Genomic DNA, 118,535 nt, shown 5'->3' with positions numbered 1-118,535 from the left:
GGTGTGTCAGGGTTCCAATGGCAACCGGTCTTGGAGGAGAAGGTGGTCGGTGGTGGAGGCGAGGCGGCGCGAGGGCACCGTAGGCTGGGCGAGGATGGTCATCCGGTGGGCAGTGGCCAGCGGTGGGGGTGAGGAGGAGCACCGCTGGATTAGGAAGGGCGGGGCGAAGGGGGCAGTGGTGGTTGGTGGGTGGTTAGTGGAGGTGGCGGCGGGGAGGGGAAGCCCTGGGAAGAAGGTGGCCATCCAGTGGGAGGGCCTGGCGGTGAGGATAAGGAGGAGCACCTGTTGATGGCAGTTAGCGTGCTAATTTTATGAACCGCAAGTGTACGGATCATCGTAGCTTTTCCCTCGGAGTATTCATCCGAGTTTTATTAATCCATGGATCGGCAGCGAATTGAATAGGGTTTCCATCTAATCTAATAATCTAACGGATTAATCCTAACATGAAGTATTGATTGCATATAAAGGTAGACTTGTTGTAAAGATTAATATTATAAATAAAGGTAGATCGCATCCCCCCACACACATACACACACACATATGATATGATATAACACCACCAAGGGTAATAAGAGACTATCATCTTCTAGTTGTAGTTTTAGCCAACGAGTAAACACATCATGCATCTCATCCAAAGCAATCTTTAAACTACTACCTCCAGTCAACCTCCCGAAAAGCCCCCACCCTAAATGGAAGTAGATCTCATCACGACCCCCCTATCGGTGAAGACAACTTAAGGGCACGAACACATGTAAACATATCTAAGCATCATGAAATGTCGACATACCAGATCTAATCTCCATGATTACATCACGCATGCTAAGTAGTCTAATCTAGAATTGGAATAAGCAAATTCATGATAGAAAGAAAGTATAAAAGGAGGCATTGTGTCGCTAACATATTGATCCAAAAAAAAGTCGCTAATCGATCGGATAACATGAAGAATATTGCTCACATAATAGATGTATTTAGAGAATCACCTCCAAGCACATACCATCAATGATCCATTACTAGCTCCTGAACTCCACCATGGCACAACCGCGCAGGGAGGCAATGACGGCTAGGGTTTGGCCTAAGCCATCTCCTAGACAACTCCGAAGACTTGCAGCGGACGTTAGCTCTCTCTGGTGAATGCCCTAAGTTTCGTCAAGTTTTGGTGGATGGGTGTGCGTGCCAGTGTAGAATGAAGATATTTATAGTTCAAAGGTGCCATGGGGCAAAGGGCACATCGATCGGGGTCAGAAACAGGTCAGGCCGATCGGTCTGGACCCTCATAGGCCGATCGGCCTGCCGTATGTAGGCCTTCAATGCTCGAGCACTTCATATGAAAGTTGTAGATCTTTTCGAGCCATGCAATTTTTCCTGTAAATTCACCCCAATCGAAATTCAGATGAGGAAGATATGGCCCGTGCAAGTTCAGCTCCTCCTGCAGGTCTGCAGTTCACTGTTCGTGTTTGAGTCTTCCAATATCTAAAGTCCAGCCCCAAATCCAACTTGTAGAAAACCCTTCATTTATGTTATATTACTACCATTTTGCAAGGTAGTCCAAAATACAACAAATATACGAATATGAGGTTATTTCAAGTGTCAAGTGGTGGGTTCTTAAATAATAAAAAAGTGACAATAACGAGCGTCAACAGCGTCACTGGATGGGTTGGAGAGGGCAACTATAGGTTGGGGTCGGGCGGCGCGGTAGACGTTCGCCAGGGCGGTGGAGGCAGGGTGTGGAGTCTTGCTAGGAAGAGGAAGCTGTGGCCTGTGGGGAAGAAGGAGGAGGAGGTGATTGTGGGTCTCATAAGCCTCAAAGTCAAGCTGCTTATCTTGCGATAGCTAGATAGGTGCCCGCGGCTAATGCGGGCGCTAATCCAGCAGCTAGTGTTTCCTTGGTACGGAAGCGAGATCATGGCGCATGGCACAGGAGTGGCATATTTTCTCGTCCGCAATTGCCAGGCTCCCTTTGTTTAGGAACACCATGTGATCAGCGCTCGATCGCTGCTCTAATCACGAGACACGTCGGTAGGCGAGCGTCTTCTAAACTGTAGAATAGTATTTCACAAGTTAACATCTACCCGGCTACTATCCTAGCTGATATAGCCGAGAGACCATGCTCAGTCAAAGTGAGAATGGAAAGTAGGAGGGGGGCAAAGGAAAAACGTGGTGATTATAAAGATAAATAAAAAGAAGCGTTTGTTAAGATTTTGTTGGATTCACCAGCTAAACTTCAGCACCTAAATTTTATAGCTGACTAAAGAGGTTTCTTTAGTTGGTTCAACCAAGCTAAAGGAGTAAAGACCAGAATGCCCTTCCTCGCGGAATCCCCACTCCTTCCCCTCCCGCGCGTCCTGATCCCCGCACGGCGCTGCCGCTCTACGCTCTCTCCGTTGTGCGCCTGTGCTCGCCGCTGCCGGTCCGTTCGTCATGCGCCGCCGCTGTGCCCGCCGCCGCCGGTCCACGCCGCTCCAGCGCCGGGATGCCGCGCCGCCGAGGACACCACGTCGGGGGCCACCGATCCTACGCCGGGATGCCGCGCCGTCAGGGACGCCGCGCCAGGGGCACCGCTCGCTTGAGACGCCACGCCGGGGGCCGCCACTCCCACACCGTCTTCTGCCACACCAGGGGCTGCCGCAATTCGCGGGGACAGGATCTCGGGAGGAGGACGGCGGCGGAAGCAAGAAGCGCCGGGCCGCCGCTGTCGCAGCTCGCGGGCGCGCGGGCGGTGCCGCTTCCGTTTCCGGAGCCACCGACAGTGGTGGCGGGTCCTTTTGCTCCTGGTGTTGGTCGGAGGCCAGTCGGTCTTCCACCTGAGGAGCAAGGGACGAGAGCTCTCGGGATGAGAAGAGTAGAGAGAAGCTGCTGGAGGGAGGCGAAGAAGCCGCGTGCCGGGAGAGGGCGGCCGCCGCATCGTGCTGTCGCCGAGGACTGGAGCGGAGCGCTCGTGTGCGATTGGAGATGAGTAGAGCAGAGAAAATTGATGAGAGGTGGGAAAATAACTTCTCAACCATCACTTAGCTGAGGGAAACCCACCTAGCTAAAGTTTAGCTGCGAGGTACTAAATTTTAGCTAGTTAAATTTTAGATAGGTGAATCCAAATAGGATGGGAGGTACTAAATTTTAGCTAGTTAAATTTTAGATAGGTGGATCCAAACAGGATGGGTCTAGGAGGGCTCGTTAGGCAAACTTGCTTACTTGCTCTAATGATGAAACGCTTAGCTCGTCTCACATTTTCCTAGTTGACTGAAGGTCCTCGTCGATGCAAGTTTTGTAAGGCTTCACTCCGTAAATACTTTTCTTCTTAACGCGATGACTCATAATCCTATTACTTAATCTAGAATGAGGTACCATTTGGAATGATTACCGTCTAACCTAGAATAAGGTAAATTATTTTGACCTAATTTTTGAAGGTATAAGTTGACCGTTATTTTCTCACAAAACGTAAGTGTGGAAGTCTTAAAAGTTACTCTTTTCTTTGCGATGCATTGCGATGCATCCACGTGCCACACTATCATCGCAAGGGGCGTGGTCCGCTTGATTTTTAAATTCAGTCCACATTAAAAAATCTACGGACCGTAAACAACTCTACTCGTGGAAGACAAATGGGACCTTATACTAATCCCTTAGATAATCAAATTGAGACCTTTACCTATCTTGCCCTTTGCTGCCCAAATTCTGTGCCTGAAAACAGTTCCCAACACCCTACACTCCAAGAGTCCACTCAAAACAACCTGAAAACCAGTTTTAGGGAGAAAAAGAAAAATACCATGCTTCAACAGCTCCCCCATTGTTGTTGAAAAAATACACCAACCCGCATCTGGCCTCCCGTCCCCCGCATATTTGCACGAGCTAGCGCTTCCCCAATCCTCCAACAGCGGGTAGGAAGATTCGCTAGTAGAGAGCCACTGCATAGCTTGGCCAGCACGCTCATTCCATGTGGCGAGGCAACGATGACGCGCCAGAAGCAGAGCATGCCATGACCACACGGGAGGGGTTGGACGGCGCCGGTGGGGCTGTGCGTGTGGGTGGGGGTTGTGCGGTGCACAACGTCGGCGCGGCAGAGCCAACGGAGCTGGATGGCGCGGCTAGAGGCAGGCGAGGAGTGAGCGCTCTGGCCGGCGAGGAGTGAGCGGTCGGGGTGGTGGCGATAGCCGGTCGAGGAGTGAGCGGTCGGGGTGGTGGCGGTAGCCGGTCGGAGCATAGGCAAGCGGGAAGGAGGCTTAGGTGAGCTCGTGCTCTTTGTTGCGCTATCAATTTTCGGTGGGGAAAACTTTGGTTCTAGCCATCCTTCGCATCGATTCGTGAAGATAGGTGCTCAAATGAGTTCAGATTGAAGCAAGGAAGCTTTGCCTTTGAGGAATTGAGTTAGGACTCATAATAGCTGGTGGAGCTTCGAGCGGTGGAGGAGTTTGTGGCAGCCGGGAAATCGGGATTTCCCGGTGATTCGGTCGTCGGAGTGCGTAGAGGAGAGGCTGGGGAGGTCGTGTGGGAGGTAAAGGAGCTGCGGCCGGCAGCTATTGAACGGCTATGGCCAGAGTTCGACGGATTTGGCCGGTGGTCGGAGCTCGTTTCGATGGAGATGGAGGGGAGCGGTGTGGGGAAGAAGAGGAGGGTGGCGGGAGGAAAACGTGCGTGAGGAGGCAGGGAACGTGATTAACCGGAGGAGATTTCATGCTGATGTGGTCCCATTTAAAATAATAAGGAGACTAGTATTAGGAAACTACTGTGGGATAATATAATTTTAGGGAAAGAAAATTTTAAGAGAACTCTCGGTACATAGTTTTGAGGAGAATTTTTGGAGTTGTAGCCTTGGGGGGTGTTTGTTTCCTAGGGGCTGAACTTTAGCCCCTGTCACATTGAATGTTTGATACTAATTAAGAGTATTAAATATAGGCTAATTATAAAACTAATTGCACAGATGGAGGCTAATTCGCGAGACAAATATATTAAGCCTAATTAATCCATAATTGACAATGTGGTGCTACAGTAACCATTTGCTAATGATGGATTAATTAGGCTTAATAGATTTATCTCGCGAATTAGCAGGACTTCTGCAATTAGTTTTATAATTAGTTTTTACGTGACATGAGCTAAACTTTGGTCAAGGATCAAACCACCTGAATTTGTTTTCAGTGCTGGTTTGCCAAATGCCATTGACCCTTCAACACCAAACAAGAATCAGCTGGTCTGGGCCGGCCGACCAAAGCACTACAGTCCTCTTCCCCGCATCTCCAGATTTCCTACCGACGGCCGCGGGGGCCACACGGCGACAGCTTCCTTGGCTTTTCTTCCGGTTTTGCCCCCACCGAGCTCAGCCGTGGAAACTGGGGAGGCGTTGCACTCCCACTCCGCTCCCACGCCAGATCCAGCCTCGCCAGCTCGACCCCCATGGCGGCCGCGCGCTTCCTCCTCGCCGTCGCGCTCGCGCTCCTCCTCCGCCCCGGGGAGGCGTCCGTGCACGAGTACCGCGGCCTCGGCTTCGCCAACAAGGGCAACGCCTTCATCCTCCACGCCGGCAGCGAGGGCCTCTACGCGGCCTCCCCCGCCAACGCCACCGCCGAGGACGACGAGGACGCTGCCGCGGCGGCCGACGCCTTCATCCGGTAATGTGCTAGCTTGTGGCCGCTTTGGCTTGCTCTCTGGTGACTAATTTGGTTTAGTGCGTGCGTCTGTGATACAATGGGGTCGGCTGCGGTAGAGCGGGGCGGGTGCGGGGCGGCCAAGCGGATCTTGGATCCTGCCGACCTGGGCGCTCTATCATCGGACACTTGGGGATGGGCAGGGGTTTAGCGGGAATGTAGTAATCTTGCGCCTTGGTATCATGGTGTGCACGAAGTGGTGTGTGTCGGTGGCAGCTGGAAGGGGAGTAACCGAATGTGTATTGCCCTATGATTGGTGACTAAGGTGTCACGGAAATTAACTTTGCTTAGTGGTAAGCAGTTGAGCTAAACAAAGTAAAGCATAAATTTGAGTTAGATATCTAACTTGATGATGGAAGAGCACAGGCTAAAGCTAAAGCTCTTTGCAATGTAAGATTATTAGTTCTCCTGGTTAGGCACAATGTAGGGTGAAATTGGAGAGGGGCAACCTTGAGCAAGTCCGAGTTATGTACCTGTAAAAAATGTATCAAATAATCTAAAGAGAAAGGAACTTTTACATTTTCTCGATGCTATTGCGGTTCTGCAGCCTGTGTCCTGCTGATTATTTTCAAGGTGCTAGGTACTTTTCATTAACTTGAGTTTTACTTAAAATTCTATTACTCAAAACCCTTCATTGCAAGGACCAGTAGAAGCATGTTGACCAGTGTTCAGAAACTTGCGCATGCATTTTTGCATTCATTATGTATTTTTCCTCTGTTACTTTGACTGAATGATTCAAGTTGCATTTACTCAATTTGATCTGAGCAAATACCTGGCTTCAGAGATTTGACTTTCAAGTTTCTACCACATGTCAGGTTTGACAAGATTACTTTTAGAAGACCAGAAGATGCTATTGATTCTGTAAAGGAGGCTACTTCAGCTAAGGTTCAGGTACTTGTTTTTGAGATAGAAGACCGTGAAATGATTGGTGGATCAGCTTATGGTGGTCAGAAAGCTATTTGTTGTACATCGGATCTTGCAAAGTTGGGAGCTTGCACAGAAGGTTCTGTAATCTACCGCCCATCCCAGGTAAATCCTGGTTGGCCAAAGCTGTTTGTTGCATCTTTTGATGGAAGTGATCTGATTGCAACACTGCCATCAAGGACCATTCCAATAACCAAAACTGGGATGTACAATATGTACTTTATACACTGTGACCCATCACTTGCTGACTTGGAGATCGAGGGGAAAACCATATGGAAAAATCCTACTGGGTACCTTCCAGGTCGGATGGCACCTCTGAAGAACTTCTTTGGACTCATGTCTTTTGCTTTTGTTGTACTTGGGATCTATTGGTTCTATCAGTATATGAAGTCCTGGAGAGAGGTTCTTCCACTCCAAAACTGCATTACTCTCGTGATTACACTGGGTATGTTGGAGATGGCATTATGGTATTTTGAGTATGCCGAATTCAATGAGACTGGAGTTCGGCCAAAGGGCATCACATTTTGGGCTGTCACATTTGGGACTGTTAAGAGAACAGCTGCTGAAATTATTGTTCTCATTGTCTCAATGGGGTATGGAGTTGTCACGCCTACTTTGGGTGGCCTGACATCAAAAGTGGTCATGCTTGGAGGAACATTCTTTCTAGCAACAGAAACTCTTGAATTGGTAGAAAATCTTGGTGCTGTGAATGATCTATCTGGAAAAGCTCGGCTTTTCTTGGTTTATCCGGTGGCCATTTTAGATGCCGCTTTTGTTATTTGGATATTCATTTCTCTAGCTAAGACCATTGGTAAACTTCAGGTGAATAAACCTCTTCTTCGTAACCTTTATTAGTTCTCCTGCAGTATCAGTTCTAGTGCACTATCCTTTGTGCTTGCGTTATTTTCCTCCACTTAAGAGGCACTGGCTTATGTATACAACGCACTAATCATTTCTAATATTTTGGCTGTGGATGATAGGCAAGAAGGCTGATGGCCAAACTTGAGATTTATAGGAAATTCGCAATTGCATTGATTGTATCTGTTCTGGTGTCTGTTGGCTGGATTGGCTATGAGGTATGCTTATTCATGTCAAAACCACATTTCAAGTCTAGGATTGTCAAGCGAGCATTGTTGCATCTCAGATAATTAGATTAGTTCCTCTTCAGTCTTTGCAGCAGGAGTGTAACTTTGTACTGCACCTTTCTACTCTTAAGAATCTGTCCATTTTGCAACTTACTTGTTTATCTGTTTCATAATTAATTGAGGTCATAGCAATTTCCTTTCTGCAGATTTACTTCAAATCAACAGATGTATTCAATGAACGATGGCAATACGCATGGATTATTCCTGCCTTCTGGCATGTCTTGTCTTTCTCACTTCTTTGTGTCATTTGCTACCTGTGGGCACCTTCGCAGAACTCAATGAGGTATGGTCCTAATCTTTTTGTAATTTTCAGCTGGATGATATTTTGGTTGTACCATCTCATTGGTATTTCCTGTTACAAATGGAAAATCTTACAGCTCTTTGTTTTTCCATCTCAGATTTGCTTATGATGGAAGCGAATTCTTTGACCGGAAGGACAATCTATCATTAATTAGGCCAGCGCCCAGTGCTTCCAAAAATGGATGGAGTTTATCTTCTACACCAGAAGACAAAGCAACAAAGAACGTGAATACCGTAGCATCTTTCGATGAGGATGATGAGGAAAACAAAAGGGAGTAGGACTTACTGCCAATTTGACCAGGGAAGGAATATGAGACGACATGTGATCCTTTCAAGTGGACATTAGGGCAATTTTGGTATTTAGCAGAGGATTGGCCTTGTTAATTCTAGTTAATGAAATACATCACTTGAGGCTATTTCTGTTCATTTCCGCTATAGTTTATTGCACGGCCAGTCATACTGTTTATCATCATAGTCTGAATGATGGTACATGATAGGAACAATTAGTCTGTGGCATTATGAAGGGTTTATGCTGTATGATATTTATATTATAGACACCATATCGCTTCTGAACTCGGCTTATGCCATGTATGTTAGAGAATAAACTGTTCTACTGGATCTTTGCTAGAAGTTCACTTTAACTGTCTACTGTTTCAGCATGCATTTTTGTTCGAACTTATCAAGTAAGATCACGGGTCAAAAGCAACAATTCAACTACTGCTTGCTGGAGTATTTGATTCAGACTTGGAACTTACAAATACTAAAGATCTCTTTTGGGATGTTGTTCTTTAGAGTCGTCTTTATGGTCCTCGGAGAGATTCTAAAATTACAACATGAGTTTTTTATACTATAGTTACCCAAAATTGGTACCTCCCTACTCCCATGTTATAAATGGTGCGGCATCGTGGTTTCTCTTCAAGTAGGCAAGGATAGTGAAATGAGCCTTCTTTTCAACTGAGAAAATGCAGCATAATTTACTTCAAGTCGCTTGATTAATCACCGATCTGTGCATCGATTCGACTATATTGGCTACTGGATCGATTAGTCAGTCACAAGCAGTTTGCCATGTCTAATCGAGCGACTAGCTACTGAACCTAGTAGTAGTGTATTCTGGCTTCTCTAGGTGTGAATGTGATGTTACAGGGCAAGCCAGTTGGTATGCAGCATGCTTGCGGCAGGTCAATCCAGACGTAACGACGGTTCAAGCCTTAGTATATCCTTTACCTTGTTTGGTCAGCCACGATCGATTAGCAAAACCAATCGGCGTTGTTTCCTCGGGTTCTCCTGTCGCCGACATACACAACCCATTGGACCAACCGAGGGAACACGCGCGACTCTTCCATGCGCATAGTCATCGGAGTAATGATCCCTGGTCCATCGAGAAGAATGCCAGTGCTCCAACATGATGCCAACATCCACATGGCTCGGCCTACCTCGGCACCCAACACACCAACAGAAGCCGGAACGCATCGCCCGGACGGCGGTCGTCTCTGGCTCTCTGCATGTGCGCGGCTGATTGGACGAACGGCCGCGCCCGTGGCCCGACCTGATGCTAGCCGAGCCGCCGCCCGACCACTAACCGCGTGCCGCCGCTGAGGGATCCGTCAAAGCAGTGGCCGAGGGGGAACGCGACCCCTCGCTACGCCTAGTCGTCGGTTCACGAGCCGCACGGGCACGGCGCGACAACGCGGTCACGGGCGCGGCTTGGCGCCGGCGGGAACGGCACGCCTCGTCGCTGTCTTCCCGCTGCCTCTTTGTCCAGGCAAGTGAAAAGCACAACAGTGCCGAGGTACAGAGGAAAACGACTCCGTTCCTGCTCTGCTCCGTCGCTTGCCATGCCACGCGATGCCCGGTCTGCTTGTGTCCCCGGTTAACCATGCTTGACTTGGTGGAATCGGCAGCACCGACCTGATGCTAGCTGACATGTGCGGTTTCTTTCTCTAGGCAGTCACCCTCGCTAGGAGGATTGGGAGCTGCAGTCTCAGGTGTGATCAGTTGGATAAATTGTTTCTAGACGCATCTGTAGTGAGCTGGCATTCTTCCTCGGTCGAGTGAAGCATCTAACATCAAGGCAACAACACCAATACCAGAACATGGTCGAGCAGACAGTCGCAGACAGCACAGAGCTACCAGTAAGGAGAAACTTCGAAGAGCATTCTGATAGCATGAACGCGCGAAGATTAATTTCTAGAGAAGGGCACAGTGAAATACAGTCAAATGGCAAACCATCACTACCAGCTTAGTGTCTCAAAATTAATGCTTAGAAGCATTACTAATTGCAACACAGTAGTACCAAAGACACAAGCAAATAGCTACCGGGATCGCAGGAATCAATCACTTCTGTTAGAAGTTAGTCTCAATTAAAGTACAATTTGACTTATAGCATGGCGCATTACTGTTGCTAGTTCATCCATAGGGAATTAGAGAAATAGTTTAGGTTAACAAGCAGAAATAAAGTAAAGTAGTATGAACTATGAAGAGTATACAACTCAGAAACACGATGAGTATCATGAGAGTGCGTATCTTGCCCCAAAGGAAAAACAGAACGGAAACGGAAAAACTCAACCGCGGGGGTAAGACAGCCCCCAGGCATTTTGCTTTGCTAAGAAGAAGAAGAAGACCTCTCACGCAGGTCGAGAAAACCCCCGAACCCCTGCCCCACCCTTACATAGCGGCTGCCCCACCCTTACATAGCGGCACTGTAGCCCATGTGAGACGACCAACGACCTGGGTCGGAAACGGAAAAAATTGACATGATCAAGGTGTTTCATCAGCAAAGACAAATATGTGCCACATTCAGTAGTAGATCAAGAAATAAAGCAATTTATCGTGCACAAATAAGTTATAAAGCAAAAGGTTTCAAACTGGCGCTAATCAAAAGAAGTCCATTGACATACTATTCTGCTGTGCTGCAAGGAATGAGTATTTAGCTGCATAGCATCAGAGTCCTGAACAGATTGATATCTATATGTACAAAAAAGCATGTGCCATCCAAGGCATCACAGTAGTCCCTGAATAAGTAAAAAGTTGATAAAAAGAAATGCTAATTTTTTCTCTCATTAGTTCAGAGAAGAAACGTCTCTTCTTATTTTCAGTCAAGTACAATGCTTGCATGGAGAATACAACTATAACTTTGATTACAGACATTCTAGTTGTATAGTGACTAAAGTTGTAGTGCACCCTAATCCGTTGTTATGACCATAAGAGACACAAGGAAGAAGGTCCTCCAAACATATATTTCAAGCCCATTAAAGATGGCATTACATAATCGTGTATGCGTAACCCCAACACAACAATTTCTTTTTGCATCTCATTTATCAAGCATCATTTTTAGATACAAGTGAACCACCAAAAATATAATAAGCACTCAACTACATGTCAAGCAATTAAGTTACAGGTTACAACTATGTTACATGACTAAGCATTCCTATATGAACACACTACATGCAAAAAATATAAACATAGTGTAACAAATGAACAAGCTCGCTTACAGGAGAATAAGAAAAGGAGCTTTTGACAGCTTTGTCAAGATCCTGATCCTGTTTCAGATTACCTCTAGTCGAAGAAATCATCACCAACTATAGCCCTGAGTCTCAGGAGAACAAAACAAAAGATCCAACTGCACTTGGCTGGCCTTCCCCCCAAAAGAATTAAAGAATACATGGTATGAACGCTCAGCTTTTTGAAGCCATCTTTCATCCGTGAGATCTCCTCCTGTTATGTGGCGATGGTGGAGCTCCCTCAAAGAAATCTGCCATTGCTATCTCAAGATCCTCAACTGAGTACTTGATGTACAACTCTGGGTGCCTGCCGTTCTCTATGTGATGGCGAAACCTTCCAAGGAAGGATCGATATGCTGGGAGCAGCTTCTCTGAAATTGAGATCCTAAGCTCTTCTCTCAGCTGTGTGTCTGGCACATACCAGGTGGACTGGATCCTGTGTGCTTCCTCAAATGCAGCATTGAATGCTTTGAATCGCTCCCTTAGTGCCGATTTGGATATCCCAGACGAAAAGCCGCCACTAACATGGAGGCCCTCATCCCTGAGACAATTCAGGATCTTCAACCATGCAGTTCGCTGGTAGCTTGTGGCTGCCTGCCGGAACTTCCCTGTGAGTCGCCTCAAATACTCATCCCCAATTAGCCCCCGAAGCTCAGCTGAATCCTTTACCTTGTGCACGATATAGTGCACATTGTTCATGAGGAACAAATGAGACAGTGCGGCATCCTTGTAGAGTGATGCCTTGCTCTCAAGGTTGTGTTCAAGAACAACAATAATCCAGATAAGATGAGCAGCAAGGGGCAACTGGCTGTCAGGATCAGGCAGGTCAAGATCAGGGAAGGCCGGTGCTGCCTCATTGCCCTCAGTAGCAATCCTGGAGCTAGCTGATGGCCGCGAGATGATCAGCTCAGAGAGCGTGGTCTTGTAGTCCGAAATGAGGCTGCTGTAATTCATAACATAGCGAGTGAGCGGGTGGATGGTACCGCCTGGCACCGGAGTCTTGGACGGGTCGCGGAGCACCGCGTTCTCAAACTCCGAGAGTATACCGCGCACGGCGTCTGCCAGCCGCGACCTGATCTCAGCAGCCTGCACGTATATCGATTCCGCGGCCTTGGAGGCTGCAAAGATGTCGGAGATGTCAGGCAACAGGTCGGAGAGAGCGTCGTGCAGGTCGATGATCTTGAACAGCTTCTCGGGGGAGCGGCGCCCGATGCTGATGGCCTCGGCGAAGCCGAAGAGCTGCAGCGCCGCGCCTTTGACGGCCTCGGCGAAAGGCGCGTCGTGGGTGGCTGTACCCGCGGAGGTGGCGGTGGAACTGCAGAGCGGGAGGTCGTGGAAGATGTGGAAGCAGAGGCGGCGCTCGCTGGCGAAGACGCCGCGGACGGCGGCGCAGGCGGCGCGGATCCAGCGGCGGATCTTGGCCTCGAGCGCGTCCCACTCGAGCCGCTGGACGTCTCCGATGCTGAGCTTCTCAACGCCGAGGCGGCGGAGGGCGGAGTCGACGGCCGGCTTGCGGACGGAGGCGTACACCTGGACGCACTCGCGGCCGAACCCCGCCTCGGCCATGCGGGAGGCGATGGCGTGGAGGTCGGAGATGGCGTCCGCGGGGAACAGGTCGATCTCGCGGATGCTCGGCAGGGAGCGGTAGCTGCTGCGGCGGCCGACGGAGGACGACACGGAACCGCCGCCACCGTCGTCGTCGTCCCCCGCCGCCGCCGCCACCTCCGTGGCGTCGGAGTTCCTCCGGTCGCCGGACATGGAGAGCGAGGTAAGGCCGGCGAGCGCCTCGATTTCGAGGTCGAGCGCGCGCGCCGCGAGTACGTGGCGGAGCTCGTCCTCGAGGCGCGCCATCGCGACCTGCACGGCGGCGCAGGCGCAGCCCGCCGACTGCGGCGGCGCCAGGCGGCGGATATCGTCCACCGCCCGCAGGAACCGCTCCGCCTCCGCGCGGTCGCCGGCGCCGTCGAACAGCATCGCCTGCTCGTCCCCGGCGGCCGAGGACGCCGCCGACGCCGTGGAGTCCCACCGCATCACCACCCTCTCCGCGGCCTCCAGCTTCGCCGCGGCGGACGCTTCCATGGCGCCTCCCGCCTCACCACCCCCCGCTTCCCCCTTCTCCCAGTTCACGCTACGGCGTGCGCGCGCGCGGCAGCGGCACGGGACCTCCCTCCGGCGCGCGGTCCCCCGATCGCGCGCGGGCTTCGGCGGAGGCGGAGCCCGCGATGAGCAGTGGCACGGCAAAGCTAACTGCTACTAGGCCGCAATCAGCGGCGGCGACGCCGAGGGAGAGGAGAGAGAGGAGGGCGCTGTCTCTGCTGGTCCCGCTAAGAGCGGCCGCTTTTTATCTATAATCGCCTCGTTCATCTCGGCGATTTCGCTTCCTTTCGTTTCGTTTGGGCTCCCTCCCTTGCGTGTTAGCAAGCTAACCAACCGGCAGCCAGATTATTGGCTGACGGCGGCCGGCACTGATTGGTGGGGGCACGCCACGCCTCCGCGGGCCCCGCCCGGCAGCCTCGGCGCGTGGGGCCCAGATGTCAGTTGCCTGGTGCCGAGCCTGTGGCTCGCTCGGCATCGGCAGCCTGTGGAGAGGGATACCTACGGGCTACAGCCTGTCCGCCGGTCGCACAAGAGAGTCCACGTCGCGGTCGAAGGCCACGTACGCTCGTGCGTCTGGGCTCTGGCAGCCTTGCCCTTGACGTGGTCAAGTTCATCGTCACGTGTTGACAGCCCAGCTAAATGAGATCGATCACAAGAGCGCACTGTGATAGCCCGGTGGTAACCGGCGGTCCTAGTACCGTGGACTCCTGAACACAAAGCTGTTGGCTGCTAATCCGAGGGTCAAGGGACGGTTATGGAGGTGATGAAGAAGAAGAAGAAGCAGCAGTAGCAGGCAGTGGGTAAGCTGACAGCTCGTTCAGCCGGTCCGCGCGAGGGGACGGCGCACCAGCAGAGCAACGGCAATAGTACCGGTTTCTGGTGTTCCTGCAAGGCTGCAACTGCCGACGATGATCATCGATGGGCCTAACATAACATAACAGCTAGCCTCATGCCTAACTGTTGATAAATCGACGTCAGATCTTTTATAGGGGAACTCATCTCGCAATTTGGACGCATGCATTTCCCGATGAAACAGTAACAAGAATCCTATATGTTATGGTCTTACGCGTAAGATGTTAATCGCTTGTTGTCCATTTTCCCGAACGTGTTTGCGATCGTCATCCTTTCAGGAGTGCTACTAGTTCTTCTTCCTCCCCCTTCCTTTTTCGGGTTTTCCCGCCTTGACCTCTGCTGCATCCACTCGGTTCGCTGCTTTCCCTTTGCAGCTTCTTTCCTAGGAAAGGCGTCAGTTGTCCGGCCTCCTCTCGAGAAAACGGCATGCCGAATTGCGGACGATGATGCCCTCGACTGCTGACGCTAGAAGAGCCTTGCCACCTTCAGCTACAAATTTAAGGTGACGACTGACGACAACGGATTAAATGGGTATAAAAGTCTCTAGCAGCATCAGCAACAGGAAAACTACTGGATTAGTTCAGTTTTCCGGTCAGAACTAGCTTATAGTATTACTGGTAGCCAATCCGTACGTCGAACGTCATTGGAGTACAGAAGGCCATGCCTTGTGTCATAGAGATTGTACGTGATACGGGCACAAGACAGTCGTGAAGAAAACGCCCTCATGCCAGCGGGCATTTCGCGCATGTCTGGGATACATGTACTGTATCTATCGCGTACGCCGAAAATCTGGCTGATGTGACCATTTAACCTGGCTTCAGGAACAGACATGATCCGGCAAGATTTGAAACAGAATGGCACCAGAATGGCGTGGGTGTTTGGCAGCATTCCACCTCACAAAAATTAGCTTCACTCCATTAGCTCCACTCTACCAACTTCAGAAAAACATGAAGCTGTTGCACGTGTTTGGCTGGTGGCAGTGCTCCAGCTCCAAAAACATGAGCACTTATTGTGAATAGTCTATTTTATCCTTTTATGAATGGGTCCAGATGTCTGTTGCTGACGGAGGGATGGGTCAGTTTTTGACACTCATACAAGCAGCTACAGGTCGCAGAAAAGGTATTGATGAGACATACAACGATGAAGAAGGTTACATAGATACACACGGGTCAATTCTCTTGGAAATTAACCGTGGAACAAGCAGGTTACGATGAGCTACTGAAATCAAGCGTGTGAAGTAGAAGGCGTTCTCGAGCGAGCTCAGCTCTGAAGTAGCCTAACTAGGGAAGCTGCCATCAGCCCATCACTTGCCGCCACCACTGCCGAAGAGGTAGTCGAGCAACGCGGCGTGCACCTTGGTCGACGGGCGGTCCTGTCATGCACACCATGGCGATCGTCGACGATGCATCGATGTCAGCAAAAAGATATTGGGTGCATAGCAAGTTCAGAAACTTGAGAAGAAGCGAGAGCTGGCGGCGGCTGACCGTGAGGAAGTTGCTGCAGTTCTGCCTATGCGCCCGGAAGTAGTTGTTGGTCTGGCTGCCACGGACGCCGGCCGGGATCCCCTTCATCTTCTCATCGTTGTGGCCTGCCGCTGCCGCCGTCACCCTCTACTCATCCGCCACGGCCGCCAAACAGGTAGTTCCGCGAGCTCTGCTCGCCGCCGTGGCCTCATCTTCCTATGCCTGCCCAAGGCCGAGGCCGCCTCTACCCCCGCCCAAAGACCCACGGTCGGTGGCGCCATGGCCACCAAAGTGCATGGGCGGAGGCTAAAATTGGCCGACGGCGGAAATGCAGTCAGCCCGGCCGCCCCCTCCCCCCCCCCCTTCCCCCCCCCCCCCCCGGAAAGAGAAGGGGGCGACGAGATTGGGGGGAGCCGAAGGGAGTCTTTTCTTTTCCGTCAATCGAATCGGTGTGTGTGTGTAATGGGTGGTAATGGTGGGTAAATACCGATCAGCCACATGAGGAGGTATGAAAAGGGAGTTTTTGGAGCACCCTTGAGGTACTCCAAAAAAAATATGGATCTGACCCCCTGCTCCACCTTTTTTCTGGAACCGAAGTTGATGGAGCTAGACGCGTTTGGCTGCGATTTTTTTGGAGTTGGTGGGGTGGAGCTAATTTTTATGGAGTGGAGTGCGGCTAAACACCCCCTTAGGGCTTGTTTGTTAAGGCTTCGGCTCGGCTCTTCTGGTGGAGCGACTTCTCTAGTGGAGCTGAAACTGTTTTGAAAAATGTTTGGCAAAACGGTTTCTCCTGTATTTTCATGAGTGCATGGAAATCTCAAATGTCCAATATACCCTGATTGTCTGATTTGGTGCTACAAATGAATTTATGTTTTTACTCAAATTGTAATATGATTTCATAAATAAAAATAATTAATAAGTATAGTCGTAGATTAACCAATAATTATTTTTTATTTTCCTTTTATATTTTTTCTCCCTTCTTTTTTTTCCTTCCTTTTCTCTCTTTTTTCCTCCTCCTTTTCCCTTCCTTATCTGTTTCTTATTTCCCTCCTCCTTTTCCTTTCTTATTATCCGTTCTTCTTCCCTTATCCTTTCTCCACGTAGCCAGTCCAAGCACCCCGCTGCCCGCAAAGTTCCCCACCACCACTCCCTCGCCATGCGCTGCTGTTGCTACCCTGCGCTCCACCGCTGCCGCACACGGGAGCTGCTACTGCTGCTTCGTTGCTACTGCCACCCACCCAGACGCGAAGGGACGAGTTGCTGCCGGCTGTGGCCGGGTCACCGACCCATGCTTGCGCCAGCCATGGATGGAACGGGAGTGGGGGCGCTGCCAACGTTGCTTCGGTTCTGCTTCATCGACGCCGCACCGCCTCCACTGCTCTCCAGACATCGCTCCTCTTTCCGACCCACCGCCGCCGCCACTCTCCCACCTACACTGTTGCGCTCGGGGCATTCTGGTCCGCATCAGCACGTGGACGGGGAGGAGTCACTATTTTTAGCTCCTCCCTGGTGGTAAAAAAATGGCTCCAGCTCTGGGGTGGCTTCAGCACCGAAGCCCTCAGCGGCAAGGCCGTTTGGCAGAGCTCTGGCAGAAGCTGCGACAAAAGCTGGAGTCGGAGTCGAAGTCCTGCCAAACTTGCTCTTAAAACGTCCGCCAGGGCAGCAGGGACACAGCTGATTTCTTTGGGTGTCTTGTGTGAACAAACGCAAGGAGTCAAGGGGAGGAACACACACAGAATATAATTAAAGCACAGCCATTTATTTATTTATTTTTATAAAACTATGCTCCCATACATGATCCGGCAACGGGACAAAGGGTCAACAAAGTCACAACCTGTCAAGTTCCACTTGTGGCATAACAGGAGGACACTACACTTGAGCGGACGCTCTGCGGAGCCGTTTCGGTTCGTCGTCTCGTCTGCGCATATTTTAGCCGTGCAACCGGAACCGGCCACGACGAATGATTTGCGTAGGTTCTTGGGGAAAGAACAAATGGAATGAGAATGTGCGGCTGGCAAGGAGCCCCCTATCATCAAATAATATAATGATTGTTGTAGGCAGTGCTGGAGAAACGGTATCCGTTCCAAACCTACTTTAACATAATATCAATTGTGCAACTACTATATCGATATTAAAGGGGATTCTTTAGCACCAGATCAAATAACATGTACTAAAGGATTATCATTAGTATCGGTTGGTGTTACCAACCGGTACTAAACTGTTTTTCGCCCATAAAATAAAGAAAAAAAATCCAAAAATCTGGTGAACAAACGGGAGGCGCAGGCCTAAAGGTACCTTGTAGCACCGGGTGCTATTATAATCCGGTACAAAAAATGCCTCCGAGTACCTCAAAATTTGGACCCGGTACTAATACTAATATTAATTTCGGGCAAAAAATAATCGGTACTAAGATTAAGATTAAAAACGAATCTGGCAGTGAGCCTAGTTTAGCGCGGGTGAAGACATGCGCGGAACGGCCGATAGGGAGAGGCCGAAAGACAGAGAGAGAGAGAGAGAGGAGGCCGATGACCGAGTGATATAGGTGTAGTTTTGAGGTAATGCGAGAATCGAAATAAACCGATGCTGCTATAGTGCTATCAGTAATTGTGCGTACGTTCACCTGACCATTTCTTCCCACAACGCTCGGTTTCCGCATGGCGTGCTATTCGCGAAAACAACTTCGAAGTTTGAACAGGTCGTGATGCCCGTGCACGCGGAGACCGGCGAACGCAGACGCCGCCGTCCAGCTCCCACCCGTGGAGCGGACTCGAACTCGAAGTTGCCGTTCCTGACAGGGAAGGGAAGGGCATGCATGCCATATTGCCATCCAGCTGCGGCGTGCGTGGATCCCCACATGCCGAGATTCTGAAGAACAGCGGCAGCAAGACAGCAAGTTGTGGCTGCTAGAAACGTTCGTCCTGCTCCGAATCGTACAGGTCCTACTCCGTAGGTTGAGAGAAAAACAGGAGCAGTGTTGAACTGCACAACCTGTTCGATCGTGTCAACCAAAACCGGTCGCGGATCTCAAGACTGCACGAACAGCTAGTGACAGCTGCACCTGCCGCTGTCAGGCAGGGCATGGCACTCACAGGCCTGAGTGCCTGACTCATCAGGCACGGCCACAGGCTCCATTTGCGCTGTTAATCTGGACTGGAAGGTTCTTGGCGACACAGATGTTCGCGGCTACTATGGTACGAGTAGTAGTAGTACTTGTACCGGTGGTTTGACTTTGATGACCACAAATCTCTTGTCCTGTGTCCACTCCTTTGTTTAACGCGGTTGACACTAAGCTGCACCCATCAGAACCAGTCTCCTCCCGTTGTTTAACACTGCACACTTGCACAGCACCAGCCCGCAGGATGAGGCTGCACGCCTGCGCAAGCATAAGCATCTTTGGTGTTATCAGTTTGCCTTACCCGCAATACCTCACGGTGCTCTGTCCATGGCCACAGGCTCGTCCGTATTGAAAAGGGGGAGAAAAATGAGAAAAACATGCAAAAAGTACTGTAAAAGCCTGCGGCGTTCTGTTTGTTATTGTGGTAGTAGGATTTCCCCTAGCATCTCATTTGATCCCATCATACAAATTGAGGCCAGGTACAAATAAAATGCTCACTGCCTGCTCCATTTCTGTGTGATGAAGTAACTAACATTTCAGTGGGACGTGAACGCCTGCGAAGATCAGAACCAAACCCAGCAACAACTAGTGAGCCATCAGCCATGCACACAGGAGAATAAGAAGCAACGGAGCATTGCACGGGCACGTGTGACAAACAAGCTAAGGTGAAGGCACGTACCGAGAAGACGTTGCAGTGGCCGGGGTCGGCGAGGTGCGCGAGGAGGTTGTCGATGGGCCCCTGCCCGGTGTACACGGCCTGGAACCAGAAGCCGACGAATGCGAGCATGGCGAGGCGGCCGTTCTTGATCTCCTTGGTGCGCAGCACCATGACGGGCTCGGGTGACCCGCGGCCCCAGTTGGCCCAGTCGAACCACAGCCCACCGGGGTACCCGACGTCGGGCACCGGCTTCTTGCGGTTGGGGAAGTCCGGCTCGATGTCGACGCAGCCGGGGTTGAGGAGGTCCGCCCACCGCCGGCCCTCCGCCCACCCCATGAGCGCCATCTGCGAGACGAAGAGCGTCCAGGGGTCGGCGAAGTAGTCGCGGGACCCGGCGTCGAACCACGAGAAGCCGGCGTCGATGAAGCCCCACCGCGCCAGGAGGTCCGGGATCAGGATCCCCACCGCCGCCAGCATCGCCCACCGCCCGTGCATCAGCTCCGCCTGCGCAAACCACCGCAGCAGCTCCGGCTCCGACCCTGCATTTCCACTCGCGCGACGACACCAAATTTAACCGTGCGGAACGCGTTTCTTTCCGTGCATGGTTTCGCATAAATCACGGAGAAAATTGCGTGCTATGCTACGAATAGTACACCGTGCTAAATAATTCTGTCCAGGAACGTGGGTGTTACCTAGTCCGAGAGGGTCAAATCCAAAGTCCCCGGGGAGGCTGCAAGGCAATTTTTGCGAAGTAATGTCAGAACGAAATGGTATCTCTTAAGACTCTAAGCGTCAGCGTGGAGTGATTGTTCTGTCTGCCGTGCCACTGAATTACCTGCCGTCGAGCCACGGGGGAGGGGTGCTGCCGGGGAACCAAAGCGGGCGGTCGGGCCCCAGCGGCTCGCACACGGCGGACACGCCCTTGGTCGCGTTCACCCGGCGCCCCGTCTTCCTCGTGAACGACACCGCGGTAGGACCCTGCAGCGGCGGCGGCTGCGCCGGCCTCGGGGCATGGCACGCCCGAACGCTAGCTCTGCTGCAGAAACAGAGCACGGCCGAGACGCGTGAGACAGGCGGATCATGGTGTAGGTGGAGCGGCCCGGGGCGCGCCATGGCTTACCTTGGCTGGAGGCTGCATGCCGCGAACGAGCCGGCGGATAGAGCCATGGCAACGAACGGAGGAGAAGGCGATCGGGATTCGGGAGGGAAAGCCGTCGCCAGTGCGTGCGCGGAGCTGCCGCGCGCTTTATTATCTGCTGGGAGTTTTGAGGATAGGGAGGGAGAGGGCGTGGCAAGCAAGGATAGCCGGCCAACGGGGCGCCGCCAGCCCGTCAGGTGACGACAGCAAGACAAGTCGTGGCATAGGCTTCTATTGGGCTGCTTTTGCCTCCTGCTGGAGGTTCAGTTGTTGGGCCTGAAATATTTCTGATTTCGAAAGTTAAAACTGCATGAAATTTACCTTCTAAGGATAATTTCGAACATAGGTTCCTCGGTAAATATAAATTAAAACAAAAGCATACGGGGATAAGCTGCACTGCTTTTACCTCCGCATGAAAGTGGGGAAACTTTACGCATGTATAAAAGGATAACCGTCTTACTCTCTGTTTCTACTACTACTTTGCTAAAGCAGTTTTCAGCATGAATCAATGTCCGTTTCATTTGAAGCCATCTTCACAAACTGAGCTTTATGACGAACAACTTTGAAAGAAACCACAATTCCAAGTTCAAACTACATTATAATTTATACATCGACATCTGTAAACAAGGGCAAGGCAAGTGTATACTGCCATCAACAGTAAAAACTATCAAAAGTGTGCAGTTAACGTGTAACCGAGTTAGTTTGTGGTAATACAGAGATGGGAGATGAAAAGGGAACAATCCTGGTGTCTTTCTATGAGACAGTATAGACAATTCGAACCTCCTTAAATACATGCCTGAGAGGTGTGAGTTGTAACAAACTACCAAAAATTTTGCTTCTAAACGTGTTGAAAGGACTACGAGAGCTGTGAATACTCCTACAGCAATAGTACATTGGGATCAAATGCCCTTGTCAAAAACTGTAGTCGATATCAGAAATGTTCTGAAACGTCGATTGTTTGACCAACTCACGCCGCTCGTTGTACACGTCCAGGTTCTTGCAAGGCACGGGGAAAACATAGCCAATGACCTGCCCCTGGACGAAGGAGCACTGGAACACATGGTGCTTCCTGTCTACTATACCCACTGACATGTCTTGGAACGTAACATTCTTCACGGGGATCTCTGCGCTTCCCTGTATCCTGACAGGTACGCGCACACCCTGCCCGTGGATTGAAGTGTAAGAAATGTTCTCGATGATGGGCATGGCCTTAGGGTTGAAGCCTTCATCTGGATGCTCATTGTAGTCTGTCTTTATGACAATACCGACACGGACATGCTCTAAGCTTATGTTCCGATACGAAATGTTGCTTACATAGGCCCCTCTTCCAGGGGCAGTCTTTATCCTCACACCCCGCCGTGAATCCCAAACATGAACATTCTCTACCAAAACATTTGAGACACCACCAGACATCTCGCTTCCTATCGATACACCGGCACTGCCCACAGAATGCAGAAGTGATCAAACATACAATCACATTGGATTAACAAAGTATACTAGTGGCATATGAAAGATAAACCAACAATGAGAACAATATCCTGTGTAACTAGTTCTGGTCTAGATAACCGTCAAAAAAAAGTTCTAGTCTAGATAAATAAATGATCCCAGTAAACAAAATGATTTGGTAACATGGGATGGATAGCCAGCAAGTAATATGTATCACAAATATACAAAAAAAAACTAACGAACTCACAGCAACTCTTTCATATTATCAACAGCGCAAGAAGTGTCACTAGCTAAGGATACTTGAAAACAAATCATTATACTTATATTATAAATTGAATCAGAACAGCATAAGCAAACAATCTAATATCTTACCTGACCATGGAGCGGATTACAACATTCTGAATAATAATATTAGCAGATGGACGCCCATACGCAATTCCATATTGATCCCAACCACTCTTTATAGCTATCCCATCATCACCAACAGAAATATAGCAATTTTTTATGACCACATTTTCACAAGAATCTGCATATACAGCATGAATAACAAAGAGTTTGATCAATGAAGCATTAACTATGACAAAAAAAAAAGCTTCAAAGCAACATGGACAAGCAGTGCAGATTTCTTGGGTTCCTATTGCTGCCAAAAAGTTTGTTGGAATCTGGATTACATTGCAAGTTACAGGATGCAGCTATAATGAAATGTACAAACTTCATTAATCAGAAACAATTGCAAGCATTGGGAGTAACCTGGATCTATCCCATCAGTATTTGGAGCTCCAGCAATTGGAGCCAATATTGTAGCTTCTGAGATAGTAACATTCTTGCAGTCGTATGTGTGAAGAGTCCAGAAGGGAGAATCACGAAGAGTGATATTCGAAATGATAATGTTACTTGATCGCATGAGCTGGACTAGAGGACCCCTTGTGTGATTAAGCTGTTTTCTCCGAAATTTTACCCACCAGCTTTGACCTTGTCCATTTATGGTACCGTTATTGCCTATTTAGAAAGGAGTCAACAAGACTGAATGTCAACTGAAAAATCATAACAATTTCAGGAAACTGGGACTGCAGAAGAGAAACAAGCAACAATGCCAGCATTCATTTCTCTAATGGATAAGTCATGTGATATTTAGCAGTATTTAGCAAGAATAATATCTTCTCATCCACACTTTTATTCTTACAATGAAAGAACTTCTCACAAGTTAGAATTAATTCGCTAAACTAGAGATTAGGTGTTTCCATGAAATAAGTATCAGTTGAAGTTTCAGCAACTACTAACGCTTCCTATGGTTTCGTATGTCGAAAATGTATACAAGATGAAATCAGTTTGGCAATAATGATTTCATATGAATGAATAAGAAAAATGAATCAAAAAGCGCAACCTACCTGTAATAGTCACATCCTTAAGGTCTTGACCGTGTATAAGGCTTCCGTATCGAGGTCCCTTGTGCTCTCTTCCATACCCATATGATGGTAATGGCGACATTAATGGCCAATATCTTTCATCCTTGGATAAAAAGTAATACAAAGAACTCGCCAATGTTAACTCAATTGGTAAATAAGGGCACCAAACTGAAAAAAGGTACCAGTATAAAATAATAGGTAAGAAAATTCTTGTCGTGCTCTATCTAAGGTTGAGAGAATTTTATGAAAGCACAAAGATGTATCAGTGTAATTTCTTTTGCATACAAAGCAAGTCTCAACTGACCTAACAAAACCACAACATAAGTTGGGACTAACCAGCATGCTTTACCTATCAGTCCAAATTTGACAATTCAGTCACTTCAGTGTTTATATAAATGCTTGCCCAAGTGTCAAACTATAAGCTTCAGCAAATCTTGACGTGCAGTTGAACATGACACCAGTAGATAGCTATTTTTGTGGTGAACTTAGCAGCAAATTTGATAAAATTTTGAAAGCAACTATTTGTTGTCCTGCATGTCACCAATACCAGATATTACTATTATATCTCATTCAACTGTTGCATGACACCAGATGACAACCAGCCTGTTCGCTTCAGCTTATTCAGCCGGCTTATCAGCCACAAAACAGTGTTTTTCTCTCACAACAAATCAGCCATTTCAGCTTTTCAGCCGGCTTATAAGCTGAAGCGAACAGGCCCAACACCATTTCATGCAAAGATCACTGGTAGCAGTTACTTGTATAACGACGATACATAGCAGCATTCCTTTTCACTTGCCCGAGTACAGAAATCCGAGATCGACCAAAGATCCAAGAGCATCGTCTTTTTAACTAAACAAAGTTGATGCAAATAGCAGCTGAATGTCTCACCTGGACCCCCAGGATCTCAGCGCCGGCGGCGAGGAATAGCGTCATGCGGCTGGTGAGGTTGAACGGCGCGGTGAGCCACCGGCCGACGGGCACGGTGAGCCTCCCGCCGCCCCTCTCGGCGATCGCCGCGACCGCCGCCTCGAACGCGGCCGTGTTCACCGTCCGCCCGTCCCCGAACGCCCCGAACTCCCTCAGATCGTACACGGGCGGGGAGGCCACCCACTGCCCCATCGACGACGACGCCGCGCGCTTGGGCATGGGCGGGCGCGTGTAGAGCCGCACGCGGCCCACGGAGGTGCTCTGCCACAGGAAGACGAGCGCGAAGCCCACCAGCCAGAGCGCGACCAGGCACGCCCTGTACGGGGCCGGCGCCCAACGCCGGTGGTGGTGCGCGGCGCCGCCCCCACCCCGACGCGGGGAGGAGACGGCCGTCGACGCCGCCGCCGCCGCCGCCGCCGCCGCCCCGGCGGCAGTGACTGCCGCGGCCGCGGCGCGGGGGGAGGAGACGGCCGCCGTCTCCAGCATCGGATCTGGTCTGCGGACGGGCGTGGGATCTATCCGCGGCGCGCGCACCGGCCGGTGGGTGGAGCGGTCCCGGCTCGGGCGCGGGGGCCCATGGGGGAAGACAGGGAGAGGGAGGGAGGCGCGCCCCGGCGGTGGCGGTGGGTTCGGCGGCTCTCGGAGCACGGGCTCGGGGCGCAGTTTTAAAAAGCGCGGGGTCGGGTGGTGCGCGCGGCGGCGAGTGATGGTGGTCTGGTCAGTGCCCGGCTGCTCGCTCGCTCGGCGCCCAGCGCCGCGGGGGGCGTTGAGTTGGGGCGGAACGGAACCACGACGACGGCGGCGGCGGAATGACCTAGCTGCCCCTGCCCGGTGGCCGGTCAGTTCGGCCGCAGGGAGCCGTCGGATCGGCTCGCGACGGCGGGCGGCGCTCCGGACCGCAGCGCCCGCCTCGACACCTGGCGGCCGTGGGCCCCGCTGCCAGTGGTTGTGGTGGATTCGGTTTGAGCGGGCCCACGCGCAGCGGTTTGACCCCGTCCTAGTGCGTGGCGCCGAGGGTTTGGTCCAGGTGCACGATCGGATTGCTGGGATGACGACGATCGAGAGGTTCGTCCTGTCGGAGGGGCATCCACGAGCTCGAGCAGACGAGCACGACAGGGTTCCCATTAATCAGAGACCCTCGGCGCTGATCCTCCGGATCTGGAGCACGCTCCGGCGATTGATTATGCCTTCCAACACCATCGCCCGTGTCGTTTCTTCACCACTTCGCGTTCGCACGCATCTTCAGAGGCTCTGAAAATGGATCTTCGTGCGAGATGGCGTTGTGGCGGATTGCGTGTGTCGTCCGTCGCTCTATTGCCTTCTGTTTGACGCGATGCCATGGGCCAAAGACTGAGAATTTTACTGAAAGCAACATGCACAGCAACACAGGTGGCAGGTATCTCCTGAAACTGAAAGCAGCCGGGTAGAGCACCAGTAGTGAACGGGGGGCACACCCTGCATTGGATCTAGCGCTTAAATCAATGGGGATACTGGTACGGGTAGCCACAAATTTCGCGTCTCTTTGTGGTTGACCTGCGAGACGGCCAAGGCACACACTGACACACACTGCGCGATGCGGCCCTCCTCTCAGCACCGGCGTTTCCTACGTGAAGATCCGCCACCGTGGTTAATCCGCCGTGGAGTGTCAGCACGAATGGATTTCTTGTGGTTTTGGGCATTCACAAGTTACTCGGAACAACTAGGAGTACAATCTTGATGGTTACTTTACTTCCACCAAGCTAGAGGAACGTATCTCATCCGGAAAGCATGAAACGTTACTAGAAGAGGCTAGTGTGCCGCACATGATGAGCTGCCAAATTGCCTCCCGATTTACATGATCAAAAGAAATAGAAATAAAATTTCTACGAAGCTCTTGAACATCATACCAAAGTGCTCGACCGACGACCGTAGGTACAAAACATCTCTTCTCTTCCCTATCTCTATCTCTATCTCTACTCTACATACATACAGTAAAGAAAATCCAAAACCGAGATTAAAGGTGCCTTTGGTTAAGCTTTTCAACCTGCTTTTATTTTTGCAAAAGCCAAAAGCTAACCAAAAGGTCTAAAACCTACATGTGCTTTTGCCCAAAAGCTACTTTTGCTCTAGTACAAAATTAAAAGCACATTGCCCCCTACTTTCAAGTGCTTTTGGGGTAAAAAATTATTCACCTGCCACTGGTTATGAATACCGGTTCGTTCCTCTCCGTTCTATTCTTCTCCGTCTCCTCCCGCAAAGCCAATCGTGCGCCTCCTCTTGCTGCCCCAGGCGGCCCGCCGCCCCCAGCCGCCACCCCTGAGCCCCGCCACTCGCCGTCCGACAGCCGCACCCCGCGCATCAGCTCCAGCATGTAGTTGTAGTACTCCGTGATGTGGACCGCTGTGGGCTGCCGCGCCGCCGCCGTGAAGACCTCCAGGGCCTCGGTGGGTCCGGGCACCGAGCGGAGCATGTGGATGAAGCTCTTCGTACTGGCAGCCCGCTGCTTGTCCCTGAGCGGCGCGAGCGGGGCTGACTAGCGGCTCCGGGCAGTGCGGCTTGGGGGAAGCTACCTTTCAGCTCCAGCCGCTGCAGCTTGTGCTAGTTCTGTTGCTTGAGATTTTGGGGGAAAAGAAGTCAACATACAATAACATTAATTTTGATCAATTTGTGCTAGTTCTGTTGCTTGAGATTTGGGGAGAAATTAGCGAGGGGAGAATAGCTGGAGAGGCTCTTTTCTTTGTTGATTTGAAAATTGTGGGAGGAGCTTTGAGGATTTTGGTCGGCGGAGGTGTTTGGTGGCTGACGACAATGGCAGCCGGGAATCCGCCCGATACTGGCGACTTAGCGCATGGCCTACACTTTGGGTGGCTTAGGGTGGTAGCTGGGAAGGTGGAGGAGGTGTGCGTGGTGGCGATTTGGAATTGCTCGGGTGGATGCAGAGTATTTGGCCGGCGACTGCCCTCGCCGTGAAGAGCTCCACTACAGGTTTGAGATACTCTCCCTCGCTGGATCCCGGCGCCGCCGGGCACCACCAGCCTCGCCGCGTTCCTAGCCGGGGACCATGGCTAGATCATCGGTGGCAGTGTGGCCGGCGCGCTCATTGCCGTGGGGGCCATCGTCGCCGTGGCCGCGTCGCTCAGCAACGTCGCCTACGAGAGGCTACCGCAGGGACCTGTATGGGACCGTACTTGTTTACTGTGTTAATTCTTGATCAGTCGAGTGTCTTTAACTATCGGCCTGTTCGCTTGAGATTTTCTGGCGGGCTGCAGCTGTTGCTGTACAGCCCAGCCGTTCGGCTGCGGCCCAAACAGCAATAGCCCAGCAGCCCGCCGAACAGCTGTGCTTATTTTCTTAGGTCGTCACCTTTTCCCCATCTCCCATCGCCTCCCACCGACACCTCGCACTCCGCCTAGCACCGCCGCCCACCCCACCTCCGCCCGACCCCTCCCCCGCCGCCAACCAGCCCGCCGCCCCGCTGTCGTCGCCCCCACCTAGCTCCGCCGTCGTCGCCCACCCACGGATCCGCTGCCACCCACCCCGCCTTCACCTGACCCTCCCCCGCCGCCAGCTAGCCCGCCGCCGCCGCCCTCCGCCCCGCCGTCGCCGTCCCACCCAGCTCCGCTATCGTCGCCCGCCCACGGATCCGCCGCTGCCCACCGCGCCTTCGCCCGGCCCCTCCCCCGCCGCCAGCTAGCCTGCCGCCACCGCCCTCCGCCTTACTGTCGCCGCCCCACCCAGCTCCGCCGTCGTCGCTCGCCCACGGATCCGCCACCGTCCACCCTGCCTCCACCCGACCCCTCCCCCGCCGCCAGCTAGCCCGCCGTCATCGCTCGCCCACGGATCTGCTGGGGCAAGGGCATGACATCGCCCCTAGATGCACTGCCGCCATGTGTTGCCCGACATCGTGGCGCTAGGGGACAAGGGCCCGCCGTCGTTGTGCCGCTAGGGGACAGGGGCTCGCTGTGATCACCCGTCCGCCCACGGAGCTGTCGACACAAGGGCTGGAAATCACGCCTAGATCCACTGGCGCGAGGGGCTCCCCGGTGTTGCTGAATTGGTACCTTCATTTGGCCATTTTGCATCTTACGATCTCATAGTTTCTCTCTTGATAGATGGTCCCATCCTTATTCCTCGTGTTAGACATGTTTAATTTTAGTACAAATGATTCGGTTAACTGAAAGTGTTGATTTAGTTTAAAAAATAAATTGAAAATGTTGATTTAGTTTAAAGAACAAACTGAAAATGTTGATTTATTCTGCAGTCTTTCTCTGAACAACAGACAGGTTGTTCTTGAATGGCTTGCAAAGTTTCAATACCAACTCTCCACCCAAGTTCGTGTCCACACTTCTCCTAGCATGGCATGTGTTATTGTCCAGGTTCAGAATATATTAATGATATGGAAGCCCAAGGAAGTAGATTTGACAGTATTCTCTAAAATTGTGCCAGCATGATTGTCTATGCAAACGTGCTTCACTGATAGACAATTCTCGTGAAGAAAGGATTTATTGTGAGCACAACAAATTAAGCCTTCTTACCATTTATTTTTATATTTCTATGCTTGTTTCTAGTATCGTTTGCAAAGACATATAGTCGCTGCATGTTGTATGATAAAGCACATTTATTACTTTTTCAGCTTTTAAGCTAGTCCGTTTACTGATCTGCTCACCAAGAATAGCAGCAATTTGAATTGAAGCTTCGACAGAAGGTACACTCCCACCCTTCCCATTCCCATTGTGTCTAGTACAGAAGTGTGCACACATGAATTATTGACTCTAATCGGTTGAGTTGATTTCTGAAAAAAAATGGAAACTTACATTGGGGTACCTAACAAAGGCAGTAGCACTGGCACACTCCTCTACATCAACATGGTCTCCACCCGAAGCCCGTCGCTATGAGCTGCGTACAACTCCTACAAGACACAAGCACAACGAGGCAAGCATCAGTTCCACCTCATTTGTGCACATTCTCATAAATGGTGATTCCTATATTGCATGTTGTCTTTGCTACTGCGTGTGTGGCATACAAACCTTGTAGTTAGGAAGGCATATAATTCAAACTTGCACACAGATGGATGCAGGCCGTTCTAACTGGGATGATAACACAACAAAAATATTCCTAGACCTCTACATTGATGAGAAGAATAAGCTCAACTACAACAAAAAGGGCCTAACTAAGCTAGGTTGGCATAACCTGTATACAAATTTTAAACAACAGACGGGCAGGAAATATTCCTGCAAACAGCTTCAAAACAAATTTAATGCCTTTAAGAGGCAATACAAGGATTGGAGAAAACTGAAGGACAGGACTGGTACCGGTGGAACAACAGTACCCGCACCATCGATTGCGATGATGAATGCTGGACAGCCCGATTTGAGGTAACTACTTTTCATTCTAATAATTATTGTTTCATATCATTTACCTTCTGCTTTCAATGAGGTGACCTAGGATTGCCGTCATTCTTACATATTTCCTATTTATGACTTATAGGAGAATGAGGCAAACAAACATTTCCGTGGTAAGGCATTTCCATTCTATGATGAGTTAACCACTCTTTTCGGGACAACGGACACTGAAGGCGGTCCAATGTTGTGCGTTGGTGGAATTGGAGATAGAACACCAAGTTGTGGAAGTGAAGGCAACCTTGACCCAATGGCGGATGAAAATGTTGCCTGGTTGGAGGACAATGTTGGACGATCTAGTGTGGGTCATGTGTCACAAAGGTCAGCAAAGGAGCATGTTGTTGATAGCCCACCACCCAAGAGAAGTAAGAGTATGGAGTACTATGTTGAGCGCATATATGAGAGCATGATTTAAAGGACTATGAATGAAAGAAATCTAATCAGTCGTGAGGAAGAGGAGGTTATGGAAATGTTGCACCTTGTAGAACAAGATGGTGTACCAAATGGGTCGGAGTTGTACTTCATAGCAACTAAGCTGTTTAGATCGCCAGCATGACGTGCATCTTATAGGAGCATTACTGCTGCAGAGAACCGAATTGCATGGCTCCGATGGACTTGGGATAATGTCAAGAGGATGTAATACCTATCCATGATTAGAATGTCTTTTGCCTATACCTGGGAATATATGTCTGTGTACTGTGACCATGGCATGGTGTTGCATCATGTCTGTAATGTGAATTATGATGTGTTAGACCCTAATTATTCATGCTACTTATCCATATAAATTGGTGTCGTTGCACTTGAGTCTTCTGCTCTTATTGTTTCTAATTAGGTATGTGTACTTGAATAGCTTAATAATTAGGTATGTATTCGACAGCGTGATTTTTTTTCAGCCTTGAAGGTCTCCATAATGAATGAGGTGGATGTCAACAAGTCAAGCTCAAATGGATCCTAGAGGTACGCAATTATAGTTTAACTGAAATGGGGTCTCTTGAGTTTCTGTACACTTAAGTCAAAGCTGAAACAAGGAGCACATTTGTGATAATAGAATTTGATTCGAATAAAAAACTAGCTCTGCCACTAGAATTTCAAATCCAAAACTATACCAAATTTGAGAATGTTTAACTTTTCTATCTGCTCTTCTTCTTCAGCAGTTGAGCAGAATTTTCACCATGATATTTCTGTCAGAATTTTCAAATCGCTTAATGAAGAAGTTGGGACCATTGATCACTATTATGGTTTGAAAATGAAAGGAATGTCAAGCTCGGAAAATTCAAGCAACACTAGCACTTCACCAGCAAGGTTGAGAGATGAGTGGTCTACCTGGTGGGACATGGGTGCAACCATTGGTGTGTTAGTTGCGTATGCATCGTCTACCTCAAGTGGATGTAGAGTGCAAGATGGTCCGTTGCACTTGCAGGAGTTGACTGGCCGTCAATGGGTTGCTATTAACCTTGCTGACAGTAAAAAGTGCTACAAAAATTTTCATCTTCATCCATCTGCATTTCAGTTGTTGCATTCAATCTTAGTGTCCAACCATGGGCTAAAATCCACACGACAATGTGATTCAGTTGAGGCCTTAGGGATGTTCCTATGGGTATGTGGCACAAGACAATGCCAGAGACAAATGTCAGATAGATTCTGTAGGTCACTAGACATCGTGAGTCGGAAGTTCGGTGAAGTGTTAGATGTCGTGGTCTCTTTTGCACGTACTATTATTAGGCTAACGGATCCATTGTTCAGGTGTGTGCATCCTAGGCTGCATCAATTCTCACCATATTTTGATCGGTGCATAGGAGCTATAGATGGAACCCACATTCCGATGTCAGTCCCTGAGCACGCACATGATGATTTTATCAATAGAAAGGGGTTCACCAGCCAGAATATCTTAGCCATTTGTGACATGGGCACGAGGTTCACATTTGTCGCTACGGGGAAGAAGGGTGTTGTGCATGACACTGCTGTTTTGAGGAAGGCTTTAAACCAAGTTGAGCATTTCCCTCACCCAGACCTTATTTTGTTTGTAAGGTTTATAGCAACTAACATATGGGACTGCCATTCTAAATTGCTCTTTGTATAACAATGTTGATATGTAGGAAAGTACTATTTGGTAGATTCTGGTTACCCATTGTGTGAGGATTATATGGTGCCATATCGCAAGGGCAGGTACCATTTATCGGAGTTTAATGCTAAAGGTTCTGAGAATTTGAATGAAATTTTTAACTACCATCATTCGTGCCTTCGGAATGTTGTGAAACGGAGTTTTGGAGTGCTAAAGAGTAAGTGGCAAATTCTAAGAGGTATACCGTTATATACTATGGAGAAGCAATCAAAGATTATTGTTGCATGCTTTGCGCTACACAATTTTGCATTGGACAACAACGAACCTGGAATGGTTGCTACTGACATGTTTGGTCATGGCACCTACCTTATTAGGACTGGTGATGAAAATGATCTTGCATCAGATCAGTTAGCCGCTACTGCCAACAATGGTATTAGTGAAGTTCGTGATTGGATTGCAGCGGGGCTTTATGGGTTGACATGATGGAGACATTTTCTCAATTTGCTAATTTGTGGTTATGAATGTAACCTATCAATTTGTTTCTAATTTCTTGTTGTTGTGACTTGAGAAAGTATGGATCAACTATTGTAGCACTGAAATGTTCTAATTGTATGCCTTGTGTACTCTTGATTTCAATGTGCATATCATTTATTTTGTGCATCTTTCCATACCATTTTAGTTTATGGTTCCCACTTTTTCTGTAAATAGTTGAATGTGAAATGAAAATGGCACACTATTAATCGCTGAGAAAAAACATGACTGCCTGTAGCCGCTGTTGCATGAACAGAACCTCAGATCTTTAGGGACATTACAGGTATTTTTTTACACAACCTACAGGTTCACGGTAGCTTTAACTAAACGGCCTTCTACTTTTCCCACAGCTACTTTTGTACAGCTCACATCAGCTTTTAAACAAATCACATCCCAACTAAACACACCCTGCGTTTTCACCTTCCGCCCAAACACACCCTACGTTTTCACCTTCCGCCCGCATCATACCGCGCTCCATGGATTCAGAACCCTCCGTGTACGGCAGATGCGGCATCGGAGGTCTGTGCACCATGCTAAGGTCTCCCATCCGCGCGCACCCTCAAACGTCCCTCCGCGCCCAGGAACTCCCTCCACTCTACGATCCATCTGTGCCTCTCGCCTCGCATCCTTCCCCTCCGCCACCGCCCCTCACGTCCCACCGACCGCGTTCGTGATCCATCGCCACACCGTCGCGTCCTCCATCGCACCGTCGGCGCATCCTCCGCTCCATCCCCTCCCGCATCGACGTGCCCGACGCGTTCGCCTCCGCCTCCGTCGCCGCGCTCGGGGGCCCTGGCGGGATCCCCAGGGCACCGCCGCGGCGATCCTCTCTGCCGGCACCTTCATCTCCGCGTTTGTCATTAGCACCGTCACGCTCATCGCTGCGCCGTGTGCCGTGCCACCGGCGTCGTTCATGCGGGAAATGTTCTTCTACCTCCTCACATCGTTCGAGCTCTTCTACATCTACCTCAATGCCAAGCCAGAGAAGGGGTGCCGAGGATGAGGTCCACCCGCACATCGCCGGCACTAGGGCAGTGTCCCCCCACTGTCATCGACCCGAGGAGGCTGGATTCGCGGCATCCGCGGCGGAGGATAGATCCACAGAGGTGCTGGCCGGATGCGCCGCCATGAGCTCCATCCGCTGCACCCTCGTTCGCATCGTTCCTGCTGCAGCTGTCGGCATCATCTCCAGAGCCTTATGTGATCCACGGACATGCCGGCAAGGTCTGCACGCCCTTTCTTGATCTCTCGTCAATCAAGCGCTCCACCTCCTACCTCCCATCCCTTTCCATTGCGAGTGCCCCTGCACTGTTTAATTTTATTTGATAGTGTTTAATTTGGTGGCGCTTGCAGCTCTACCCCTGGCCGTGATTGCTCAAGTGCGCCAAGGGGATTTACACAGGTGAATGCTTGACATTGCTCTTGCTCTTGGTTCAGTTGGGAGGCTTGCGGATATGTTTTTTGGGCTGCATAGATCACTACATAATGTCTTTTTGTCTCTTGTGTAACCTGAGCATGGATTTACTTTGATTCAGTGTCTTTGTTCTGCATCCATAGCATGTCCTGAACTCCTGATCATCACACTGCATAGCTCTTCTGCGATGCTTAAATATTTCAGTGTGAAAGATATCCTTTTGGCGCTTTGTGTTTCGAAATAACAGCAAGCACTTGAAATGATATATCTACTCTTATATTGGCGTCATACTACTCTTGTTTTCCTTTACTTTCTGCACGTGCTTATTAATTTTGAAAAGTCAGTTTAGTTTAACATGTATATTTGTGATCTCAATATGCCAGGAATGCTTGGCATAAGCTTGGTGCTATGCCTACCCAAGAAGCTACTCCCTAACTGGGCTGAGAAATAAGTTAGCAGGAGAGTGAGAGATTGTTGCAACCACTGAGCACAAGGAGTGACCATGACCTGCACCTTTTCTTTCCCCTTATCATGCTAATGTAGTATCAAGATAAATATAGATATTTAGAGTACAAATGGCAGAGGTCCTAGCTACTTTGACTAAAGCTGGGAGGCTGTGAGTTTGATTGATAGCTCCAAATGCTTTTGGCTTTTCAGAAGCACGAGAGCACAAAGGCCTAAATTCTGAGTTGTGGCATGTGCCCACCCTCATGTGTTGGTTTCCTGTGGTGGTGGTGTATTTTCCTCATCACATGGCATTTCCATTTGCTCTGGATTGGAACGGACCAGCAGAATGGTGAGGCTCCGCATTATCATTTTATCTTTGAAATCTTCAGATGGAACCATTTCCCCTACTGCTCCATGTCTCCATCATTTTAAAATGCTTCTTTTTGTAAATAATTGCATCGATATCAAAACCAAAGCAGATTTTTTGTAGTATATGCCTAATCAATAGTTGTGTACAAAAGTGATATACTGTTATTTTGGCAAGGCACCTGATGAAATAGTGATTCTATTGTGCAACATACTATTCTAAATTTTACTATAGATAAAGGCACAGACATTTATTTAGGGCATGTGTTAAAAATATAAAATCAGAGAGCCCTGAAATTGTTCGTGTATTATACATATTATAAGGCATTAGTAATCAAGAACGATGCCTGAACCATATATAGAGTCGACCATAGTTTAGAAAAAAAATCTACTGCCTCATGTTTGGTTCAAGTTCCACTAATCCAGTTAATATGTACCTCAATCCTTCAATCCTCATTTTGTGTATTCTTTTACAGTTTTAAGGTGCATGCTTTGTGAAGAGGAGGACTGGGAAGGCTTGAAGGTTGTAATTTTGCTATGATGATAGGTGCCCAGGACTTTTTTGGGTAAGAGGAATGGCATGGTCTGAAATGAAACACTTCATATTCCAGAGTCCAGACTGCTTCACCAACTGTAATACTACTTCAGTATATGCACATACACTTCACTAACTGAAATACTACTTCAGTATATGCACATACTCTTCACCAACTGAAATACTTCTTCCAAACTGCTTCACTAACAGAACTGCACATATAGAGCTATATAACTTTAAGAAAACAGTGCCCTGTGTTATATATTATTGTGCAAATATGAGACATAGCTTTGTTTTGTATAAACCTGCATTTTGTTTTATATAGACCTGCATTTTGATTGTTTGATTTACATTACGGAATGTCAAGATATCATCTCAGGGCAACTTGGGGAGGATAGAAACCCTGCTTTTGTTCATAATTCGTAAGCATGATGTTTTGGAACGAATCATATATCACGTAACAGTTTATATTGTCTGATTTAGCTTCTTGCTGGCTATCAACTCAGTAAATTGTTTCCTTTCAGAAATAGCAGATTTTGGGAAAAAAACATTGAGTGTTGTTCCTTCTGGAAATCAAGTGCATACAGACCAAGGAACTGTTCTTCATTGCTGCCATTCAGCGTGTGCTGAAGACTTTCTTGTGTAAGCAGTGTTCTGGACTTTGTGTCTTTGTTGGCACTCTACGAAATATTTTCTTGGTTATACATAAATAGTTAATTTGCTGCATATTAATATTTTTTTATTTTTGTTGAGTAATATTCTCACATTTCAGATTGTGTGTTATTTTGCAGCTAATTGTAGGTTGCAGGTTGTTTTACTAATTTCAATAATTTACAACCTGTTGCCTTGGAGCAACTCTGAATCTGAAGTAAACAAACTAAACCTATGTTGCTAGGTTTCTTTTTTTCTATAAGAATGTGTATTGTAAATTTTTAAGAAACCAATATTTACCAAAGTATTTTGTCTTCTGCCGAAAGCTTTGTGAAGCTGCACAATTTTCATTCGAAAACAAACAAGGTTTATATATAATTTTTTTGGTTTTCTCATGGGATGATGACTTTAACACTACAAAAGGCATGATTTCTGTACTTGCCAATTCTCTGCTACTGATCATTCTCCTCTGTCTTATTTCATTCTTCTCTACTGGCCAGGTTGAGGACTCTGAGATTACCAGCCGAGCTGTATAGCTCGTTGCTTGCTTGTGGTCTGCAAAATTGCATGTCATGCCATTCTCTGCTTCTTCTCTGTTGTTCTGATTCTCTGAAATGATTGAGCTGTATAGCTCGTTGCTTGCTTGTGGTCTGCAAAATGGCATGTCATGCCATTCTCTGCTTCTTCTCTGCTGTTCTGATTCTCTGAAATGACTGAACGTGCACTATTATGGTCAGTGTATGTAGAGGTTCGTGCTAAGAGGGCTCAATGTGCTAGGAGGAGGAGGACCCCAACGTCGATGTTCCCAACTGGTTGCTACCTCCAGGTATGTGTTATGCGCCGTCCGCCGCTGTCGCTTTTCTTGCCTGCTAAATACTAATGTCGTTTCATCTCATTGGCTTGGGTTCATTATCAATTAGCAGGGAGCTGCTCTCTGTTCTCGTTCATCATTATATCTTGTGTTGTGAATTTGTCTAAAAAATTGCTTTCTCCCTGGTCTCCGCAATTTCGTGTGTGCATTGTGCAGTAGGAGGAGATCGCGGGCTCAGGGGCCTTCAAGACAGTGTATCTCTCGATCTCCTCCTCCCATCAGCTGTTCAGTAGGAGTACTTCAGTAGCAAATGACTTCAATTTCTTTTGGAAGTTTGGATTGGTACGAACTGTTGTACTGTATTCTAAATTTTCACTGTGCTCTTGATTTAATCTTGCACTGCTAGCTCGTCATTTTATTTCACTTTGAACTAGCTCTCCATTTTGTTTCACTTTGAACTAACTCTCCATTTGTTAACAAATTATCTTTGATGCAGAGTTAGCTATGTGCTTCTTATTGTCATGCTAAATAATCTTTTTGCAATTTACGTGTAGAAGGAAACAGTGGGCGATGAAAGCAAGGGATTTGTGAAGTTTGTGAAGTACATACGGCAGAGAAACGACAGAGAAAGGATCAAGAGAAGCAGGAAGTGGAAGTTCACTTGGGCTGGGCTTCAGTAACCAATCATGATAAGCATGGAAAACTGACATAGTGCATACTTCTTACTTCTTAGAGAAAACTGACATTAGAGAACTGAATCGTATTGGCTAAAAAAGGGGGGATTATGCTACTCATGGTGCTAACCGTAAGAATCAAAAGAAACAATGCAGTGCTTCTGTTGCCAATAGCATTGCAAGTTTTGTAAATTGCAGGTATTAAATAAACCTGATGAAAAAAATTCACGGTGTAGTAGCTTTATTTAGTATATGTTTGCTTAATTAGTTCCACCTTTTCTATTTGAGTTTGTTAATTTCTTTCAGAGATTGCGCAACAGGACTATTGCTATGTAACGTTACAAATATTTCAAAGCATGAAAATTTATGCTCGATAAGGGAATTTTTTTTGCCCCGTAGTAACGCAGGTACGGACCTAGTTAAGCCAACAACAGGTTTGGTGGCTTCGAGCCAATAGTATTAAGGGGCCGTTTGGAAAGTCACGGCCCATATATCTAGCTTAGGCCCATCTTAACGGATCCTGGGCGGCTGCTTTGCACTCGCCCCTGATGTGGGCCGTCAGTGCTCGACTTTCATTTTTTTATGGGCTACTGAGGAGAAAACAGGCTGACCAAAATGCATACAGAGCTCCTAAATTTTTTGGTGACCTTGCCTTCGCAGGCCTGCACTGCTAATAACTTTGAAAACGTATATAAAAAAACGAAACTTCGAATAAATTTGTCTGAATATTCAACTGACGGCATGCACAGATGGGCCTAATCAATGCACAAAGCAGTTTGTGTTGAGATCTCTTGCCGTGTTCAATTGAATTGAGCTTTGCTTGGGCTCCCGCTATGAATCAGCTCGACAACAACTACGCACAAACAGAAGTAACACAGGTCAAGCCTCCCACATTTTACTTCCTTTTTTCCCCCACTGGATCAGCAGCATAAAAATTTGCTCACAATTCATAGCAAACTGAGATGATATTAAGAAAGAATGAATTAATGAAACGAGGACATCACACTTGCTGCAATCAAGTAGAATAGTGATATGGAGTGAATATGTGTACTTAGGTTTTGTTTGGTTGAGCTTCACTTTTGGACCTTTAGCTTTTGGTACCTCCAAAAAATCCAATAGCCCCAAAAGCCAGAAGCTAGGAACACATTGCCATGAGTTGGGCTTTTGAACATCCCAAAAGGTAGCAGTCTAAACAGACCCTAAGTGCACATGTCACATGTTCAAAAGCTTTTGGGACGATCGCAAACTTGAGCGTAGTATTCAGTCTCCAAAATACGTGGGAACAAGAGTGATTATGATATCCTCCTTCGCTAAATTTAGAATCGCAATAAATAAGGGTGAATGACTTGCTTCACAATGTCTTACTATCTTGTAATCAAATTACTCCGAGTACGGATAGTGTATCAACTTTCAGCTAGTCATGTATTCCCTCGATTTCTACGTATAAGGCTTATTTCGCCTTTGATTTCGTCGGACAATTATAAATAATTGTTTTGACACGAAATTAATTTTATGATTGTAAACGTAATACGGCTTACAGGAAAAGGAATACGGGCTAGGAATGGAATGTGAATCTTATCGGTAACGTGTAAAAACGGTGGAATCTTATTTTCTAGGTATGTATCCAGAATGTTCTTTTTTCGCCCTCATGGAACACGCGAGTCCTCTGTAGCAACGCACGCCTTGCTTATATGCCCTGTTCGATTCTGAAAGGAGCACCCACCACTGCTTTCTTGGGAACACGCAATTTTTCTTTAGCCGCTGCGCATGTGCTGCTCGTTCTTACGTCTGAGATATTCTTTTATCTGGCTGGATCAACGTGCTGTTGCACTGATGCTCACGCTCGTGAATTGGCTTGGCATCTCTGTGTCCACTGCCGTCTGCCCTTGTTTGCTAGCACAACAAAGCCAAAAGGCCTAGGACAAAGTCACAATGGTGTTGACGAAATGATACTACCGCCGATTGGACAGTGTTAATTAGGCTTACCCCAGGCGGCCGCGCACTCACACGGAATTTGTGGCACAAATCTTGGGTGTCTATCCCCGAGAGCCGAGTCCGGGTCGGGTCATGTGCGTGGATCGCGTGACGCCTGCTTTACTGAGCCGCCGTACTGCTACTCTACCGGCTCCCAAGGGAAAAGGAGGCGGCACCCACCGTCGACGGGAGAGCGGTCGCGGAGTCACGTGGTGTGACGGCCGGCAGATGAGCTGGCACGTCGCGGGCGCAGGCACGCGACATGACGTGGTCCGTGATGAAGCGTACGCCGTTGCCGACAGCGTGCGTGGCCCTCCCCGAACCCACCGGGTCGCCCACGACGACAGGCGTTACGCGGATCTCTACCGGTCCCACCCCAGGTTGTCAGCCCAGGTGATAAGCGTGACAAACAGTGGTCGTGCTGCGCCGGAGGTTTGAGGTGATGGGACCGATCGTAACAGGCGCACGAACTAGTCAACGTAGGTGGCCACGGCCACTGAACCTAGCTAGCGTGACTCAAACGACGGAAGCCCCGCCCCTCTGCGGCCCCGCGCCCTGTACCACAGCTCCGTGTTACCCCGTATGACGTGCACCACGGCACCACCCCGCCTCAGCCGGACATCCACACGAATACAAGATTACGTACAAACAGCACGCGGTACAGCGCAGTCTTCAGGTCCGCTCCGAAGACTGCCCCGTACCCGGATCCCTCTCGCCCCGGTGAAATACTCAAATCACCCGTCCTTTTTGTTTTTAGTCTTTTTTTTTAAAATTCTCACAAATACATCGCTAGCGGAACTATTTCAAAATATGGACCTTTAGATTGTCGCCATCCACGCTGGCACCAAGCTTACACGTCTCGGCGCCAGCCATCCTGGCGTCAAGGTCCATGCGCATCTGCTGACGCGGATGCCAACATGGCGGAGGCTTGGCGCCGTAGGTCTTGGCGCCGAGCAATTTACCCCATACCTCTTGGCGTTTCGAACGAAACAAGTATAATTATTCCAAGGATTGTGCAACAAACTACGTTGGTTCAACTGGTTAGGAATAGGGGTTTGAACTCAGGTCTCTGGGATAAGAAGCCCACGTCCTAACCAATTAAACCACAGCGTAGTTTGTTGCACACTCCTCGAAATAATTATACTTGTTTCGTTTAAAACGCCAAAAGGCATGGGGTAAATTGCTCAGCGCCAAGGCCTACGGCGCTAAGATCCACAGCGCCAAGGCGATGGCGCCAAGCTCCTGCCACGTTGGCATCCGCGTCAGCAGCTGCGCATGGATCTTAGCGTCAGGATGGCTAGCGTTGAGACGTGTAAGCTTGGCGCCACCATGGATGGCGCCAAGCTAAGGTCCAGATTTTGAAATGGTTCAGCCAGGAGCGTATTTGTGAGAATCTTTAAAAAAAAGAAAAAAGACGGCTCAAATCACCCACGCTCGCGCGAGCGCGCCCCCGCCCAAATCACGTGTTGCTACCACGCCGACGCTCGCGGCCCCGCCCCTCCCGTCCGGTCACGTCGCCACCGCCATCGCGCGCCTCCCGACCCGTCGCTCTCCCGCATTCCCATTCCCCGAGGACCACCACCACCCGTTTCTCCGCCCCGGCCCCCGACCGCGACCGGCCGCCTGACTGGCCCGTGTACCCCACGCCCCGCGCCAGTCGCCCCCACTTGCCGTTTCCTTGGCACGCGCTATTAAAGGACAAAGGCCATTAGCTCCGCGAGGGGATGGAGGAAAGGGTACGCGAGACCTTGTCGGAGGCCGCCCGCAGTGAGGTGAATAGGCGGAGGAAGGGAGGACGAAGCTTGGACGACGTCGGCGGGTTGTTGTTTCTGGTGAGCTGAGAGGATGGGAGCGGAGAAGCAGGAGGAGCAGGGCGCCGACGCCAGCATGGCCGTTCGTGCGACGCCGGCGAGGGAGAAGTCCAGCTTCGCTGTCACGTGCAACCTGCTGAGCCAGTACCTCAAGGACAAGAAGGGCGGGCTGCAGGGCCTTGGCGGCCTCGGCATGGCGCCGCCGCCGCCGGACGCAGCTGGTAAGGCAGCATCACTGTTCTCATATCAGCTCTCATGAGTTCTTTCATGCAAACCTCTCCGTTTCGTGCCATGCATAAGCATAAGCTTCCCGTGAGACAGAGCTAGCAACACCGGTTTGCTCATCAGACTCGACCATCGTTGGTCGTTGCAGGAGCGTTCCGGCCGCCGACCACCATGAACTTGCTGTCGGCGCTCGACGCGCCGGCGGCCGAGGAGCCAAACGACGCGGCGAAGGCCACGACGGAGGAGGCGAAAGAGCATGATCAACAGACCGGCGAAAACCCAAGGTAAATAAATAAAATCTGTAACCGTCAGTAAATTGGTGAAGAAAGCAGAACCGTTCCTTCAGTTGAAAGAAAATGCAGGAGCAATCGTGTTCAGTCCTCCCTCCCAACAAGAAAGAGCAAATTCAGCTAAAAAATAACAATTTTGGCCTGTCTTTGCCAAAGACATTGTTCTTGCCGAAGGTGATTTAGTAATGATTATGGTATCAACCTTTTGATCCTTGTAGGGAGGAGGAGGCGCAACAGCTGACAATCTTCTACGGGGGAAAAGTGGTCGTCTTTGACAAGTTCCCCTCTACCAAGGTCAAGGACTTGCTGCAGATCGTGAACGCCGGCGGCGACAGGGCCGGCGACACCGCTGCACCACAGCCTTCACAGAACAGTCTCTCTGGTAATTCTACCTCCCCCTCTTGCAGTTCTGCCACGGCAGGGTAGTGCTACGACTTTGGTAACTTGTTGACGGATTCATGAACTTTGTTACGCAAGCTTGACGGTGACAGAAGTGTTTGGGTTTTGCTAACAGACATGCCGATTGCGAGGAGGAATTCACTCCATAGGTTCCTTGAGAAGAGAAAGGGCAGGTAACCAAGTTGCTTTTATAATTCTTTTTTTTTGAGGCATGCTTTTATAATTCTCAGCGTTGGAAATACGTAGCTGCGCTCAGAATTGCCAATTAAGTTTGCTTAGGATCCTGACATTTTCTTTTTGTGCTCCTGAATTCCAGGATAACTGCAAAGGCGCCATACCAAGTCAACAGCCCTGTTGGTGTCGATGCGTCCAAGCAAGCGACTGGAGAGAAGAAATCTTGGCTGGGGCTGGGCCAAGAAGTGGCAGTGAAGCAGGAGATCTGAGCTTGGCTGGACGTCAATCAGTAGAGATTCTCAGATTCACGGATGGTGCTCGTCGTAGCTTCGATCAGGTTAAGGGAAAAGAATAATTTACCGTCGGTTACTGCTAGTGAAGTGAAGTTAGGAATATTGTTCAGCTGGTGGTGATCCTACTTGCCCGCCGGCTTACATGCATAGAGCCATAGGCCCCCCCGTTCGTTTGCAAGATTATTGTTTGCTGCTGGAGCTGATATGCTCACAGCAGTTTCGCTGTTTCGGTCTGTGACTGTGACCGTGACCGTGTTATGTTGCAACGGATGGTTGCCTAGCTCGTTATATGTTACGGAACGTTCGGCAGTGCACGTTCCTTCCCAATTCTCGACATTCCGTTTGTGCTCTCATGGAGGAGTAGTATGTTTGCGCTGGATCCTCCGTCGTGGAGGAGACTTGTATGCTCAGTGAAAGATATTTGGACCATTTAATTTTATGAATGAACATGTATGGTGTAATGTACTGTGGTATTCCTGTATAAGTGCGCTTTTCTAAATCTTCTAAATTCAGCTTGAGTCGTTTCATAAAAGAAAAGGAGGAAAAGGGAACTAGTAATACCTTCAAATGGTTCCGCACTGTAAAATCAGTCCCCTTAATCCTCGCATAAGTACACAGAGAAAAGTGCCATTCGAAAACGAGGCACGTTTCAGCAGCCAAACTGTACCTGATTTTGGGGGTGTTTGGATCTTTAGGACCTCCTAAAATTTATGTCACATCAAATATTCGGAGACTAATTAGGAGGACTAAATATGAGCTAATTATAAAACTAATTACACCGATGGAGGCTAATTCACGAGACGAATCTATTAAGCCTAATTAATCCATTATTAGCACATGGTTACTGCAGCATCACATTGTCAAATCATGAACTAATTAGGCTTAATAGATTCGTCTCGCAAATTAGTCTCCATCTGTGAAATTAGTTTTATAATTAATCTATATTTAATACTTCTAATTAGTATCTAAATATTCGATGTGATAGAAATTTTAGGAGCGACTAAAGAAACAAACACCCCGATAAGCTTTACTCAGAGGCAGGAAAGACAGTGCGATTTCGGATCTGGTGCCGCGTCCTTAGCTGAAAGAACAGCCCCGTCGAGACTCGAGAGTGTAAAACGTGCTGGAACAAAATCCTGCCGACTGCAGCCGATGGACCACTCCTTTATCATTTCCCCCTCAGGCCGCAGTCCTGCTGCTCCTGTAGTAGTACCCTGCAAGATCTGGGACGGACGGAACCGGCAGCCGGCAAATAGCGCACGAGTTTGGCCGGGCCTCAGACCCCCCGGAGCACGATGCACGAGCCACTGAAGAGAAAGCACGCCAGCAACCACCGGTCCTACTCGGCGACAAGCCGCGCGCGCCCACTCGCCCCCGTTGCCGTCCCCGCACGCCTCGCCATGCCGATCGCGTCGCCGTACACCTGTGGCGTCCCCGCCGTCCCGTGCCCGGTGCCCATCCCGTCCCCGGCGACAACGCCCGATTCCGCATGCATCCCTGTCTGTCCGGCGGCCCGGTACGGCCGCACCGCTGCGTACGTCCTTCCGCCTCTATCCAATCTCCGGTGCCGCGTCGATTCCGGTGAAGAAGGACCAGTGGACAGCGGGTCTGCCCGGAGCGCGAGGTAAAGCTTCGCGCTCCGCGGTGAGCCGGTGACGCCGAACGCGGTTTTCCTTTGGCCTCTGGATTCCACGCTATACAGGCTACTGGCTACTACCAACTGACGATAGGCCTGCAGGTCTTCGGTTACCGCCGTAATACGTTTCCTTGACTACCCATCCCGACTCCCGAGAGACGGAGAGAGACGCGCTTGCTGACTTGCACGGACGGCACAGTGGATGACCCGCCGTTGGCGGCTAACTTTGTGGGCGCACAAAACACGTGCTTGCATTTTGTTTTTGAAAACCCGAGTACTGATGTAAGCTTTGCTTGGGAACCGGGAGGTCCGTGTAAATTATCAAGTCCAACTTCTTCGGCTGAGATACGGGGAAATAGAAGATCTTCGTTGTGACCAAGGGGTGGCCTTGGCCTCCAAATTTCCTATGCGCATCGTTCCTACGATACTTCCTACATCCCAAATTTAAATTATAGGTCGTTTTGATTTATTTAATATATAATTTTCGTTATACATTTAGATATAGAGAAAATTAGTTTCATAATATTGAAATATCGCTACATAGGAAATACCATGGAAAGCTTGTCGTTCCGTAAAATACCATTGAAAGATTTTAACCGCCAATTGCGAACTGAGCGTAGCTCAGCTGGTAAGGTTCCTTGTGGTGGAACCTGCACACTAGGTTTGAGTTAGTGCTTGTATTTTTTTAGATTTATTCAGGATTTAACTGGCGTTATTCTTTCAATAGGAGGTGACGTGCCCATCGACAGCGAGGCGCTAGTGTCAGTCTTGAGGATTTGCCGGCTCAGTCTTTCCGAGGTGCTCATAGGGGTAGGGTTGCGTGCGTGTGTTCGCAGGGGCGAGTGTGCGTACGTGTTTGTGAGCGTCTGCGTCTGTACTGTGTGATTCGCAAAAAAACCCCATCAATTGGAAATAGCATTTCATGACGTGTAGAGACCCCGTCAATTGGAAATAGCATTCTGTGACGTGTAGAGAAAACTATATATATTTGGAAAAGCTCAAACGACCTACAATTTAAAATGGAGGGAATACTTGGCATGTTTGCTTTTCACTTGAAAACATACTCTGTTTTTGACACGCTTTGGGATTGAAACATAACTTCATTGTCCCCTAGTCCCTACACTTGTGCAAATAGAAGTAAATGTTGTGGTTTTTAATTAGGTTGTTTTGTTGACTAATCTTTATATTAGTCACCTAGCCTAGTTAATTCATATATGATTTGATCTCAGATTTTGCTGATTTTGTATTCAGTGCCACTACACATTTGGGCTTTTGGCTAGTGATATCGTTGCTTGAACTGCTGCATTTCAATTTTCAAGCAAAGCTGACCAGAGAAGAAGCTTCCTGGTCACAAAGCCAACAGCAAGAAACGATTCATGGCGTTCGCTTGCATTCCTCCTAGCGCAGGACCAGGACGTGCCTATGGTGCACATGCAAGTTTTCAGGATCACATTCCAATTCCATTAAGGGTGTTGGGTTCCACGGATTATAATTTAGCCCCTGCCATATTTATTTAGATACTAATTAGAAGGACTAAATATGAGCTAATTATAAAACCAATTGCACAGATGGAGGCTAATTCGCGAGACGAATCTATTAAGCCTAATTAGTTCATGATTTGATAATGTGATGATACCGTAAATATGTGCTAATTATAAATTAATTAGGCTTAATAGATTCATCTCGTGAATTAGCCTCTATCTGTGCAATTGGTTTTGTAATTAGTTTATATTTAATACTTCTAATTAATATCTAAATATTCGATGTGACATGAACTAAATTTTAGTCCGTGGAATCAAACACCCGGCATCAGAAATAACCATCTTGTTGCTGGTCCACGACAGGCCAGACCCGCTCGAGCACAGTTGACAGAAGTGCATGCAGCAGCTAGAAATATCCACGGCCGTGTCCCCCCATCATCTGGTTAAAAGGACAACTGGCAAAACACAGAAAATATCTCAGCTGCTGGTGCTCCTGGACGCTCGTAGTACAGATCGTACTGAGGCGGGTGAAGAATTTGCCTTCTGTCCCTAAACTGAAACGTGATGCACGGCGCCGCCGATCGAAGCAGACAAGGACGCGCAGCCTTGTGTTAATGGACGAAAGGCACAAGGATGGAGATTGGAGAAATGATACGGCCATTCTTAATTGTCATTTAGGTTTACCATGTGGTGCATTGGATCCAAAATGGATATTTTTCCTCACGAACACCTCATCGATCTTTCAAAATTTTCATTCGCAAAAAAAAAACTTTTGACCAATAGCACCAATAAAAGTACCCAGCTTTGCCACACAGAAAAACTTGTGATCCTATTAATATATATTAAGAGTAATAAAATTTATAAAAAATTAGAGACCTATTTTAACATCTCTATCATAGAACAACTACTTTTCAAACATATATCACAAGAAACCTTGGTTGGTTCTTAAGAGAGGCTTTTTTTTATTTGGTCGGAGAAATATGGATGGAGGTAAATTTAATTATTTGCCCTTGGAAAAGTTGCAGTATGTTTGAGATGCTATCTGATGGGACACACTAAGACCGTGAGTGTCACGTAAAAAAAGATAAATAAAGAGTTATGACCTATACAAGAAAGCGAAAACGAACATTTTAAACCCTAATGAAGTAAATATGAAACATTGCTTGAATGAAAGATTAGCACGGCTACAATCAAAGGAATACATAATGAGAAAAAAATGAAATGTGTGCTTAAAGGGGGCGATAATACTATATACTTTCATTGGTAGCAAATGGGAAATGTAGGAAGGAAAAAAGATCCAATTAGAACATGAAGAAGGAACCATTTAGGGGATGCCGAACCTAAGAAGTATATAACTAGATAGTAAATACTAAATACTATAAGTTTTTGTTTGGCTTTCCGGAGGCGGGGAGGGTAACCAATTTTAGAATGGATGAACCCTACTGTGATGATATTCCTCAAGTACTAGTAGAAAACTAGACGATGAAGGAAAAGTTCTCCAAAAGAAAAAATTGAGACGCAATCTTCTTTAGTCTCGATAATGAAAAGGACAAATATAAGGATTCATGTCTGATTGAATATTTGCAAAAAAATGCACGTGTTTAAAAATCTATTGCTATTAAGTGATATTTATATCAAAGTAGTTATAGTTTTTCAAAGTTTCTCAGTAATTATAGTTTGTTCTTGAAAGTTTCTCATATGCTAAATGATAAATATATCAAACTCAAAGTACTACGTCCTCTGTTTCAAATCATTGTTTACTTTAGCTTTGTCGTAAGCCAAAATTCACTAATTTTGACCAAGTGCTTAGGGAAAAGCACCAACACTTACAACATCTAATTAGTTTTGTTAAATTTACTAGGAAATATATTTTGGTGGTGCATTCGTTTTATTCTATAGATGTTCTATATTTTTTAAAAAAATTGGCCAAAAGTTTGAGTAGCTGGACTTAGAAGAAGAGAGCAAAGTGAGCTATAATTTAAAATGGGGAAAGTACAGTACGTGCCTTTCAAGCTAGCACATTTTTTATAGAGGTTTTCCCCGCTTTTGTTTGGTTTTAGGAATGAAGATTTCAGAGTGTCGAAGTCAATCAAGATGCATTCGGTCACATGGGCCCAAAAAACTAGCCCATATGACCATGTACCCATTACGTCTTTAACATAGAGATTCATGAAAATCCTAGGCCCAAAGAAATTTTCGTGTTTACGCGCGCCCTTTCCCGTTCCTATTTGAAAACGCCTCGGCCAAAAATTACACTTCACATTCCCAGTTCCCCCACCCACCTCGCCTCTCCCAGACTCCCCCACCCATCCGCTTGAGACGCAGATGACGGCGAATCGCAATCGCAAGCTCTCGGCGAAACACTCGCCGTCGCCGGCCGCCGTACCCACTCCGCGCCCCAAATCCACAGCCCCTCCCTTCCTAGGCGGCGACGACGACGACGACTTCCAACCTCCCCGCTCCCGCCCATTGAATCCCTGCAATGCCGCCGCCGCGCGCCGGCCCCGTAAGAAGCTCAAGCCATCCTCCTCCTCGGGGAAGGAGAACGGTTCCGTCCACGGTGGCGCTATTCCTGCGGTGACGGCCGCCGCGACGGCCGCGAAGGGTGCGGGAACCCTAGCCGCCGGTTCGAGGGTTAGCGGTGGCGTTCCTGAGGCGAAGGAACTAATGGCCGGAGAAATTTTCGGCCCCTCGAGGTATGGATCTGATGTATCCGAATTAGGCCGTAAAGGGAAGTTACGATTGGATGTGTATGGATATTGCAAAGGGAGTTCCAGTTCCTTGCCCAATTCGTTGAAATCGAGGGTTTTGGCGCTCGGTGTGGTATGTGATCTGGGAAGTGGGCGCTGTGAGCAGGTTCAAGCAGTTGACTCCAGTATGTCACTTCCTGTTCCTCAAGAGTGGCACGTTACGGACGAGGTGGCAGGCTCTGAGTGTGATCAGCCAACAGTGGAAAAGAAGCTGAGGAGCTCTGAAGCTCTTGAGGAGCATCACTACTCCAGGTTGATTGAACCGGAGATTCTTGAATCAGATGCAAACTGTGAATTTGTAACTGCAGGTCCCTATTATTCTGAAGGGCTGGGTTCAGGGATTCTTGGCCCACTCACTGATGAAAAGAACATGGAGAAAGAAGCTGGGGTGGCATTTGAACGTGGCGCTGGGCTTCATAAAGGGAATAACTGTTTCGATTCTCTTCAGTCAAAGCTTCCAATATCGAATGCAAATCATGATTCTAGAGGTGGTGACTGCAGCAAAGCACAAGAGCCTGGTTTGCGAGCATGTAACTTGGATTCTCAAGAGGGGAAAGTAGCTGCAGGACATTGTGCAACCCCTGAAAATGAGGCTATGGAGAATAGATCCAATGGTCCTGAGGCTTGTGAGGGGCATTGCTTCTCCAGTCCATCTGAATCAAATCTTCCAGAATCACATATGATCCATGACTTTGAAGCTGATGGTTATGATAATTTTGAGATTGGGACACAGCTCAATGAGCTAATTAACTTGTGCATGGAGGATTCCATAGAGGGTCACTCAAACTGGACATCTCCCATTGAACAAAATACATTTGATTCCAAGAGGTTCAAGTCAGACTATCAAGTGAAATGCCCTCTATGTGGATTGGATATATCCGATTTGAGCGAAGAGCTTCGGCAGCTGCATACTAACAATTGTCTTGATGAACCTGCTAAGGTTATGTTCGATATATCCTCAAATCATGTTTTCTCTTGTGCTAATGTGCCTTAAATATTCATGCTAAATTGTTGTTCACTTTTCTTTCTAGAAGCTCAAAGGTGATTCTGTTCTTGTGTTCATCCTCCGCTTGATAGTCTTGTTAGTATGTTTGTTTGCTGAATTTGTACATCATTGCCTGCTTAGTTGGGTGCAATAAATCTACATCTACTGAAAATGTGTTCATTGTGGATTCCAATTTGCAACAGCAATAGTGGCATGATGTAGAAGCTTTCCTACCATATTAGCCCAATAACAAATTATAAATAACTCAACTGAAGCAATGAACTCTTTTTATTTGGACTAATTAACTGAATCTCATCAATAAAGACATTAGTATTATTATCCAATTACTTGTTGGCCTGTTGCTGAGCAACAAAACTTAACATAAGTTAGTGGAGTGTGGATCATGAGATAGTTCTTATGCCATCCCTTCTCATCAATAAAGAAATTAGTATTATTATCCAATTACTTGTTGGCCTGTTGCTGAGCAACAAAACTTAACATGAAGTTAGTGGAGTGTGGATCATGAGATAGTTCTTATGCCATCCCTAATTGTTCTTTCTCTGCAACATGTAAGATTGCATATTTTTAGATATTCATATGCTTGAATTACCTGATTTTCAGGAATCTAGCCCCAACCATGAAAAAGAACCCTCTGCTGGAGAAAATGTTGAAATCAGACGTGTTATTGAATGGTTAAGAAACCTTGGGTTATCCAAGTATGAGGAAATTTTTATCAAAGAAGAAGTTGACTGGGAAACCTTGCAATGGTTCACTGAAGAGGTACATTCTGTTGTATTGTTCAGATGGAGGTTATTGTTCAAGTTTAGAGCATAAGTCCATTACTCCTCTTGTAAACCAGAGTTGTCAGAGTCTATTTCTCATGTTGCATTCACTTTCATGCTTTGCTGATTTGATCTTGTTGAAGCATGAGTATAGGGTTCAGTTCTCCACAAAAATTTAAGATTTTTTGAGAGAACTGGTTCACTGTTGTCATACGAGACATAATGTCACTTCTTGTTTTCAGTAAAAAAAAAACTAATGTACTGCAGGATCTACTGGGTATGGGGATCACTGCTCTTGGACCAAGAAAGAAAATTACCCATGCTCTAGCAGAGTTACGGAAGAAACATGATGATGATGCCAATGATATGGAAGCTGGTGTGCTAAGTTCAGAAGATACTAAGAAGACTAAACTTCCAATGAACGGGAATAAATTAATTACCGAATACTTTAAATGTTCGTCCGTTGATCAAAGACAAAGCAGGGTCTGCAAAGTCAACAAGTCATCTAATCTGAACGAGCAGAAAAAATCTAGTGCTAAAGTACCCACTAGAAGAATTAGCGCTGGTAAAGGAAAGGTTAAAGACACACCTCTTTGGTGTTGCATCCCAGGAACTCCTTTTCGAGTGGTATGCTTTCCCCTCCACAGGCCTATAGGAACATTTGTCTAACATATCAATCAGCATGTTCCATAACTAGCTATCTTGCTGCAGGATGCATTTCGCTACTTGAGAGGCGACTGTTGCCACTGGTTTCTCACACACTTCCATGTAGATCGTAAGTTCAAGTTTTATTGATTGTTGCCTGAGTTTCTGCCGAATTATTAAGTAACCTTTTGTGCCAGCACATATTTCTTTTCTCATTGTTGCTAGGCACCTCATGTTGACGTTCAGTGCTTGACAAAGATTTGTATGTCCTCAACAGACTACCAAGGCCTGACTAGAAGCTTTTGCCATGGGAAGATATACTGTTCCTCAATTACCGCAAGTCTCGTGCATCATAAGATTGGTATTCCATGGGATAAATTGCATGTATTGCCACTAAACAAAAGGATTACTATTTCTGGAGTTAATTTGACATGTTTTGACGCCAACCATTGCCCTGGGTCAATTATTATTCTCTTTGAGCCTCCAAATGGTAAAGTAAGTGTTGTTCCGATTTTCTTTCTCATCTATTTGGCATAACTATTTGATGCATTACTTACTTGTTCTTTAGGCTGTTTTGCACACTGGAGACTTCCGGTTTTCTTCCAAGATGGTCAACAATCCTGTTTTGCAGTCTTCACATATCCACACTCTAATACTGGACACAACCTATTGCAATCCACGAGTATGTATTTTTAGTCTTTCAGAAACTCACGTGTTTGCAAAGTTCAGAGTTGAATTTTGACACGGTTAATCTGCCATGGATAAAATTATTTTGCAGTATGACTTCCCTAGTCAAGAGATTGTGATACAGTTCGTCATTGAGGCCATCCAAGCAGAAGCTTTCAACCCAAAAACATTGTTTTTGATTGGTAGCTACACAATTGGTATCATCTTATCTTATCTTTTTTATTTTGAGACAGTTCAGTGTTTCCCCGAGTTAGGGATCATGATCTATAAAGTTTCCTGCATGCAGGGAAAGAAAGACTGTTTATGGAGGTTGCTCGTTTGCTTCAGAAGAAAATATATGTTGGAGCTGCAAAGCTGCAAATATTGAAACACTTAGAGCTTCCTCAGGAAATCATGCATTGGTTTACAGCCAATGAAGCAGAAAGTCACATACATGTTGTCCCCATGTGGACTCTAGCGAGCTTCAAGCGGATGAAACATTTATCCAATCAATATGCTGTAAGGCCAAGTATTCTATCCTAAACTCTGTAAGATTGGTAGGGGGGATGATCAAAATCCCTAGGATTTGGTTCAAAATCGGACTAAACCATAAATCCCTGAAGGAATCACCTGACAACATCACAACCAACAGGAAAGTTTTGACTGATGAGTATCTGTTCATGATGCTCATAGATAGATGTTGCTAGGTACTTAGAAAAAAATAAACTAAAAGCTGATCTTAACCATATATTGTGGATGCTCATAGTTGCTCTATGATACCCAGGCTGATAATAATTTCTATATTCCCTTCATTGTACTTAGCCTTCCATTCAGATGAACTGTCTAAAGGTTCCAACTTAGTCGTTCCAGACTCCAACCAGTAGCCATCCAGAAAGAAACAATCTCACTGCATTTTTTTTAAAATCTTTTTGTTTGTTTGTAAGTCTGTTCTATGTTCTATATTCCTAATTTTGATAGCTACTTTACTTTCAGGGCCGGTTTGACCTCATAGTGGCATTCTGCCCGACTGGTTGGGCATTTGGCAAAGGGAAGAAAAGGACACCTGGCAAAAGGTGGCAACAAGGATCAATCATCAGGTAGCATTGTGGATGTGTTCCTATTTTCTTTGTTCTTTTTTAAAAAATTGTGAATCTAGCCCTGGACGTGCTCTAAGAAATGATGTTCACTTCCCTGTCAGCAAATGTGCTAAACAACTACGACCATTGGCACCTTGTAGTTAAAACAAAAAAAATATGGTTTTCTACTAAAACACTTGAATTTATGTTTACCACAAATGTGTGTATCATTTTAGACAAATTTATCCAGGCAACAGTTTAGAAAGTTTCATTGTCCGTTTTGTTGTCTCTACAGATATGAAGTGCCGTACAGTGAACACAGCAGCTTCACGGAACTGCAAGAATTTGTCAAGTTCATATCACCGGAGCACATAATCCCTAGCGTGAACAACGACGGCCCTGAGAGTGCAGATGCTATGCTTGCCCAGCTGTTAAACGAGTAGTGGAATTCGTTACTCCAATGCCTTCGGCTGGATACAAATGTCTGTTTGGAGATCATAGGAAAGGGAAGTTAAACGTTCAACAATTACAGAACTGATGGAGGAAAAATGCGAGGGTTTACCCAACTGGTTCCTCGGATTTCTGACGCGGAAACCAAGGATGCACGGTGGACAGTGCAGGGATTGTTCGAAGACGCGTTGGAGGTGCTGGATGATAAATAGCTCAGCGAAGCTGCTGCGCCTGTCAGCGGAGATAGCTTGTGAATTGTGATTGTCACGCGAGTAAGCTCGCATCAGTGTGTAACTGTGAGCGCATCTCATTGGCACGAGGGCGGCAAATTGTCTGTCCAGGATTTTGAGTGTTTGTCAGTTTGGATTTTTGCAAGGAGAAGTTGTTTTACCAACCTGGTCGTAACATAACAATATTTAATCATATGTCTCTTGATTGATTGGGAAAGAAAAACGTTGGTCGAAATGGCAAAACCACCTACTTGTCAGCCAGCCAGACCACCTCACCTAGCCACGACCGTTGGATCCATCCCATACCTTCCCCCACCACCCCAAATCTTCTAGAACAATCCGGCGGCTTCCTCCCCCTAAACGCAGTCCAAAGCAACACTACCACAGTGAGCGCTTGCAGATAACAAGTTAACAGCTCCTTATCCTAAGCCCAACCCCCGTCTCCGTGCCTTTCTCAACCCCCGCCCTCGGAGCAGCAGCCATGGCGTCGTTGCACCTGACTGGGCCGCGGGTGGCGGTGGCCGCGAAGCCGGCCGCGCTGGGCGGGCTCCGCCTGCCGACGCCGTCGATTGCCGTGCCGACGGGGCGGAGGGCCCGGGGGCTCGTGGTGAGGGCCGCCACCGTCGTGTCACCCAAGGTATAACAAACAAAGCGCTAGATTGCTATCTGTCCGTGTGCCGTGCTGCTGCCCCTCGTGTTGGTGTTCTGTAGGGTTGCAGGACGCATTTTTTCGTGGGCTGTGTTTGGTTATGTGGGGCTGGCTCGCCTGAGAAATCTCCAAATTAATCAAAGAGGATGAATGCTAGGAAGACTGAATTTCCTTTGGGGAGCAAGATGGTACTACTAGTTAGTCGTCATTCACCAAGGCAATAAAACCACAAAGCCGCAACTAAACTTGTCTTAGAGCACGAATTATAGTACTGAACCGAGGAACAATCCTCTGAAAAGAAAGGAGGAAAAATGTTTTTCTCCAATTGTCAAGAGAATGAAGCCTGATTGGTGTTTCAATAGGATCAGTGTTAGTGCTTGATATCAACCATTTCCACAGTTCCATCGAGCTCCTACTTCAGCAAGAACTTAGGGTTTGGTAGAGCTCCATCTGATTCTGATTCTCTACGGGAGCTGATTCTCTAAGAGAAGTGATTCTATGGCTGAAAGTGATTCTCTTTGATTCTCTAGCACAAACTCTTAAAATTAGGATGGATAATCACTTCACAGAATCAGGAGAAGCCACTTTTTTCAGTTTCAGCTCCCAGCCTTTTAGTTCATTTCAGAGAATCACTTCACAGAATCAGCAAAGAATCACTTCTCTTTGAAAAACCGTTTGGCAGAGCTGCTGCTGGAATCAGCAGAGAATCAGCTCTTGGAGCTCTGCCAAACGCACCCTTTGTGTTGTAGCTCTTCTTCATCTTTGTGTCTCTTTGCTATTCTAATCCAGTACGAGTGAGTGAACACTTTTGGCAAGCGCTTCTGCATACATAAAAAGACATTATTATTGGCTACCTCAGTGCTTCTGCATAAAAAAATATACACAGCTCAACTGCATACATAAAAAGACATTATTATTGTCTACCTAATGCAAAGATAGGTAGCTCTTCTGCATATCCTCAAAAAAAAAAAGGTACAGCCATTTCTGGGTAGAAGATTCAAGCGTCCGAGGTTCAACCGCTATTGCTCAGTAGCAACATTTTCCCACTTCAACCCTGAACCGACACACACCTAAACTTGTGACAGATTTAAGTTCTTAGATTATATTGTGCAATTCTTGTTTTACGTATGCATTTGTGTTCATATACGTGCGTGCAATTTGCAGTATACTTCCGTAAAACCATTAGGAGACAGAGTACTTGTGAAGGTCAAGACCACCGAGGCTAAAACTGATGGAGGGATTTTACTTCCAGTATCAGTTCAGTCAAGACCAACAGGAGGGGAAGTTGTTGCTGTTGGAGAGGGGAGAAGTTTTGGAAGTAACAGCATCGAGATCAGCGTTCCGGTATGTACTACTGCACAACTAAGATTTCTTTGTGTTGGCAGACATGTCTGTACTTCTATACATGTTGCAAATAGAAAAATCCAAAATGCGTTGGGAAAGCTACAGCAGATTTGGCAAATGAAAGATAAGCAATGACCTAAAAGTGCTATTACTGCTGCACTGCCATCCATGGTAAAATGATAAGAAAGTAACTGTAGGCAGTGGCGGAGGAACGCCTAGGGCCACTAGGGCCATGGCCCTAGGCGTTGGGCTGAATTCTCCATTGCATAGTACTGTAGCTATAAGAGGCCCTAGAACATCATCTCCACTGAATGGCGCTAGGCGTGGGCCTAGCCCAGCTCCGCCCCTGACTGTAGGTCTTGTATGCTGAGAGATTTTTTGGCTGTATCCAATCTTCTTCAAGGGTCGAGCTTTTAGTTCTTGAAGAAAATTTTCCTTGTGGCCTCATCACTAGTACCATGTTTGATGTACTGTCCTATGTTAATTAATTGAGTAATTTGACAGTGATAATTATAATCTGGTACAGGTTGGTGCACAAGTTGTCTACTCGAAATACGCCGGCACGGAATTGGAATTCAATGACGCCGACCATCTCATTTTGAAAGAAGATGACATCATTGGTATTCTCGACAGTGATGATGTGAAAGATCTGAAGCCGCTGAATGATCGTATTCTGATTAAGGTATGTTTGCCAGGAATATTAATATTGTGACACTATCCAGATTCATTGGCCAGTGTACAATTATTCTGCTGACGCTATTTTAAATAAATCTTGTCTTACACCACAATTTGTTTGGTAACTTTACACACAGCTGCATAATTGTATATGCCATATATGAAAGGCTACATCTCTAGTAACTTCTTATGCCAAGTTTAGAAAATTGTATTTGCACCATTTTCAGCAGAGTAAACCATAAAATATAAAGTATTCGTGCACCAAGAACTCAGAGAGAGTTAGGCATCGAACAAAAGTCACAAAAGCTCTATGATGTCTTGAGCAGATGCTCTGTTTATTCACGATATATCCTCACACGCTCTGTCGGACAATAGAAGCAAAGCTTGTTTGAGAAACTCCATTTTGTGTCTTCCATACCTCCAGGAAGCTTTAGCTTGACTCAGACCACCACTGTCCCATTCTGAGCCAGTCTTCATGGCACTTGTGTCTTGCATTTACACCATGTCCAGCACTCCAGCTGTCTAGCCTAAGGTTATCCATCTTTAATGCATGCATTGTGGAGTGGTTTTATGACACTTTCTTTCAACTTCTTCTTTTTAAGAGAATAGAATAATACTATGCTACTATCCCAGCCTCTGCAGCAGCACTTTCTCCTTTAAAGATTCGACAATGTATATCGTGTTTCATTGTGGTTTATTTTCAAAGATTCAAATCAGACAACAACTCAGTACATTCCGTCTAACCAAGAGGAAATCTGCATTTTAGTGCATGCTAAGAAACAGCTATGCTCTGTTCTGTTTGAGTATGAACTTACTGATTCTTTTATGCTCCTTTCATACCAGGTTGCTGAAGCTGAAGAACAAACTGCTGGTGGTTTGCTATTGACGCAGGCGAATAAAGAGAAACCTTCTGTTGGAACAGTGAGTATTTTAGTTAGTATGCAGCATTTTCCATGATTTATTCGATTTCTGCTTAATATGATTGTTTATATATCCGATTTATGCACATGTTAGCGGTAGTGCGGTACAACAGATGTCTCATTCCAAAAAATTTTCTCTAAATTTTTAGTTAGTATGCAGCAATTTTTTTGAATCTTTTTTTGCATCACTAGCTAATAACTATCAAGGGTGAATCAATAATTTAATCATTCTTACAAGCTGTAAGGGAAGGGGAAGAGAACAGAATTGTGTTGAAGAAATGCTGCAATATTTGGCCAGTAATTAATACTCTTTAGTTATCTTCTACTTTTGTGGTTTGCCACCAAGTTTGAAGATGGCAAACTACTAAAATGACTAAATAGTAAATTCCATCGGCTGTCAGCTTTTAGGATGCATTTTTTGACCAGTAATTAGTTTATCTTCTGCTTTATCTTCTGCTTTGTGATTTGCTACAAATGTTTGAAGATGGTAATTACTAAAATATCTAAATAGTAAATACCATCGGTAATCAGCTTCCAGGAGAAAAACAAACATCAAAGCGCAATTTGTACCCTTTAGTGCGGAAGGTGCAGCTGCCTAAGAGTAGCAAAAGATTGACCACCTCACCAGACATGAACAAGTTGAATCACACAAAATTATGTTCCATCCTCCTGCATTCCACACATGCACCGGATATATGACATTCGATTAGTTTAGTCCTGACATTCTTCTTATAGCATCCAGCCCAATCCTCGTGTAGTCATGTCTCTAATATGCGGTGAACACAGGTGGTAGCTGTTGGCCCTGGGCCGTTGGGCGAGGACGGCACAAGGAAGGCCCTGTCGATCACTCCTGGAAGCAACGTGATGTACAGCAAGTACGCCGGAAGCGAGTTCAAGGGTCAGGACGGCGAGTACATCGTGCTCAAGGCATCCGACGTGATGGCTGTTCTTTCCTAATCCTAAGCAGATGCCACCCGTGCAAAATAGAAATTTTGATGGTTAGGCCGTACGCTGTCTTTCATTTGCTCTTGTTTGGAATTGGTGGAAGCTTTTGAACTGTAATTTGGTGCAAAACGCTACGAAAAAAATAAGATGAGTTGCTTAGACTTGAGATAGGAGTGTGCTGCTGCTGTGTGCTGCTTGGCAGGTACGTGAGCTGACCAGGTTGCCAGTTGGTAGGGTTCGGGTCTGTTGTTTAGGTGCTCTTCCTGGTGGTCAGCGTTTTCCACAAAGATTGGCCAGCGACAACAACATGAACGCTTTCATTTCGCAAGGACACATTGGAGTTTGTGGTCAACAGGGCGTGCTCGCGAGCACTGGTTGGGTTGGTGAAGACTGGAGGCAGTGGTTGATGATAACTGATAAGAGAGTTGGTGAGAGAGGCACTTTGTTACAAGATCAATCAATGGGTCATATGGAATGTTATTTCTTCATTGGCCAAGATGCGCCATGGCACCTCGTGCGGGAAAGAATATATCTTATGTAATCCTTGTTGCGATGGCTGGATAAGCGCCCGGGGAAGAAGAAGTCCAACAGAGATGATGCGTTTTAGACTTGTACCGAACTTGAGTCAATCGGCGCCAGTCAGTTCTGACGACCCGGCTTCTGAGTCCGAGTCGCCGAAAGACACATCACATATGCATCCTGCGTGACCGTTTCACATGCGATCCGCGTACTCTAGAAGCAATCAGCATCATGAACGGTAGATTTGCCAAAGAGGAGGAGGAGGATTAACACCATACCGTCCATACTTGTCCCTGAGAGGTCTACAGCACCCTGCGTAGCTCCAACTGTGATTCAGTGTTCTGTAGCATCATAGCTCAGCTATATGGGTCGCCCATGAGGCCATGACGGTATAATGCTGCCTGGTGAGCACGTGTTTAGCAGGACAAGAGCCACCGCAGTTCACCTGGTCAAGCCAAGGCTTACCAGCCTACTCCCGCATCCCCGTCAGCCGCGACCAAATCAAAACGGCCCGCCCGACCCCCTAGTATTTCATAGTCCACTCCCACACCACCAGCTTGGCAAGCCTGGAGTAATTGGGCCCGCCCCCGCGCGACCGCCACCCCCGACACGGTCACGCCCCGACGGCGCCGAATTGATCGCGCGCCGCGCGGCACGTATATATACCGCCTCCGCGGTCGCGGCGGCAGCCGGTTGGTGTCGGGCACGGGTTGCAGTTGCTACCTTAGCTTTGGCACCCCCGCCGCGGGAGGAAGGATGGCGAGCCACCACCACGACGCGCTGTGGGCGAAGCTGCACGAGCTGGAGGTGCAGCTCGCGGCGTACAAGCTCCTGCGCGCGGCGCGCGGCGGGGAGGACGCCGGGACGGCGCCGGGGGGCGGCGCCCGCCGCGGCAGGCAGTACGACGCCTACATGCGCCGCCGCGACGCCAGGCGCGTGGCCGCCGCGGAGCTGCTGCTGCAGCAGCAGCACGAGACGGCGAAGGCTCAGCAGGCTCGAGGCGCGCGCGCCTCGGTGCTTACCGTGCCGGTGAGCCCGCGCGCGCTCCGGTGCACGACCCGGGACACGCAGGAGGCAGGCGCCGCCACGCCGCGGCTTGCCGTTGCTCAGGCCAAGAGGACGCTGGCGGCGTCCATCCCGAGCACCCCGAGGAGGGACGCCGCGGCGCTGCCGAGGAGCAAGACCGTGAGCGGCGGCGGCGGCGCGGCGAGCAGCCCGGCGAGGTCGTCGCACCACCAGAGGCGGAGCAGCCTGGGCGCGCTCGCCGAGTTCGGCGAGTGCGCCACACCGAGGCCGTTCCTCAAGCGCGGCACGGGCACGGGCGGCGCGGCGGCGCCCGCGAGGCTGCGGACGCCGCGGGTGCACGACCTCCCGGCCATCGACGTGGCGCCCAACACGCCGAGGCCGCTGCCGCTGCCGCTGCAGGAGCCCGCGCACGTCCACGGGCCGCGCCACGCCCGGTCCGTGTCCGAGCTGCCGCTCGACGCGGCGCTGGCCTCGCCGCAGGCGCGGGCGAGGAAGCGGTGGGGCAGCCCGGAGCGGCCGGCGGCGATGTTCTCAGCCGCCGGCGCCGGCGACTCGCGCCGGGACCTGTCCAAGGGGCTCAGGAAGCTGCTGAGCTTCGTGAGGAAGGGCGGCAGGAGCGGCGACCAGCAGGCTTTCCCGGCGCCGAGCCCGCGCGGGAGCGGGAAGCCCGTGAGCAAGGGGTGGTCCGATTGCTCCCTCGTCGACGTCCCGTTAGACCGCGCGAGCCTGGAGGCGCACCGGTTCCCCATGACGCGCGCGGTTGGCATCTCCGGATGAGGCGGCCTTCGCGGAACGGCGCCGAACCGTGACATGTCCAGGTGGAGGAAGCCTTTGATTGCTTTGCGTCCAGGTGGTTCGAGCCAGAGTGTTGCTGCTGCTCACTGGCTGCCCCCCGTGCTTGGTATTGCGCTTGGGAGCATGCCAGATGCCCAGAATTCGTGAGCTAGTGATCAAGCCGGGCTCAGAATGCAGGGGGATTAAAAAAGATCTTATTCTGTGTGGGAACCGAACCATTTTTCTTCCTTGTAAAAATGCATAGTAGGGCGTGGTGACGAGTAGTAGCATCGATCGTCCGCCAATCAAATTTTGTTGCGTCTGGTTAGAGATTGAATTTGTGGCTTTTGCATGGTACAAAATCTTGTTAAACAAACATGAGCCGTGCTGTTTCACTTCATATTATTCTTTCACGGGTTAATTTCAATTTCAGCGCCCCCCGACTGTTCTGTTCGTCTCGATTATCCTACTATCCTAGCGAAATGGAAGCATACACGCTCCCGTGGATCGACACGCCCCGGTCCCCCGGCCTTACGCGTACGATGTTGCTAATGATCTCCGCCGCCGCTGGAGCATTTAAATTTTGCGGTGCCCTTGTGTTAATCCATCAGAGGCTTTGTTGCCGTATCGACACGGGCTAGGAGCCTTGGACGGCAGCAGCGGACGCAGAAACAGCGAGGCGTTCAGGTAGTCCTGTACTCCTGTGTGGTAGAGACTAGAGAGCTCGCTCGAAGCTTAGACTGATCACGTTTGCACGGACAACCCAACTAACCAAGAATCGTTCACGGACATGGAGGAGCAAAGGGAAGAACTTGCTGATATCCCTACTTGCTCCATGTTACGTGCAGAAATGCTGTGCGGAGGTTCAAAACTACATCGCTGACCAAACTGAGAAAAAACTACATTCCCCACCTGTATTTATGCTCCATTATTGAAAGTTAATATTGTTGTTTAAATGGCAGATGGCCCGTGCCGAAACCATGTTGGTCTTAGCCGACATTTAACACGAGGATGAGTTTGGCTGATTTTGACCATACTTGTCCTCAGCTATTGCATACCTGGCCGAGCTCTTGAGAAATTTGGGTGAAAGTTGGACTTAGTCTGGGATTTCACTGTCAACGGGCTACCAGTGGGTACTGTATCTTTTACATTTTATCTCAACCAAAATTTGGATCGATCCTATTATTGTCCTTCTGTCATGACGTGATATTTGCTTATTGTTCTTCTGCTGCAGGTTGGAAAGATGTTGAAATACAAGCAAGAAGATGGTTGTGAAGGAGAAAGTACTGAAGCATTTTTTTTAAAAAGAAAGAAGCAAATTTTTTTCACAACATATGAATCACAATCAAGTCATTGCTTTCAATTGTTCCTTCACACGAATTCAGTTTTTTTTTCACTTCTTAATTATGTACTTGTCAAAATTGTTTTGTATCATGTTTCTTTGATCAGTGCACAGGGGTCTGATTGATCCTTTTGAGGAGCAGTTTGGTGATTCAGATGATTCTGGTGAAGGTGTCTGGAGTGAACTCAGCAAAGGACTTGCTGCAAATTTGTCTCGGAGTGTTTTCGCCATTGCTTCGTTCAAGGGTGAATATACAGCCTGCTCATTAGTTTCCACATCTTATTTCATTATCATTAATGAATAAGTGAAATTATGATCATGTGTAGGAGAAGTGATGCTATGTGCATGCTCAGGCATAGTTATACGATGTGAACCACTGATCACAACCTTGCTGACTTCAGCAAGTTTGTTGAGATCTTGTCATGATGATAGTAGGATTGAAGATGACTTGGAAGGTTGGTTCTGCTGATCATGCTGTACTCCTCTTGTTCATTTACAATACTGGTTGTGCTGACTTTATTCATCACAGATTAGAGTGCGCTATAAGTGCCAGCAGTAACGGTGTTACAACGATAGGCAATATAAACGATGAAGAATAAAAAATCCAACACAGGACATACGAGATTTAACGTGGAAAATCCTTTCGAAGAGAAAAAACCACGGACGCCAGCCAGCAAATCTTCACTATATCAGGTGAGGTTACAAACGTCGGAGATTTGCAACTTGGGGATACCCCAACCTGGGAGCCTTCCCGTATAGAAATCTATGGTGCATCTTTTCCATGAGGGAAGTGGTCCATATAAATAGGGAGGAAAACCCCTACACCCTCATCTATTAGCAATACTTAACTAATGGATGGTGTAGTCCTTCTTAACGCTAATGAGCCGCTTCGCTTCGGCCCAAGCCTACCAACGACGGGGAATTTGGATCATAACTCAACAAACTCCACCTTAAGACAAATTCCTTCTTGTAGCATAAAATGAATCTTCACCCTGAAACAACAAAGAGAACACTTTCGACGCCAAATAGCTTCTTAGGCTAAATAGTTATACCAACTAAGCTTGAGCAAAGCTCAAACTTACCAACAGGAACTGGTTTTGTCATCATATCAGTAGGATTATCATGAGTGCTTATCTTGCATACCTTCAGCTTACCTTGCGTGATAACATCGTGAACATAATGGTATTTGACATCAATGTGCTTTGCTCTCTCATGAAACATCTGATCTTTAGGGAGATATATGGCACTTTGATTGTCACAAAACAGATTAATGCAAGAATCATCTCCACAAAGCTCAACAAACAAACCTTTCAACCAAACTGATTCTTTACATGCTTTAGCAATAGCTATATATTCTGCTTCAGTGGTAGACTGGGCAACAACGGGCTGTAATGTTGCCCTCCAACTCACGGCACAACCACCAACAGTGAACACATAACATGTGAGGGATCTCCGCTTATCCAAATTGGCAGCAAAATCTGAATCCACGCAGCCAGTGAGTCCCTCATCAGTCCTGCCAAACTTCAAACAAGCATCTGTCATGCCACGAAGGTACCTGAAAATCCACTGAATAGCCTTCCAATGTTCTTTACCAGGATTAGCCATGTATCTACTAACCAAACTCATAGCATAGGATAAATCAGGACGGGAGCAAATCATGGCATACATCAAAGAACCAACAGCACTAGAATATGGAACTCTTGACATTTACTCAAAATCCTCATCCGTATTAGCACATTGTAAAGTTGATAATTTAAAATGAGGTGCAATAGGAGTACTAATAGGCTTTGCATCATGCATGTTAAAACGATGAAGAACTTTCTTAATGTAACTTTGCTGACTAAGAAATAACAAACTAGAATTTTGATCTCTCGTAATCTCCATACCTAAAATTTTCTTAGCAGCACTAAGATCCTTCATCTCAAACTCACTACTCAACTGTTTCTTCAACGTAGTGATTTCTTTCTTGCTCTTAGCAGCAATCAACATATCATCAACATATAATAGCAAGTATATAGGTGATCCATCAACAAATTTAATGTACACACAACTATCAAATTCTGACCTCTTAAAGCCATGTGACAACATAAAAGAATCAAACCCTTTATACCATTGACGAGGAGACTGTTTCAAACCACATAAGGACCTCTTTAATTTGCAAACATGATCCTCCTTACCAGGTACTGTGAACTCTTCTGGCTAGTCCATGTATATCTCCTTCTTGAGCTCTCCATGTAAAAATGTAGTCTTCACATCTAACTTCTCAAGCTCAAGATCACGCATAGCAACAATACCGAAAAATGTATGAATCGAACTATGCTTTACAACTGGAGAGAACACATCATTATAATCAACATCAGAAATCTGACTGAAGCCTTTTGCTACTAACCTTGCCTTAAACCTCGGAGGCTCACTAGGAGATAAACCCTCCTTTCTCTTGAAGATCCATTTGCAACAGACGGCCTTCTTTTGTTTAGGCAAGCGCACAGCATCCCATGTGCCATTTTTCTCGAGTGACTGCATCTCTTCATGCATAGCGGAAATCCACTTCTAGCGATCACTGAAACCAACAGCTTCAGTGTACGTAGACGGCTCATGAATGTTTTCCATCTGTTCAGCACAACTAAAAGCATAATGAACCATATCACATTCCTCAATTAAATGTGGACAAGGTCCACAATTCCTCTTTGTTCTACGATGTGCAATAGATTGATTTTGTGGCTACAAAACAGGAGGTGAGTGCTGAACAGTATCATGAACATCATTATCAACAATTTCAGTTTTCTGATCATCTACGTGCTCCAACTGCACGCTACCATGTTGTTGCTCCTCATCAGAACTAACTGGCAAAACATCTGTGGATAAGCTGTCATTGAACATAACAGATTCATTGAAAACAACGCTCCTGCTCATGAAAGTTTTTTTAGTTTTAGGATTCCATAACTTATATCCTTTTACTCCAAAACTATAACTAAGAAACAGGCACTTAATGGCTCTAGGTTCTAGCTTTCCATTATCAACATGAGCATAAGCAGTTCAACCGAAAACTCTCAACTATGAATAATCAGCAGGCATACCAGATCATACCTCAATGAGAGTTTTCTTATTGAGTGGGATAAAAGGCGACCTGTTTATCAAGTAGCAGGCAGTGTTAGTAGCCTCTGCCCAAAAATGCCTGTTCATGTGAGCGTTGGACAGCATACAACGAGCCTTCCAGATGATGGTTCTGTTCATGCGCTCAGTCACACCCTTTTGTTGAGGAGTGTACGAGATGGTGTGGTGCTGGACAATGCCTTCCTTTTTGCAGTAATCATTAAAAGCATCTGAACAGAATTCACCACCATTGTCAGTACGAAGCAATTTTACCTTCTTTTCAGTTTGCCTTTCTATCATAACTTTCCACTCTTTAAAAGCAACAAAAGTATCATCTTTATTTTTCAGAAAGTAAGGCCACACTTTTCTAGAGTAATCATCAATAATGGTAAGCATGTAACGAGCACCACCATAAGAGGGCTTACAAGACGGCCCCCACAAATCAGCATGAACATAATCAAGTGTACCTTTGGTGGTTTGAATGGAGGCACTGAATTTTACCCTCTTGTGTTTACCAAAAACACAGTGCTCATAGAACTTCATCTTACCCAAAGTGCAGCCATCTAGCAAGTCTCTCTCGATCAATTTTGCCATACCAAGTTCATCATGTGCTCAAGACGCATATGCCACAGATTAGTTTTACTTGGTTCATCATTAGAAATAGTAGCAGCAGTAACGGAACCATGTAAAGTACTTCCTCTAAGGACATATAACTTTGCGGAATTCATATCACCTATCATATGAACGAGAGAACCTTTTGATACCTTACACACTCCACCTGAACCAAAGTATTTGTACCCTCGTCATTAGGTGTGATGAGGGAGATGAGATTTCTGGCCATCCCTGGTATGTGTCTCACATCTTTCAGCGTCCGTATCATGCCATCATGCATTTTGATCTGAACGGAGCCAATGCACATGATCTCACGTGGGTTGTCATCTCCCATACGCACGACATCTCCATTCTGCACAGACTTGTAAGAACTGAACCAATCTCTGGTAGGGCATATATGAAACGAGCATGCAGAATCAAGTATCCATTCATCATGACCAGCAACACAACTAGAAAAAACAACAAGATAATCTCCTGAATCAGAATTATCAGCATCGGAGACAACAGAGGCCTTACCATCACCATCGGATTTATTTTTCAGTTGATATGTACCGTTCCTTTTTCTCCTTATTTTGCAACTTCCAACAATCATCAATGATATGAGTTTTTTTTCTTACAATACCTGCAGAACAACTTGCCTCTAGACTTCGAACGGCCTCTACCATTTTGGCTCTTGTCTCGATTATTGTTGTTGTTGTAGGTTTTCTGCTCGGGCCTGCCTCTGACCTGCAATGCTTCGCCCTTGGAGGACGACATGTCAGACTGAACCATACCTTTCATCTTCTCCCTCGTCCGGAGGGCCTCATACTTCCGCAAGGGTTAGTTCATCACGGCTTAACAGTATGGTGTCTCGAAAATTTGTAAACAAATTAGGCAGTGAGCATAACAATAGAAGGCCTAAATCTTCATCATCATATTTTACCTCCATCGACACTAGGTCGGCAACAATCTCCTTAAAGATCGATATGTGGTTCAACACTGAATCACCCTCTTGCAACTTGTGCGAGAACAACTTCATCTTCATATGCATCTTACTGGTTAGATCCTTGGACATGCATATCGATTCCAGCTTGAGCCAAAGTTCTGCGATAGTTGTCTCTTGCAGCACTTCTTGCAAAATATCATTAGATAGATGAAGTTGAATCATAGACAGGGCCTTACGGTCCTTCCGCTTCTCCTTAGCGGTCCATGACTCCTTCTTTTTCTTTTCGAAACCTTCCAGCGCCTCATCAAGATCTGAAGATTGCGCTAGAACCGCCCGCATCTTGACTTACCACAGTGAAAATCTCATCTTGTAGTCCAGCAGCGGTAGATCAAACTTCATCGATGCCATCGTAGAACCCTAATCTGAAACCAGGCTCTGGTACCACTTGTTACAAACGATAGGCAATATAAACAATGAAGATAAGAAGATCCAACACAGGAGACACGAGATTTAACGTGGAAAACCCTTCCAAGAAGGAAGAGGAAAAACCACGGGCGCCAGCCAGCAAATCTTTACTATATCAGGTGATGTTACAAACACCGGAGATTTGCAACTTGGGGATACCCTAACCTGGGGGTCTTTCTGTATAGAAGTCTATGATGCATCTTTTCCATGAGGGAGGTGGTCCATATAAATAGGGAGGAAAAACCCCCACATCTTCGTCCATTAGCAATACGGAACTAATAGATGGTGTAGTCCCTCTTAACGCTAATGGGCCGCTTCGCTTTGGCCCAAGCCTACCAGCAACAGGGAATTTGGATCATAACTCAACAAACGGGTGGTTCGGAGACTATGATTTGGATTACAATCTTCTTCTTGTCAACGTCAAGACCCCCTTTCTTCCTGTGGCACGTCTTGACCATGAAATGCAACTTGAGTCATGTAGCAAGGTACTGGCTGTGGGTCGTATTTTCAACTCCAGAAAATTAATGGCCACAAGCGGGTTAGCCAAGGACACAATAAGCATATTTGATCAGGAAGAGATCGCAATCTCCACGTGTAAAATCAGTAAGGTATACTTTTTATTTATACGTGATGGAAATTAGTTGCATCAGGATATGAGTGGCTTAATCTTTCATTCATTTACTTAAGTTCTGGAAGGCGTTGAAAAAGTTCTCTTCCAGTGTAGCAGATGGTAATTGTCACTTTATTTTTTTGTTTGTTAGGCTGGGATCGGAGGGCCCCTTATTGATGTCGATGGGTACTTTCATGGCATGAACTTTTATGGTGTGGAAGAAACACCATTCCTTCCAAGGAGTATAATTCTCAAATGTTTGAGGAGCTTTGGGATGTTTGGGTATGTCTTCTACTAGTATTTATGTGCAACAGCTTCTCCGCTGGCAACTATGCATGCATGTAGAGACTCGAGTTTGCTACCCCACTAAACTGGCATGCTTCTCTCATTATTTTCTTTGAAACCAAATGTGTATAGCTGTGAGCAGATAGAGAAGTTGAAGCTGTCATTTCGTGGTGTTCTATTTAACCATATGCTTGCAATATGAGAAAGAGAGAACTTATGCATTGAAGTATCAGTCTTAGTAGCTTGTTAAGTTATACACGAAAGTAAATAACAAGGCGTAATTTTGGCATTTGTAGTTGCTTAGCTCGTGTAGGCTGTATGGCTGTATGGCCCTTCTGTTACTTTTCTTTTCTTTTATTTCTCATTTGCAGTTGCTTCGCATTTTTTTCATGTGCTTGTTCCTCGTGTGAATTTTGTTTGCTGCCCCTTTGATTCAATAAGTGCTGGTATTAGAACTCTTGTTTTTAAAGTTAAACCATAGGAAAACAAAATAAGATGTAACTTTGTTTTAAACTAGTATGGCCATGCTCTCATTTACGAGATCCCTAGACTCTTCTTTATATAATAATTAAGGGCATTGGCTCCCACCTTTTGTGTAACACTGCTGGAGCCATTATAAAAACTATACTATGTTCTACTGCAGGGTTGGAAACAAAGGACGAGGTGGTTACACAATTAAGAAGAAGAAATAATCCTCTTAATTGAGAATTGTATAATATTATTTGCTGTTAGTGATCATTGTATTAGGGTCCTCACTGTAGTGCAAGGACGGTTTTAACACTGTCAACTCACTGCTACTTGGTTCTCCTTGTTTGAGAAAGGCAGATGTGTCCCTTGGCATCACATGCTGCCATATTGACCCCATTGAGTTACATTAAGATCGTGCTACACCATTTTGAATTTGATTTTTTGACTGAAAACATGTAGTACCGTGTATGTTGATGCTTCCTCAATTGTTTGCATACATCTGTTTTATAACATTGAAACTATGATTGATAAATGGAGTGACCCTAGGACCAAGAACTCAATATTTTTGGGTAGGAGGAAGTCCAGATTACACCCTCATCTCTTCCCGTGGTCTAAATTTCAGCCCCAACTACAAACCCGTCTAACTGACCCCCTCAAACTGCACAAACCAGGCACGCGATCCCCTGGAGCCCGATTTCGATGCCCCCCCTATGGCTCTATCCATCCCAAGGTGGTTTCTACGCTGGTTTTAGCTGATGTGGCTGTGGGATCCACCTCTCTCTCTCTCTCTCAGCTAGCTAGGGATGAAAGCGGTCAGGAACGGTCGGGAAAACCCATTAACCATTCCCGCTGCTGTATTTTTTAGCCGGGAACGGGTGCAGGAACGAAAAAGCCACGAAATCGATATTACAGGATATCGGGAATGGAACGTTTTGATCAGGAACATGCGATTACGATCAGGAATTGATAACTCAAAACGGGAACACCATGATACATAACAACTCCAAATAGCTAAACGCACGGACCACACCATTACAACATTACTTAATCATAGACACACAACACACAGCCTACAGACTCCAGTAGTTCATAGTCCACACTCCACAGTTCCACAATCCAGAATCCAGCAAGAGTTCCAGACATACATCATGATTCACAGATGGCAAGTCCAAATAAAAGAACATACATGCCACAATGGGCAGTAGCAGCCAACAGAATAAAGTTCAAAAAGGATAGCAACTCAGTAGGCCTGTGAATTGCGGTGGAGGGGTGGGGGCCTAGTGCCCTGGCCACTGGGGGCGACCGGCCAATGACGGAGTGGCTGGGCTGCATGGGGAACCGGCCGGAGGCGGAGGGGATGGGGGCCTAGCTACCAGGCTGCATGGGGTGACCGATCGACGACGGAGTGGCCTGATCGCGGCCGCCTCGGGCACCCAACCGGCGGCGGAGTGGCCTGGGCACTTGGAGCCCTGGGGGTGGGCGGCGGCAGCCAGGAGGGGAGACGAGAGAGAGATTGAGATCTGCGAGAGAGGGTTCGGAGGAGGGGTCGGGACGGAGGGGTAGTCAATGACGCAGGGGTGGCTTAGGGCTCGTAGGTGGGCTGGGACGTTTGAATTAGTTGTGGGCTGAATTGGAAGTAGGGGAGGCCTGAATACGGGAAATACCGTGGGAATTTTCCTGACGAAATACAGGAACCGAGATTGTGGTCAGGAAAACAGCTGAACCAATTCCGGTCTTGTTTTCGCCAGTTTTTCCCGATTTTTTTTCCCGTTTGTTGTGAATACGATCAGTTTACACGGTATATGATGTCAGTTGGGATGGGATTTCCCATCCCGGTTTCATCCCTGCAGCTAGCGCACCAGCCCCCTGTGGCCCTATCCCCTTCCTCATCTCTCTCTTCCCTCCCAATCTATAGCACCACCACCTCCCTCTCCCCTCCCTGCAGCGCCGCCGCACCCTTTCCCTCCCAGCAGTGATGCGCGCGAGACCAAGCCGGAGGTCCGGAGCCACCGTGTGCGGACACCGCACGACACTGAGGCGTGGAGCCCCCAGCCCCACACTGTATGTTGCTTCCGTCCCGTCCAACGCCATGCGCAACAGGCGGGAGCCGCAAGCAAGCAGTAAACCATAGCCCACGGGTAATGCCACTGCCATGTGTTCACGTGTGTTAGCAACCAGATCGAAGGAAGGAAATCAAGAGATGAACTAGGGAAGAGGCAGAGAAGAACAAGGAAGGATTAGATTAAGACGATGTTCTTCTTGATACATTCTAGTCCTCTTTCTCGCCGCGCCTCGCTCTTATCTCTCGAGCTCAGCAACTCACGCACGCGACACACACACGCCACCTTCCCTTGCTGCTTGCTGAATGGGAGAGGTACTGACATTCCCCCCCTGTAAGGAACCTGCTTGCCCCCAAGCAGGAGCTGCTAGGAATCGCTAGTGAAGAGCTTCCATATCTTCCCATGTCGCCATTGATTCAGGCCAGCTGGACCATTTGATCAGAACTTGTTGCACTGGTGAAGAACCCCGCGACACCATCTTCTTGGCTAAGATCTGTTTAGGAAATTGCCATGAATCTTTAGTATTTGGGATTGAAGCCGGTACCTGATGTTTTGGGGGAAGAGCCTTCTTCAATTGTGAGACATGAAAAACAGGGTGGATAAAAGCAGATGCTAGAAGCTCCAATTTGTAAGCAACTGAACCAATCTTGCTCAAGATCTTGAATGGTCCGAAGAATTTGAAGGATAATTTCTAGTTGGCTCTTGGCGCTAAAGATGATTGCACATGCGGCTGCAACTTGAGAAACACTGAATCACCCACTTGGAAAGTGCGCTCTTGTCTGTGTTTGTCAGCTTGATGTTTCATCCTTTGTTGAGCACGATGCAAGTGTTGTTGCAAGAGAGTAGACATGATCTTCTTGTCTTCAATCCAGGTGTTGAGGTCAGGGGTTTGGTGATGTGAGGAAGGATAGATACCCAAACTTTTTGGAGTGTAACCATACAATGCCTCAAATGGAAAACAACCAATAGCTAAGTGAGAAGAGGTATTGTACCAGAACTCCGTGTGGCTCAACCAGTCTAGCCATTTTGATGGACAGGCATTGACATAGCACCGGAGAAAAGTTTCCAGACATTGGTTCACACGTTTCGTTTGCCCATCCGTCTGTGGGTGGTAACTGGTGCTCATGTTGAGAGATACTTTGACAAGTTTGAATAGTTCTTCCAGAAATTGCTTGTAAAGACCTTGTCGCGGTTTGAAATGATAGAATCAGGCAGACCATGAAGCTTATAGATATTGTCAAAGAAAACCTTTGCTACGACAGCCGCAGTGAAAGGATGGGATAGTGGGATGAAGTGGATGTACTTGGTAAATCTATCCACCACAACCAACATGCAGTTCTTGTTTTGAGATTTAGGAAGTCCTTACACAAAGTCCATAGTAATTATTTGCCATGTTGAAGATGGCAGTGGGAGTGGCTGCAAAAGACCAGCATGCTTGGATCTGTTGGGCTTGGCTTGTTGACAAATTTGGCAATGTGAAACATACTCTTTGATAGCAGTTTTCATGCTCTTCCAGGCAAACAGTTGCTTGATGCGCCTGTATGTGACTGGGAACCCAAAATGGCCTCTTGCAGGGGCGCAATGAAGAGCAGACATAATTTGCAACTGCAGAGGAGGGTTATGTCCAATCCATAACATGCTCTTGAACTTGAGAACTCCATCTTGCAAAATAAAGTTGGGCACAGAGTCCTTGGTAACAGCAAGTTTAGTGATGATATCTTGTGTGTGACTGTCACTAGAGTAGCCCTGTACAACAGATGAGGTCCAGGAAGGTTCACAAACTGATACAGCACACAATTGGTTGGGAGTATGTGGTGTTCTGGACAGGGCATCGGCAACCCTATTGGAAGAACCTTGTTTCTACACTATTTTGTACTATAAACCTAGGAGTTTGGTGAAAACCTTTTGCTGCCATGGTGTATTCAGTCTCTGATCAGATAGGTGTATCAAGCTTCTTTGATCAGTGTAGATCACAAATTTCCCATGCTGCAAATAAGACCTCCATTGTTCTACTGCCATCAGAATTTCCAAGTACTCCTTTTCATATGTGGATAAGCCATCTATTTTGTCCCAAGAGGTTTGCTGATATATGCTAGTGGGTGACCATTCTGAACTAGTACTGCTCCAATACCATGAGCACAAGCATCAATTTCCAAGCAGAAGGGTTTAGAGAAGTCCGGCGCTGCCAGAACAGGTGCTGTACTGAGGGCAGTCTTGAGGGCATCAAAAGCATCTTGGTGTACTGAAGTCCACACAAAGATTTTGTGTTTCTTGAGTAAGGATGTCAAGGGTTTAGCAATGATGGCGAAATGTCTCACAAACTTCCTGTAGTACCCTGCAAGACCTAAGAAACTGCACAACTCTTTTGCATTAGCTGGCGGGGGCCAATTAGTAATGGAGGTTATCTTGCTGTTGTCTGTAGAAATGCCTTCAGAGCTTACAATATGGCCCAAATAATAAATTTGCCTCTGAGCAAAGGAGCACTTGGACAGCTTGACTTGCCACTTGTCATCAGATAATAGTTGAAGGACAACTCTGAGATGCGCAATATGTTCCTCAAAGGTTCTGCTATAGACTAGGATGTCGTCGACTGATGAAGTATGGGAACTTCCAGAGTCGACTAGAATTGTCATCTGATGATTTTGTATAGATCCCTGCAGCCACATAGTTCGAGGACCCTCAGTACCTGCTAAAGCATCCTTGGACAGAGCCAGGAAAAGTTGTTCTTGCAACTGAGGATCGATGCCAGTGCAGCTCTGGTTTTTGGTGCCCAGAGTATATTCATCAGAGAACAAGTCAAATACTTCCTAGACAGCATTAAGTTGAACAGTAGATGAACACTTGTGGCTATGATGCCATTTCTCAGCACATCTGTCACAAAGCCCGCGAACTCTTCTGTAGGCTCAAAGAGAAGCAAATTTATCCACTTGAGACTTGTTGTTATCTTTCGGCGAAGAGCTATCCGCAGCCACAGAAGAAGATGCCTGAGATTTATCAATGCGTGGGGGTGCAGGTAGAGGCAATGGTCCCCGATGAGGAGGTCTCGAGGGTAACTTGCATCTAGCCGATGAGAATCCCTACGCCGGGAGGGATCAACCACTTCTTCCTGCAACAACGCAAGAGTACAGGCAGTATCAAGTGTAGATGGACATTGAACCAGCACAATAGAATGAATGTCATCACGCAAGCCATTAATGAAGTGCGTAGTATAGTACAGCGGATCAGTGGTATGACCATAAGCAATAAGTTGATCTATCAATTTAGTGAACTTGGAAACGCATTCAGACACGGATCTGGATCGCTTGATGTGAAACAATTGCCAGATCAAGAGCTCTTGCTGATCCTGCCCAAATCTATCAATCAGCATAGTACCAAATTCAGACCACGAGGCCCCCTTTAGGCGTCTATCCACAGATAGAACCCATCGAGCGGTAGGACTGGAAACATCAAATTGCATGACAGAAACTTTTACCCAAATAGTTGGATCGACTCTGTACATCTCAAAATAATCCTCCCATCTAAACAACCAGAGCTTTGGATTTTCTCCTTTGAAAATAGGGAACTGTAACTTAGGTAATTTACCCATGTGAGAACTATCCTGATGGCAACCATATGAACGAGGACCTGATCTAGGGAAGGTAGGAGTAGGTAAGAAACACGCTCCCTTGACCGGGATTGCAGTGTGGGTATACACCGACCCAAACCCCTCATCCCAATGAATCGACTCGACGTGGTGCCCATGAGGGCCGTCGACGCTTGGATCCATAACAGGTGGGCGCTCGAACGCTGACTTGGGAATGGGAACAAGGGCCGGATCCATGGACGCAAGGTCGTGCATGGATCGGTCCCAGTGGCGCGTCAGCTTGCCGATCTCGAGCTTGACGTCGTCCACTACTGCACCGACTTGCGGACACCAATCTTCGAACACCTTAGCCATCATCTCTAGGTTCACGATGCGGTCGCCGTGGATGCGTTACGCCTCCTGGAAGCGCTGCTCCCACTTGAGGTTGCTCTCCGCGAACTGCTTGTGGAGCTCGTCAGAGAAGCATTTCTGGATCTCCTCGAGGAGGATTTTGGTGTTGGGATCCATGGCTCCAGCTCGCTTCCGAAATCGAGTGAAGTGGTGGTGGGAAGGGAGGGATTCCAGGATCGCGTCTCTGATACCAGGATGTTAGCAACCAGATCGAAGGAAGGAAATCAAGAGATGAACTAGGGAAGAGGCAGAGAAGAATGAGGAAGGATTAGATTAAGACGATGTTCTTCTTGATACATTCATGTCCTCTTTCTCGCTACGCCTCATTCTTATCTCTCGAGCTCAGCAACTCACGCACGCAACACATGCACACCACCTTACATGGGCCGGCTCCACTCTGGGCTCGAGATGCGAACATTTGGAATAGTGGGCTGAGTAGAGCGACGAGGCCCATCTTCCCTTGCTACTTGCTGAATGGTAGAGGTACTGGCAGCATGTTTCGGTGTGTAAGGGGCTAGCGGCCGGCACGCCATGGCGAGGTGGTGGCGGGCGCAGGCGCGCGGGACGCCCTGACTCGGGCTAGTATGATAGCAAGAAAGGAATCAATGGCAGGAGGGGATTGGCTGTCCATGTAAGTGTGCCTGGGTATGGTTCTTGCATTTGGCAAGCGTCTGTGTGCCTGGTTTGCGTAGTTTGGGGGTTAGTTAGACGGGTTTTTAGTTGGTGGTTGAAATTTAGATCATGGGAAGAGATGGACGGTATTGCCACATGGGAATCTCTTACACAAAGCTTGCTTTTTGTTCATTTTTTTCAGTACGCTATTCCCTCCCACTCATCTTTTCTATTATAGGCAGGAAAATGAGAAGCACAGATAGTAATCTAGATGCTTCCCCATCCTGTGGCTTCTTTGCAAAAGGTAAAACTTTTATGGCTGATAATTTTTTGAATCCTGAATTATATGTAAGTTGATGCCAAGCGTCTCTTACTGATTTCTGTTGTGCATAACTTCTACCAGTATGAAAGGCCACTAGGTTTATTAATTAATTGTACTTGACATCCAGATATAACATACTTGCTGTTATTTCTATCACTGATTAAGTGCTATTGACCATCTGCTATAGAATTTGTTGATCAGATGCACGACCGTCTACGCTCATGTAATTATCCCTTGCCAACTACTATCTGAGGTGAGTCATTGCTATCGATTTTGCCAACTCTCCCTATTTTCATGCTTTTGCCAGCTATGCTAAATCTCACTGTGTTTCTTCACTCAGCTGGCATTCACTTGATTCATTCTTTTGATGAGAAATTCTGCAAATTGGATGGCTCTAGTGGAGATTTCATGAATGAACTCAGTGTGAACTTGCTTCAAATTGGCTCAGAGTGTTGTCTCCCTTGCTTCATTTAACGGTGATGATACTGTAATTCGATCATTTGGTTTCCACATCGATCATCACTGAAATAATAACTGGAAATATGTTATGCATAGGGAAAACAAGGTGGTTTGCATGCTCAGGCATACTTATAGAATATGATCTAGATACGAGTGTGCTGACATCAGCAAGCTTGGTCAGGTCTTCTGATGATGAAGACACAATTGTTGATAACTTGCAGGTGGATTTGCCATTTAATTTGTACTAGTGCTGCATGTTTGTCTAACACACTGACAAACTCTTGAGATAAGGAAAAAAAGACACATATTGACTAAACTCTTGCCATTGCAGATTGAAGTGTGCCTTCCAAATGGACAATGTGCCAAAGGGACGCTGCAGTACTGTAATTTACAGCTTAACATTGCTGTTGTCAACAACATTGTGTTCGTTGATATTCGTGCAACAAATCTCTATGATCCAATGGAAATTGAGACCGCTAGTGTGGTGGTAGCTGTAGGGTGTCTTTTCAGTAGTGGCTGATTAACAACCACACGTGGAATAGTTGCTGACAGAAAAAGCAATCTTGATCGTGACAAACTTATGGTCTCCACTTGTAAAATCACCAAGGTATACTACTCAATTCCTTTAATTGTTACGTCTTGCATATAAATAGCTGCATTAGGATAACAATTAATCTGTTACTGCACACTGAAGTACTTATTCTAGGAATCACAAGGACCTGTTTTGCAGTTCTACCTATTTTCACTGTCACAACTTTTTTGCCAGGCTGGGATTGGAGGGGCCCTTGTTGATTTCAGTGGTAACTTCATTAGCATGAACTTTTATGACAAGGAAGAAACTCCATTCCTGCCTAGGAATGATATTCTTAAATGCATCAGGCAATTTGAGACAAGAGGGTACGTTCTTCAGTGTCTAATGTAATTGCATGTCATTCACTGCCGTCACTTTGCTTCCTATCCTATTTGACCTTGCAAGCGAACCCCGTCTGAAATGTCAAACGGTTTCTGATGACTAAGAATTCACTCCATCAAGCACCTTATGTTGATGCGTAGATCTGCAAGTTTTTTTTGTATGTGTGTTTGATAGGATCATGGATGCTGGTAACACTGTCAATCGTAGTCCAAACAGGTACCTAACGTATTTTAGGAATATTTGTTGCAATGTCTCTCCTGAATTTATTCTTCTGTCTTTTCTGAAGTTTTGTTTGTTTTGAATGACAGATGGCCAGTACCCAAACCCTATTGGTCTTACCCAACAATTTGTTAGTAGCTGAACTGTTACTCTCATTGAGAGGATGACACTAGAAGTTGGAGCAATTTTTCTGGTTTACTTCTCACACAATGCCATGACCAACCAAGAGGTTGGGGATACATATATATAGGCTAGCATATGCTAGATGCTAGTCTAAGATGCTATCCTAAAAGCTAGTCTAAGATGCTGTCCTAGTGTTGTCCTAGATGCTGTCCTAGTGCTGCAGCATACAGGGAGTGCTGCAGCCCCACAAAGACCAAACAGCTGCAGCATGCAGGAGTGCTTTAGCCCCACAAAGACCAAACATCATTCTCCCCCTAAGTCTTGTGCGTCGTCTTGTGGGAAAGTTGGACCATCCCGGTCCTGGAGCAGAGCTCAAGGAACTTGATCCTCCCAAGGGGCTTAGTGAGTAGGTCCGCAAGCTGATCCTTGGTGTTGATGTAGCTTACCTTGATGCTCCCTTCCTCCAAGCAGCCTCGGATGAAGTGGTACCTCACCCGGATGTTCTCCATTCTTGGAAAACGGGGTTCTTTGCCAGGGCTAGAGCAGACTTGCTGTCCACCCTAAACTCCACTGCTTCAGCGTCTCTGCCAAGGAGATCACTAAGCAGCCGAGCGAGCCAGAGAGCCTGAGTTGAAGCGGTGGAAGCCGCTATGTACTCAGCCTCACAGCTGGACAAGGCCACCACCTGCTGCTTGACCAACTGCCAGCTAACGAGGCACTTGCCGAGGAAGAAGAGAATCCCGCTCGTGCTCTTGCTGGTGTCGATGTTGCCGGCATGGTCGCTGTCGCTATACTCGACGAAGTGTGCTGCCCCGGGACACCTCGGGTAGAAGAGACCGTGATCGAGAGTCCCTGCAATGTAGCGGATGATCCTCTTCACGGCCTGCTGGTGCTTCGTCGTCGGTCGCTGCATGAACCAACTGACGTAGCCGACGGAGAATGCCAAGTCCGACCGTGTGTGGGTGAGGTAGCGAAGGCTCCCCACAAGATGCCGATACTGTGTAGCGTCTACCTCCTCCGTCAAGCTGTCATGACTCAGCTTCAGCCTCTCCTCCATCGAAGTGAGAGCTGGGTTGCAGTCAGTGAGCCCAGCTAGCTCTACGACGCGCTTGGTGTAGGCGATCTGTCGAAGCGTGATCCCGGAGTCGTCCTGGTGCGAACTTTTTTTTATTTTTAACCCTTTTTTTGTTTATTTTTAAAAATAACCTCACCCGGGTTTTATTTGCGCGGTGTGACCCTTTTGGCCGCGCCAGACCGCCTGGCGCGGCAGGAACACGCTGCCACGCCGCATGCACTGGCGCGGCGGCCCCTGCCACGCTAGCGCGGGGAGTCGTGGCGCCAGGTGGGCACTGATGTGGGCGGGCGTTCGCCGCGCCAGCCCGCCTGGCGCGGCAGCGTTGCCGCGCTAGCCCGCCTGGCGCGCCAGGGCCAGCACTAAATCCACGCGCTGGCTCCCTTCCTCCTCCCTCCCTCCTTTCTTCCTCCTCCAGACACACCACACAGCAGCACCTTGCAGCGCCGGCCCCCACCGCCCCACCCCCAAATCCACCCAAAATCCGACGATTTGGGTGGGGAAAAGTAGTGGAAATCGATCCCTGCTTCGTGTGGAAGGTATTCCCCTACTTTTTCTCGTGTTTTACCGTTGCATTTGGTAGATCGGAGGATGTTTAGGTGACTTAGGGTTAGGTTAGTGATTTGAATTTTGAATGAAATGCAATGGTGTTTTGTGTTAGATGATACGTAGTTCAGACGCAATTAAGTCTCTGCCCGCGATATTGACGTGTAGAACTTGTTGAATGCTTCGATTTAGGTATATATTCATCCAATTGTGTGGTTTACATGACATGTATTTTTTTTATATCTTCAATTAATTAGTCTCATTTTTGTTTCAGTGTTTGTATTTTGTAGATCGAGTGTTTACATTTTATCAAAATGATGTATATAGCTCGTATGGATTACGTGTGTAAAGTTTATTTGTGTATTAAATTTGTTGCACTTGATTTCCAGGTGAGATGGCGTCGTTTGGTTGTGAATACAAACGGCGTAGGTGGTATGTGCATTATGTGGGCGAGTCCAATGGTGCTGGTCCCGTACCTCCTGCCCTTTCGGTACCTCTTTGTAGATGTGGCGCGCAAGCAGAGGTGAAACAATCAAGGCATCCAAAGACAGCCGGAAGAGCCTTCTATGTATGCAAATGGACTTTTGATCCACTGCCTGCCGCACCTTGTGATTTCTTTCAGTGGATCGATGGACCCGACAAATATGATCCTAGGATCCGCCTATTCCCATATCATAGCACAGAGCTTAAACCATACCATCAGTTTAGGCGTTGGGTTCCTCCTCCACCAAACCCACCTAGGATGACCGAGAAGGAGAAGCAGGAGGCTGCTTGTAGGTGTGTGAGGGATCCTCCCATGTGCAAGTGTGGTGTTCCTGCGAAGCTTATGCGTCCTAACTTAGGGGATCCACCTAAGTTTACTCCATTCTTTCGATGCTCCCTAAAGACTCATGTAAGTATATTACGAGAATATTAGTATGTCGTTTAGCTAGCAGTTATAATTTTGCAGTATATTGTTCATACTTTAATTTGATGTTATTTACTTGATGTTATTGCTTGGAAGTTGGAGCAGCGTTTTGTAGTTACTTTACGTATGAGTAGTTCACGTCATGGATTTTTTGCAGGATGGGTGGCCGTTGTGTGATTTCAATGAGTATATATACGGCCCAATGGCAATGTGGCCAACAGAGGAGGAAGTGCGGGAGTTCGAAAGTGAAAAGGCACCGTGGGCATGTGTGTCCTCTCCTAGTGATAGATGCAAGTGTGGTATATTGGCAACAGAAGGTGTGGTGCCTTCTGAACTTCGATATGGTTCGTTCTGTGGAAATGCACATGGCGATTATTGGGTTAGTAACTACTCGTCTCTTATGTTTTATGAAGGTTGTAACTTGTTTCAAATTTGTAAGAATATTGAATTGTTGTTGCAGGAGGGAAGGACATGTGATTGGGAAGATTTTTGTGGTCGATATGATTTGTTATTAAAGTTGGGAAATACATCGGAACCATGGAAGTCAAGGAAACAACAAGAAATTAAAGAAAAGATTAGGAAGAAGTATGATGTGCCTATTCCTGACGACGACTTGCTTTGGGGGAAAATATATCAAGATATGGTGCATGAGACTGGAGTGGAACCTAAAGGACTTTATGCAAGGGAAACTATTATTAAGTATTGGAGGCAAAATAGATCCAAGTATCCACGACCTCTAACTGAAAATGAGAAGAGAGAAAATAGGAGGAAGTTGCAGGAGGAGAGGGAGTTGGAGAAACAAAGGTTGAGGGAGGAAAGAGATCGCTTAGGTTATGTGGTTGATCCGAATGTGAAATACCCTGAGGGTTCATGGGAAGAATATTTGCAGCAAGTTAGGGAAAGAAAGAGAAGGATTGAAATGGAAGAGTTACAACAAAAAGCGGAAGAGGCACAGATGGAGACGATGAAGGCTCTTGTTGCCGATTTACCTGTTGCTAAGGTTAATGTCGATAAGAAAGGCAAGGGAGTTGTTGTTGCTGGAGATGATGATGATGATGATGATGATGACGAGTTACTTTATGAAGGTGACTCGGACTAGATGAACGTGTTGATGTAGCTGGATCATGTTTCTCTGTAGCTGTGAAAACTATGTTTATGTTTATTCTGGGAACTACAATTAGTTGTCAAAAACTATTTTCATTTCCGAGAGAACTATGTCCAAACGCATCAAAGTTTCCTCTCCGAGCTAGTAGTCAGCGCTAGAGTGTGAAAGAAATAGTAGTAGCTTCGATGGGATCGATGATTTGGATGGAGGACGAGGAGGAGTGGGCGGTGGAGGAGGAGGAAGGCATAGCGCTGGTAGAGCGGGTGATGGGGCGGCGGGCGGCGGGACGCTTCGTATTCTCGTACGAAGGAAGCACCATCGAGTAGATTTGCGGTCAAGTTGCAGAAAGGAAGAGCAGAGGGCAGTGGCCCGGTTCTGTAGGCGTGACGCGACTGCACAAGAATGGCGTGCATGCGTTGTGCGCGAGAGTGTGAAAGAAATAGTAGTAGCTTCGATGGGATCGATGATTTGGATGGAGGACGAGGAGGAGTGGGTGGTGGAAGAGGAGGAAGGCATAGCGCTGGTAGAGCGGGTGTACTTGCAGTGGGCCGGAGAAGTACTTGCAGTGTACTTGCAGTGTACTTGCAGTGATTTGTACGTACCCCTAACATTTAATGCACGTGTGTGTTATTCTTATCCATGATTGCGCACCGGTCTGATCTAATCCTATTGCAGAACACTTTGTGGGCGTCTTGTTAGTACCATCTGCCTTGTGTTAAATGTAGTCAGAATTACCGGGCCTACTAATAAATATTATTCTCTATCCTAACCACGAGCTTGCTGCGCCACTCCGCCTGGCGAAGTAGAAATGCGTTGGTGGTAGGAGCCCCGCCAAACGAACCGAACTTTCGGTGCGTGTGGATTGAAGTGTGGATGGCGGGGGGGGGGGGGGGGGGGGGGGGGGGGGGGGGGGGGGGGGGCGTGCCGCGCCTACTGCAACAGGGTTCCGGGGGTGGGGCCTTGCCGCGCCAGGCCGCCTGGCGCGGCAGGAATGAGCTGCCGCGCCAAATGGTACCAAGTTTCAGTAGGTTCCCTGCCGGGGGAGCCCTTGCCGTGCCAGGCCGCCTGGAGCGGCAGGAATGAGCTGCCGCGCCAACTGCAACCAAGTTTCAGTAGGTTCCCTGCCGGGGGAGGGCCTTGCCGCGCCAGGCGGCCTGGCGCGGTAGGAATGAGCTGCCGCGCTAGGCCGCCTGGCGCGGCAGGAATTAGCTTCCGCGCCAACTGCATCGAAGTTTCAGTACGTTTCCTGCCGGGGGGGCCTGGCCGCGCCAGGCGGACTGGCGCGGCAGGGGTCCGCTGCCGCGCCAATTTTAGTAAACTTTTAGTAGGTTTCGGCCCAGGAGGGTGGGGCGTCAGGAGCGCGCTGCACAATCCGAAACGTATTTTTGTTCTGAACATTTACGAAAAAATACACGAAATATAAGTACATCATGGAGCAAACATATAACATTGTACGGACATAAAAAAACCTAACAACCAACTTAGTCTTTTACAAACGTGACATGAATAAACCTAACAACCAACTTAGTCTTTTACACACGTGACGGTTCAAAAAGTCTTGAGACATGCTAGGTTCAGTGTCGTGACCGCCGCTCATCCGGAGGGCTAAAAGGATCTCTTGGGCGACGCTCCCTCCTTGGATGCGTGGGCAGCACATTGGCGCTGCCGACATCGGTGTGGTCCCGGGAACGACGACGCCAGCGTGGCAACCGGGTACGAGGTGCAGGTTCCTATGGAATAATTGGGCACAAATCATAAAATTTGTATGACACTTCAGGAGAGAACATTAAAATGGATAATTGAATTTGGAGAAACTTGTGAATATACCTGGCTGGACTCTCCCTGCGTCTGAGTCACAGGTGGAGCATCGTGAGAAATCTCCAGTTCCTCACCATATGTAGGGTCATCATCCTCAGACTGCTCACCTTCAGAGTCCTCGCTTTCCTGAGGGGATGCGGGTTCCTTACCTCGCGATCTCCTGCTAGGACCTGCAGCAGTGGACGGTGTTGCAGCCCTGGGGGTAGTCGCCAATGCAGTCCGACGTGATCCTGAAGAAGTACCCTGGACATTGCCCCCGTCGTGCGCATCTGAGGACGTCATGCAGTTCATCCTCATAGCCATTCTCCTGCAACTTTTTCGAACCCTCTGCCATATATTCACGACTATGTTATTGATGGTTACAAAGATAGTACGAGTATAAGTGAAAATTAGTTTGGGCTTCTACCTCTGCAAAAGCACGAAGCAGACCATCACCTTCCCTGACGGCTCGCTCCATAATCATGCCCGCCTCGTTTGAGAGCCTTGCAAGCTGCTGTCCCTGTACGCAGGAGTTTTCATTCCATAAGTGATCAATGTTATGATACTATAATTACAAACCGAAATCTTACCATGTAGTCGTGGAGAGGTGCACGCTCAGGCTGTGTCCCATGGCGTGTCACCGTGTCGTACACGTCAGCTATGTCAGCGTCATCATCAGACGGTGCATCCTCAATGGGCACATTAGTCCAAGATGGTTTCACTTTGGTTCTCGTCGAAGTACAGTACCATCGTATGTACTCATTGTTTGGTCGCCAGTACGGTCCACCTTCAGGATCGCATCCTTGCTTGTTCTGCCACAGGAGGAGGTACTGGCCATGCTTCAACCTCCAATCATTCTCCTTGTACCGCTTTCTGCGGTCGATACTGCATCAGAAATTAGTGAAGTATTAGTATAACATGTTAAGTGCGTTAATTGAATAGCCTCCAATAGTTATTTATTCCTGCATACCTGTGCAGCTGCTGCGAAGTCGATAATTCCAAAGGAGGGCACGGTTGCATCCTCCCAAACTGCCGCATCACCCTATGCGACATATGAAACTCTACCACGTAGTACAATATCATTGGGGTCGTGCACCTCCACAGCTCTCTGTCTCTGTAGCACGTCGGTGAAAAGACGATATGGCTAAGCTGCTGACGGTCATACGGTTTCCATTCCACCTTCAAAAATTTTCACGCAATACTTATTTCATCTACCATTATACGGAAGTTAGCTTAAAAAACTATGGTGAGCAAATTACCTGGTGCTGCGTGAGAACATCAAACTCGTTTGTGTAGGCCCTGTAGCGCCTATCCGGATTGCCACGAACGGGCCGCACATGCTTCCACACATGATAGAACGTGGGACGAGCATCGTCTCGATGCCATGGCTGAAATTGCAAGTAAGTCCAATTAGTCACATGATACAATAGTTTTTCGAACATTAAAGTAGAAAAAGGAATTAGCCGTTGTGACTTACATCGACATGGAGGCGGGAAGGTCGACCCACGGGCATTCGCTCCCAAATCCAAATCTGGAGCATATAAGTGCACCCTCCAACATTGGAATCTCTCGCTGTGCACCTGCAAGCCTCACATAGCTGTCTGTACAGCCAGGCAAGAGCCGCTGAGCCCCAACTGTAAACGGCTATGTTTTCCCAAACCTGACCTAGAATGGGGAGAACCATCCACGATACTGTGTTCCCAGCTGCATCTGGAAGGAGGAATGTACTGACAAAGTGCCACAGCCACACTCGAGCATAGCGCTGCACGACCTCGTCATTTGCTCCCGGAGGACACACATCGAAGTGCTCCCTCAACCATGCCGAGCTGACACCGGACATCTTCTTTGAGCTATCTCCGCCCTCTGGCTCTGGCGGCCTAATCCCAATATGCATCTCGACCATATCACGCCAATTCTCATTCTGTATGATACCCGTCACTGGCTGCCCATCCAGTGGAAGGCCGAGTATCATAGCCGCATCCTGCATTGTGATGGTCATTTCTCCGAAGGGAAGGTGGAACGTGTGAGTCTCCGGACGCCACCTGTCGACCATAGCGGTCAACAGTGGTCCGTCCATTGGAGGGAGACCCCCCACGACCTGAACAGCGATATCCAAGAAACCTGCTCTCTGCAGGTACTGGGCGTACCGCTCATCCCACCTAAGTGGTGAGTGCACCCTAGCCCTGAGTGGTGTCAAATTCTGCAAAACATTATAAGATTATTAAAAAATGAGAAGTCAATCCAATTGTGAATAACGGGCTACTAAAGTGGTAAGTAACACAAATATGATACAAATGACATTTGCAGTATGAAATTGTTTACACTGTACACAAGCGAATAGTAACGATAGGCACATCCTTAATTTATAAGAACATTTCATACGAAAATCTTGCAAATTCTCATCCTAAGGTATGCATTCATTAGCAAAAATTAGCAACCATTGTTATACCTCATTTAGGTCTGCGAGGTGGTGGGCACGGTGCTGCAAGTCGTAAGCAGCCTCAAGAAGAGGGTACCCCGGGGCCGCCATCCTAAAGAAACAACAAAAATGATCGTTAGTAAAAAGCTTCATTATATGATAAGTACGGAAACTATGATAATGTACTACTATAAAAAAGATAAAATAATAGTCACGCAAAATACAAGCAACGCGCATACCCAATTGTTCGAAGTACGCGGCCTATTACTGCTCGGTCTAGATTTAGTGCCTTTTGATTTTCTACTGCGGCACGTGCAATTCCTAATGATCTTGTGGCACTTGGAGCAACGATTTTCCGACTTGTCAATATCAAAATCACCAGTATCATAATCTGCAGAAAGCCTCCCTTCCGACACGTCCATGTCGCCTGTGAAACGCTTCTTCTGCCTCCTTCCTACTTTATTTCTCATTAAACTAGGGTTAGGCACGTACCCTGCCCCTTCATATGCTGGCCATTGTGACGGATCTAGGTAAGGTTGAAAGCTTGATTCCCATATTTTGATGGTGTGCTCCCTAGAGTACAACGGTGACATGTACAGGGGGCTTTCATAGTTAAGACCTCTTGCCTTGCAAGCTGTAATGAAGTGTGAACATGGAAGGTGCAACAATTGAGGAACATTGCAGGTGCATGAAACTTCGTGCAGATCCACTCTGTAGTGTCGGCCTCCATGACTCTCACCCCCAATGTTAGTCGTACCGTAACTTCTTATAGAATACACCATCCTTTCTGGCCCGTACGGTTCTGCTAAGTGGTGCACGGATCTAAGCTCAGCCTCTGATAAATAATCATCTGCAACTTGCCCAATTCTATAGCCTTGATCCAACATTTCACGTGCCTTTCGCCATCGGTTCACAAAGTAGGCGTTGCATTTTTCGAATGTGTATTCAATAATTCCAGCGACGGGCCTACTTCGGATGCCTTTGAAAACTCCGTTGAGTGATTCCGAGAAGTTCGTGGTCATAATACCCCAGCGCATCCCTCCCTCATCGAAAGCCTGCACCCATTTATCCTTGTCCTCCATTTCACCCTTCAACCATTCTTTTGCGTCGTCGTTCAAGTCCTTCACTAGATCTTCTAACTTCTCACAAAATTCTCTCTCTGTATGAACCTTGCATAATAATTTCAATTTTCCAATCACACGATTGCTCTTCTGCCGACGCGACATGTTGGCAGCAAAGTGCCTCATGCACCACCTATGCACAAGCGGTGGAAAACCATCAATGTGGTCCTTCGCACAATTTAGGAGCCATGATGCCTATCTGATATCATACACACTATCCGTGAAGGTCCAAGAACATGTACCCGAACAAGTTTCATAAACCATGACCAACTCTCATTATTCTCACTCTCGACCAAGGCAAAAGCAAGAGGCACAAGCTGTTGTTCTGGATCTACAGCAACTGCCATCATTAATGTACCCTTGTACTTGCCAGTCAAGAATGTACCGTCCACAAGTATCACAGGACGGCAATGTTGAAATGTCTCACTACATTGAGGGAAGCACCAAAATACCCTTTGCACTATATGCTTCAACACTCCATTGTCAGGAAGCATCATGCCACATGAGTCGATGCACCATTTAACTCCGGGATTGTAGTAGGTTATAGCTGAGAGTACCCTAGGAACCATGCCGTACGACTCCTTCCAGTCGCCCCAAAGCAGGGCAACAGCGTGTTGCTTCGCCCGCCAAGCCTTCGAATACTTCACACGGTACCCACTAAAGATGAAGATGGACTCCACGAGTGATGGCACCGATGTCTCGCTGTCTTTACGGATAATGCCTAGGATACGCCGTCCAAGGTACTTTGCTGTGCACTGTACATGCTCTCGCTTCGGCTGTGACGACCGACAAGTATGCAGTTGCACAACATTTGAAATTCTCCATTGTCCGGTGCTTGATATTAGCCGAGACCATACACGCCAATGGCATCCTTGCTTGCACATCACATTGTATCTTAAGTTCTTGTCAGAGTGAACTACGCTAAAAGGTCTATGTAACCTCACCGCGTAGTCAGCCAAGGAAAACTTAAGCTCCTCAAGACTATTGAACTTCATCCCCTTCTTAATCACTGGACTCTCACCAATGGACGTCCCTTCGGCATTCACCATACTAGATTCACATATTGCTTTGTGAACCATACTTATGTCCTTATCATTGGGAACGGATGGCAGTTCAACATCACGTTCTTTTAACAACCGCAACTCATACTGGGTGTAAGAAAAACAATCGTCCATACGACGAATGCCTTCTACATCATGTACGGTTGTGGTGTCAAATTGGGGTCCATCCTCTTCATTTTCTACCCCGACGTTCTCATATTCATGCCCACCACTCTCAAATAGTGATTCCTCCTCTACCTCCACACCTACTACCCCATCTTCCTCCAATTCACAATCTTCGGAACCCATAGAGACATTATCAACATCTATATTTGCTTCATCCCTCTCAAAAATGTTATTGGGAAAATCATCATTGGCAATAGCCAAGTCAAAATCACGTTCTGTTTCACCTAACACGTGATGCAACATTTCTGACTCCTGGGTACCATTATGGTTCACTACCGCCACTTCCTCCCTCATGACAACATTTGGGCCAGGCATACGAACAATTTCGACTATAACCTCCAAACATGCAACATTAGCTTCGTGCACAACATCCTTATAGTGCTTCCAATTCGCATCGGATGCTAACTTCATGAGAACATAATGAGCTCTAGCTTTCCCACAATCAAAACGACCTCTCAAACTGATCTCATCCACTCTACATCCATACTTCGTCATTACACGGTCAACTAAATCACTAAAACTTGGAGGACCATCGAAGAATTCAATTGACTCATTCATATTCTCTAACTCCCCATTTTGTTTCACAACACCACCATCAAAAAATCGAACTAAACGATCCATCTACAAAATACAAACATTTCACCATGTCATATACACTACACATTGCACATATTCGACATATCAACTACACACATTACATATATTGGACAAATTGCAAACAAAAAATACACATATACATTGCACTATACGATTCAATGAATATATACCTAAATCGACAAGTTCTACACGTCAATATCGCGGGCAGAGACTCAATTGCGTATGAACTACGTATCTAACACAAAACACCATTGCATTTCATTCAAAATTCAAATCACTAACCTAACCCTAAGTCACCTAAACATCCTCCGATCTACCAAATGCAACGGTAAAACACGAGAAAACGTAGGGGAATACCTTCCACACGAAGCAGGGATCGATTTCCACTACTTTCCCCCACCGAAAACGCCGGATTTTGGGTGGATTTGGGGGTGGGGCGGCGGGGGGCGGCGCAAGGAGCTCGGGCTCGGGCAAGTCTGGAGGAGGAAGAAAGGAGGAAGGGAGGAGGAAGGGAGCCGGCGCGTGGATTTAGTGCTGGCCCTGCCGCGCCAGGCGGGCTGGCGCGGCGAACGCCCGCCCACGTCAGCGCCCACCTGGCGCAGGGACTCGCCGCGCCAGCGTGGCAGGGGCCGCCGCGCCAGTGCATGCGGCGTGGCAGCGTGTTCCTGCCGCGCCAGGCGGTCTGGCGCGGCCAAAAGGGTCACGCCGCGCTAATTAAACCCGGGTGAGGTTATTTTTAAAAATAAAAAAATGGGTTAAAAATAAAAAAAAGTTCTCCTGGTGCACCTCGATCCCCAGGTAGAAGGAGAGAGGCCCCAGGTCACTCATCTAGAAGGTGGCCTTCATCTCTTCCTTGAACGCCGCCAACTCCACATCCTTGGTGCCGGTGATCACCAAGTCGTCGACGTAGACACCCACCAGCAGGGCATTTCCTCCATTGCCCCGCCAGTACATGGCTGCCTCGTGCGGGCTTTGCTCAAAGACCATTCCTTTGAGTGTGGAATCCAACTTGGCATTCCACGCCCTTGGTGCCTACCGCAAGCCATAGAGGGCCTTGCGCAAGCACAGCACCTTGCCTTCCTTGCCGGGGATCGCAAAACCCGGCGGCTGGTGCACATAGACCTCCTCTTTCAAGTCACCATTAAGAAACACCGACTTGACGTCCATGTGATGAACGCACCAGCCTTCCTGGGCAGTCAGCGCAAGGAGGAGTCGCATGGACTCCATCCGTGCCACGGGGGCGAAGGCATCGTCGAAGTCGATCCCCTCCTGCTGCATGAACCCGCGTGCCACCAAGCGAGCCTTGTGCTTGATGATGGCACCGGCTTCATCCCTCTTCAGCTTGAACACCCACTTACGGGTGATCGCACGGTGACCACGAGGGAGGTCAGCAAGCTCCCAGGTGCGGTTCTTCTCAACCGCATCCATCTCCAACTGCATTGCAAAAGACCGAGGCTTGCCGTCGTCGCACACAAGGTGCAACTACGCCTCCAGGTTGTGAGGCACCGGTCCCGGCACCGGCTGGTCGCCGAGGAGGTCCTCCATCGTACGGTACCGCGACGGATCGCCATCGTGGTACGCGTCGATACGCTCCTTGTCGTGAGAGAGTGGAGTAGCGAACTCCACCGAGTTGTGCTCGACATGAGCTGGTGTCGGAGTAGACGTGCCCGGAGGGGTGGCTATCGGTGCTGGAGTACGTGGCGTCGCCGGCTATGGTGGTGTCAGCGAGAGACTCGTCGCAGCTGGAGTTGTGGTTGGAGAGCGTGACGCTACCAGGGTAGCTGGCGCTGGAGTCGGTGGAGGTTCGGGGACTGGGGTAGGCACGCTCGGTGAAGAAGAGCTGCCTGCTCCCCCAGCTCCCTCAAAGTGGACGTACTCGATAGTGAAGTCGTCGTACATCGGAGTCGAGCCATCGTCCACCGCCTTGTCCCACGCCCATCCTCACCCTTCGTCGAACACAACATCACGCGCCATGCGCACACGCTGTGTCTTCAGGTCGAGAATGCGGTAGGCCTTCGAGCCCTCCACGTAGCCGATGAGCACTCCCGGAGTGCTCCTGTCGTCGAGCTTGCCGATGTGGCCAAGCTCCTTGGCGAACACGAGGCAGCCAAAGACCCGTAGGTGGGACACCGCCGGCTTGCGCCCATGCCAAGCCTCATACGGCGTCCTACCATTGAGCACCTTGGTGGGCGATTGGTTGAGGATGTAGACAGCCGTCACCACCGTCTCTCCCCAGAAAAAAAGCCGGCATGCCCCTCTGCTTGAGGAGGGCCCGAGCCATCCCCACATCCGTCTGGTTGCGCCGCTCGACGATGTCGTTCTACTGCGGGCTGTACGGTGCGGAGTAGTGGTGCTGAATGCCCTCATCAGTGCAGTACGACGCAAATTCAGCCGCCCTGAATTCGCCGCCATTGTCGGTGTGCAGCACGCCCAGCTTGCGGCCGCACTCCACCTCCGCAGCAGCCTACGCACGCTTGATGGTGTCCGCAGTCTCTCTCTTGCTGTCGAGGACCATCACCCACATGTAGCGGGAGAGGTCGTCGACGAGCAGCAGGAAGTAGCGTCGTCCTCCCAATGTGGCTGGTGTCACCGAGCCACACAAGTCCCTGTGCACGAGCTCGAGCCGCTCCTTGGCTCGGAAGCTCGCCTGCTGGGGAAAGAGGAGCCGCTTCTACTTTGTCAACACACAGACATTGCAGAACTGCTCCACGTGGTCAAGGCATGGCATGCCTCGCACCATCTCCTTGGCACTGAGCCGCTTCAGGGCCTCGAAGTGGAGGTGCCCGAAGCGCTCGTGCTATTGCCACGCCTCGTCGTCCCGACGAGCAGCGAGGCAGAGGGGTTGTGCCACCTGCACATTAAGGATGTAGAGTCGATTTGCGCCTCTGGTTACCTTGGCAAGAAGGCAACGATGGCGGTCCCAAATCCTCATGACTCCGTCCTTGACCGCCACGCGCGAACCGTTCTCATCCAGATGTCCCAAGCTGATGATAGAGTTCCTCAACGCGGGGATGTAGTACACTCCGACGAGCAGCCTGTACTCTCCAGACTCGGCGGTGAAGATATCGGAGCTGACGCCCTTGATCTCCACGTCGGAGGCATCCCCAAGCTTGACGGTGCCTTGGACGCTAGAATCAAGCTCGGTGAAGAACTCCCGCCTACTGGTCATGTGCTGGGTAGCGCCAGTGTCGAGGCACCACCCATCAGTCTTGTCGTTGTTGGAGCCATCATCGAGGAAGGCGTGTGCCCTCGGCTCGTCAAGGTGGAGGAGAGCCGCTGCGGCCGATGCCACTGGAGGTAGCTCGATGCTTGCGTGTGCTAGGAGCAGAGCCGGCTCCTCCTCCTCCGCCAGTGCGATGTGAGCCTGGCCGCGTCTTGGCTGTCGACAGTCCTTGGCCCAATGGCCAAGCCTGCCATAGTTGCGGCACGCGTCGCCTCGTGCCGGCCTGCGCTCGCTGGTGGCACCACCCTGGGCACCTCCTCACACGCCGTCCTCGGCGTCTCGTCACGCCTTGGGCACCCTGCGCGGCTTGTCGCACCTGCGGCCGCCTGTCGAGGAAGAAGGCTCCCCCTTCTTCCGATCACCCTAGCGGGCCTCCCACTGCTCCTGAGTGAAATGGAGCTTCCCGCCAATGATGACAGGCCCTGAGGGAGGCTGTGGCTCGTCGTTGTCGATGACCTTGAGGTGACCTATCGCCTCCTCGATTGACATCTTGGAGAGGTTCAGCAGAGACTCGATCGAGCAAGCGATCTGCTTGTACTTCTCGGGAACGCAACAGATGAGCTTCTCAACATCTCTCTCCTCATCGTAGGTGTCGTCGCCGTACTGCACCATCTTCTGCAACAGAGTGTTGAGACGGAGAGCAAAATCATCAACGTCCTCACCTGGCTTGAAGGCCAGGTTCTCCCACTCCTTGCAAAGTGCCTGCGTGTGGACTTGCGGGCGCGGTCGCTGCTGATGCATGCCGCAGCGATGGCGTCTCAGGCCTCCTTGGCAGTCCGCTTCTTGGAAAGCGAGAACTGCATCTCGGGCGGGACTGCAATGATGAGGACATCCACATGTGCCGCACCTGGAGCCGGACTGCCTCCCACATGTGCCGCACCTGGAGCCTCACCCTCATCACCGCGGCCCACTCGACGTAGTTGGTCTTGGTGAGGGTAGGCCACCCACTACCAGGGCCGACATCCCTGACAACAGCCTGGACCCCGTGGTGACCATGGCGCTGGTCCGGGGAGGGAGAGCCGCACTGTCTGTAAGGGCCGCGCTCTCCGTCGACCCGACCACCGCGCCGCCGGTCGAACTCCATCTCCGCCTCCAGCTGGGCAGCCCTTTCCTGCAACCGCTGGACCTCTAGTGCGGGGTTGAAGCACGGGTTGCATTGGGAGTTGCGGTCACCACGTCCGCCAGGAGCGCGGTCGTCGCGCGCGCCCCCGCCAGGAGCGCCGCCGGCGCGTGCACGCCCGTCTGGGTTGCCGCCGTTGTGCCCGCGGGGGTACGCGGCTGCCCACTGCGCCGCCCGCTCTCGCGCCGCCTCCCTCGCCAGCTCGAGCTCTACATCGGTGCTGTCGTCGGCAGAGGTAGAGCTGCCGATGCTACCACCTCGTAGAGCCTCGAGCTCCGCTACCGCCACCGCTGCTTCCGCTTCCGCCCTCGCTGCAGCCAGCTCTGTCGCCGCCAGCCTCGACGCCCTTGCTGCCGTCGCAGCGGTCTCTGCCGCCGCTCGCGTGCACTCCTCTGCCGCGGCGAGCTCGGCCTCCTGCCGACGCCGCGCGCTCGAGGCGACTGAGTGTTGAGACTATCCTGCGGACATAGCGCGCCACCGGGGGGTTGCTGCGTGAGGAAGAGGCTACTTCCGACGAGCTGCTGCTTGTCTCTGCAGAGAGAGAGAGGAGTGAGCAGGGATAGCTGGTGTTTCTGCTACCGGCTGGGAACGAAGGGTGGCTGGGGAAGGATGTGAGCAGGAGATGTTCAAGGTACAGATGTGAGCAGGAGATGTTCAAGGTACAGATGTGAGCAGGAGATGTTCAAGGTACAGGATAGTACGGCTCTGATACCGGTTGTTAGTAGCTGAACTGTTACTCTCATTGAGAGGATGATACTAGAAGTTGGGACAATTTTTGTGGTTTACTTCTCACACAATGCCATGACCAACCAAGGGGTTGGGGATATACTGGTGGGCAGCCAAGCATATGCTAGACGCTAGTCTAAGATGATAGTCTAAGATGCTATCCTAAAAGCTAGTCTAAGATGTTGTCCTAGATGTTGTCCTAGTGCTGCAGCCCCACAAAGATCAAACAGCTGCAGCATGTAGGGAGTGCTGCAGCTCCACAAAGATCAAACAGTACAAAGACTCTGCCATCACAATTGAGGAGCCTGAGGATCCATTGGCTGAATTGGCACGGTTTCCTATGGACCTGGAAGGTTCGAGTCCGCAACGCTGTAGCTGATAACTATTGCTATGTACTTGTGCCACTCTGTCGATATGTTTTCTCCCGGTCTAGCAAGTGTTGTGACCTCTGCTGAGTTTGTCTAACTTTAGGCACATTTTCGTAGCACAACCAAAGTCCTTGTATTTATGTCCTCAAACCTGATGGGAATTCATGGAAAAAAAATTGGGTGCTTCTGAATTATATTAGCGTGGAATCCATGGAGCACCACTTCTAATCTTGCCACCCTTAATATGCAATGTAAAGAAAGCTTTTGCTTCTTAGCATGCTATTATCATCCCCCTTTATCTACTTTTTTTTTCATCCCAAAAATTCTTCGCCAGTTGACTGCGTTGCCCATGCCTCGAGGCTCAAACGCAACACAATATTAAACCATGATCTAGTCTGAAAACTGTCTGAAACATTGGCGTTTCATGGATTCAATGTCTTGTCAAAGCATGGAATGAATTGCCCCAGTTACATTTGATGCTATCAACCAAAATTTTATTTATTCAAAAATGCAGCACCAAATATTGAAAACTCCAAGGTTAGGGGAAGGGAATTTCTAGAAAGCCTTACTTTTGCAGTTTTGCTAATCTTAAACTATACTTTTTCTGCCAGACTGTATCAAAAAGCTTAAACATGGATAGCTTTTATGCACAACAAATTGCACGGAGCAGAACCCATCAGGACTGTGTTTATTACAAATAGAAGTATACAGGTGTTTTCCCGAGGACCCATCGTGTGGCTTCCTAACAGGCCATGACGAATTTCTAACATCAGATACAACAACGAGAGGCTGCTACCACCACCATAATAGAGTTTCCGAGCAGCAGCCGAAGCCTACCCGCCATGAGGGGAGCGGACCACATTCTTGACTCGTCAACAGATTATCAGGTTCTAGCCATTTCTCAGCTCAGAGAGGAAGCCTTGTGCCAAGGAAAAGCAGGACTCCCTCTGTTTCTTGTACTCACCGTACCTTAGGAAGAAGTACCCAAGATAGTCGAAATCAATCGGGGATACATTTGCCTGCATTCGAGTGACAATCATAAAGTTTGTCATTCAGTGTCTTTTACATGGGGTCAAAACCAAGGTGGATCCAAAAGAAGAAAAGTGTGGATGCAGAATCAAGGGAACTGCTCACCTGAATAAGGGCCCATAATGCCCAGTAAATGTGCGATGCTAATCTGAAAGTGTTTGTTTCGACATAAAGTGCTTCCAGATCTTGTGCCCGCACCTTTCAGTTGGAAAAAGAAAAGAGAACTGAGAATACGCTTCTACTGTAATTACTTCAGAACATAAAAAAACCTATGTTACACCCTTGGGGGCCTGGGGGGCAAACTATTTTAAGGTCTTTCAGCCTTCCATGAATGACAGACATCCGATATACCCCAAAAGAAACAAATGCTAATCAATTCATGCTCAGCTCAAGAGCATTCTAAATGTCAAGCACATGTAGCACCATCTATGAATGCCAGACATCCAATGTACCCCAGAAGAAACAAATGCTGATCAATTCAGCTCAAGAGCACTCTAAATGTCAAGCACATGTAGCACCTTCTATGAATGCCAGATATCCGACGTACCCAAGAAACAAATGCTAATCAATTCATGACTCAAGAGAACATACAACGAAGTTTTACTAACTTCATCCAAAACAAGCAAAGGCAAAACTACTAGCATGAATAGATTTCAGTTGGTTTTGTTTCACATACCTCACTAGGTTTATCAGGTTGCAGATAATTCCTGAAGAAGTGATACTGGACATCTTTATCTGGGTACCTAGAGAAGCAACCAAATGAATGCTGCTGATCAACAACATGACAATAATAATTTTCTTCAGATCGTTCTACTGACACGGAGATAACTTACATGTTGTAGTCACAATCAAATCCTGCATATTCGTTGAAATGATTTGCAATGTCATAACCGCGGTAGCTGTATGACCCATACTCAAAATCAATAAAATACAGCTTCCCTGGCAAAGGAAACAACATAGGCATACAACCACTATGTTTAGTTCTGCAAATGAATAATAAAAAATGGGGAAATTAATATAAGGGAATAGATTTTACCTTCCGAATCATTGAGCATCAGATTTCCTGAAAGCAAATCATTGTGTGCAAAAACCAGAGGCGCATGCAGAAGATCCGAGAGATCCTACAAGAGGATTGTAAGTCGTATAATAATGACAGCGAAAACACAAATATTGATATAGAAATCTGAAGGTATACAGATAATAAGCAGGAGGAACTGCTATCTTTGATTTTAACTCCTTGAGTGAGCTAAAACCCCTCACCCGCAACAACCAGTCTTTAACTTCATCACTATGCTACATGGATGTTACCACTGTACCAGAGAAGGATCAACTACAATGAATTTAAATAATCATTTGGCCAAATATGGAAAATCAGAGAAGATGATTTTAAGAAGAATAAAGTGGACTAGGCACAAAATATCACATGGTACATTGTCAACTTCAAGTTCAAGGTACCTTAAGTTCTTGAACTTCATCTTGTATTTCTGTAAATGAGATTGTCTCATATCTCTTCTGCTTCTCGTTATCCTTAAACTTCAATGCTGAAGCTGCAACAGGCATTTGATGGTAAACATGAATATTATTGATGTAACTTCTAAAACTTCAGACCAAAAAGAGTGTCATGTTTGAGATGCCTATGAGATAAAAACACCATTCTCAAAACAGCAACATAGTTCAGCTACCTTTTTTCAAAAACTTGAATATGTCATCCCACAGTTGCGGTTCTTTAGGCCCTGGAATGTCTACTTGATGGAATCTGTGGAGCTCCTTGGCAATTTCAGCTGCTATTCTAGGTTCTCTCATGTCTGGAAAACAAAATAATAAGGATCAGCATATTTATTTCCAGAGGAATTTCACAGAGCCTCTCCAAACATCTAAAAAAGTGAATAGAGAAACTATCACACTAAGTTGATGTGGAGCACACCCATGCATTATTTAGAATGGAAGTATGCCTACCTGCAGGTGAGAGTGTTCGAGCATTGATGAATGACTGAACTACTCCATTCTCAAAAATTCCAAGTAGCCGAGCCCCAAACCCTGCAGCTGAGAGATATGGTATCGCCTAACCATGATGATAATAGATGCATGCATTAGGAAAGATATTAGACCCAGAATGAGACGTAATTTTGTGGCTATGATATATTGTGTGTACAGTCCAGGACAACTTTCTAAAGAGTGCCATTATAAATTAGCATTTTTAGATGGTAAAATTTCCCCACAAAACTAGTCCACTGTTTGGTATATTAGATCAGCAAAGAATACTATAGTGGAAAACAATAGACAAGAACACTAAGACCTTTGATTTGTCACAGAAAAGGAAGGCACATATATGAAACAAGAGGTAATGAACTTGGTAGTATAGAAGCTACTATGAAACCATGACTATTGTCTACCCCCAAAAATTGAAAATGCACTGGAAAAAAATATAAGACCAGCACAAGGACATGGTAGAATCATGGTGGAATATTATAGGATGCATGTAAATATAATATGACTGTAACATACAATCTTGTAACATTAAGATTCTGACCTGCAATTCCCTTTTCCGATCGATCACCAAGTCTGTATTTGGTCCATACAACCGAACAGTCACAGAAAACTCATTGTCAGTGTCTTCTTTGACAGACACCTTCAGCACTGTAGGTAAGAACGAATAAGCATCATGGACGACGTATTGGAAGTAATTATTGCTGTACACATGAATAATTGTTCATACCAATCATCCTTATGGGAGGTGCATCTACAGAGTCAGCAGGTTCTTATTATTTTCTAAATTCTGCAAGCATGACAGCAGGAAAGATACAGCACAAAGGAAATACCATGCAGTGACGGTAAGGAGTCTCTAATCCCACAAAGTTTGTGAAAAGTATTAAGATCTGCCCCTTCTTATGCAAACAGGAACAATAAGTAGCACGAAGCAGGATTATAAAAAAAAAGGTAGAAGGCAGCGGCCAAGCAGTCGTTACAGCGGAAACAAAAAGCTGAGGTCCTGAGGTCAACGACGTGCTAAATTTTAAGCAACTGCGTGTGCATTGCTTCTGGAACATCACGGCCTGTAGAATCATTTGCTACTCCGCCGCACAGGTGAAAGGTTGAGGAATCTCAAATCTGTGTAGTGCGACAGGCCGTGCAACTGTCAGGGTATCGAGCAGGGAACTCACATAGATTCGTGATGCCGCCAGACACCGTCTCGATGGAGAAGCAGGAGCTGTCCAGCGATGACCACCCTTTGACCAACTCCTTGCAGAGGCCTCTGGAAAAGTAAAGTACTCACCAAATCAGAGAAGCAGAAAAACATAAGCGCATCCCCCTTGTCCCCCCACGCACTCGGAGGCATTTCCTCAAACACAACCAGCTCGTGCGCGCGCCACGAGCACACCCCGACACCCCCTGCCACACTCACGAACACGAGCTCAGCGACGCATCAGCGCGAAACGAACCCCCACCCAACCCCAACGCCAGGCGCGAGCACGGACGGGCAAATCAGAAAAAACTGGGGAGGAGCAGAGGGGCCACGGCACTTGCATGATGCGAGGCGTCATCTCCGGGAGCGGCAGGGTTATGTCGACGGAGGCCGCAGACGTGGGCACGTCCGCCGGCGCCCCCGCGGCTACCGCGGCGGTGGTGGTCGGCTTCTCCTCCCTGCCTCCGACGCCGTCGCCGCTGCCGGCGGCCGCGCCGTTCCAGCCCCGTCCCTCCGATCCCATGCTCCTCGCGCACTCGCGGCTCGTTTCCCCCACTCCCTCCACTCCCGCGCGATCTGCCGTGCGCGCGAGGAATCTCGTTGCGCTTTCCTGGGAGACGAGCCCGAGCCCACCCGATTCGATTCGACCAGAGACCTGGGCGGAGCGAGCCACCACTCAGGCGAGGGAAGCGTGACAGAGAGAGAGAGAGGGCCGGGGGGGGGGGGGGGGGGGGGGGGGGGGTGACGGAGCGGCCGAGAACAGGGCGCACTATATAGCGCCCACTCGCCTCGCGCCGCGTGGCGGGCCCGGGCCACGTCGGCTTCGCGCGGTCGCTTGTGCTTCCCGTCGGCCCGTCCTCCTGACCAACCGCGTGGCGTGCGCGGCTGTCCCACTGCGCGCGGGCCTGCGCCGTCGCGGGGCCCACCGGAGGGCGACGGGGGCGTTGGACGGCGGAGATTTTGGCCTTTGCGGGATCTGGAGTGACGTCGTTGTGCGGGCCCGGCATCCGGTTCCGCTTCTGCCCGCCCGTTCGTTGTCCGGATCTGTTTTTTTGGGTTGGTGGCGGTTGGCACTTGGCACGCTGTGCTCGCCGGGCGGTTTGCCTCTCATTTTTTCTCGTTCCGTTCCAAATTACAAGTTGTTCCGATTTTTTAAAGAATCAAAGTATTTTAAATTTGATCAAATTTATACAATAAAGTACTAACATTTATGATACAAAATATGTAGGATTAGATTCTTTATTAAATATATTTTCATTAGTATATCTATTTGGTGCTATAAATTTTTGTAATTATCTCTGTAATTTTGATCAAACATAAAATGGTTTGACTCTCTAAGAAAATTAAAATGACCTATAATTTGAAACAGAGGGAGTAGATCTTTTGAACAAGATTCCGTCGATGTAGCGTCATTTGGAGTTGGAGGGCTTATAATTGCTAGTGGCAGTAGTAAATTACTAACGTGAAGCTCAAGTACGTACAAAATATGTTCACGCGCCCGTCGTGCAATGTGGGTGCCTGACAAGTATCTTTAAAAAATTATAAAAAATAATGCTACACGTTCACAATCATAAATGGAGATATGAGCACAACTTACAATCTGACGGTATAATTGCACTGTTACCAAGACTGATGTGGCATAATATTTATAACCATGAAACTTCCACTGAAACTCACCTAAGTTTGGAATCTCATAGAGATGTCATAAATGCACGAGATGGTTTAGATGCATGGTTTCTGGTTATACCTGAACTGTATGCAATAAAGTAGCTATACATGAAATATTTCCCATGTTGGTTCAGACAAACAAATTTGAATACGTCAGGTTTCTTATTAAGAAACCACACGAGTGCACAAGACTATACACTATATACGGCTATACAGTACATACATCTTTGAAGTCAAATCGTAGGAGGACGGCTAGCAGCTATAAGCCTATAGAGATGGAATAATCGAGTTTCACGCCAAGAAGCGATATATTGCCACTTTGCCAGGTCTCCGTCTCGCTTGTTTCGTCCTCACCAAATCATTGTTTACATCGTCATGAGTCTGAACAACAAGCTGCACGCTGTACACGTGTGCGTGGGTGCGGCCGTGCGGGTGCTCGAAAAAGATTTATCGCCCCAAGGCCAGCAAGGTCCATCAGGCCCAATAAATATTTACGTTTTGGGCCGAAACGACACATAGGATAGATAGATATCCATGGTGCTACTTGAGTGCGCGGTGGAGATGCACTTCATACACATGCAACAAAAAAGAATAAAAAAAACTAGATGATGCAATCATATTCCAACTGTTTTTTGGAAGTAAGAAAACATAGACTCCGAACATCTAAATTAAATTTTGATTGAATAGTGTACCTTTTTGTTAATATATCATCAAAATAATTAAAATCACACTTGAGCATATTTGGATGACTTTTTGAATAATTTTAACGAGTTGTGAATTTTTTTAAGATATGTACCTATAGCAAATTATACGAATTCATGGAACAAACTTTTTACATCTGCATTAAATTGAAAAAGTTGCAAAATAAGTATTTGAACACCTAGAACAAATTATATGAACTTAAAGATTTGTACACTTGTGTGGCGGAACCGCCCAACTTAAGCTGGTTTAAGTGCGCCTAATCGCTGTCGGAACAGCAATTATCCGAAACGCACCTAAAACAGCATAAGTCCGGTAGTCCATCGAGTGTCCCTAGGACTCCTCGAAAGATCCACGACGTGTCTCATAGCCATATATCAGGATAGTATCCGCGATGGGATAACATCAACAAACATTACATTTTTACATACATATAGAGGGTACGAGTTATTACAGAACATAGATTGAAGCAAACTTAGTAGTGCAGTGTTAGACATCGTTCTAAGATTTAAACATAAACAGTTCAGGAGGAGATGAGCATTTTAAACTTCTTCTCTAAGGGTATTGTGAGACTCATAACAATACCCTAGGGCTTCGGGGTTTCCTCCTCTGTAGACTCCTGCGGAGCTTCTGAAAGATAGCCACAAGGGAAAACCCTGAGTACGGGGTACTCAGCAAGTCTTACCCGACTAACCAATATAATAGTTTTCTTGGGATGTATATGATAGCTTTTGGTGTACTGGGTTGATGCAACTTTTTGCCGAAAATGCTTATTATAAGTGATGCCTTAGTTTTATCTTTTATTTGGGTTAAGTCATTACCTAACTATTCTAAATGATGAGCGGAAAGTAAAAACAACCATAGATATTAAGTCATACATCAAATATTAACAGAAAGATATATAGATTGCATGAATTAATACTACGATGCTCAACAGTGATCAAGTGCATTCATAACCGAGAATTGCGGCGATCCGGATCAATTTACATCCTGCAGGAGAGTACCCTGATCATCAGCTTTATACGATTGTCCAGGTCGTACATAACAACCTCTCGATTAGCAAAATCAATGATTAGGAATACGACTACCCGGACCCAGGGATGCACCCGCACATGGGACCCCACGTCTAGCCCGATCACCATGTGAGTTTCAGGCTACACCCCTGCCAATCTCCAGCACGTCAAGCGCGGGTACGAAGTATTTCCGACCATAGAGTTTACTAACCTACTGTGCTTTACTGGTCCTATACCCAGTAAGTGATCAGATGCTTATCACTTGATCAAAGGTTAAGACAACGACTCGGGCCTTAACCAAATTAATCTAGCAGACAGAACTATATCTCTAGCTTCTGTCCGCTTTCAACTTTCCAAGTTATCTTTCATAAGCAACATGTATGACTCAAAAGTTTTCCTTAAGGTTGGTAAACCGAATATGTAAGCAAGTAAGCGATTCTAGACTTGGGTATCTTCTAATGTTTGAACAAGTGGCAAAGATGTCCTTAAAACAAGGCATGATCATACACAAGAATAGGTTGCAAGCAACTCCTAGACTTAGTGCATGCATATAGCAAATAACCGATAATTGGACACATGAAATAACGACTCCAAAATAGATAGGAATAAATGCACCGGGGCTTGCCTTGATCGCTTAAAAAGTTAGTATTCTCTGACGGTTTGGCTTCACAGGGGACTAATTCAAAAACTTCTTCGAACTCCGAAGGTCCTTCTGAAAATTCCAAATATTCTCCTTCTGGTGCTTCGGGATCTATAGCACAACACATGCAGGGGTTAGGAATGCAAACTGTTTGAATAAAAGACTATACAACTTTCCTTCATGATAACGTTGCAAGCCAACAAGGACTATACAATTTATCATGATAAAGTTGCAAGTCAACACACAAAAACCTAAAAAGATTAGCCCTCACTTTTATTTTCTTATTTAACCCTCCTTAAGGCTTTTTCTTTTATTTTTAGAAAAAGTTATAATTAATTTCTAACTTGAAAACCTAATTTCCTATGAGTTAAGAATAATTTGTGACTAAGAAAATGTTATTTCATATTTTATACATTTTATAAATATTAAGTATTTATTTAATTACCTCAAAAGGAAGGCATTAAATAAATACCCAAATTTTTATTATTTTCCTATGGTGTAAAAATTTTAATGCATAAAGGAAAGTAAAACAAGCCTAACAAAATTGGTTTCACTAATTTTGGACACTCCTAGAAATTTCTGTGATTTAAATGGTGTAAAACGAATTTAAACTAATTACTTTCTAAAGGAAATCTAATTTTTCCGAAAATGACCCGGAAAAACTTTTCTTACGCCCGACTCTACCCTCTCTCACGCGCACTGGACCCCACGGCGCGGACCCACCTATCTCCTGTTTCATTTACCCGCCGGCCTTATTCTTCCTTTAACGGGCCCCGTGGGCCGATTTCCCCCCCCTTCGGTCCTTTTCCGGCCCAACAGCCCTTTTTCCTTTTCCCTTTTCTCGCGAGCGCGGCCTGCTTTCCACTGGGCCTCCGGCCTCTTTCTTCAGCGGTCGACCGCGTCGGCTCTTTGGGCTTCCGCTGCGTCGGCCCAACTAAAACGCCCGCGCCCCCAGCCTCCTTTACTCCCTCGTCTCTCTGACGCGCGGGCCCGACGCTCCAGCGTCTTCTTCTTCCTCCCGCCAAAACGCGCGCGCGACAGGGGGCGGCGCGACTCGCCGGCCGGCGCCCCACTGGCGGCGAAGCTAGGTCAGGACAGCATCCATATGCCTTCACGCACCCGCGCGCGGCAACAGCTCCTCGGGAGATGGCCGGAGCCACTCCCTCCACGGCGACGGGCGGCGACACCTTCGGCCGATTGTGGCTACTTACGATGGCGGCGCAAACTACTCGAACGACTGCTTCTACACCATCCTAGTACCCTAAGGACTGGCCTACGACTACTTAAGGAGGAAGGGAATCGGTGCAAGATAGTGCTCACCGTGAGCGGGCGGCGCGGCGACGGCGGACAGAAGCGGCGGTGGTTCAAGGCGTGACGGCGAAGAAGCTGGGCAACAAGTTGCTAGGGTTGCTGGTGGGGTGTAGGCAGAGGTGTGGACGGAAGGAATCGACGGGAGGTGCGATGTGGCGGTGGAATTTTGCTCGGCAGCGGCGACTTGGCAGAAGGAGCGGCGGCGGTAAAAAGAGCGGCGGTGAAACGGCGGCGCGGGAGCGGTAATTATATGAACGGTTTACCGCGCGCATGGGCGACACCGTGGCCTACCCGTAGGCTTGCGTGGTGAGGAGGTGGCCTAGCTGGTTGCGCTGGCGAGCGACCGACGACGGCGGCGGCGACACGTCCTGTGGCTCTGTCATCGCCCCACTTTCCTCCTTCTGATGCCCGTGACTTCAGAGCTAAATTGCAGTCGATCTTCAATCCAACGGTCCCCAAGTTGCTTAAACAAAGTTGGAGATAAACTCGAATCCTCCAATTTTTATTTTGGCTCTACTCTGAGATAAACATCAAACCACAGTCGAATTTTGAATTGTTTCTTGGGTTTGCCTGAACTTGACTGAATCGGCATTCAGTTCATCAGGAACACGACAGTGACATTTGCCCTACTTTGTGATTGAATTTTGTGATCCAAATCCTTCTTTTCCAGTCCAACTTCTTCCCATTTGTGCTCTACCATCTCCACGGTTTCCATTTTGCTCAAGAACACCTACCCCTCTTGATCTACATTGCTCTGAATTCAAGTCCAGAGTCGACCCCATGCTGTTGGTTTCAGACTAAACCATTTTCAGGGTGACAGTTAACTGTGACAATGTGCTCACTTTGAGCTGAATTTCGAAATTGTTCCCTCTCATGTTCCTGGCCAACAACATCCAAATCTTGTAGTCCAAAGTCCATACTTTGATATGGTGTAGTTGTTCTGATTCACTTTTTTGAAAAATTTCTCAGAATTCAATTTCCAAAATGGACTCTGAGGCTGTTTTTCTGAATTTCTGTTTTCAGATGGGGAACAGTAACTTCAGTTTTCTTTTTCCTTTCTTTAATTCCTTTGAGATATTTTGGACCAGTTCTACTCCAAATTCTTGATCCTTAAGTTCTAGTTACTCTTACACTTGTAATCCACATTTTTGCCGAATTTTTCTGAATTTCAAATTCAAAATTCAAATTTCGGTCAAATTTGACCCGAATTTGATTTATGGCCAATTTCTTTTTCTTTTCTTCTCAATTTGCTTTTAATTCTTCAAAGTCACTTAAATGACTAAATTGGCAGCTGTTACAACTTGGAACATATTATATGAACTTATGAAACAAATTGTATGAATTGGCCAAACAAATATTTATAAATATAGAAGAAATTATATGAACTTAGAAAAAAAGAGTTGTACACGTGAAACAAATACAATATGGACATAGCATAAGTATTATAATCTAGAAAAAAATATATCGATAGAACAAACATTATAATTCACGAAAATAGAAGATAAGGAAAGAAATAGGAATAAAAATGAAATAAGTAGAAAAATATGATAATCCAACAAAAATAAATAATAAGGAAAAGGAATAGAAAAGAAAAATTAAAATAAAATGAGAAGAAAAAGAAAGGAAAATGGATAAAAAGGAAAAGATAATTAACTAGTTAAAATGTATATGAAAACTAGAGGGAGTAAGAAAAATGAAAAGGAAATATAAAAGGGAAATTGAAACGGAGAAGAAAAGGGGAAGAAAAGGAAAGGGAATAAGAAAAAGCAAAATAAGAAAAAATAGATGAAGAAGTAGAAGAAAAAAATAACACCACATGGGCTGCAATGCAACTTCGTGCAGCCTTGGATATTATGGTGTCTTTAGGGTGCGTTTGGTTGCATGCACCACATGATGCATGCATGGATGATCCTGAATGAGGTGGTTTAATCAATTTGCTTGTACCATATGGTTCATTCTAATTAGTCGAATAATGTATTAAGTGGGATGGCCTCATTCTCGATGAGTTGGTACAATTCACCCAACCAAATGAAATGATCATTGTTATTTTGAATCATTTCATACCTGAATCACATGATACAACCAACCAAACACACCCTTAGTCGATAGATGGATATTGTCCAGCGCGATGTCTCCGCGGAAAGGAGGAGCGCGCTTTTGTCGGTGGTTCAGAGGTCGCACTCCAATTATTTCGGGGAACGTATCTAGTACAAACCATCTACCCCGTATAATCTTGGAAACTATGAATCAAGGCCACAAGATGCTAATCCAATGGATAGGGTTAGAGGTGGGATTATTTTGCAGTTAAGCTCCCCACCTGCCGGCCACTTTTTCGAACCCCCCTTAATCCAGGCGTCCGTTTCTCCCTGCCCTTCTACCCTTCCATCATGACTCCCGTGTCCCGCCACCGCCACGCCCGTGCGCCCCTAGCGATTCGCCTAGCGCCAGTGTCCCATCGTCGCCCATGGCTCAACGACGACGGGAAGAAGTGCAACATCAAGGAGAGCCACGACTGCTCTGTCTTCACACGATGGAGGGCGCCGCCCCTGGACCTTGCCAGCCATGGAGGGCGCCACGCCTGGACCTCGCCTCCCCCCCAGCCCTGGAGCTCGGCCCGCCGACCATGGAGGGCGCTGCGTCTGGACCTCGCCCTCACCGGCCATGGAGGTGCCACCCTAGGACCTCGTCCTCCCGGCCATGGAGTGCGCCACGCCTGGACCTCGCCCCGCCAGCCATGGGCACCGGGCACGGTGCCCCGGGGAGCTCGTGTAGCGGCGGCAGGGAGCTCGACCCCGCCGGCGGTCGTGCCTGCGGGAGAGCGCGCGCCGCCCCCTAGGACAGGCTTCCTCACCGGCGGCCATGGGGAGCTGACCCCACGGCGGAGCTCAAGCTCGCCCGGGCGGCCATGGGGAGCTGGCCCCTTGCACGGAGCTCAAGCTCGCCGGCAGCCACGCTGGCCCCACGGTCAAGCCTAGCCAATTCTTCCCTCGCTCGCTCGCGTGAAGATGGAGTAGGGCGGCGAGCCACGGGTGGCAGCGGGACATTGGCACCGGGCGAATCGCCAGGGGCGCACAGGCATGGCGGTGGCAGGACACGGGAGTTGCGATGGAAGGGCAGAAGGGTAGGGAGAAACGGACGCCTGGCTTCAGGGGGGGATTCGAAAAATTGGCCGGTGGGTGGGGAGGCTTAACTGCAAAATAATCCCACCTCTAATCCTATCCATTGGATTAGCATCTTGTGGTCTTGATTCATAGTTTCCAAGATTACACGGGGTAGATGGTTTCCACCAGATACGTTCCATTCTTTCGGGCTGCAGTGGATTATTGATCCCTTTCGTGCCAATAATTCGCTCAACTCCGGATCTGCTTCCTGGTTTGGGTTATCAAATTAAATATTGGGAAGTGCCACTTGCTCAGGGCCATCGCCTGCATCGTTCTTCTTTTCTGTGGTCGTTAGGGTTCTCATTGGTCATCTTCATCATCATCCATGGGTAGGCTCCTCGCCATCCTTCTTGGCTTCCTATTGGTCAGTGACTCAGTGTCTCACTACCACACGGCAGCTCGTCTCATGTGCATCTTATCTCGCTCATCATTTCCTTCAGTTGCTTGTACGGTGATCCCTATCTATCGGCACGAAGATATATACCTGATTACCTGCTCAATGTGAATTTGGAAAACACACTCATCACTAGAGCTTCAGCTTACACCAACTATATGTTGGAAATATGCGCCTAAAAAACATTCTAGATTTTATTTGGAGGAAAAACACATTGATAAAAAATGATGCAAGCAAATAAAACAAGTAAGAAGGCAACATACTGTCTAGAATTGCGCAAGGGAATTACTCAATGATCCCACGCAGAACGTAGTCGAACGTGTTGAAGAAGATGTTGCAGAATCACCAAGCGGTCATGTGAAGACGCTGCCCAAAAACCTGGTTGCCGCCCCTTGCAGGAGTCTCGCGACAGTGGTTTCGGAGATCCCGCTTTCCTTCAAGCCCGGTGCACACCAAATTCGAAGGTCGACGAGGCGCAGCAGCAAGAGATTCAGCACAGCGAGTGGGAAGGCAAGCGTGTAACAGCGTCCATTCAACTAGAACATCTCCTGGTGTTATAGACCTTCGTAGTGCATCAGTTTTCCCATTAAACAGCCTCATCAAGTAGTAGAAACTGCCAATTTGAATGACAAAAACTGCTGCCATCAAATTGTTGAAACTAACATACCTTATTGTTGTTTAAAATGGCAGTTTCAATCACATTGAATCGCCATTAGGCTCAGCATAAAATAAAATAGTAACTGCACAAACAATAGCCCGCTATACACGTACACGTCGTGCTCGTCGCAAGTCACAAGTCACGCGATTTTTCACGCGAAAATGCGCGCGAGTTGTGTGTGCGTGTAGCAATAGTCTCCTTCTCTCTCATTTGCACCTACGTTGCATAGAGAGAAGACTCCCATATTTAAGCAAGACAACCTCTCCTTGAATTAGCAATATGGGACTAAAGGTTGTGCATGCTTTGGAATTTTCAGATTGGGCCACATATGGGCATAAATCCAACAATCCCCCACCAATTCCAAAGCTGTTGTACTGAATATTCTTTATATATACCAGATTTCGGTGTAAGTCCCATACGGGTTGAACTTAGACCTAGATCAGCAAGATCCATCTTCCAGCAACTTGTGAATGGACTAAGCCTTGAATTCATAGCTTTTTGCTGTCAGATTTCTTTTGAAGATGCAACTGGTACTAGGCTGCCAAAACGCCAAGTCCAAACAGAGCTTTTAAAGGTCTTGCTCCCTGATCTTCTCATGAGCTTTCCAGACAGTATCCCACTCTCATGAACTGCGACGTATCAGTTTAGCTTATATAGGTGTATTCATTTTAGGTATCTTGTATGACGATACCTTTTCCCTCAGTGGACACTAGAATACATCAAGGTATAATAACCAACCTTCCATACAGAAGAGAGTACATTATATGGAACATGGGTAATTTTAAATGATCTGTACTCCCCGTTACAATAATAACTTGTTTTTCTCATTTTCCAAATCAGGGATCTCCTATCAAAGGAAATGAGTTACCATTACTTTGCAACTAAATAGGTCTCAACCCCATGTCCATGTTTGCAACAGAAATCGCTATCCGTGCAAGCCCTTTAGTAAAGGGATCTGCTAGATTTTTCTCACTATGAATATAATTCACAGCAATTACTCCGAAGTTTTTCAGCTTTCTAACAGATTTAAGCCTCCGCTTCACATGTCTCGAGGACTTCATATTATCCTTAGTACTCATAACTTTGATCAGTACTATTTGGTTGTCATAGTACATAAGGATTGCCGAAACTGGTTTCTCTACCAATGGCAAGTCCATGAGTAGCTCTCTTAGCCACTTGGCCTCAACACTAGCCGTGTCAAGTGCTACAAGCTCAGCTTCCATGGTTGACCGCATCAAAATGATCTGTTTACATGACCTCCATGAAACTGCAGCACCTACTAGTATAAACATATAGCCACTTGTGGCTTTAATTTCATCCGCATCAGAAATCCAGTTGGAATCACTATATCCTTCCAATACAGATGGATAACCAGTATAGTGAATTCCATATTCGATTGTACCCCTCAGGTAACGTAGCACTCTCTGTAGTGCCTCCCAATGATCCCTCCCTGGATTGGAAGTAAAACGACTTAATTTGCTCATAGCAAAAGATATGTCAGGATGTGTTGCACCAGCAAGATATAAAAGGGATTCAATTATTTATGAATATCTCAATTGGTCCAACCCTTCGTATTTATTTTTCCTTAGCTTTACACTAGCATTGTAGGACGTAGGGGATACTTTTGCATTTTCAAAGCCAAAGCGACACAGTAATTTTTCCACATAATGAGATTGATTTAGAATAATCCCATTGTCATTTTTGGTCAACTTGATATTCAAGATAACACTTGCTTCTCTCAGATCCTTCATGTCAAAGCATGAAGATAAGAATGATTTGACCTCATCAATCACGACAGTGTTAGTCCCAAATTTAAGTATGTCATCCATATACAAGCACAAGATCACTGTTTGACCCCCACCATGATTATAATATACATACTTATCTACTTCGTTTACAACAAAACTAGCAGACGTTAAGGTTTGATCAAATTTTTCATGCCATTGTTTGGGTGCTTTTTTTAGGCCATACAATGATTTTAACAATCTGCATACTTTACCCTCCTGTCCCTTAGCCACAAAACCATCAAGTTGCTCCATATAGGTTTCTTCCTCCAACTCTCCATTAAGAAAAGCTGTCTTCACATCCATTTGATGAATGTGTAAACCATAGGAAGCAGCTTAATGCAATGAGCACCCTAATGGTGGTTAATCTGGCCACAGGTGAATAGGTGTCAAAATAATCTTCACCTTCTTTCTGGGTAAAGCCTTTGACCACAAGCTTCGCTTTATATTTTTCAATCGTGCCATCTGGTCTCATCTTTTTTCTTGAAAATCCACTTGCATCCAATAGGTTTGCACCCAACAGGACGCTCAGTGATTTGCCAAGTCTCATTTGCCATGATGGAGTCCATCTCGCTATGGATTGCCTCTTTCCAATACTCAGCATCTGAAGACGCATAAGCATCAGCCAGAGTTGTAGGCACATCATCCACAAGGTATACAATAAAGTCATCTCCAAAAGTTTTCTCAACCCTTTGTCTCTTACTCCTGCGCGGAGTGATGACTAAATTGTTATCCTCCTCATTATCCTCTCGTAGAGGTATCTCATTATCCACTCGCAGAGGTATGTTCTCAACTTGTTCAGAGTTAGGAATGACTGCATCCACATTTTCTAAAGAATTGCTACTCGGTCACAGGAAAGATATCCTCAAAGAAAGTAACATAATTAGACTCCATTATTATATTTACTATAATCTCTGGAGTATCGGATTTAGGTCCTGTTTGGCATGGCTCCAGTTCTGGGTGGTGCTGCTCCACTCCAGAACTCCAGGTGGAGCCAGCTCCACTCTAGAACTCCAAAACTAAAATGGGGTGTTTGGCTAGATGGGTGCTCTCAGCTCCAAATAAGTTCGAGTTCAGTGTGAATTGCCATCATTACCCTCAATCCAAGTCCCACTTGTCATCCTCTCTATCCCATCTTCTTCTTCCCTGAATTGATGTAGACTCCATCTGATCCCCCGGCGCTGCACCCGACTACCGTAAGTCCCAAACCAACGACGGCTCTGGCAAGAAAACAACATCAGGAGCCACCTCAACGATGGCAGGCCCGGGCTGTACTAGCTGACCTGTTCATCTCCTTTTTTTTGTCATCAACTGGCAGGATAAACTCTGCAACTTTATTTGTTTGTACAGCATCAATTCCTCAACTGGAATACAAAAAGCCTTTCTTCTTCTGAGATGAAATCTTATTCAGAGCTGAGCTCAACACGGAACAGCAGGGCTACCTCTACAGCTACGTACCACGGACCCGGGACCGTACGGCAGCCGGCCGCCGCGCTGGTGCAGCACCTCCTCGGGGCCCCGGCCGCCGAGCGGGCTCACAGACGCCTCCACGCCGGCCGCGCGCACCTCCTTCGCGCTCATCTTGTGCGTGTTCGCGTTAGGGAGAAAAGGATGCCCGCAGATAGGGCCTAGCGGGCGGCCACGACAGGGAGCGGCGGCGCGGCCAGGCCCCGCGGGGGACGACGGTCGGGGCAAAAGAGGCGCAGGGCGGAGGAAAGGGAGACACGAGGAGTCTCCGAGCAATAGAACAAAATGTTCTTTTTGTGTAACAGGTAGCATTAGTGGGTAATTACCCATCAACTCCATGAGAAGGTTCAAAAGAGGGAGTTTTGGAGTAGCAAAAGAGGTGCTCCAAAACTCCACCCCCATTTGCACTACAGCTCCATGGAGTTGGCAGCTCCATGGAGTTTTGGAGTTGGGATGTTTGGCTGGATTTTTTGTTGGACTTGCTGGAGTTGTGGAGTGGAGCCATGCCAAACACGCCCTTAACTACCAAGAATCTATAAGCAGGACTATTCTGAGCGTATCCTATAAATATGCAATCGACTGTTTTCGGCCCAAGTTTTCTTTTCTTCAGCTCTGGAATGTTGACTTTCGCCAAGCATCCCCACGTTCGCATAAAGTTGACATTGGGTTTTCTGCCCCTCCATGCCTTGTATGGAGTTATGTCACTTCTCTTGGTGATAACTCTATTGAGCACGAAATTTACAGTCAAGATTGCTTCCCCCCACCACATCTTAGGCATACCGGCACTCTCTAACAAGGCATTCACCAAATTTGTAAGTGACCGGTTTTTCCTCTCAGCTACACCAATTGATTGTGGTGAATAGGGTGGAGTAAATTCATGGATAATCCCATACTCAGAACAGAAATTAGAAAAGTCATTAGAGATATACTCTCCTCCCCGATCATCTCTAAGTCTCTTAATCTTCTTTTCTAACTGGTTCTCAACCTTTGCCTTATATATTCTAAAATAGTTCAACGCTTCATCCTTAGTCGTGAGCAAGTAAACATAACAGTAACGCGTTGCATCATCAATAAAAGTAAGAAAATACTTTTTTCCTCCTTTAGTCAAAACACCATTCATCTCACACAAATCAGAATAGATCAAATCTAGTGGTGCCAGATTCTTCTCAAACTCTAATGCCTTAAAAGGTTTTCGAGGTTGTTTTGCTTGCACACAAGTTTGGCACTTAGAATTTTTGACTATATCACATTTAGGAATTAACTTAGATCTGGACATTCTAGCAATTGTATCAAAACCAACATGACAGAACCTCGAATGCCATACATCAGTAGGATTTTTATTCAAAGCAGTAGTAATATTCAAACTATAACAAGAATCCATAGTACTTAGACAGAACAAGCCTCCGCTGTCATAGCTTTTTCCTATAAAAGTCCCAAATTAGGCACTACAACTTTATTTGACTCGAATACTAGCTTATAACCACTCCTACACAGGACAGACCCACTCAACAATAGGTTCTTGTTTATCGCTGGCGCGTGCTGGACATTCTTCAATTGGATGGTTTTCCCTGAAGTAAGCTTCAGATCTACTGTACCAACACCAAGAACAGAAGCACACGTTCCGTTTCCCATTAGGACGCTGGTAGTCCCTGCTACCTGTTATGAAGAAAACAAAGAAGCATCAGAACACACATGAACATTTGCACCAGTATCAACCCACCAGTCGATAGACTGAAATGCAGAATAAACAACAGGAGATTTACCGTACCCTCCTAGAGTTGAGGCCTCGCTAATGGTCAGTTTAGTGGTTCTGTCCTTGCGGTCACGACAATCCTTGGCAAAATGACCAGGATTACCACACATGAAACAGGTGAGATCCTTCAGATCCTTCTTCTCTGTTTTCTTCTTTTTAAAGCTAGTATTCTTATTCGTCTTGGGACCCTTCTTGTTAAATTGTTTCTTCTTTTGAACAAAATTGGCACTGTTCTGCACGTTCTTCGCCTGCACATCTTTTGCCCTTGCCTTCTCTTCCACATCAAGAGCTGCAATGAGATCTTCAATAGAATTCTCTTCTCTTTTGTGCTTCAGAGATGTAGCAAAATCACGCCACTCTGCAGGAAGTTTAGCAACAATCGCTGCTGCTACAAACTTTGGAGGTAAAGCACATCCCAAATGTGCAATCTCGCCAACCAGAAGCTGGAGGTCGTGTGCTTGAGTTACAATTGATTTAGCACTGTCCATGCTGAAATCAAAGAACTTTTCGCGCACATACAGCCAGCGACCGACTTCGACTTCTGCATATTTTTGCTCCAAAGCCTCCCACAACATGGTGGCCGATGAGTAATTCATATGCACATCGTAGAGTTGATCCGCCAAGATGGTAAGGATGCAGCCCAATGCGGTGTTATTCGCATTATCAAACTGCATGGTCTGCTCCTCTATGAAGGGAAACATGGGGTATATCACCCACCACAGTCCCAATGATATGAGCCAAAACTTAGCCCTTGTCTGCCATGTGTGGAAGTTCTCACCTCCAAACCTCTCAGGTTTCATGGCATCAGATGTATTTGCCATTGCTAGATTACAAAAATAGACAATTAGGTTTTTGGATTGTTGAAAATATGTGCCCAAAAAACATTTCAGATTTTATTTGGAGGAAAAACACATTGATAAAAAATGATGCAAGCAAATAAAACAAGTAAGCAGGCAACATACTATCTAGAACAAGATTGCGCAAGGAAATTACTCAATGATCCTGCGCAGAACGTAGTCGAACGTGTTGAAGCAGATGTTGGAGAATCACCAAGCGGTCGCATGAAGACGCTGCCAAAAACCTGATTGCCGCCCCGTGTAAAAGTCTCGCGACAGTGGTTTCGGAGATCCCGCTTTCCTTCTCGCCCGGTGCACGCTGAATTCGAAGGTCGACGAGGCGCAGCAACAAGAGATTCGCAAGTCACAAGTCACGCGATTTTTCACGTGAAAATGTGTGCGAGCTGCACGTGCGTGTAGCATTAGTCTCCTTCTCTCTCATTTGCATCTATTTTGCATAGAGAGGAGACTCCCATATTTAAGCAAGGCAACCTCTCCTTGAATTAGCAATATGGAACTAAAGGTTGTGCATGCTTTGGAATTTTCAGATTGGACCACATATGGGCCTAAATCCAACACTATATATGTATGTTCAGACTTGAAACTATGCAAAGAAGTTGTACGCCTGTAGTGGGAGTTTTTGCTGTTGTATCGGTATCGTGATGCATTTTCAGACGATCTCTGAAGCATAGATGCTCTTGTGGTTTTGCATGCAGATTGCGTCGTCATCAGTAGGAAGCCATGCAGCTCGAGCTCCGGATCAGTACTGGAAGTCTGCTCTTCCCAACACACCCATGCCAAGCTCCCTCTCCCAGCTACTCAACGGCAACGCTTCAGGTATAAAATAAAAAGCTCCAGACAGTCGTCGGTACGTACGTACGTGGAGTACATATATATAGACTTGTCAACCGAACATACGTCGTAACACTCCTCTTCCCTGCTTGTGCACACAGCCGGCGGCGGCCCGACCGTCCACGGCGACGTTCTTCCGTTCATTTACAACTACGCCGCAACGGACGCAGCTGCACGACGGCCCCAGTGCCGCGCTCCTCTTCCAGGAGGAGGACCTCCGCCCCGGCAAGAAGATGACCGTCCAGTTCACCAGCACCGCGGCCGGCGCCAGGTTCCTCCCGCGGCGCGAGGCCGAGGCCACTCCCTTCTCCTCCGAGAAGCTGCCCGACATCCTCGGCCGCTTCTCGCTGAGCTCGGGCTCCGTCGCGGCGGCGGAGATGGCGCGGACGCTGCGCGACTGCGAGGCGCCCGCGGCCGAGGGCGAGAGGAAGGCCTGCGCCACGTCGCTCGAGTCCATGGTCGACTTCGCCACGTCCAGCCTCGGGACCAGCGACGTGAGGGCCGTCTCCACCCTAGTGGCGCTGGAGGGTTCGCCGAGGCAGGAGTACACCATGACTGGCGTGGAGCGCGCGGCCGGCGGCGGCGGCCGGCTCGTCGCCTGCCACGCGGAGCCGTACGCCGCGCACGCCGTGTTCGCGTGCCACCTGGCGCGGCGGGCACGGGCGTACTCGGTGTCGATGCTCGGCGGGGACGGCACGGCCGTGGCCGCCGTCGCGGTGTGCCTCGCCGACACGTCCGGGTGGAACCCCAGGCACGTCGCCTTCCGGGTGCTCGGCGTGAAGCCCGGCACCGCGCCGGTCTGCCACTTCCTGCCGCAGGACCACGTCGTCTGGATCCCATCAGCAGCCGTGCACGTTCTTGCGGCGTGATGGTTGTTGTTTTATTACGTCTGTCACGTGTTACCATGTGTGTGCTTATGTTTAATTTTCGGTACTTGCATCACTATGATGAGGTAGCATTTCTGTTCCTAAAAGTTGCGAAGGCCCCAATTCACATACTGTACTTGTATAAGGCTGAAGGCCCAAATCGATAGCAATTGTTTTCTAATTTTCTTCTTTGCGGTATCGACGCCAACATCAAATCATCTAACAATTAATCAAGTAACTTCTTTTTATGATAATGATTAATCAAGTCGCCTTGATCTTTTGTTGGAAGCTTAGGTGGATATATACAGAGATACAAATTTTTTTAACGAACGGGATTGTGCCTATTCCATTGATACAGTTAGGCTAAGAGCTCGGACGTCGCGGCCAAAAGCCACACGATCTGCTCCCTAGTCCATAGGCCCCTCCTCTCTCCTCCATCCAGGTAACATCCTTTATCCGTCCCGGCCAGCAGGTTTATTGAGACATGCTCGTGTCAAGCTGCTCTTCATGCTGCCAGGGATAAGCGAGGATTAGGATTTAGCAGCACAATGGTGTAGGCTTGTAGCGTATTGTTATATTAGGACATGAGCTGTGTATGTGATACATAATCCATTGCTTCAGACTATTAATGTGCTACATGTCATCCTAGTTTTATGGCCAAGTAAAATGCATGATGATGGCTTGAAACTGCTAGATGTCTTGTCTTAAAGCCACTGCTTGGTGTTCTAACTTTCTAAGTACCCTCACTTTGGTTTCCGGATTTTGTTTTCATCTTATGCTAACTTTAAATTCTTAAACCCTTCTTAATAAAGGGGTAGAAGAAGCAGGCGTGGAGGATGAGGTCGGCGTCTCACCTTGCCGGCCATCTGGTTCGCCTAGATGGCTCGCCTCCCCCGTGGCGCGGTAAGCGAGGGAGCTCATAGGACGAGCGGGCAGCTAGACGACGGCCGTAAGAGGGAAAGGATCGGAAGGTGGCGGCCACTCAGCTCGCTGCGGCCCCGCACGGTCGCGGTGCCCCAAACCCTAATCCTCTCTGCGAGAGAGGGAGGGAGGGAGGGATGGTGCTGCTATAGCAGCACGACATCGGGAACGGGCGGAGGGTGGAAGAAGAGGAGAGGAAGAGGAGAACAACAACGACGACTGGCAGCGTGGCATCGGAGATGGTAGCAGTCGGGAAGGAGGGAGAGAGAGAGGTGGGGGAGGAACAAGGGGAGACGAGAGGGCCGGGGCCGGGTTCGCGTTGCTTCTCGGGGCGGCGGGGTCATCGCAAAATGGCAGGTGGGCGTTTTTTCATAATTACCTCGAATTCCGAATCTTCTGTTGAATTATTTTCGAGCTTAGGATCCAGACGTAAAATAAACGAATGTATTTACTGTAGATGGAAGAGAAGTTGAATAACGGAAAAACGGACCTGATTTACTGTAGTCGGGAGTTCCCAGAACGCCACATAAGCAAAAGAGAATTTAGTTTGTTGATGAAATAGGTCACACAATGCATTATTTTATTTTTTGTTGTTTTCAAGACTATATGCAAGACACAAATTGTATTGGAAACAACGTACATATGGTTTCATCATCATGAAACTAGTTTTTTCTCTCACTTCATAAATAGTGTACCATGTCATCAAAATTGCCTACGGCAAGTCATTTAGGCTAATTTGGCAGTGTGCGAAACCCACGGTAGAAATCCGCCAGGGGTATTTTAGTGGCACTTCATTTTCGGGGGAAGATCCGCACCATTCCCTACCACTGTTTGGAAGCGGATGGCTCAGCTTACTAGGAAACAGAGAAAATGTTCAAAAAATCAGAAAACCCCAAGAAATTATCAAAAATTAAAAAAACTCTAATAAAATAGAAAAATTAAGGGAAATGTCAGGAAAAATGAGTGCACAGTAACTAATGCCAGGATCTACATCGGCACCACAAAATTAGGAAATATTTGAGAAAGATAGCACGAACTTGTACCAAAATTGGAGTTATATTATTAATCAAGCTAATCCATAGCAAATAGTTCTCTCCGTCCATTCATCCACACAGATATTAAAAAGTAAAATATAGCATGAGTGAATTCAGTTATGTTGCTGCACAAAAGTCCTTCAGATCATGAGCATGAGACTGACAAAAGCATTTATCCTGCAAACTTCAGAAACTTGTAGTATGGTCATAGACATCTTGATGTAGATAAACTATAGATCTCTAGAAAATGCAAATCCCAGTATATTTATACTTCTAAAAATAATCTACTGGAATAAAGAAAGACGAACTGTGATGCAGTTGTCAGGAACCATCTCTCAATCATATGCCTCAACTGGGTGCCGCAAACCTCTTCATCTGAAATAAAGAAAGGGAACAGGTATAACAAATTTAGTTTGGCAGCACAACTATTGTGTACATTGGATTCAAAATAAAATAGCAGCAACCTTATAAGCAGGATTTCAAGACTCTTCAAAGTCCTAGTCCTAATCGTAACTGAAGAAAAATGCAGAAATTACCTGGGAACTGGAAAGTTGCTTGCAGATGACACCGTATCCAACTAAAAGCACACATTGAGAAGGACCATATAAAATTGATCCTCACCGGATTAGTACCTCAAAACACTGATAAATTAGCAGACGCTTTACCAAAATAGAAGTAGAGAGGACAATGTCAATTTTCTACTATAATTACTTGTATACTTAAAGAAATTTTCTTGTTCTAATAGTTGTGATAAAAAATGAACATTTGGCACTCAAATTTTCTTGTTCTAAACTTCTCTCTGACTGAACTATTAGGAAGTATATGTGTATATTAGGATGTATTTATCCTTTCCTTGTACACTTGATGTATTCCTTATACTCCAAGCTATATTGGTCATATATATAGAGGCCATCCTCCCTCATTAGAGTGTATGATGTTTTACCATCTACTTCTCTATATGGTATCATGAGATTAGATCGTGGGCCTCCTCTCCCTGCGCCTTCCCCTTGCTCCGTGCAACCCTAGGTGGCGCCCCTCCTGCTACGCTGCCGCCACCCACCCTCCGCTGCACCTCCCCGACCGGCTCCCCCCTGGTCGTGCGTCATGTCCTCCGCCGACTCCTCTGTGTCCGATGACACCACCGCTCCTGCTGCTCCTCCTGTGTCGCCTCCTGGACCAATCCCTGCTACCAACGGTGGTGCATTTGTGCCGCCACTTGGCACCAGCGGCTCCTCTGTCGGTGCGCCCCAAGCTCCTCCTACCGGCGACGCGTCCGGCAACGGCAGCGGTGGCTTCATTGTGTACCCGGCGCCACCGCCCGCCGTCCACCCCTACGCCACCGTCTCCATCAAGTCTCACGTCCTCGTGACACTGACGATGAAGTCCAACGCCTACTCCAGATGGGCGTCCTTCTTCAAGTCCATGTGCGGCAAATTCGGCCTCAAGTCGCACATCGATGGCTCGGTGGCACCCCGACCCCAGGACCCCGACTGGGATCAAGCGGATTGCTGTGTCCGCTCCTAGTTCTTTGGCTCCATCGATGACTCCATCCTCGACCTCACCATAACTGACGATGATCAGACCGCCCGGGATCTTTGGCTCACCATCGAGGGCCTCTTTCATGCCAACAAGCAGTCCCGGGCGATCTTCCTCAGCCATGACTTCCACTCCATGAGACAGGGCAACTCCTCCATCGCTGAGTACTGCAGCCGCATGAAGACCCTTGCCGATGCCCTCCGCGACGTCGGGCATCCTATTCAGGACTCCCAGCTTGTCCTGAACCTCCTCCGCGGCCTCAACCCGCACTTCTCCAACACCGTCGACAACATCGCCAACTCCACCGCCGGCTTCCCATCCTTCACCCATGTGCGGGACATGCTCGCCCTGAAGGAACTTCGTGTCACCAACAAGGAGAAGATCTCCAACTCCATCGTCCTCCTCGCCGGGACCTCCTCATCCTCTTCGTCCTCCGGCTGTACGGGTGGGTGTTTCCCGCCGTCTGGTTTCGTCCAGACTAGCGGCGGTGGCGGTAGCGGAGGCAAGAAGAAGTGGCAGAAGAAGGGGGCATCAACTTCCAGGCACCCCCTGGCGGTGGCAGCTCTCATGGCAGCGGGCCCCCATAGCCCACTGGCCCGTGGTTCTGCTTTAGTCCAGGGATCGGCTCCTACGGCGCCACGGGCTTTCGGCAGGTTGGCGGTCAGCATCCGTCAGGAGGTAGGGGCTAGCGCGCCGGCGCCCCTGGTATCCTCAACCCTCCTCTGTAGGCCCACGCTGCCTATGTCCCTGTTCAGGCGCACACTCACGCGTCAACCTGGGACCAGGCGGGTCTGGTTGCTGCCCTGAACCAGATGGCACTGTAGAACTACAT

General features: G+C 47.6%; 10 protein-coding genes, 1 long non-coding RNA gene and 2 pseudogenes across 15 annotated transcripts; 9 read left to right on the top strand and 4 right to left on the bottom strand.

Annotated features, from left to right (window-relative positions):
* The first annotated feature begins 5,270 nt into the window (after nucleotides 1-5,270).
* On the top strand, nucleotides 5,271-8,634 carry LOC117845835 (uncharacterized). Its single transcript, XM_034726920.2, has 5 exons — nucleotides 5,271-5,594; nucleotides 6,446-7,376; nucleotides 7,535-7,630; nucleotides 7,846-7,982; nucleotides 8,098-8,634. Exons 1-5 carry the CDS (start codon nucleotides 5,380-5,382, stop codon nucleotides 8,276-8,278), a joined length of 1,560 nt encoding a protein of 519 aa, XP_034582811.1. The 5' UTR covers nucleotides 5,271-5,379; the 3' UTR covers nucleotides 8,279-8,634.
* Nucleotides 8,635-10,451: 1,817 nt separating this feature from the next.
* On the bottom strand, nucleotides 10,452-13,900 carry LOC117845815 (exocyst complex component EXO70B1). 2 transcript variants are annotated; one of them, XM_034726900.2, is made up of 2 exons: nucleotides 11,491-13,900; nucleotides 10,452-10,726 (listed from the first exon to the last, which is right to left on the bottom strand). In XM_034726900.2, the coding sequence occupies exon 1, from the start codon at nucleotides 13,576-13,578 to the stop codon at nucleotides 11,695-11,697; it is 1,884 nt and encodes a 627-aa protein (XP_034582791.1). In that variant the 5' UTR covers nucleotides 13,579-13,900; the 3' UTR covers nucleotides 10,452-10,726; nucleotides 11,491-11,694. The 2 variants fall into 2 exon arrangements, with proteins under 2 accessions (XP_034582791.1, XP_034582792.1); XM_034726901.2 differs by having other exon boundaries at nucleotides 11,553-13,900.
* Nucleotides 13,901-19,413: 5,513 nt separating this feature from the next.
* Nucleotides 19,414-20,965, bottom strand: LOC117844986 (photosystem I chlorophyll a/b-binding protein 6, chloroplastic). Of its 2 annotated transcripts, none has more exons than XM_072292235.1 (5): nucleotides 20,805-20,965; nucleotides 20,520-20,720; nucleotides 20,377-20,414; nucleotides 19,706-20,223; nucleotides 19,414-19,580 (listed from the first exon to the last, which is right to left on the bottom strand). In XM_072292235.1, exons 1-5 carry the CDS (start codon nucleotides 20,849-20,851, stop codon nucleotides 19,563-19,565), a joined length of 822 nt encoding a protein of 273 aa, XP_072148336.1. In that variant the 5' UTR covers nucleotides 20,852-20,965; the 3' UTR covers nucleotides 19,414-19,562. The 2 variants fall into 2 exon arrangements, with proteins under 2 accessions (XP_072148336.1, XP_034581748.1); XM_034725857.2 differs by having other exon boundaries at nucleotides 20,520-20,717; nucleotides 20,805-20,960.
* Nucleotides 20,966-21,480: 515 nt separating this feature from the next.
* On the bottom strand, nucleotides 21,481-25,367 carry LOC117844984 (probable polygalacturonase). The gene is made up of 5 exons (XM_034725856.2): nucleotides 24,563-25,367; nucleotides 23,657-23,777; nucleotides 23,019-23,267; nucleotides 22,641-22,794; nucleotides 21,481-22,260 (listed from the first exon to the last, which is right to left on the bottom strand). Exons 1-5 carry the CDS (start codon nucleotides 25,085-25,087, stop codon nucleotides 21,735-21,737), a joined length of 1,575 nt encoding a protein of 524 aa, XP_034581747.1. The 5' UTR covers nucleotides 25,088-25,367; the 3' UTR covers nucleotides 21,481-21,734.
* A 4,280-nt stretch (nucleotides 25,368-29,647) lies between these two features.
* LOC117844259 (uncharacterized) lies at nucleotides 29,648-32,524 on the top strand (annotated as a pseudogene).
* A 163-nt stretch (nucleotides 32,525-32,687) lies between these two features.
* Nucleotides 32,688-37,750, top strand: LOC117843199 (uncharacterized). Of its 3 annotated transcripts, none has more exons than XR_004637647.2 (8): nucleotides 32,736-33,796; nucleotides 33,926-33,974; nucleotides 34,370-34,782; nucleotides 35,276-35,365; nucleotides 35,859-35,976; nucleotides 36,486-36,811; nucleotides 37,013-37,138; nucleotides 37,351-37,750. It is a non-coding gene; the product is annotated as an uncharacterized lncRNA (long non-coding RNA). The 3 variants fall into 3 exon arrangements; XR_004637648.2 differs by having other exon boundaries at nucleotides 32,739-33,796; nucleotides 36,723-36,811; XR_004637646.2 differs by having other exon boundaries at nucleotides 32,688-33,796; nucleotides 35,859-36,811.
* A 3,402-nt stretch (nucleotides 37,751-41,152) lies between these two features.
* Nucleotides 41,153-43,109, top strand: LOC117846536 (protein TIFY 10c). Its single transcript, XM_034727741.2, has 5 exons — nucleotides 41,153-41,476; nucleotides 41,629-41,764; nucleotides 41,989-42,152; nucleotides 42,285-42,342; nucleotides 42,486-43,109. The coding sequence occupies exons 1-5, from the start codon at nucleotides 41,290-41,292 to the stop codon at nucleotides 42,610-42,612; spliced, it is 672 nt and encodes a 223-aa protein (XP_034583632.1). The 5' UTR covers nucleotides 41,153-41,289; the 3' UTR covers nucleotides 42,613-43,109.
* A 4,893-nt stretch (nucleotides 43,110-48,002) lies between these two features.
* LOC117844702 (uncharacterized) lies at nucleotides 48,003-53,530 on the top strand. Its single transcript, XM_034725460.2, has 10 exons — nucleotides 48,003-49,443; nucleotides 50,110-50,268; nucleotides 50,538-50,897; nucleotides 50,982-51,045; nucleotides 51,193-51,410; nucleotides 51,484-51,597; nucleotides 51,694-51,799; nucleotides 51,889-52,100; nucleotides 52,575-52,678; nucleotides 52,953-53,530. The coding sequence occupies exons 1-10, from the start codon at nucleotides 48,079-48,081 to the stop codon at nucleotides 53,098-53,100; spliced, it is 2,850 nt and encodes a 949-aa protein (XP_034581351.1). The 5' UTR covers nucleotides 48,003-48,078; the 3' UTR covers nucleotides 53,101-53,530.
* Nucleotides 53,531-53,717: 187 nt separating this feature from the next.
* On the top strand, nucleotides 53,718-58,036 carry LOC117844704 (20 kDa chaperonin, chloroplastic). Its single transcript, XM_034725462.2, has 5 exons — nucleotides 53,718-53,974; nucleotides 55,151-55,330; nucleotides 55,857-56,012; nucleotides 56,849-56,926; nucleotides 57,712-58,036. Exons 1-5 carry the CDS (start codon nucleotides 53,819-53,821, stop codon nucleotides 57,880-57,882), a joined length of 741 nt encoding a protein of 246 aa, XP_034581353.1. The 5' UTR covers nucleotides 53,718-53,818; the 3' UTR covers nucleotides 57,883-58,036.
* Nucleotides 58,037-58,173: 137 nt separating this feature from the next.
* Nucleotides 58,174-60,616, top strand: LOC117844703 (uncharacterized). The gene has a single exon (XM_034725461.2). It carries the CDS (start codon nucleotides 59,146-59,148, stop codon nucleotides 60,190-60,192), a length of 1,047 nt encoding a protein of 348 aa, XP_034581352.1. The 5' UTR covers nucleotides 58,174-59,145; the 3' UTR covers nucleotides 60,193-60,616.
* Nucleotides 60,617-93,561: 32,945 nt separating this feature from the next.
* Nucleotides 93,562-97,827, bottom strand: LOC117844987 (probable ethanolamine kinase). The gene is made up of 11 exons (XM_034725858.2): nucleotides 97,452-97,827; nucleotides 97,088-97,179; nucleotides 96,457-96,563; nucleotides 95,883-95,988; nucleotides 95,609-95,731; nucleotides 95,382-95,473; nucleotides 94,963-95,047; nucleotides 94,760-94,865; nucleotides 94,603-94,669; nucleotides 94,032-94,124; nucleotides 93,562-93,916 (listed from the first exon to the last, which is right to left on the bottom strand). The coding sequence occupies exons 1-11, from the start codon at nucleotides 97,631-97,633 to the stop codon at nucleotides 93,788-93,790; spliced, it is 1,182 nt and encodes a 393-aa protein (XP_034581749.1). The 5' UTR covers nucleotides 97,634-97,827; the 3' UTR covers nucleotides 93,562-93,787.
* Nucleotides 97,828-113,498: 15,671 nt separating this feature from the next.
* LOC117844258 (BURP domain-containing protein 3) lies at nucleotides 113,499-114,270 on the top strand. The gene has a single exon (XM_034725006.2). It carries the CDS (start codon nucleotides 113,580-113,582, stop codon nucleotides 114,213-114,215), a length of 636 nt encoding a protein of 211 aa, XP_034580897.1. The 5' UTR covers nucleotides 113,499-113,579; the 3' UTR covers nucleotides 114,216-114,270.
* A 3,001-nt stretch (nucleotides 114,271-117,271) lies between these two features.
* Nucleotides 117,272-118,510, top strand: LOC140221909 (uncharacterized; annotated as a pseudogene).
* The last annotated feature ends 25 nt before the right edge of the window (nucleotides 118,511-118,535 follow it).

The sequence above is a fragment of the Setaria viridis genome, chromosome 2, assembly GCF_005286985.2.
Source record: "Setaria viridis chromosome 2, Setaria_viridis_v4.0, whole genome shotgun sequence".
Lineage (NCBI taxonomy): Eukaryota > Viridiplantae > Streptophyta > Magnoliopsida > Poales > Poaceae > Setaria > Setaria viridis.
Note: the sequence above shows the minus strand (reverse complement) of the source record. Positions and strands in the feature narration are given on the sequence as shown.

Bases quoted from the DNA above. Each gene is read 5' to 3' on its own strand.
- LOC117845835 (XM_034726920.2), top strand. From the start codon at position 5,380: ATGGCGGCCGCGCGCTTCCTCCTCGCCGTCGCGCTCGCGCTCCTCCTC. The intron at 5,595-6,445 runs GTAATGTGCTAG...ACCACATGTCAG, and splicing joins GCGGCCGACGCCTTCATCCG to GTTTGACAAGATTACTTTTA. The intron at 7,631-7,845 runs GTATGCTTATTC...TCCTTTCTGCAG, and splicing joins TTGGCTGGATTGGCTATGAG to ATTTACTTCAAATCAACAGA.
- LOC117845815 (XM_034726900.2), bottom strand. From the start codon at position 13,578: ATGGAAGCGTCCGCCGCGGCGAAGCTGGAGGCCGCGGAGAGGGTGGTG.
- LOC117844986 (XM_072292235.1), bottom strand. From the start codon at position 20,851: ATGGCTCTATCCGCCGGCTCGTTCGCGGCATGCAGCCTCCAGCCAAG. The intron at 20,415-20,519 runs GTAATTCAGTGG...ATTGCCTTGCAG, and splicing joins CCCCCGTGGCTCGACGGCAG to CCTCCCCGGGGACTTTGGAT. The intron at 20,224-20,376 runs GTAACACCCACG...GTGGAAATGCAG, and splicing joins ATTTGACCCTCTCGGACTAG to GGTCGGAGCCGGAGCTGCTG.
- LOC117844984 (XM_034725856.2), bottom strand. From the start codon at position 25,087: ATGCTGGAGACGGCGGCCGTCTCCTCCCCCCGCGCCGCGGCCGCGGCA. The intron at 23,778-24,562 runs GTGAGACATTCA...TTTTTATCCAAG, and splicing joins CTGAGATCCTGGGGGTCCAG to GATGAAAGATATTGGCCATT. The intron at 22,261-22,640 runs GTAAGATATTAG...TTCTGTGGGCAG, and splicing joins GTAATCCGCTCCATGGTCAG to TGCCGGTGTATCGATAGGAA.
- LOC117846536 (XM_034727741.2), top strand. From the start codon at position 41,290: ATGGGAGCGGAGAAGCAGGAGGAGCAGGGCGCCGACGCCAGCATGGCC. The intron at 41,765-41,988 runs GTAAATAAATAA...TGATCCTTGTAG, and splicing joins CAGACCGGCGAAAACCCAAG to GGAGGAGGAGGCGCAACAGC. The intron at 42,343-42,485 runs GTAACCAAGTTG...CCTGAATTCCAG, and splicing joins CTTGAGAAGAGAAAGGGCAG to GATAACTGCAAAGGCGCCAT.
- LOC117844702 (XM_034725460.2), top strand. From the start codon at position 48,079: ATGACGGCGAATCGCAATCGCAAGCTCTCGGCGAAACACTCGCCGTCG. The intron at 49,444-50,109 runs GTTATGTTCGAT...CCTGATTTTCAG, and splicing joins GTCTTGATGAACCTGCTAAG to GAATCTAGCCCCAACCATGA. The intron at 51,598-51,693 runs GTATGTATTTTT...ATTATTTTGCAG, and splicing joins CAACCTATTGCAATCCACGA to TATGACTTCCCTAGTCAAGA.
- LOC117844704 (XM_034725462.2), top strand. From the start codon at position 53,819: ATGGCGTCGTTGCACCTGACTGGGCCGCGGGTGGCGGTGGCCGCGAAG. The intron at 53,975-55,150 runs GTATAACAAACA...TGCAATTTGCAG, and splicing joins CCACCGTCGTGTCACCCAAG to TATACTTCCGTAAAACCATT. The intron at 56,013-56,848 runs GTATGTTTGCCA...CTTTCATACCAG, and splicing joins ATGATCGTATTCTGATTAAG to GTTGCTGAAGCTGAAGAACA.
- LOC117844703 (XM_034725461.2), top strand. From the start codon at position 59,146: ATGGCGAGCCACCACCACGACGCGCTGTGGGCGAAGCTGCACGAGCTG.
- LOC117844987 (XM_034725858.2), bottom strand. From the start codon at position 97,633: ATGGGATCGGAGGGACGGGGCTGGAACGGCGCGGCCGCCGGCAGCGGC. The intron at 95,989-96,456 runs GTCAGAATCTTA...CATCATGGTTAG, and splicing joins ATCGGAAAAGGGAATTGCAG to GCGATACCATATCTCTCAGC. The intron at 93,917-94,031 runs GTGAGCAGTTCC...ACTCGAATGCAG, and splicing joins CATTATGGGCCCTTATTCAG to GCAAATGTATCCCCGATTGA.
- LOC117844258 (XM_034725006.2), top strand. From the start codon at position 113,580: ATGACCGTCCAGTTCACCAGCACCGCGGCCGGCGCCAGGTTCCTCCCG.